The 143352-nt window shown below is 28.1% G+C and overlaps 14 protein-coding genes, 2 non-coding genes and 1 pseudogene across 25 annotated transcripts; 9 read left to right on the forward strand and 8 right to left on the reverse strand.

Moving 5' to 3' along the window:
* Window positions 1-13551: 13551 nt before the first annotated feature.
* Window positions 13552-17783, reverse strand: LOC112728879 (delta(14)-sterol reductase-like). 2 transcript variants are annotated; one of them, XM_025779204.2, is made up of 13 exons: window positions 17554-17783; window positions 17326-17443; window positions 16694-16764; window positions 16531-16597; window positions 16004-16095; window positions 15790-15837; window positions 15470-15590; window positions 15317-15363; window positions 15052-15133; window positions 14868-14944; window positions 14647-14766; window positions 13919-13993; window positions 13552-13830 (listed from the first exon to the last, which is right to left on the reverse strand). In XM_025779204.2, the coding sequence occupies exons 1-13, from the start codon at window positions 17766-17768 to the stop codon at window positions 13677-13679; spliced, it is 1287 nt and encodes a 428-aa protein (XP_025634989.1). In that variant the 5' UTR covers window positions 17769-17783; the 3' UTR covers window positions 13552-13676. The 2 variants fall into 2 exon arrangements, with proteins under 2 accessions (XP_025634989.1, XP_025634991.1); XM_025779206.2 differs by having other exon boundaries at window positions 16541-16597; window positions 17554-17763.
* Window positions 17784-18594: 811 nt separating this feature from the next.
* TRNAL-UAA (transfer RNA leucine (anticodon UAA)) lies at window positions 18595-18677 on the forward strand. Its single transcript has one exon. It is a non-coding gene; the product is annotated as a tRNA-Leu (tRNA).
* A 202-nt stretch (window positions 18678-18879) lies between these two features.
* On the reverse strand, window positions 18880-26520 carry LOC112730729 (glucomannan 4-beta-mannosyltransferase 9-like). The gene is made up of 10 exons (XM_025780790.3): window positions 26375-26520; window positions 25699-25957; window positions 24984-25082; window positions 24337-24589; window positions 22981-23091; window positions 21728-21864; window positions 21014-21127; window positions 20539-20738; window positions 19579-19779; window positions 18880-19102 (listed from the first exon to the last, which is right to left on the reverse strand). The coding sequence occupies exons 2-10, from the start codon at window positions 25951-25953 to the stop codon at window positions 18937-18939; spliced, it is 1536 nt and encodes a 511-aa protein (XP_025636575.3). The 5' UTR covers window positions 25954-25957; window positions 26375-26520; the 3' UTR covers window positions 18880-18936.
* Window positions 26521-29818: 3298 nt separating this feature from the next.
* LOC112728880 (AT-hook motif nuclear-localized protein 10-like) lies at window positions 29819-46068 on the reverse strand. Its single transcript, XM_025779207.3, has 6 exons — window positions 45617-46068; window positions 44973-45037; window positions 44729-44860; window positions 32303-32464; window positions 31118-31281; window positions 29819-30362 (listed from the first exon to the last, which is right to left on the reverse strand). Exons 1-5 carry the CDS (start codon window positions 45927-45929, stop codon window positions 31120-31122), a joined length of 834 nt encoding a protein of 277 aa, XP_025634992.1. The 5' UTR covers window positions 45930-46068; the 3' UTR covers window positions 29819-30362; window positions 31118-31119.
* A 16214-nt stretch (window positions 46069-62282) lies between these two features.
* On the forward strand, window positions 62283-64882 carry LOC112728881 (protein PSK SIMULATOR 1-like). The gene is made up of 2 exons (XM_025779208.3): window positions 62283-62531; window positions 62959-64882. The coding sequence occupies exon 2, from the start codon at window positions 63030-63032 to the stop codon at window positions 64569-64571; it is 1542 nt and encodes a 513-aa protein (XP_025634993.1). The 5' UTR covers window positions 62283-62531; window positions 62959-63029; the 3' UTR covers window positions 64572-64882.
* A 4700-nt stretch (window positions 64883-69582) lies between these two features.
* Window positions 69583-76094, forward strand: LOC112728882 (probable 3-deoxy-D-manno-octulosonic acid transferase, mitochondrial). 5 transcript variants are annotated; one of them, XR_011868983.1, is made up of 12 exons: window positions 69583-69934; window positions 70701-70743; window positions 70942-71064; window positions 71330-71449; window positions 71535-71613; window positions 71742-71858; window positions 72234-72331; window positions 72722-72812; window positions 73706-73869; window positions 73948-74018; window positions 74108-74233; window positions 75498-76094. XR_011868983.1 is itself a non-coding variant. In XM_025779211.3 (12 exons), exons 1-12 carry the CDS (start codon window positions 69636-69638, stop codon window positions 75534-75536), a joined length of 1326 nt encoding a protein of 441 aa, XP_025634996.1. In that variant the 5' UTR covers window positions 69583-69635; the 3' UTR covers window positions 75537-76094. The 5 variants fall into 5 exon arrangements, 3 of the variants coding, with proteins under 3 accessions (XP_025634996.1, XP_025634995.1, XP_072066086.1); XM_025779211.3 differs by having other exon boundaries at window positions 73750-73869; XR_011868982.1 differs by lacking the exon at window positions 75498-76094 and having other exon boundaries at window positions 74108-74379.
* Window positions 75565-75933, reverse strand: LOC140176910 (auxin-induced protein 15A-like). Its single transcript, XM_072208477.1, has one exon. It carries the CDS (start codon window positions 75931-75933, stop codon window positions 75565-75567), a length of 369 nt encoding a protein of 122 aa, XP_072064578.1.
* An 11966-nt stretch (window positions 76095-88060) lies between the features above and the next one.
* On the forward strand, window positions 88061-90993 carry LOC112728883 (leucine-rich repeat receptor-like protein kinase PXC1). Its single transcript, XM_025779214.3, has 3 exons — window positions 88061-88670; window positions 88909-89893; window positions 90101-90993. The coding sequence occupies exons 1-3, from the start codon at window positions 88080-88082 to the stop codon at window positions 90784-90786; spliced, it is 2262 nt and encodes a 753-aa protein (XP_025634999.2). The 5' UTR covers window positions 88061-88079; the 3' UTR covers window positions 90787-90993.
* A 1032-nt stretch (window positions 90994-92025) lies between these two features.
* Window positions 92026-95093, reverse strand: LOC112730730 (uncharacterized). Its single transcript, XM_025780791.2, has 7 exons — window positions 95054-95093; window positions 94229-94949; window positions 93426-93570; window positions 93199-93252; window positions 93012-93103; window positions 92302-92537; window positions 92026-92201 (listed from the first exon to the last, which is right to left on the reverse strand). Exons 1-7 carry the CDS (start codon window positions 95091-95093, stop codon window positions 92026-92028), a joined length of 1464 nt encoding a protein of 487 aa, XP_025636576.2.
* A 2402-nt stretch (window positions 95094-97495) lies between these two features.
* On the forward strand, window positions 97496-103183 carry LOC112728884 (pyruvate kinase 1, cytosolic). The gene is made up of 16 exons (XM_025779215.2): window positions 97496-97842; window positions 97940-98036; window positions 98167-98264; window positions 98764-98919; window positions 99177-99254; window positions 99491-99622; window positions 99775-99855; window positions 99968-100039; window positions 100134-100223; window positions 100520-100664; window positions 100847-100935; window positions 101310-101405; window positions 101551-101618; window positions 101810-101909; window positions 102291-102350; window positions 102724-103183. Exons 1-16 carry the CDS (start codon window positions 97774-97776, stop codon window positions 102874-102876), a joined length of 1584 nt encoding a protein of 527 aa, XP_025635000.1. The 5' UTR covers window positions 97496-97773; the 3' UTR covers window positions 102877-103183.
* A 1153-nt stretch (window positions 103184-104336) lies between these two features.
* LOC112728885 (uncharacterized) lies at window positions 104337-107055 on the reverse strand. Its single transcript, XM_025779216.3, has 2 exons — window positions 106028-107055; window positions 104337-105561 (listed from the first exon to the last, which is right to left on the reverse strand). The coding sequence occupies exons 1-2, from the start codon at window positions 106487-106489 to the stop codon at window positions 104638-104640; spliced, it is 1386 nt and encodes a 461-aa protein (XP_025635001.1). The 5' UTR covers window positions 106490-107055; the 3' UTR covers window positions 104337-104637.
* On the forward strand, window positions 104466-104538 carry TRNAR-UCU (transfer RNA arginine (anticodon UCU)). The gene has a single exon. It is a non-coding gene; the product is annotated as a tRNA-Arg (tRNA).
* A 5076-nt stretch (window positions 107056-112131) lies between the features above and the next one.
* LOC112730731 (uncharacterized) lies at window positions 112132-113090 on the reverse strand (annotated as a pseudogene).
* A 2014-nt stretch (window positions 113091-115104) lies between these two features.
* On the forward strand, window positions 115105-118421 carry LOC112728886 (F-box protein PP2-A15-like). Its single transcript, XM_025779217.3, has 3 exons — window positions 115105-115847; window positions 116457-116575; window positions 117851-118421. Exons 1-3 carry the CDS (start codon window positions 115542-115544, stop codon window positions 118311-118313), a joined length of 888 nt encoding a protein of 295 aa, XP_025635002.1. The 5' UTR covers window positions 115105-115541; the 3' UTR covers window positions 118314-118421.
* An 11204-nt stretch (window positions 118422-129625) lies between these two features.
* LOC112728887 (putative homeobox-leucine zipper protein ATHB-51) lies at window positions 129626-131888 on the forward strand. 4 transcript variants are annotated; one of them, XM_025779218.3, is made up of 3 exons: window positions 129626-129928; window positions 130332-130687; window positions 131392-131888. In XM_025779218.3, the coding sequence occupies exons 1-3, from the start codon at window positions 129829-129831 to the stop codon at window positions 131701-131703; spliced, it is 768 nt and encodes a 255-aa protein (XP_025635003.1). In that variant the 5' UTR covers window positions 129626-129828; the 3' UTR covers window positions 131704-131888. The 4 variants fall into 4 exon arrangements, with proteins under 4 accessions (XP_025635003.1, XP_025635004.1, XP_025635005.1 ...); XM_025779219.3 differs by having other exon boundaries at window positions 130338-130687; XM_025779220.3 differs by having other exon boundaries at window positions 130350-130687.
* A 2010-nt stretch (window positions 131889-133898) lies between these two features.
* Window positions 133899-137731, reverse strand: LOC112728888 (large ribosomal subunit protein eL24). The gene is made up of 5 exons (XM_025779222.2): window positions 135660-137731; window positions 134890-134965; window positions 134691-134792; window positions 134350-134498; window positions 133899-134233 (listed from the first exon to the last, which is right to left on the reverse strand). Exons 1-5 carry the CDS (start codon window positions 135668-135670, stop codon window positions 134077-134079), a joined length of 495 nt encoding a protein of 164 aa, XP_025635007.1. The 5' UTR covers window positions 135671-137731; the 3' UTR covers window positions 133899-134076.
* Window positions 137732-137823: 92 nt separating this feature from the next.
* Window positions 137824-142709, forward strand: LOC112728889 (uncharacterized). Of its 2 annotated transcripts, none has more exons than XM_025779224.3 (4): window positions 137824-138222; window positions 139124-140094; window positions 141774-141821; window positions 141911-142709. In XM_025779224.3, exons 2-4 carry the CDS (start codon window positions 139126-139128, stop codon window positions 142346-142348), a joined length of 1455 nt encoding a protein of 484 aa, XP_025635009.1. In that variant the 5' UTR covers window positions 137824-138222; window positions 139124-139125; the 3' UTR covers window positions 142349-142709. The 2 variants fall into 2 exon arrangements, with proteins under 2 accessions (XP_025635009.1, XP_025635008.1); XM_025779223.3 differs by having other exon boundaries at window positions 137946-138222; window positions 139132-140094.
* Window positions 142710-143352: the final 643 nt, after the last annotated feature.

Here is a 143352-nt window from a genome sequence, read left to right on the forward strand (position 1 = left end):
ATTTTATTTTTAATTATTTTTTTATATTTTTTGGATTTTTATACTAATTTTTTTAATTAGATCCCTATATAATCAAACTAATTACTGTTAAGAAGAACCTAATTAAAAAAAATTAGTGCAGGGACCTAATTAAAAAAAATACTATAAAAACCTAATTAAAAATTTTGTAAAACTATAAAAAAAAACAACAGAATAATTAAATTTTTGTTTTTATTCTCAATTCTACCATAACTCTCTTATTTTTTTGAAATGATTAGTTTATTTTAATTTTATTTGGTAACAATTACTTTATCAGTTCATGAAATTAAATTAAAAATTCAAATAAAAAGAATAGAATTTGATATCATACAAATGGTATATAACAATAAATTATATTTTAATATTTAATTATAATTGAAAAAAAAATCATTTTAGTTTAAATATATTCAAATACTTAAATTGTCAACTTACTGGTTTATTCACTCCCAAGTTGAAAAAATAAAATATAGCAAGCAGCTCTTCTAGTTATAGTTGGATTGAAAAAATTTAATCAACGAGTACTTTTAATTAAAGTTAAATAAAGAGTACTATAAAAATATTGATAGGAGAATAAAAGAAAAGAAATGGTATTTTTAACCTATTTAATACATTAAAGCTATATTATTATTAAAATGTTATATATATAATATTCTTAAACACGTGTTAATGAAATATTATTTAATTTGTAAATAGTTTTTAATAATGATATCTTAATAGGGATATTAGTTTAATATTAAAAATTACATTAATTACATTTAGATAAAGTAAAATATATATATTATACTTTATTTTCTCTAATTTTCAAGTTAAATTTACCTTAATTAATTTAAAAATATTAGACAAATTCTATTATTTAACTCTAATTAAAAAACTACATAAAATAACTATGATAAAAAAATTGTATACCTATACCCTAAAAATTTGCCAATTGTCATTGATATTAATATAATATATATTAATAATCAATTAATTACACAAAATAATTTTATCTTAATATAATAAATCTAACTTTTTTGTTATTAAAATATACTAATTTATTTCACACTTGAATATATTTATATTAACTTCTTTCATTTTTATATTTTTTTAATCTATATATGTTCTATACATTTATAGTTGGAGCTTAAAAATGAGTTAAAATTCAATTTTTTATTATTTACGCGAATAAAAATGGATAGAATTTTATGCGAACTTTTACATTGCCACCCCGTTACAATTCAATTATACAACAAATTGCATTCTCTTATATGTATATTTTCAAGTGAATTATAATAGAATATGTAACTACTATAAAAAAACTATATTAATTAGAAGATTTTTATGATAATTAATATTTGTACTAAAATTAAATATTTTTTTCTTATTCAAATTTTTTATCTAAAATTATTTTAAAATAATTATCTCATTTTTAACATTAAAATTACTTTAATTAATTTTTTAATTATACTCTTAATTGAATTGTTATAACTTAATAAGAATTAATTGCATATATTTATTCATTTATTTAAATATAACTATATTTTATATAATTTTAAGTATAAAGATTTGTTTCTCATTTTATTTAATATACACGGTTTTGATTTTTTTTCCATAGTTTAATTTTAAAATATTAATAATATAAAATATTTGATACAATTATTTAATTACATCAATTTTTTTGAATAATTATTTATATTTATATAATTAATATAAAAGATAATTATTTTGTCCAAAATAGTGTTATATAATTAAAGAAAAGTGTTAAAAACTAATAAATTTTGTGATTTATAATCATTAATTAATTATTATTAATATTTTTAATAGTATAAAATTTCATTCAATGATATAAAATTTTTCATTTTTTTTCGATTAAATACTACTTAAATTTTAATAAAAATTCTGATCCTTAAACTTTCTCTTAATTAAATACATGTATACAATTGTTTTATACTAATAATAGCACGCAACTGTCAAAGAAACTATTATTAGTGTCACAGTTTATTACATTATAATTAATATTAGATTTCATCATTAAGCTTGATTGCAATTTAATCAAGCTTCAAATTCAATGGCAATAATGAAGGGACCAACTGAGTTCAACTCCAAAACTTGACTTAATAGCCAATAATTTTGATGTTACCCGTTATCCTACATCATCATTTAGGTAAACCCAGAATTACTTTAAAAGGTAGAATGTTTAATAACTGAATTGAATATGGAATATATTTACAAAATAAAAAGTTTATTAAAAATGTTATTTTTATAAAAATAATATTTTTTTTCATTTTTATAAAAAAATTTATTTTTTTAAATTTATTTATTCATAAAATATTATTAAACTAACTTTTCTTAAACTAATTGGAAGGTAGGAACGGTCTTGAAGATTATAGGGTTTGTTGTGTGTCCTTTTAGATATTTTTTTGTGTCTATTTGGTTGTATTATTTGTTTATATAAAATATTGAGATAGAGACATAAAATTTTATTTAATAAATAAAAAATAAATAAAAATATTATATTTATATATATTAAATTAACATATTTTATATTTATTTTGACAAAATATATAGACATTAATAAAATATATAATTTTTTTTAATTTTTTTAATTTTTTTAAATAAAAAATAAAAATAAATTAAATTTTTATAATTTGTTATTAAATAAAATATAAAATATTAATTTTTATATTTATGTTTTGTTTCACTGTCTTATTTTATTTTCATAATCAAATCAAAAGCAGCCTTTTAATTGATTCTTGTTTCTTAAATTTTTTACCAATCGTTGGGGTCAACGGTGTTTGATTATAGAAAAAAAGGTATTGGAATACCTTTTTCTAGTGTTTGAATTTGGTTGTTTATTCTTGTCTGAGGTTGTCTTTCGTGTTTATTTTTAGTAATTTTTGTACTAATTTTGTTGTTAGTTGTTAATGTTGTCTTGTAAGCACACCAGAGTGTGCTTATCTCCTGTCCGGAGAGGAGAGTTTATAAACACTAATGGAAAAATTTTTTTTTAAATAATAAAATAAAATAATATAATATATATGAATAATAATTATTAGAAAAAAGAAAATACAAATACAATATATATTATTTATTATTTGGTATGGAAATTATATTTACAAATTATATTAAAACTAACAGAATATTTATTTTAAAATACATACGATCAAAAATTTAATTAATTATAAATATTTTTAATTTATTAAAAAATATTTAATTAATTAAAATATTTTTATATTAAAAAATAATTAATTATAAAATTATAAAAATTTAATTATGAAATTATAAAAAATATCAGAATAGTTAATTTTTTGTTATAATATTTTTTAGTTTAACAAAATAAAAATTAATATATTACAAATTAAATTTTACAAATTCAAACTCCACATTCTACCAAACCAACCCAAATTAATTAACTAAAACTAAACTAAACTAAACAGTTCTCAAACTCGAATATAGTTTTTCTTCTTTCTTCTTCTAGAAGCACTTCAAGACGTGCCTGCCATTTGTACAAGGCTCTAACCACGTGGAATGAACCGTTCACCGCGTTGCTTACTGTTTTTGGGGCCAAATTCGGCACGCTTCCTAATGACCTATGTGTAATGGGCTTCCAGCTCTCAAACAAAAGGCTTTTTACGATACCCATTTTTAACCGTTCGATCTGCATGTCGATGAATCCAATGGTCCAGTCCTTCGTCATTGGCCACCCATGGAGGCATCAAACTTTGTCAGAACTCTCTTTTAAATGTTGGCTCTTTCTTGTGAACCGGTGTAAGCTTTTCCTTTATTTTTACTGTCAAAAACAAAATTCCAATAATTTATTCATCTAATAAAAATTAATTTAAAAAAAGGAATAAATACATAAAAAAAATCTAAGTAAATTTAATTATGAAAATAATTTATTCACTCAAAATACATTATTATTATTATTATTATTTGTTAAATTGTATTTTTTATTGATTGCATATAAAAACAAAAAATATTATTTTCGTAGACCGAATATTACGCTGATATTTAATTCACAACAAGTCCCAAAACATTTTTCGGAAATAAGCAAAAAATATTAATATAAACACCACCGAAAGAGAGAAAAAAAAGGAAAGGGGTCCAACTGACACGCGTTGAAACGTGTCACTTTTTCAGTCAACGTGTTCTCCAAACACTGAAGCTGCATGTGAACGTTAGATTCGATCAGAAAGGAAAATCGTGCGGTTCAGAGTGAGTATAGGAAGCGGTGCATTGGGACCCACAATTTAGGGAATCTATCCCTCTCTAGTCTCTATCAGTTTCACATCATTCGAGATTCCAGTTCCACGTATGTTAACATGCATTGCTTAATAGATTCTCACCAAAATTTTGTGACACATATACATTTAGATAGATATTCAAGATATTTATTTAGTTAAAATATATTTTATTCAGTTTTGCCGCTTGAATTTTTTTTTCCCTTTAAAATTATTTTAGCTATGGTTCTCATTACACGTATTTATACAAGTGTCAAGTAACTAAAAATGAAAATAACAGGTGTCTTAACGAAAGTACTAATCTAGAAGCTTTCTTTTAAATTGTTAATGTATTATGTATCCGATATATTACAAAATATAAAATATTTAGCTTTTAATAAAGCTTCTATTTTATAATGTGTTTATCTATTATTTATAAAATTTTAATAGATAAAATATTTTGTATCAGAATACATTTATAAATAATAGGATAAATTATTAAAAATATACTTAAATTATTTTGTTATTAAAAAAAAATATTTTTAAATTATTTTAAAATAAGATAAAAATATACACTTGTGAACTAAAATAGTTTACATTAACAAAAAATTATAATGTGATAAACAAAGTTTTTTATATGACAAATAAGATTTGATGTTGATAAGTGAATTACATTACGTTTTTCTATTAATAAAATAAATCTCTAATCACAGTTATGTATTTTTTGATGTATTTTAAATTATTTAAAAATATGTTTAGCAATAATAAATTTTAAAAATATTTTAATAATATAATATGATATTTATTATAATTTAATCATTAAAAAATCATTCTTTCTTAAAATAACAAAGAAACGAAATAATATTTTACTCGTTAAAATATTGTAACAATATATGTCTATAATTTTTTAGTCAATTAATGACTAAAGAGTTGTACAAAGTTGTTAAGATTAAACTAAAAAAAAATTAACAAATCAATCATTCTCTAATGATTGATAACTATATATGTCTAATCATGTATTAGATATGGTAATATTAAAATAGACGGTCTAACCATGAGATATGTTATTTATATTTATTTGTCAAAAGTACAATATTATCTATAAAAATTAGTTATTCTTATAAAAATATATATTATTTATTTTAAATTATATTTATAATTAAATCTTACAAATAAAGTAATTAAATTAGATTTTTATTTAAAATTAAATTCCATATATAATATAATTAAATATAATTTATATTTATATTTAAATTATATACATTTTGATCTTTTTAATTTGATTTCTTTATTTATACTACACGAGAACACAAAACAAATCTCTACGAGTATAAAATAATCTTAAAGAGTAAACATTAAATTTCATAGTTTTTAGCTCATATCTTACATACACTTCTAGAAGATCAAAGGGTGAGAATTGTGATTGAATTTTATATGACATTATTTAACAATTAATTAGATTGTCAAATTACGGATTCGTCCTTTTATAAACAACAAGTATTTAAAAAATACAAATAAATTTTATCTTTTATTTTTCCTCTACTTGTCTATTCAATCAAACTATACTATATGATATGAATGAAAAGAAAATTCATCTTAGTCATCATCTCTTGTTATGAAATGTTGCCACGTGAATTTATTCGAAATTGATGGTTCTGCCACGATGTTTCGATATTTTGTTTCACAACCTCGTAGTTATCGACCTACCATTTATTTATTTATTTAAAAAAAAATGGGGGCACCGCTTAAAAATGATAAATATTAAACAATTTTGTGAGAATCATATAGAATTAAATATCAAAGTTAAAAGAATAATTTTATTTTATTGGAATAAATTAAATTAAAAAAATTATTTATGAAATTAATTATTAAAATAAATTAAATTAAAAATAAATTATCAAATGCATGGTAGGATTTATGACATAATTTTTGGGTTTTCAATGTTCCCCTTCTTGCGTGGCTTTTATTCATGAAGCGGTGGATTTTGGGTGTATCCTTTCATTAAAGAACTAAAAGTTTAATTTTTTTCAATTTTTCATTTATGATTTGAGTTATTAATAGACCACCGAATGGGGAAAAAAACAAAGGTTGCATGCACTTGCATAAATTGACACATATACATGTAATAAAGGACACGTTTCACGCAGCAAAATATGAAATTAATTAAAAAAAAAACAAAGGTTGCATGCAAATAAATTGACACATGTATGTAATAATGGACACGATTCATGCAGGAAAATATGAAATTAAATGCTTGAAAAAAGTCTGAAATGTTAAATCTGTGGACTGAGAACCCCCAGTTTTGAAAATGGATTTAGATTCCCAAAGTCATTGATGAGTTTCGCATATCAAGGAATTGAATTGAAGCACCGCTTGACTGTATTAACTGAAATAGTGTCCATTACTCCACAGTCCACACATTTCTAGCACCAAAATCAGGGTGCTACTCCCGAAGAAAACATCATTATTATTTGGTTTTTACTGAAATAGATTCATTTCTATTTAATTTTACTTTTAATGTTTTTGTCTTTTAAGAGAAAATATCTATTAAAGGTCTTAAGATTATAAAATAAAAATATTTTTATTAAAAATATAAAAAAATTTTAAGTTTTTAATATATTTGTTTTATATTCATTAAATAAAAATATTTAAAATTTATATGTTAAATAAACTAAAAAAAATGTATCTCATTAAAATGGTTAAATTTTATAAAAATTAGACATGTAAATTTTATTTTAATTAAATTTGTTGTTTTTATTTTGATAATAAAATTTTAAAAATATAAAAAAATTTATATATTTTATTTTTATAAAATTTAAAAATCTGAACATAATAAAAAAATTTTAAAACAGAAAGGTTTGACGTAAAATATCTTAAAAATTTATTTAAGTACTCTTATTATTTGGATTTTAGTAATTTGTGTAACAATATAGATTAAAAATACCATAACTTTATAAAAAAATATCTTATAAAAATTTTTGAAAAATAATTTTTTTATATTTTTAATATATTAAATATATAAAAAATATTTAAAAAATTTATTATTATATTTTAGATTTAACTAATATATGTTGTAATTCGTAAGTCTATGTTTGGAAGAGAGATTCATATTGAAAGATAGAAATTGAGAAGTAGATACTGAAATAGAAATTAAATTAATTTTTATATTGTGTTTGATATAAAATATATTGACTAAATTATATTTTAGTATTATATTTAGTTTAAGATAAATATAAAAATTAATTTAAAAAATTAAATAAAAATATATTTTAAAAAAATATTATTAAAATTTTAATTTCAATCTTTAAAAATTTTAACCCTTCTGTCTTAACTTTCTAGAGTTACAAAAAAAATTAAAATTTTTAATTTTATATCCTAAAATTAAAATTTTAGTTTTAATTTCTAACTATTAAACATAATTAAATATAATATTGAATCTCACTACTTTCGTTACCCTCAGTATATGAAAATAAATGTTACTTAAGCACATATAATAAGATTACTATTAATAAATTTTTTAAATATTTTCTCATAATAAATAGAAAATAAATACATCAAAAATTTAAATTTTTTATATTTTTAATAAAAAATTAAATTTATAACCTTAAAATATATTTTTAGGTCATACGTTAGTTTTTAAAAATTTTGCTATCTTGTTCTCTAGAATACATATTAAGTTTATAAATTGAATTTTTTATTAAAATTATAAAAAAATAATTTTCGATGCATTTGTTTTGTATATATTAAAAAAATAAAATATTTTATTATTAATATATTATTATATGTCCTAAAAATATATATTAATAAAAAATATTAAAAAATTATCAAATTTTATTATTTTTGACTATTAATTAATTATTAATATTAAAAAAATAAGATAAAATATATTATTAGATTACTAAACTAAAAAAATTAAGTTAAGTGATAATCAAAAATAATAACAAATTAACAATGTTGAGGTAACAAAATAAATTCACAAAACTTGTTTTATTTAACATTATTAATTATTATAAATTATAACAATTAATAAATATTAAATAAAATAAGTTCAGATTATTTTGACTAACTTTTTTTATTGCTAAATATTTATGTAAATTCTGAGTCTTTTAGAATATTTTTAACTAAATTCTACTTTTAAAATATATTTTTAAAATATAAATTAGCTGAATTTTTTTATTTTTTTGGTAGTAAATATTAATTATTTATTTTTTAAATTTTTATTTTTTTTTTGTTGTGATTGGGGTTGATTGAATCAGGCTGGGTCGCTGTGCTAAAAAAAACACACTCAACTTAATAATTTGAAAAAAAATCAAATCAAATTTGATCAACCCAATATTTAAGCACTGACAAAAAAAAAATTCCCAATATTTAAGCGATATATATAAATTTGAATATAATACCATGAAAAAAGAATATTATACATATAATAAAATAATCAAAACTGCTAGAAATTTTTTTTGATAAATATTATATACTACATTAGCGTTTTTTAAATTATTTTTTATATAACACAATAAATAAAAAAATATAACTCTAATTAAAGAATTGGTAATAAAGAGTATAAAAAAATATTAAAAGACTAAAATTCAAATGGCATTACCCAAATTCTATTTATGGGTAGGTATATATAAATCAAAATAAATTCAATATAAAAATAGCATTACATAATATAAAAAATTAATTAGTGGTCGCAAATATATGTTATCAAATCCGAACTGAATCAGTAGGTTTTGATGATCAAGTAAAAACTCAACACGTTATGAATATTATTTCTTTTAAATATATTACATAAACCAGATTAAATTATATCAACAAATTAAAAAAAAAAGAAACATCTTACTAATAATAAGTATAATAAAAATCTTATTATTATCCGTCCAATTTTGATAGCTATTATAAAAATCTTATAATTAATTTTTTTCTCAATTATTAATAATAATAATATAAGGCAAAAAACAAAAGAGACAAATTTGCTAAAATATCCATCTCACTAAATCATCAAATAAAACAAGAGTTTTATTAATAAACTCCTCCATAAAAAATTCTACCAATACAAATATTATTAAAATTTTAGTTTTTTTTCTCAAAAATTTCACCCGTGTGTTTTAACCTTGTAGAAGTATTAAAATAATTAAAATTTTAATTTTAATTTTTTATTAATAAATATAATATTAAATCTTAGTATTTCAATTTCAGTCTCAATATGTACAAATAAACGCTACCTAATTAAGAACACATAATAAGATTATCAATAGTAAAAGTTTTCAAATGTTTTCTCATAATAAATACAAAATAAATATATTAAAAATTTAAATATTTTATATTTTTAATAAAAAAAATTTGAATTTATAACATGTGTTTTTAGAACATAAGTTAGTTAATCTTTTATATTTTAAAAATTTTGCTATCTTATTCTCTATAGTAAATATTAAGATTACAAATTGAATTTTTTTATTAAAATTATAAAAAAAATAAAATTTTAATGTATTTGTTTTGTATATATATATAAAAAATTAAAATCTTTTACTATTAGTAATATTATTTTATGTCTTAAAAATACATATTAATGAAGAATGTTAAAAAATCATCAAAATTTATTATTTTTAGTAATTAATTAGTTATTAATTTTTAAAAGTATAGAATAAAATATGTTGTTGAATTACTAGAAGAAAAAAAAATTAAATTAATGATTAAGTGATTACCAAAAGTATAATAATAATGTTAGGGGAACAAAACAAACCGTCAAAATTTATTTTATTTAATATTTATTTTAATTATTATTAAAATTAATAAATATTAAATAAGATAAATTATGACTATTTTATTTAATTTTTTTTAGTTATCAAATATTTGTGTAAATTTTGATTACTTTTTAGAATTTTTTTAACTAAATCCTATTTTTAAAATACGTTCTTAAAATATAAATTAGCTGAATTTTTATTTTTTATTTTTTATTTTTTTGGAAGTAAAATATTTATTATTTATTTCCCAAGTTTTTCTACTTCGGGGTTGATTGGGTTAAATCAGGTTGGGTCGCCGGGCTTAAAAAAAAAACACTCAACTTAATAATTAAAAAAAAAAAGTCAAATCAAATTTGATCGACCCAATATTTAAGCACTGGCAAAAAAAAAAAATTTTAAGCGATATATATAAATTTGGATATAATATCATGAAAAGGAATATTATATATATAATAAAATAATCAAAACCGTTAGAAAAAAAATTGATAAATATTATATATATACTACATTAGCGCTTTTTTTAGATTATTTTTTATATAACACAATAAATAAAAAATATAACTTTGATTAAAAAATTCGTAGAGAGTATAAAAAAAATATTAAAAGACTAAAATTCAACTGGCATTACCCAAATTCTATTTATGTGTAGGTATATATAAATCAAAATAAATTCAATATAAAAATAGCATTACATAATATAAAATAAATTAATTAGTTGTATGCAAATATATGTTATCAAATCCGAACTGAATCAGTAGGTTTTGATGATCAAGTGAAAACTCAACACGTTATGAATATTATTTCTTTTAAATATATTACATAAACCAGATTAAACTATATCAACAAATAAAAAAACTTACTAATAACTATTATAAAAATCTTATTATTATCCGTCCAGTTTTGATAATTATTATAAAATTTTTATAATTGATTTTTTTTCTCAATTCATAATTTTTTTGTTAGACAAGCTTGTCTTTCATTATTTTTCTAGGCTAATCTAAATGAAACCAAAGTTGCATTATATTCAAGCCATCTTGCTAAGAAGAGACCCTTTAGTTGGTTCAAAATCAAAACATGTAGAGAATATACCAAATAATAATAATAATATAAGGAAAAAACAAAAGGGACCAATTTGCTAAAATATCCATCTCACTAAATCATCAAATAAAACAAGAGTTTTATTAATAAACTCCTCCATATATAAAGAGTTCCACCAATAATTTTTATTATGTTTAAATTTAAGATAAATATAAAAATTAATAAATAGATTTAGAATTTAAAAAATTAAATAATAATATTTTTGAGAAGAAATATTATTATTATTTTTTAAAATTTCAATCTTTTGTATTTTTATTTTTTTTAAGATAATTGAGATTTTAGTTATACTCTCTAACCACCAAATACAATATAAAATCTCAATATCTCAGTTTTAATCTTTAAAAATAAATATTATCTAAGGACACATGATAAGATTATTATTATTAGAAATGTTTAAATATGATAAAGTATGTTTTTTATCCGTATAATGTTTGTGCTCTTTTCAAAAATATTCCTTAGGTTTAATTCATTCAATTTTATTTTTAATATTTTTTATTAATTCAATTTTATTGTTAATGTTTTCGATTTGTTTTAAAATTATCTCTTAATGTTTTTAATTTTTTTCTTAATATTTTAGATGGAATTAACGTTCATGGATAATTTTGATGTAAATTAAAAAAGTTAGGGATAAAATTAAATACAATTAAGCATTAGAGATATTTAAAAAAAATTATAAATATTAGGAATAAAAAATATATTTTATTCTTTTAAATATTTTATATTTTTAATAAAAAATATTATTTATAACCTTAATATGTGTCTTTAGAGTACAAGTTAGTTAAACTTTTATATTTTTAAGGATTTTGTTATTTGTTCTCCAAGAACACATATTAAGATTATAAATTGAAATTTTTTTTATTAAAAATATAAAAAAATAAATTTTCAATATATTTGTTTTGTGTTTATTGAAAAAATTAACCTTCTACTATTAGTAATATTATCATGTGCCTTAAAATACATATTTGCTAAAGAAAAATGCTAGAAAATTATGAGAATTTATTGTTGGCTAGTTTATCACTTAGCCATCAATTCAATTTCTTTAGTCTAATTATACAACAACATACTTTATCTTATATTTTTAAATATTGATAGTTAACTGATGACTAAAAATAATAAATTACGATAATCTTCTATCATTTCTCTTAGCTAAATTCTATTTTTAAAATATGTTCATAAACTAAATCTTTATTTTATATATATATTTGTCTTTCATGGTATTCCTAATCCGGCAGGACAAGGACTAATCCGCCGCAATATTGAGCTCTATTTAAGAATTTATTATTGGCTAATAAATTGCTGCATACAGAAGATGAAATTCAAACCCCAATATTTATTTAAACAGAATAGCAAATTAATCACTAGATCAACCAAACTTAATTAAATCTTTATTATTTATTGCCCAAGTTTTCGTTTTTGGAATTGGGGTTCATTGGGTTAAATCAGGTTGGGTCGCCGAGCTAAAAAAAAAGCCTCAACTAAATCGCAGCAGAGAGGCCTAACATAGATGGCATATTTGAATGTCTCTTTAATGCTGCATCTGGATTTAAGTCCCAGCTAAAACTGGATGTAGTTTAAGAATCTAGAGTGTGTGTGAGTGAATGAAGGGGGTGTGAATAGTATATAATGACAAAAAAAAAAACTAAACTAAATCAAATTTGATCAATCTAATATTACTAAAAAAAAAATATAATATCATGAAAAAGAATAATATATATAATAAAATAATCAAAACTGTTAGAAAACAAAATTTGATAAATACTATATACTACATTAGCGTTTTTTTAAGATCATTTTGTATATAACACAATAAATAAAAAAATATAACCTGATTAAAGAATTCGTAAAGAGTGTAAAAAAAAAATTAACAAAAGACTAAAATTCAACTAGCGTTACCCAAATCCTCTTTATGTGTAGGTATATATAAATCAAAATAAATTATTTAAATATAAAAATAGCATTACATAATATAAAAAAAATTAATTAGTTGTATGCAAATATATGTTATCAAATCCTAAATGGATCAGCTGGTTTTGATGATCATGTAAGAACCTAACTCGCTATAAATATTATTTCTTTTAAGAATCTTACTAATAATTATTATGGAAATCTTATTATTATCGGTTCGATTTTGATAACTATTATGAAAATCTTATAATTAATTTTTTTTCTCAATTTATATTTTTTTTTTGAGACAAGCTTGTCTTTCATTTTTCTAGACTAATCCAAATGAAACCAAAGTTGCATTATATTCAAGCTATCTTGCTAAGAAGATACCCTTTAGTTGGTTCAAGTATACCGAGAACACCGGTATTCCAGTGAACACCGATATTCTAGTTATTTTAACCCTCTGAGTTATAAAAGATATATATAATATATATTAATTAAAATCAGCGGTTAAAATAATTGGAACATTAGTATTCTTGATACACTTGAAATTTTTCCAATAATATAAGGAAAAAACAAAAGAGACCAATTTGCTAAAATATCCATCTCACTTTCATCAAATAAAACAAGAGTTTTATTAATAAACTCCTCCATAAAAAGTTTAATCAATAGTTTCTATTCTACAAAAATACAAAAGCCAATACAATGAAGCCTTCTTTTCCATCTTCTTTTCTTTCTAATACACATATGGCAATATTCTCCATGGAACAAGTTTTTCATACTCACTCCAAATCTCTTTATACTTCTCTGCACAACGAGATTCATCCCTTCTCTCTCTCCATATCAACAAAATAAGAAGATATATTGGATAGAAGTATGGAACTGGTGAACTGCAAAAATGAGTAAATTATGCTAAAAAGTTTTGACATGTTTTCTTTGTAAAAAAATGAAATAATTAAAGAAAATGAGTGAGATCACCTTATCCCACAAGGTAAGCTAAAGGAGAGTGCAAGAAGCAAGTCACCTAAGTAATTACAGTGTCTTGCAATACCCCTTCAACAACAACAACAACGACGACGACAATGACGACAATTTGTGTTAATAGCTTCCATGAGAAAGTGAATCAAGTGTATGTACATTGTTCTAACATGTTACTACTAAAAAAAGAGAAGAATTCAAAAGTGATAAAGTAAAGGATCAATCACAGTTAATTTGTAACTTTTATTACGTGTGAGCTCCACTATTTTGATTTAAGTGTGACTCTCACTTTCTCGCTTTAGAGGAACTTGATCTATGTTACTACCTCCGTTCTCTTTTATCTGTCACTGTTACTTTTCGGTATACATTGATTTAAAGGATGTACCAAAAGATGGACAGAAAAATCAAAAGAGTATTGTATAATGTGTAATGCATAAAGCCTAAGCAAGCATGACCTAAATTCATTGACTTTCTAAATAAACATACATGGGGATTAAACAGTTTTATTGGTAATATATTATACTATTATCTATCTCGATTTTCATTTTTCTTTTTCTAGATAGCGCTTAATCGATAATCACACATTGTGTGTAAGGTTAAAGATGGAAAGAAAGCAGATGCATATCTTCTCCAAGCAATCTTCATTTTGTTTTTAGTTTTTACCCCTTAAATCCAGAAGACCGAAAGAAAAAAAAGAAACAGAGAATAGATATCAAATGAAATCTTACCAATAACCAGAAGCAAGTAACTTTCCACCAATGACTTTTGGAGGCTTACCCCAAATAGGAGCCTTTGAATTCTTTTTGAATACATGTTTTTGTTTGTTTGCTCCTCGAAATACCATGTATCTGCAAAGTTTGATCAATAATTCTATGTTATGAATTTATGTATCTTCAAGAGTGTATGTGGTGCATTGTAGAATTCGCGGTTGGATATTACAGACGCGTACCCAATCAGGAAGACAAGGCAATTAGCTATAATGGCTGCCGTTGTTAACTCCACCTCGTTCGCCAAGAGCCACCAGCCCTGACAGCAATCGTAGCATGTCAATACATGTTATGCGTTAAACGGAAAAGTACTATACATGATGGCGCAAATAAATCGCAAGTTGGAAGCTAAGTTATAGCAATTACCTGTATGCTAAAAGTAAAAGGAATCCACACTAAATCTCCAAAGACCAACATGAAGCCCAATCTCTCTGCAATTATGTCCCAGCTAAAAACAATAATTCAAAGATAAGATCATAAAAGGCAATTATATCCAACATGAATGACAGTATAGATATCACAATCATGAATTCATAACTTAGTGAAAATATTGCAAGGAAATCATGTTTTCTTTTTTTTAGAGAGATTGCGATGAACAATATTTTACGTGGATTAGACGCAATGCACTTACGTTGATGTCATGTACTCTTCATGCACAAAGTAGTCCAAGATGTATAACTGGAATAAGTGTGAAGGAAATCACTCATTAAATACCCAAACTAGTGCTTTTAAAAGAAAAAAAAAAAGAAATTCAAGAAACTAGAGTATGCAAGATTGAGATTACTGCACAGAATAGCTGGAATAGAATCATTGACTTGCTCAAAGTACCATCTTGAATGCTCTTTGCAAGAACGGATAAATTGATAAGCAGCCACCCCATCATTCCAGCTCTAACAAAGAAAAATCTGCGATTTGACAATTCCATTATATATGCAGGAATATCTATAGTATTCAGAATAATCACGAAAAATCTGCAATTTGACAATTTTGGCAGCGTTGCAAGCTAGGAAAGCTTTTTGCCCCATCATAACTCGCAATTGTATACACCTATGCAATCATATTAAATAATAACAAGCAAGGAATGACATTGGGTGGATAACATACTTGAGGTCGATACCCATAAACTGAGGATTCAGTTGAATTCCAAACCACCTATTAAAATAAAACAGAAACAAAAAACAAGATTGACCATAGAAATCCAATTTCTCCAATGATCAAGGAAATAAAATCAACCATGTTCACACTTCCTACTAATTAGAAAGCACAAACTTTAAACAGAAGCCATAACGATTAAAGTGATTTAACATTTAGGACATACCAATCATGTATCAGGTTTCCAGTGATATGAGGCTTTAGTGATGAACCTTTACTTCGTGACTTGCAACCCGCGAAATAAAGTGCCAGGGTCACCTGATATGAGATTATAAAAAATGTTACAACAAAAAGGGGTATTATCAAGCAGTGCAGAGTAACAATAAAAACAAACAAGGTACCAAATTTGGCTTTTGAAATATCTCAACAAATGTGTATTGGTATGCATAGCCAGCCTTATACCGATAAGATTTGATTTCCATCGTCGTTATTAAGTTCAAGAATGTGTTATTTGTTCATATTTCAATTCTAGCATATTCATATGTTGAATTGAACACTACTCCATTAACACAAGTGTTAGTACCTAAATTCTTCAATGTTGACTAAATGAGCTAGGCAACAACATTGGAGAATGTAAACTAATGAAGAACTTTGATTACAACACCAGAATAAAAAACGGTCAAACAGATATGACTATCAAGAGAACCATTGAATGCCATTACTTTGAAGTTCTAAATAAGATTCTACCCTTACAAGTACATACAAGAAAACTGAAGACAAATGTTGTGGACAGCAGCTCAAGTCCTCTCTCAGATATAGCCTGCAAAAGTTGCCACAAGTCATTCTGTGCCACTCTAATTCTAGCATATGATTCATAACGTGATGCAAAATGCAAAATATCCGTATTAACACATACAGTAGGAGATACAAAACCCATCTTGACACTAATCCCAAGAAGTGCAACCAACAGAAGAAGCGAGACCAGACCTGAGAAAATGTGAACATGAAGTTAATCTAGACTCGAATTCTTGTGAATCTTATATGAACCAACTTGCCAAATATCCTTAAAATTATAAATATACCGCAACAACGACTAATCCTTATCTCACTAGGTATGATAAGTAACATAAATAAGAAATCAACATAATCTTTGTTATAAATCAAGTATACATTCACATTATTAAAATCTAATCATTATAACAATTTTCACAAATCACATATGATTTTTCTTTTCCTAAGATTCCCTCTATTAATAGGCAGGCCATTGAACAAACATATTGTCAGGTACAGCATTGAGGACTGACCATAAAGTGAAAAACTAAACTTATGCCACTCTAAAATGAAACAAATTACGTAGACACAGCATATACGTTTTCATTTCTTTCTAAGAATTCCACTTCTCCTAGCTCTATCCTTTGGAAAAATATGTTGCCATTATAGCAATGATTTGAGGATTATCATAAACTAGAGAAACTATATCACATTAAAATCACACTAAAATGAACCACATTTATGTAAGCACAGTGCACTAGAATGTTAGAAACGAACCATTGCAACGATAATGAAGGCGAGTTCCATCAGCAAGAACAACCCCAGGAACAATTTTTCCCGGCACAATGGATCCAGCAATGGCCAAGTAAGCAAAGAATCCCAGAAGCAAATAAGCCTGACCCACATTCCAAAATAGTGAAAAGATTAAAACTTCGCATATTACATTTGAAGAATCAACTGATTCATGAAAAGGGGTATAGTGAGTGAATGAATAGAGTTACTAACTGAGTTCCATGATGGAATGAGAGCTTGAAGAAGAAAACCCAGATCCATGAACACGTGTGAGCCTTGTATCTGAATGGAGTGAGTAGAAAAGATTGTGACTTTGGTGTCAGGGAAGATTGTGACTTCAAATCTTCGATTATTGCTGATGAGCGCTGAATGCTGATGCAGCTATTGTGCTGTACTGTGTTGTTAATTTTTTTGTGTGTTTTTATCATGATTTTGGATATTCTATTTTTGTGTTTTTTTTTTTTTGTCATTGTTCATAAGATCTCTTATTCACATTCTTTTATGAAATTTGGGCCATCATGAATGGGCCAATTGTTATTTATAGGCCCATTAAAATAAATGATTCAACAATTAGAGGAGGTATCACCATGTCCAAAAACAGAAAAAAAAATAGACAGTTGAATAGATAATAAAATTATGGGTAATGATATAGTGAAAAGTGAAATTTTGATTTACTTTTTAATGAAAATTTTGATTTTTCACCTAATTTTACTCTTCACCAAAAATTTTTCTAAAATTATAAGCGGTACCATTTTTTCCTAAAATTAGTGGTCAATAAATTCTAAACTCTTTTCAATTATGTAGTGTAATATACTTAGATTTAAATATGAAATTGCTGTAGCTTAAGTTCTCTTTCTTTCTTTCTTTATTTTATTTCATCAAAAGAAAATATAAAATTCATGTATAAGTTAAGATCATACATAAATTAAAATTTACTTACTCTATAACACATTAATGATATAGACTATTTGGTCTTTCGTTTTATCATAAATTAATTATTTATTATTATCTTACATAACTAAAATTTAGAACATATTAAGATTACCAATAACGAATTTTCTACTAATGTTAACATGTTTGCTAAATCCTTAATATTAAGTATCTACTATTTCACTAACTTAATCATGACAAAATTTCTTTTCATAATAATTAAAATTTTAAATACATAATGCCAATTCTTGAAATTCAACCGATGGTTCATTACTTCATTTCTTCTGGTTAGTTTTAACTATAATCCAAACATTAACATGGGAAGCAAGTTTGCCCGAGTGGTTAAGGGGGAAGACTTAAGATCTTCTGCACATAAGTGCGCGTGGGTTCGAACCCCACAGCTTGCAAGCTTTATTTACTTTCTCTATGAATGCATTATGCATAATTTAATCAATCTCATATTGTTTTTTTTTTTCCTTTGCTTCATATTTACTGAAAACCATGAGTCACTGAATAATAATTGAGAAAAAAGACCATCCTTTATTTTATAATACTAAATACTTCTAGTAACTATGCTATAAAAAAGTTACATTACAGTATAAAGATATATTGAAATCATAGAAACCATAATTGCTTAATGAAGGAAGTGCCAAGTACATAGTCCTTTTAATAAGAGTTGGGTATGAAAGTGCCAACATATCCAAATGCCATAATGAAGAAAGCAAATGCTTGAATGTGAAGGAATATGAAGAAGCGTTTTGTCCCAAGCAAGAGATCAAAGCAGCCACAGAAGAATAAGTATAATCCAACAACAAGTTCCAACATGTGGATCCTATGATATCATTGGAAAGTAGTTTAATTGGTTTATTGCAAAAATATAGATTAGAAAATTTAAATGTAAACATATAGAACAAAATATTTTCGGTGGAGTAAAATTAGAATACAATTTTGATAAATTATTTTTTACAAAAAATATTAGAGTTTAATTTTGTAAAGCGTTTTACATAGTTGTGTAATTATATCCAATTCGATTCATTCTTTTGGATGACCATTCACACGGTCAATATAAAAAGTAGTTATTTTTATTGGGTAAAAACTCAGGTGCAATCGACTTCACATGAAGTTGATAGTTAAGAGCCGTTAGATAATTTGACTGATTTGACTAAATTTTCATCTAACGGCTCTCAACTATCAACTTCACGTGAAGTCGACTGCACCTGAATTTTTACCTTTTTACTGATATGACGTGATGTAGTTAAATGTACGTGTAAAACTACTTTATTTCCGGTATATATATTTATATTATACCTGTTTCTTATTCTGATGAATCGAGGCTTGTTGTGTGGTTTATTATTGTCAATTTTACCTTTGAGTGGATCTCCAAGTTTTTGAGTGACAATCCATTCATTGACTCGACTACCCTCTATTAAGCCAATTATTGTTGCCTTTGTTCTATGAAGAGACATTGTATTCTCAAACACAATCCAGAAAACTAGTAAGTGGAGTGACCTGAAAAATAAGCATACACTCATATACTTTATTTTTGTAACATTTTTCAAATAATATATATAATATTGAGTTAAACATTATTTAAATTCTTATGATAATATATAATTAGATATTTATATAATTTTATTTGTCTTATATTATTTTTATTATTTTTGGAGTTCATCAAGAATCGAATTTTAGATTTTTTAAACATAGAGCTATAAAATCATGTTATGAAACCACACATTCCAAGAATTTAAAACTTTAAACTAACGAAAAAATACAACATAAATGATTATATCTATAACAATTCTATTGATAGTATATAACGAACCATTAATCATGAAATGCAAATATAATCGTTTATAAATTCAAAAAAAGGAAGAAGTAAAAGACAACTTATTAAGAAACAACAGATAAAATGAAATTATATATTGAGTTAAACTAAATGGTTAATTACTTTTTTAAAAATAATATCTTTTATTTTAAATTTTAAATTTTAAATTCTAACCCTAAACTTTAAACTCTCCAAAATTGAGAATTTAAAAAATATGATTTTATAATAAATAAAAAATGAACTAATATTAACTTATTAAAAATTAATTTCGTCCTGTACTTATTCTTGTATATTATGGTGAAAATTCAGGTATATTTAATTTCATGTGAAATTGATAGTTGAGATTCGTTAAATGATTTGACAAGTTTAATTAAATTATCATTTAACGACTCTCAACTATCAACTTCACATAAAGTTATCTGCACCTGAGTATATTATATTACCTTGGACTTGCAAGTACATTTAGAATTGTGATTATGAAAGGAAGATATAGAGAACCCCATTTTGGCACAACAATCTGAGGAACCAAAACTGTTGATGGCAACACAATGCAATAAAACACAAATGTGTTGAAATGAGCCACAACCTTCCGAACAAAGAAGAAGCTATAAATCACATGTATCTTCTTCCATAAACACACTTTCTGCAATCAATTAATAAATATATAATTTAGATATCAATAACAATTAATAACAATCAATATATATAAGTTTAATTTTGATACACTGATAATATAAAACATTTTACACAGTCGTGCAGTTATATTCGTTATATAATTAGATGTATATGTAAAACTACTTTATAACGAGAGTGCATTAAAATTAAATTCCAACTAATAATATATAGTATATGTTTTAGTTTGTTTGGTATTGCTTGTTTAATTAATTATTAAGTGTGAAAATATATATAATCTCTTACCTTGTTTGTAATAATCTCTACGAACATTTTCCTGAAAAGATTGGCTGGTCCACAACACCATCGGTGTTGTTGGTAGCGGTAAGCCTTTAAAGTGCTTGGCAATTCATTTTTAACCTATAATCAAATAAATTATGAGTTCATATAGAAAACAAATTCATACTATTATCACAAAATTATTTATTCTATAAATTTAAAGTGTTAGGTCAATTAAAAATTAGGGTTTCTTTTGAATTTGAATTATGATGATGCATATAAGTCTTTTTTTAAGTTTGTCTTGTATTTTTTTCTTTTAGAAGTAACACAAATGAATTTTAAATTTTTTAGTTATAAAAATTCTAATATTACAAAAATACTTATGTTATAAAATTAAACTGATAAAAAGAGATACATAAACAATTATATATTTAACTATTATATTCAAAATCAATAATAATACACACTATTTATAAGTGGCTCGTGCTAACAATCTAATTAAGGTAGAAAATTAAATTTGACATGTGATTTTATTTAAATGTGTTTATTATAATTATATTTTTAAAAGTATCTTTTAATTTTTTTATCAAAACATAATTAATTAATTCGATTGGTGTCCCTTATTTAAAAATCGATTATTAATTGTAATTTAATTATCAAAATTTTAGCAATCAATTAATAAAATTGTTTATTTTGATAATTTATTGTAGCGTTGATAATATATAAAATTGGTTTAGGAACCTGTAAATTATGTAGATATAAAAATTTCCATCCTTGGAGAGTGGCTCGAATAGCAAGGTCCATATCTTCTACCGTGGTCCTATCCTTCCATCCACCAGCCTCATTGATGGCTGAAATTCTCCATACACCAGCAGTCCCTATATTAAATGTAAATTTCTCAAGCTAAGTAACAACCATTCATGTCCATATATATGATCACGAAAAGGTAAAAATTGAAGGATAAATAACCAAACATGCACTCAAATAATTTTGTTGTTGATAAAAATGTATTTGAATTTTGTTATCGATAAAAATATTTTTAAATAATTTAAAAATATGATAAAATTATCCACATTATTAAATATGTGTTCTTGAAAAATTTTTTAGAGATTGAATTTTTATTCGATTTTTTACAAATATAATTAAAAAATATATATTTTTATACTTAAAATTTAGTGATTTTTCACTAAATATATAATTTTTCTTGAATTTTTTGTCAACAACCAATAATACTTTTAAAAAATAAAATAAAAATATAGATATCAAATTTTTCTCCTATTTATTGGGTGTATTTTTTAAACAGTTATCTAAACATTTATATAAAATTTTGGATCAAATGCATAAACAACAATTTGTCAAATACAAAAGTTATTTACCATTTATAAATATTTTTGTCATATTTTAAAATTATTTTAGGATATTTGTGTTGATAATAAAATTCGGATGCATTTTTATCAATAACAAAATTATTCAGGTGAATTTTTAGTAGTTTACCCAAAATTTAATTTCGTTTCTAAAATTTTAAAATCAATAATTTAATAATCCTTAAAAATAGTAATAAGATAGTCAATTTTAAATAAATATATAACAAATAAATCATTATATCCTTTCAAATTTCAATATTTTAAAATAATATCATTTAAAAGAATTTATGAAATAATAACCCTTGCCCATATCAAATATGTAAGCAAGTATATTAATACAAAAGAGACGAAAAATAGCAGTAATTTTTTAAGAGTTTTGCGATAATTTAAAACTGCTGCAAAATACAATATTAACGGTTTAAAAATTGTACTCCTTTAAATAGTAGAAATTAGTATTTGCGATGATTTTTAATTACTGTTGGTATAACTATCACAAATCAAATAATTGATTTTGTTTTTTAATGAGTCTAAATTTTAATTTTCTTCTTCTTAATAAAAAATTGTAAAAGTAAATACGAATCATGATGAATAACATAATTATATTGCACATAACATTTGGCATCACATTACCATTGAAGCCAAAAAAGGAATACATGGAAGACCCTACTTCTTGTTCCACAATGAAGTGGTAATCCAGTGATATCTCTTGCATCCTAGTCATCAAACATTCATCGGCATTCACTGTGGAAAAAAAAAGTAAGCATGTTAATTATTAAATCAACAAACTTGATGTAAATATGCAATGAAAAAAAATAATTAAAGTATTATTACGTGCCATCGTATAATTATAACTTATCATGATTTATGAATGATTTTGTAGAAGAGATTGCTTCACTCAGTTACACTCATTAAATACTAATATATATGATGTATTATTATTATTGAAGCAAGTAGAAACTTTTAATGAATGGCATAATTATTGAAAATATATCTCTTTTTATGTTAGTAGATGCACGAGTGTGTGCATGATATATGTCATGTATAGTAGAAAAAATTAACTAATTACTTGGATAAGTTATAAAATTAAGATAGATATTATATAATGCGCTCCGAATAAAATAAAAATTAGACGTAAGAAACAAATTAAATAATTAGTAAATTTTAAATTTGTAGTTTAACATATTTACGATTGATTACTAAAAATTGTACGACAAAAAAGTATTATCCAGTGACTCACATAAAACAAAACTTATATTTGAAGGTTTTGAGAATAATAGTTATCCTCAAATATCTAATTATTATTATTTTTCATTTTTTTCTTTTGCTTAAGTTGTGGTCCAATTGCACTACCTAAACACCATTCCTTCTATAAATGAATCACTATTCACTAGTATTGATAATGTAATACCTAAAAAAAAAACTAAATTTATTTTCAATCAATTGATGATGATGACTTGTAATGACAGAATAAATAATGTAAAAATTGTAAATAATAATTATTAATTATTTTCTGTGTTGCCATTGAACACTCATCTTTATACGTGGCTAGACTAGAATAAGACAATTCAGATTTAATTCATGATGAAAAATTAAGTTTACTATAACTTTATTAAAAGATGCAATCCATTATATATTGTCATCAACTCTTGTTTTGAGATATAAGCTTAAATATAAAGTATTATATTTGTATAAAAAAATAATTATAGATACCGTTACTATTAAAAAAATAATTCCAAGACCTAATTAATTACTCACATAGATATTTTCCTTTTATTTTGAGATAATATATTAGTATAAAATTAAAAATTAATTGTTTATTTCCATATCTAAAAGTATAAACTCTAGAAAAAAAATCCAAAACATAAAATAACCAACAACTTTTTACAAAAAAGCTAGGTATATCAAGGTTAAATAATAATAAATACAAAGAATTTAAAAATCCACTAAAAAAAAAGAAAAAGAATGAGATTAAAAATTAGGGTTTACCAAATTTCCACCTTGCTTGTACTAAAGCCAATTGAGAATTGTTGACTAAGAATGGAATAGTGCGCCAAAGAAAATCAGGTTGAGGTTGAAAATCAGCATCAAAGATAGCAACATAATCACATTGTTTTGCATAACTTAGTTTCATTCCATCTCTTAACGCCCCAGCTTTGTATCCATTTCTATTGCCTCTATATTCATACTTTATGTTAATTCCTTTCTTTTCCCATTTTGCACATTCAACTTCTACCAACTCCTGCAATTAATTCATTGATCAAATAATCATTAACCATATGTTCATGAAAAATAAATAAATAAATAAATAAACATTACAATAAATTTGACAGATAGCGACAGAAATTTTGCAACAGTTTACTGAAACTGCTGCAAAAAGAAATGTATGTAATAATAACATAAATAATAATGGGTGCATATTGTCATGTATATGTCACCTCCACCAAAATGTGTTTAAACCTATATAGAAAAAGAAGAAGCATATGATGATATAGTTTAATTTTATTTTGGGTACACTATTATTAAAGCTAAGGATAATATGCACAATGTTAAATATTAAAAAACTAACTATATATATATTAAAAAATATAAGATACAAATATGTGTGTATATATATATATATATGCATCACTTACTTTGATTGTTGGGTCAGTTGAATCATCAAGAACTTGTATGATGATCCTATCTGAAGGCCAAGAAAGTCCACAAGCTGAACCAATTGATAATTGATAAACCTGCATTTTGGAAGCAAATCTCAATCTTAGCTCCAATAATAAATATAAAAAATAAATACCACTATTTAGCATATCTTTAATAATTAGGTTTATAATAGTAACTAGAAGTTATATAAAAATGCATTCCACTATCTATAAATATATGTTTTAGGAATATGTAATTAAGCATTTTGTTTTGAAGAGAGACATTCAAAAGTAGTGTTCCTTAATAATGGTTGAAGAAAAATAAGATATTAATTCTCTTAATAATATTTTATTCTACTCTTTTATTTATTACTTTCATTTAATTATATATTGATTTACAAATAAAAAAGAATTACCAATTAAGTGATGGTACACTATATCTATTATTGAAAAAAAAAATGTATAGATTAAGTGACAAGAACAAATAATAATAATAAGAAAATGTATTATTATTTTTTGTTTAACCAATTTAGATTGGTCGAATGATTGCTTAGTTGTGCATGGAGCAATTTATTAGTCAGTAACAGACTTTTAAATGAAATTCAACTTCACGATAGATTAATCTTTATCCTATCAGACTGGGAGATACCGTGGACAACTAACAAATAATAATAAAAAAAAGTAACAAAATATTAATGAAGATAGAACTAACCTCCCTTTCATTATACATTGGTATTTGAACAAGAATCATAGGGTAAGTGGAGTTTCCAAATTCAATGTCATCTTTAATAGGCACCCATTTGTAACGCTTCTCTGGTTTTCTACCAAAGAGCTTCACAAAGCAAATGGCAACTCCTAAATACATTCTCTCAACAAACATCATAAGTGACATGCCCAAACACACCAACACTATCAAATTCAGCAATGCCACCACCATTGTCTCCGCCGCGGCCACCGCCCCTTTCATTTTACTATAAAATTATTGATTAAGAAATAACTTTAGGGTGAAATAATATATTTATTAGGTTTCAATTTACATAATATTATATGTTACTTTAAAATTTTAGCACATTCATACTTCAATGCAAATATATAATTTGCAAGTCATAGGTTAGTTATTAGTTCAAATGAACTAATTAAAAGGAAAGTTTGAAGCATAACTTGAGAGACTAAAAAAATTGTTTGAAAATGTAAGTCAAATAATGTGATTTTATCAAACATATGTAAAATGAAGAAGGATTTATAAAATAATGAAATTTACATACATCTTTTTTACTTCAAGCTACAAACTCAAATTAAAATATAGAGTTTTGCACACACACAAACAGAAAATTGAAGTAAATAAATAAATAATTAATTAAAATGAGTAAGAGATGAGAAATGTGAACCTTTTTGAAAGAAATTAAAAGCGTTTATAGCTAGAGAATGTTCTTCATCTGGTTTATGTGATTGGTGCTATGATCTTTCTATTGGTGTTGGCGTTTATATAGTGTGTGTGTTTTGTCCTCACTATATATACCTAGAAATTAAACCCATGCTTCTAGTTGCATCCATTATTATTAATATAATGTATGTGTCAATACTAATAATTTTATGATATAGTATCAATATTAGAGGTTTATATTTAAAAAATTTAAAATAATAAAATTCGATTCTTAATAGACTTTGAAAGTGAAAAAATAGTATAAGATAAATAAAAAAAATTTATAAAAAAATTAAACAAATTTAAAAGATATTCTTATTTAACAAGAGATATAATTATTAATATTATTTTTTTATTAACTTAAATTTTTAAATAAATGATTTTATGATAATAGAAAATAAAAAATTAATACTTAATTAATTATGAGTTGATTGAGATAAACTTTTGTATATATAAAGAGTTGTATACTTTAAAAAGAAAAAGAAAAGAGAAATATAATAATTGCGGCGTTTAACTTAAATATTTTTATTTATATTAAAGGATATATAGTTTAATGTTTATGCAAAGTTATTTAATTTATACGGCCCATACATATATTAAATTCTAATCACATAAAGAAGTATGTTATGTGGAATGGAGATGAGTGTTCAATAATATAAAAACAAAAGGAGAATTTTATTTTAAAAGCAAAGTAAAATAATTTTATCGTTTCCTCAATAATATTAAAAAAATTATTTTCTATATATTCTAAGAGTACAAGTATTTACTTGCTATTTTAATTAAACGTCCACAGTTTTTATCTTGAACTTATTGAACATCTCCTTTTTGGGGGGTAGAAATGAAATACGAAGTGCGATTATTAAAATGGAATGGTGGAGAATGAAAATGATAAGCATATATGGTATATATTATTCTTTTCTCTATTAATAATGAAAATATGCAGTTGATTTTTTTTTTAAAGTAATATGGTTCTGCACTTCTGCATATTAACGAGGGAAAATGATGTTTAAGACTAATGCTAAATGACTAATAAAATTAATATTTTTAATTAATATTTGGTTAATATTTTAAATTTTAAATTCTAATAGTATAAAAATAAGGTGTTAATAAAATATTGGTTAATATTAATAAAATATTAATTCTTTAATATTTTTCGTTGTTTAATTACATTGTACTTATTTTAAGATTAAAATATAATAAAAATGCATGTGTTTAATAATTATATTTTTATCATATAAAAAATTATGCCTTTCGTGTAATAATTGAAAAACTATTTAGCAACATGATTTATTATTGTGAAATAAAAAGTATATGGAAAAAAATTGGGAAATAATAAATATGAATATGTAATTGGTACATTATGTAATGATGAATAAACTATAATTAATCAAAGGAGGGAGATCCGAGGAACAATCTTATCAATAGTCACAACACAAATCTTTCTAAATCTTCACCTAATAATTTTACCCTACTCAAGTAATAATAGTGTAATACATAAAAGGAATCCCAGTGTAAGCACGTTAATCCTAATTATTAATTATAACACTGCTTTTTCAAATAGTGAATATATATATATATATATATATATATATATATATATATATATATATATATATATATATATATATATATATATATATATATATAAACTTCACTTACACAATTAATTATTATTATTATTATTATTATTATTATTATTATTATTATTATTATTATTATTATTATTATCATTATTATGTCGTTGTTATTATACAATTAATTAGTTTATTTTCCCCCTTTTCCCACTTTTTGTGTTTGTAAAATTGTGGTGAATTTTATATCACCTTGTGTAATTGTTATATCTCCAATAATCAATTAGTAACAAAATATCATAATTATTTGAAAACTCTTGTGCTGCCAACAGTTTATAAAAATTAATCTTATTATTCATTCACCTCTCAAATCTATGATGAATCTGTTCATTATTATTTATTAATAAAAGAATTCCATAATAATAACTGGTATTAATACAAAGAATTATCATGACAAACGCACAAGTTTGGTTTGAGTACCACCAACAATCGTTCCTTGAAATTACCCTAAACATTATTATTACCATTTTAGTTATTATTTTTTTTTTCTTCTCTTGTGTATTAACAGCTAATCAAATAGTTGGGATTTGTTTTTTCTCAAAAAAAAAAAAAAAAAAAGACAAAAGTACAAAACACGTGCATGCTTATTATTTCGATTCAATTATCTAATTAAAAGTTTAAACTTTTTAAATTAAAAAAAAAAAGCCAAACAAGTGTCACTACATAATTACTGTTTGGATGAAGTTCAATATTTTAACTTTTTATTTTTCAAAAGTGCAGAGATTCATAGGAGATTCCCATTTCTTTACTCTATAGACAATTATTTCTTTTAAATGGAATCATTCATCTTAATATAATAATAATCAATGGCACAATATAATAACGGTATGTTATGTATATATTCATTATTTATGTTTCAATATAATTTTTTTAATCTTGAGTTTTTGATGAAATAAAGAAAACTGCATGATCCTCCGTGTATAGTTATGATATAGGAAGATTTTTAAGCATATCTTGAAACATCGATATTTCAATAATTTTGATTATTAATTTTAATTATAATATATATATATATAATATTAATTAAAATTAACGATTATAATATATATTAATTGATATTTTAGATATATTTAAAAATTTTCCAATGATATAATGTATGATGTAATGTTCAATTATTTGAACTTTGTAGTAAAAGTTGCCTAGTGGGAATGCACCCACTATACATAGTAAATACTAAATACTAATATTTTTAAAATTTCATAATACTTCATTGCTTTTTTTTTCCTTCAACTATTTATTATATTGATCCAAAAATATGGCTAATAATAAAAGGGTTATTTTGGAGACTGGACAGTGATAACGATGATTATTTTGGAGTAAAATTAGAAAATAATTTATTCACTAATTGTTAAAAAGATAATAGTATGGATAAAATTAAAATTTATTTTAAAATAAAAAATAAAGTTGAATAGAAATAATAAAACACACTTTATCTTAAATTTTTTTACACAAGAGCCTTTTATTTAGGTTTACGTAAATTTTATAGGTTTTTTAATTCCCCTTATGTTAAAGATTTTTTTTCCATATTATAAAATTATTTGACTAAAAAATTTAAGGCAATAAAAAAATACATAATAATTATATAGCTATTGCTCTCTTTTTTTTTTTATTATTTTATTTTTTTGTTTGTAGCTATCACTTATCAGTCTTAATAATTTTGTCTAGGCCTGAAAATGATAGATAGTAAAATTATATTTTTCATGTGTTAAATAGGTCCAATGGGCTAAGCACTTCAATAATTTGTAATATTCAAGAGTTATTCAAGAGCTTTCATTTAAGACCCAATGAAAATATCTTTTATTAAAAAAAAATAAAAATAAAATATTGAAACAAATATATTTTTCGACCCAAATCAATACCAAAAAAAAAAAACGACCCAAAAAGCAAAATATTTTATTTGAAGGAAAAAAAATGATACTAACAATATAACCCATAATTAGTTAAAATACAAAATACACATTAAACAAATATGAAATAACACATGCAAATATAAAAATATAACAAATTTAGTTTCGAATTTTTTGTATGCAAAATGAATTTTTGATAACATATAATCTTTCTTAATTTTCACTACAATTTTCATTTTGAAGTAAATTGTTCATGGACCAGCAAACCTCAACTAATGCAATGCATAAACTGAAACAATCCCAAAATAGCTTACAATATTTCATTATCATCACCCTAATTTCCAACTCAAGAAAACCTTTGAAGTTTCCAACAAATACTATAAAATCATAAGTAGAGGCCTCAACCCTGTTTTTAATTACTCACAATAAATCTATATTATGATTCAAACTCCTGTTCTTAGATTCACTCAATCACCTGCAAACACAAGAAAGAAAAAAAAATATAATCAAATATTGGAAAGATTAGTAACCAAACTTTGCTTTAAATCATTCAATACTCAATGTTTTTATGGGTGACGATCTTCTCATGTTTAAAACAAACGATGAGAGAATCGAAATCCATGCACTAGTCTTATTCCAAGAGTTCATCGGTTAACTCAAAAATAAAATATTATTATTAGACCAAAAATAAGCAATTAATCTTTTATTTTTCTATTTATCAGATAATGTTATGTTGATATTAGAGATATTTTCTGAGCTGAAAACTCTTAGGTAGTGTTTGGTGGAGAGACAGAGATGGAAAGACTGAGACTGAAAGACAAAGACTAAGAGACAGGGATCGAAATAAATCTCATTATTTTGTTTGGTGCAAAATGAGAGACAGAAATTGAAATAAGAATGAAACTCTAATTTAATTTGCATAAAGGGTAAAATTGAAATTAATTAATTGAAATAAAAGTATTTTAGGTATAAAATATTATTAAAGTTTTAGTCTTCATCTCTAAAAATTTTAGTCCCCTGTGTCCCTATTTTTTAGAGGTACTGAAATACTGAAATTTTAGAGACAGAGACAGAAATTTTTGTACCAGTCTCTGAACTAACAAACACAATACTAAATCTCAGTTTTTCAGTCTCTGTCTCAGTACCTCAAAACAAACGCCGTAAAGAACTATTTTAAGTAGTACGTAGTAGCAAACTCTTGAGATGAATTAAGTATAAGAAAATTCTCACCATTAATTAGGATTTGCTTGTGAGATAGGCCTTGCCTCTATCGGTGTGTTTGAACCGCCTGCAATCGGCGCAGCCACTACAAGCTGACTTGTAGTGTGTTCATGGCCGCCGCGCTTCTTTCTAGGGGTTTTGCTAACACGTGTCCTGAAGCTCCCTAGTACAAGCTGAAAACCATTGCTAAAGTTAACTCTTTATAGTGGTAAAAAAAGATATAGGACATTAATAGTCTTATGAAAAATAGGGTCAGCTACATAGATCAGATAACATTCTACCGTAGAAAACTATGTCTACAACAATCAAGTTATAAAAGTTATTTTTTTCGACTATGTTATATATATACTAAAATCAGTTATCACTGTAAAATACACTATAATAATATAAATTATTTTTTAGGGTTATAATGTGTAAAAAAAAATTAAAATTTGTCAAAAAAACAAATTTTGACACTATTTTAACTATGAAAATATGTTAATAAAAGTTTTGTCAAAAATAGTATTTTTAACATATAAGCGATTGTGAAAAAAATTTAAATCTTATTTTGATAAATAATGACTGTAAAAAATAATTTGTTAGAAAATTTTGAGAACATATTTTCTGTGATACTTATTAATTGTCAAAAATACTATTTATTTTGACACTTATTGACTATAAAATATTCTCAACAAAAAATTTTAACAAAGAATGAGATGTGATCTTGAAACTAAAGAATAAATTGAGATTTTGAAGATAAAGAATGAGTAGTATAATCCTAAACTGAGAGCAGTGTGATGTCAAAATTAACAGAGTCCAAAGAAGAAAAAAAATAGTAGAGTAAATTGAAAACAAATGAGTGTCAAAATTGAGGAGTAATTTTCTACGGTCAAATTTTTCGTCAAGAAAATATAGAAAATTTGACATTTGTGATATTTGTCAAAAATATATATTAATTTTGACATTTAATTATGGTGTTAAAAAATAAAGTGTCAAAATAACTCTATTTTCTTGTAGTAATATATATTGAAATATAAATATATATTAAAAATAAATTAAACTACACATCTATTTATACATAGATACATTGGTAGCTGATTTTAGTATACGAATAGTATTTTTTATTATTTTTTTTTATTTGAACTACGGAAGAGATTCAAAGAGCTTGGCTTTACAGCTTAGAAGATAAAGAACACATTAAAGAAAGTATCATACTTGAATGGGGCCAGCAGCAGTTAGCACACCAGCAATGCCACCGCCGAAAACATGGCCGTTAGGATTGACTAGCATGATACTCAGTCCACCATTCCTGCTTCTCATCCCACAACTCTCTATAGGTGTGTATGATCCAGATAAACGTAAAATCTCATATCGACCCTGATAAAAAATGAAAATGTAAATTAATAAGATAAGATCATGAATCCTGAATTTCAAATAATGAACGTACATTAACCATTTGATTTTTTAAAATTAGTAAAAATTATTTGACTCTTTTTCAATCTTTTATTCTTTATTCATATAAAAGTGAGTAATTCAGATAAAAAATTATCTAAAATTAAATTAAGAAATTGTTCTAATCTCTTTTTATATCTCTCTTTCTATAAGACATTTAGAGGTATTATATTTGTAGCATTAGTAATATAATGTGATGTTTGATTTAGAACCCATAATTTAATCATAATTATGACCGAAAATTATGTTAAAGGTTAAATAATAGTGAGCTTATTTACAAATATTTTTAAAGATGTTAACTAAAGTAGTAGTGTTTTTTTTTGTCATGTATTAGTTAAATACTACAATGCAATATTTTAATTGGTAATTTCTGTAAATTCTTTAAGTATTTATTTGAAGGTTTAGTTTTTAGGTATCGGCGAAAAAAAAAATTAAATTTGTTTACTTTTAAAATATTAAATGAATAACATAAGATCAAAAATTTTGAATTCTAAATAATGAGCATACATCTACTATTTATGTCTCACACAAACAAAACTACAATATAATATTTTTAAGCAGATTTAATTTTTGAAAACTAGTAAAAATTATTTGATTCTTTCTCAATCTTTTATTCTTCATTCATAGCAAATTCATAGAAGAGTGAGTAATAATTCAGATAAAAAGTATTCCAAAATCAAAATAAAAAATTGTTCTAGCTAGTCTTTCCTTGTGTCTCTCTATCTGTCATACATTTAGTGGCATTATATTTGTGGCACTAGTAATAATGTGATATTTGATTTGGAACCCATTATTTAATTATAATTATGACTGAAAATTATGATAACGGTTGAATTTATTTATAACTATTCTAAAAGATGTTGACCAAAGTACTAGTGTTTTTTCTGTATTTAAATGTATTAGTTAAACACTATAGTACAATATTTTAATTAGTCATTTCTGTGATGTCTTTAAGTATTTATTTGACGGTGCAATTTTTAGACACGTTTATAGTCGAAAAAAAGATTAAATTTATTGACTATTAAAATGCTAAATGAATAAGGCAAGAGATACCAATGAAAGTAAAAAAAAAAATTGACCTAAAATTATTGAAGAATCTAAAAAGTCAATTATCATAGCAATTGCATTTGTACCAAATACTTATGTCACACAAGAAAAGGTTCATAACATCGAAAACAAGTCTACAATCTTTAGGCACCTCTATCGGCAAAAAATGCTTGAATTTGTTGACTTTTAAAATAGTAAATGAATAAGATAAGAGATATTGATGAAAGTTTAAAAAAAAGGTCTAAAGCTATTGAAAAATCTAGAAGATTAATTACCATAGCTATTGCATTTGTACCAAACACTTATGTTACACAGGAAAAAGCTCACAAAAGCAAAAAAAACAAGTCTAAAATCTTTAGGTGTGTTTATTGACAGAAAAAAAAATGAATTTGTGGAATTTTAAAATGTTAAATGACTAAAATATGAGATACTGATGAAAGTTAAAAAAGGAAAGTCTAAAATTATTGAAGAATTTAGAAGATTAATTACTATAGCAATTGTATTTGTACCAAACGCTTATGTCACATGAAAAAATTCACAATAGCAAAAAATAAGTTTACAATCTTTAGGCACGTTTATCGAAAAAAAGATCAAATTTGTTAACTTTTAAAATGTTAAATGAATACGATATGACTAAAAAATTTGAATTCTAAATAATGAACATACATTGACCATTTGTTTCTGATACAAATAGCACTACACTATAATTTTCTTAGGCAAATTTAACTTTTGAAAACTAGTAAAAATTATTTGATTCTTCTCAATCTTTTATTCCTCTTTTCATAGCTAATTCATAGAAGAGTGAGTAATAATTCAGATGAAAAGTGCTTCAAAATCAAAATAAGAAATTGTTCTAATCTCTCTCTATGTCTCTTTTTCTATAAGAGATTTAGTGATATTACATTTGTAGCACTAGTAATAATATGATATTTGATTTGGAATACATCATTTAACCATAATTATGACTGAAAATTATTATAGAAGATGAATAATGAGGAGTTTATGTACAAGTATTCTAAAAGATGTTATTAAAGTAGTAGTGCTTTTTCTGTGTTTGAATGTATCAGTGAAACACTAAATACAATATTTTAATTAGTAGTTTCTATGAAGTCTTTAAGTATTTATTTGAAGGTTCAATTTTTAGATGCGTTTATCGGTGGAAAAGAAGATTGAATTTATTGACTTTTAAAATGTGAAATGAATAAAATAAGACCAATATATTTGAATTCTATCTAATGAACATACATTGACCATTTATTCTTGATACAAATAACACCACAATATAATTATTAGGCAACTTTAACTTTTGAAAACTAGTAAAAATTATTTGATTCCTTCTCAATCTTTTGTTTTTCATTAGTAGAAAATTCATAGAAGAGTGAGTAATAATTTAGATTAAAAGTGCTCCAAAATCAAAATAAAAAATTGTTATAATCTCTCTCTGTATGTCTCTCTTTCAATAAGATATTCAGTGGCACTATATTTGTGGCACTAGTAATAATGTCATATTTGATCTGGAATCTATCATCTAACCATAATTATGACTGGAAGTTATGATAGATATTGAATAAAAATGAGCTTGTTTACAAGTATTCTAAAAGATGTTAACTATAGTAGTAGTGTTTTCTTTTTTTTTTTGTGTTTGAGAGAATTAGTTAAACACTACAATACAATGTTTTAATTGGTAGTTTCTGCAAAGTCTTTAACTATTTATTTGAAGGTTCAATTTTTAGGCATGTTTAACGGTTGAAAAAAGATTAAATTTATTGACTTTTAAAATGTTAAGTGAATAAGATAAGATTAGGAATCCTAAATTATAAATACTGATATCTAAATGATGAACATACAATCACCATTTATTTCTGATACAAATAGCTCTACAATATTATTTTTTTTAGGTGAAGTTAACTTTTGAAAATTTGTAAAAATTATTTGACTCTTTCTCATTCTTTTATTCTTCATTCATAGCAGATTCATAGAAAAGTGAGTAATAATTCAGATGAAAAGTGCTTCCAAATTAAAATAAGAAATTGTTTTTATCTCTCTATGTCTCTCTTTCTATATAAGACCTTTAAAGAATTATATTTATATCAGTAATAAAAATATCATATTTGATTCAGAACCCATCATTTAATCATAATTATGACTGAAAATTATGATAGTGGTCGAGTTTATTTACAAATATTCCAAAATATGTTGACAAAGTAGTAGGATTTTTTTTGTGTGTGTTTGAGTGTATTAGTGAAACACTACAGTAAAACGTTTTGATTGGTCGTTTCTATGATGTCTTTAAATATTTATTTGATGGTGCAATTTTTAGGCGTGTTTATAGGCAAAAAAAAGATTGAATTTGGTCACTTTTAAAATTTTAAATGAATAAGACATGAGATATTTATGAAAGAAAAAAAATTGGCCTAAAACTATTGAAGAATCTAGAAGATCAACTACCATAGCAATTGCATTTGTACCAAACACTTTTGTCATAGAAGAAAAAGTTCACAACAGCAGAAAGTAAGTCTACAATCTTTAAGTGCCCTTATCGGCCAAAAAAAGATTGAGTTTATTGACTTTTAAAATGGTAAATGAATAAGAGATACTTATGAAAGTTAAAAAAATGGTCTAAAATTATTGAAGAATATAGCAGATTAATTACCATTGCAATTGCATTTGTACCACTTATGTCACCATAGGAAAATGTTTACAAGAGCAGAAAACAAGTTTACTCGACAGAAAAAAGAATGAATTTGTGGAATTTTAAAGTGTTAAATAAATAAGATATGAGATATCGATGAAAGTTAAAAAAAGGGGTCTAAAATTATTGAAGAATCTAGAAGATTAATTACCATAGCAATTACATTTGTACCAAACATTTATATCACACGGGAAAAAAGTTCACAACAATAGAAAACAAGTCTATAATCTTTAGGCGTGTTTATCAGCAAAAAACAAAAGATTGAATTTGTTAACTTTTAAAATGTTAAATGAATAAGATAGGACCAAAAATTTTGAATTCTAAATAATGAACATACATTGACCATTTGTTCCTGATACAAATAGCACTATAATATAATATTTTTAGGCGAATTTAACTTTTGAAAACTAATAAAAATTATTTGTTCCTTCTCAATCTTTTATTCTTCATTCATAGCAAATACATAGAAGAGTAAGTAATAATTCGGATGAAAAGTGCTCCAAAATCAAAATAAGAAATTGTTCTACTCTATGTTTATGTCTCTCTTGCTATAAGATATTTAGTGGCATTATATTTGTGGCACTAGTACTAATGTCATATTTGATTTGGAACCCATCATTTAACCATAATGATGACTAAAAGTTATGATAGAGATTGAATAACAAGGAATTTATTTACAAGTATATATTCTAAAAGATGTTAACTATAGTAATAGTGTTTTTCCTATTTGAGTGTATTAGTTAAACACTATAATACAATATTTTAGTTGGCAGTTTTTGTGAACTCTTTAAGTATTTATTTGAAGGTTCAATTTTCAGGTGTATTTATTGGCGGAAAAAAGATTAAATTTGTTGACTTTTAAAATGTCAAATGAATAAGATATGACTAGAAATCCTGAATTCTAAGTACTGATCTCTAAATAATGAACATATATTGACCATTTATTTCTGATACAAATACTTTTTTAGGCAAAGTTATCTTTTGAAAACTAGTAAAAATTATTTGACTCGTTCTCATTCTCTTATTCTTCATTCATAGTAGATTTTTAGAAGAGTGAGTAATAATTCAGATGAAAAATGTTCCAAAATTAAAATAAGAAATTCTTCTTATCTTTCTTTATGTCTATCTTTCTATTAGACCTTTAGAGAATTATATTTGTGGCAGTAGTAACAATGTCATATTTGATTTGGAACTCATCATTTAATCATAATTATTATTGAAAATTATGATAGTGGTTGAGTTAATTTACAACTATTCTAAAAGATGTTGACCAAAGTAGTAGTGTTTTATTTATGTGTTTGAGTGTATTAGTTAAACAGTACAATACAACATTTTAATGGTTGTTTCTGTGATGTCTTTAAGTATTTATTTGATGGTGAAATTTTTAGGCGCATTTATAGGCGGAAAATAATTGAATTTATTGACTTGTAAAATTTTAAATGAATAAGACATGAGATACCGATGAAAGTAAAAAAATAAAATAATTGGCCTAAAATTATTGAAGAATCTAGAAGATCAATTACCGTAGCAATTGTATTTGTACCAAACACTTATGTCACACACGAAAAGTTCACAACAGCAGAAAACAAGTCTACAATCTTTAGGCACGTTTATCGGCCAAAAAAAAGGTTGAATTTGTTGACTTTTAAAATGGTAAATGAATAAGATAAGAGATACTGATGAAAGTTAAAAAAAAAAGGCTAAAATTATTAAAGAATCTAGAAGATTAATTACGATAGCATTGTATTTGTACCAAACACTTATGTTACACAAGAAAAAATTCACAAAAGTAGAAAATAAGCCTACAATCTTTAGACACATTTATTGACAGAAAAGAGAATAAATTTGTGAAATTTTAAAATGTTAAATGAATAAGATATGAGTTACTGATGAAAGTTAAAAAAAATGTCTAAAATTATTAAAGAATCTAGAAGATTAATTACCATAGTAATTGCATTTGTACCAAATACTTATGCCACACAGGAAAAAGTTCACAACAAAAAACAAGTCTACAATTTTTAGGCGCGTTTATCAGCAAAAAATAAAAGATTGAATTCGTTAACTTTTAAAATGTTAAATGAATAAGATAGGACCAAAAATTTTGAATTCTAAATAATGAACATACATTGACCATTTGTTCCTAATACAAATAGCACTACAATATAATTTTTTAAGCGAATTTAACTTTGGAAAACTAGTTTGCCTCTTTCTCATTCTCTTATTCTTCATTTATCGCAGATTTTTAGAAGAGTGAGTAATAATTTAGATGAAAAGGGTTCCAAAATTAAAATAAGAAATTCTTCTTATCTCTCTTTATGCCTATCTTTCTATAAGACCTTTAGAGAATTATATTTGTGGCAGTAGTAACAATGTCATATTTGATTTGAAACTCATCATTTAATCATAATTATTACTAAAAATTATGATAGCGGTTGAGTTAATTTATAACTATTCTAAAAGATGTTGACCAAAGTAGTAGTGTTTTATTTATGTGTTTGAGTGTATTAATTAAACAATACAGTATAACATTTTAATTGGCTATTTCTATGATGTCTTTAAGTATTTATTTGATGGTGAAATTTTTAGGCGCATTTATAGGCGGAAAAAAATTGGATTTATTGACTTGTAAAATTTTAAATGAATAAGACATGAGATATGATGAAAGTAAAAAAAATAATTGGCCTAAAATTATTGAAGAATCTAAAAGATCAATTACCGTAACAATTGTATTTGTACCAAACACTTATGTCACACACGAAAAGTTTACAACAGAAGAAAACAAGTCTACAATCTTTAGGCGCGTTTATCAACGAAAAAAAAGGTTGAATTTGTTGACTTTTAAAATGGTAAATGAATAAGATAAGAGATACTAATAAAAGTTAAAAAAAGGTATAAAATTATTGAAGAATCTAAAAGATTAATTACCATAGTTATTGTATTTGTACCAAACACTTATGTTACACAGGAAAAAGTTCACAAAAGCAGAAAATAAGTCTACAATCTTTAGACACATTTATTGACAGAATTTTTTTTTGTGAAATTTTAAGATGTTAAATGAATAAGATATGAGATACTGATGAAAATTAATAAAAATGTCTAAAATTTTTGAAGAATCTATAAGATTAATTACCATAGTAATTGCATTTTTACCAAATACTCATGTCACACAGGAAAAGGTTCATAACAGCAAAAAATAAGCATACAATCTTTAGGCGTGTCTATCAGTAGAAAATAAAAGATTGAATTCGTTAACTTTTAAAACGTTAAATGAATAAGATAGGATCAGAAATTTTGATTTCTAAATAATGAACATACATTGACCATTTGTTCCTGATACAAAATAGCACTACAATATAATTTTTTTAGGCGAATTTAACTTTGGAAAACTAGTAAAAACCATTTTATTCCTTCTCAATCTTTTATTCTTCCTTTCATAGCTAATTCATAGAAGAGTGAGTAATAATTCAAATATAAAGTGCTCCAAAATCAAAATAAGAAATTGTTTTAATCTTTCTATGTCTCTCTTTTTATAACATGTTTAGTGGCATTGTATTTGTGGTACTAGTAATAATGTGATATTTGATATGAAACCCACCATTTAACCATAATTATGACCGAAAATTATTATAGAGATTGAAGAATAAGGAGCTTATTTACAATTATTCTAAAAGATGTTAACTAAAGTAGTTGTATTTTTTCTGTGTTTGAGTGTATCAGTGAAATACTACAATACGACGTTTTAATTGGTAGTTTCTGTAAAGTCTTTAAGTATTTATTTAAAGGTTTAAGTTTTTTGGCGCGTTTATCGGCGGAAAAAAAATTGAATTTATTGACTTTTAAAATGTGTGAATAGATAAGACAAACAATTTTGAATTCTAACTAATGAACATACGTTGACCATTTATTCTTGATACAAATAGTATCACAATATAATATTTTTAGGCGAATTTAACATTTCAAAATTAGTAAAAATTATTTGATTCCTTCTAAATCTTTTATTCTTCATTTGTAGAAAATTCATAGAAGAGTGACAAATAATTCGAATTAAAAATGCTCCAAAATCAAAATAAAAAATTGTTTTAATCTCTCTCTTTGTTTTTCTTTCTATAAGATATTTAGTGGCATTATATTTGTGGCACTAGTAATAATGTCATATTTGACTCAGAACCCATCATTTAATCATAACTTTGACTGAAAATTATGATAGAAATTGAATAACAACTAGCTTATTTACAAGTATTCTAAAAGATATTAACTATAGTAGTAGTGTTTTTTCTGTGTTTGAGTGTATTAATAAAACACTATAATACAATGTTTTAATTGGCAGATTCTGTGAAGTCTTTAAGTATTTATTTAACGGTACAATTTTTAGGCGTGTTTATCGCTGGAAAAAAAGATTAAATTTGTTGACTTTTAAAATGTTAAATAAATAGGATTTGACCAAGAATCCTGAATCTAAGTACTTATCTTTAAATAATGAACATACATTGACCATTTATTTCTGATACAAACAGCACTACAATATATATATTTTTAGGCAAAGTTAACTTTTGAAAATTAGTAAAAATTATTTGACTCTTTCTCATTCTTTTATTTTTCATTCATAGCAGATTCATAGAAGAGTGAGTAATAATTTATATGAAAAGTGCTCCCAAATTAAAATAAGAATTTCTTATATATATATATATATATATATATATATATATATATATATCTTTCTACAAGACCTTTATGCAGCGTTTGTTTTGTGATACATGTCTATCAAAATATAGACATGGTGGTATATGTCTGTCATTTAGTTCAGAAGACACAAATTTTCGATGGACATGGTGGTACACAAGGCACTGTTTGGTTGATGTCTGTGTATGTCAAAGATAGAGACACATAGGACGTGTTCTTTGTTTGGTATGTGAGACACAAAACTAAGAGAGACACAGTGACACAGAGATACTCACAAAAAACATGTATTTTGTGTCTTTCCAATTAGCTGAGACATTAATTTTTAGTTTGAGACACTGAAATTTTTACCATTTTATCCATTCAACCTAATTTTCTTTTCTTCAACCATTCTTCATTTCCTCTCTTTGTAGCCTCCATACTCTCTGCCCATTGTTGTTGCCCGATTTGGGCTTCGACGTCGTTGCTTCCATCCTCTCTCTGATGACGTTGTTCGTCTTCTGTCTTCTCCTTTCAGGCGGCATCACAACAAAGAAGAAGGTTTTTCTGCTTCACCCTTAGATCAGCATCAACAGCGACTGCCGTAACGAGAAGACGCTCTCTCCCCCGTTCGCATTTCATTCTTCCTCTCTTTGGCAGCGGGCTATAGATCTATAGCGGAAGCAATCACATATCTCATTATAGATATGATATTTTCTCGCTGGCCTCATCCTCCTTCCACCTTTCCTCATTTTCATCTTCTTTTCATTTTTCTTTATCTCTTTCTTTTCTTTCATATACTTTGTTGCTTGTTCTACCTCAGATTCAATTTGTATTTGTTTCAATTTTTTTAAATAAAAATTTTGAATCTGTTTGTATTATTCAATTAGGATGATATTGAAGGACTTTTGTTTATTTTCTAAATATCAAATTTTGAATTGAATTTTATTTGTGGTGTTCTTTGTCGTGGATGGGGTGATAGCTAATTCTTTATTCAGATTTATGGAGATTTGTGTATTATGCTGATTTTTAGCAATTTTGGGTTAGTTTTTATGCTTATGGGGTTGATTTTCTTTTGGATGAAGAATTACAAAAAAAAAAAAACTGTGTTGGTTTTGAAGATGGTGATGGCATGGTAAATTGTGATGATTTTGAAGGAGAGTGAAAAGGCATAAGTAGTCATGGTGGTGATACAGGAATGAATTGGGTAAAATTGACTTTTTAGTAGAATTATGAGTTGTGTGTTCTGTACATGTCTTAATTATCAAATAGAATGCAAAACTAATATCTTTTTGTGTCTATGTACTCTTGTGTATTTGTGTCAATGTCTTCATAATTTTAAGATATGAACCAAACACAGCCCAAGAGCACACAAAATACATGTCTATCTTTAGTGTCTCTCCTTTTATCTTAAGACACAAAATTTTTCACTTTTGTCCCTTCATTTTTTATTAAATTATAATTTTATCCTTATGGTAACCTTAACCCTAATCTTCTTATTCCTTCTCACCTTTCCCTTTTTTTCTGATCTGTTCCACCGTCACCTTCCTTCTTCCTCCTTCCTCCTCCTTCTTCCTTCCCTTATCTGCCTTACCCACTGTCTGCCTCCTTCACACATTGCGACACCGCCCTCCTCCTTCTTCCTCTTCTCCCACTCTTCCTTCCTCCTTTTCTCCCCCTGTCTTTCCTCCTATTTCATTCCCTTCCAGTTTCTCATTTTCAGAGCCTCATCTTCTCCATCTCTCCTTCTTCCAAATCAAAATTCTCTGTCGCAGCCATTGTCATCGTAATTGCTATTCACTATTGCGTCTGCCCTTATTTCCAAATTCGTCGTTGTCTCTACTTCAAGTCGTGATTGTCATCATTTTTGGCGTTGCTAGTTTTTGGATATGTTTTTCTCCCTCTCTTTCTCTGAATCTGCTCTCTTTCATGCAATCACCTTCTTCTACCTCCAGATCCATTTCCACTATGTCTATTGCATTCGAGTTCTCTATTTTTTTAATTTTTTATTTATTATTTATTTATTTAAATTTTAATTAATATTTGTTAGATCTGATGATGATATTTTGTCTAATTGAATTTGTTGATTAGTTTAAGAGTTATAAATGGTGGTAGAAAAGTGGTATTGATAGTGGTAGAAAAGAAGATGTGATAATGGTGGTAGTGGTTTCATAATAGTGAGGACAATATTGACATTTATATTTTATTATTTGTTTGTGTACGTAGTTACCAAACAAATTGAAAAAATTGTGTCTCATTATATTTATGTCTTCAGTGTCTGTATTTTTGTGTCTCTGTCTCAATCCATACATCAACCAAATGTAGTCTTATAAAATTATATTTGTGGCACTAGTCATAATGTAATTTTTTACCAAAAATTTTATGTAATAATGTAATTATATTTGTCTTTAAGTAGTTATTTGATGGTGCAATTTTTAGACGCGTTTATAGGAAAAAAAAGATTGGATTTATTGACTTTTAAAATGTTAAATGAATAAGACAAGAGATACCGATGAAAGTAAAAAAAATGGCCTAAAATTATTGAAGAATTTAGAAGATCAATTACCATCGTATTTGCAATTATATCAAACACTTATGTCACATAAGAAAAAGCTCTCAACAACAGAAAACAAGTCTATAATTTTTAGGTGCGCTTATCGGCGGAAAAATTTTTTTGAATTGCTTGACTTTTAAAATGTTAAATGAATAAGATAAGAGATACTGATGAAAGTAAAAAAAAAGGCCTAAAATTATTGAAGAATCTAGAAGATCAATTACTATAGTAATTGCATTTGTACCAAACACTTATGTCACACAAAAAAAAATCACAATAGCAGAAAAAGTCTACAATCTTTAGGCGTGTTTATCGACGAAAAAAATGATTGAATTTGTTGACTTTTAAAATGTTAAATGAATAAGATAAGAGATACTGATGAAAATATAAAAAAATGGTCTAAAATTATTGAACAATCTAGAAGATTAATTACCATACTAATTGCATTTGTACCAAACACCTTTGACATAGGAAAAAGTTCACAATAGGAGAAAACAAGTCTACAATCTTAAGGCGTGTTTATTGGCAGAAAAAAGATTAAATTTGTTGACTTTTAAAATATTAAATGAATAAGATAAGAGATATTGATGAATGTTAAAAAAATGGTCTAAAATTATTGAAAAATGTGGAAGATTAATTACCATAACAATTATATTTCTACCAAACACTTATGTCACATAGAAAAAAGTTTACAAAAGCAGAAAATAAGTCTACAATCTTTAGACATATTTATCAGCAGAAAACAATGAATTTGTTAACTTTTAAAATATTAAATGAATAAAATATAAAATATTGATGAAAGTTAAAAAATGGTCTAAAATTATTGAAGAATCTAGAAGATTAATTACGATAACAATTGCATTTGTACCAAACACTTATGTCACACAGAAAAAATTTCACAAAAGCAGAAAACAAGTTTACAACTTTAAGCGCGTTTATCGGCGGAAAAAACGAATGAATTCGTTGACTTTTAAAATGGTAAATGAATAAGGCGTTTGTGTTACTAAGTTCTAATCAAATTTCAATACTCAAAGCTATAAAATCACTTCCTCGTGCAATCAAAATTCAGTTCAATTAGTCCACTAAAGTAATTTTTGTTACAGCACCATCAATCTTATCAACAACAATAACAAGAATCATAGTATCATGTAATAAATCAACATTCAAAAAGGAAAAAATATATAACAGAAAAGATAACATTGCATTGAAAGAGCTTTTATCAAACAGATCAGATTCATACCTCATAAGTCCACAAACCACCAGAAGAACCAGAACGGTCTAAGGTAACACTAGAGATTGCTCCATTGGCAGAAAGAACACAAATTCCTCCTGGATACTTTTCGACGAATGACATGATCTTTGCAGCAACATCCTGCAAAGCATCAAAGTATGATCTCTATCTAGATTACAAAATGACAGATACTTTAAATTTGTTCAAGAAATGCAGCATAATAGTACTGAGAGTCTGAGATTTTATACATTACCTCTCCAGCATGAAGATTCACCACATGTGGTGTAAAGCCTACACCATCCAAATTTGCAACCTCACCTTCACAGATTATAGAGAGAGAAAAAAATTATCAATACATATGTATGTGCTATATCCAAAAAGTACCATATATCAATTCAACTAAAAATTTCACAACCAAAATTTGAAACAAAGTAACACACACATACACATTTCTAGCAACGAAATTCAAGAAAATGTTTATATACAAACTGCCAACTCTAGATTATTTTCCAAAAAGAGTAAAGTTCATGTCTTTTTCATCAATCATGAGCACCAACTTAAGAAATGCACAATTTTTCTTTATCCAACAAAACAAATGATTCAAGAAACAATAACAGAAATAATTTAACATCCATGCAGTAACAACAGATACTCCTGCATTTTTTTTCCTTGAGCAAACAAAAAGAACCAATTTTGCAAGCTTCAAAAAAGGATTTCAAAAACCACTCATTATTTGTTCAAAGACAGAAGTCTCATTCACTATCACATTATTTCTCTCAACAAAATTGTTTCAAAAAAGGAATAGAATTTTGTGGGTGTTTTGTTATAATAGAAAAAGATCATGCATTTTCTCAGCAACCAAACATGTCATTATCAAATAGCAACCAAAACACTCACCAAAATGAGACTGTTGTGGTGATGCAAATGCCATTGATTCTGCATTTGGAGGACATGTCAACCCCATGATCCCATTTGGGTCATACTTCCTTGGCCTTCCTCTCTTCTTCTTCAGCTTCTTATTCTCTAAGCTCCCACTTGTTGTAGCCATTGTTGCTACTGCTATTGGTTGTGGTGGTGGTAGTGGTGGTGGTGGTGTAGCTCCAGCATTGGTTTCCACTTTCATGCTCATCATAGCAAGTTCTTGAGCTTGTTTTGGTGATGAAAGGGATGCCATTGATGCAAAAACAGAGGTGCTTAGAGTTTCTGCCATGGAAATTTTGGTTTTTTGGAAAGATAATGAAACACAAAAAGAGAAGAGAAGAGAGAAAATGTGAATGGAGTTTGAAGAATAGAATGGAGAGTGAGTATTCAATAGCAATGGCGCCAGAAAGAAGAAGGAAGAAAGGAATAGAAAATGGGATGGTGTTGTAGCAATTTTCTATCATCCTTTTTATAGTGTTATATTTTATTTTAAAAATGCTATTTGTACACCAAAATCAGTCACTAAAATCAGTCATAAATGTATTTGTGTATAAATATATGTGTGGTTTAATTTATTTTCAATGTATATTTATATTTTAGCATGTATTTTATACTGGTGACTGACTTTGATAGCTGATTTTAGTATACACTTAACATAACTCATTTTATTTACTTTAATTTTTGGAATTTAATGCCTGCTTTTCTTTTTAAAATAGTGTTATATTTTATTTACTTTAATTTTTGGAATTTAATGCCTGCTTTTCTTTTTAAAGTAGTAATATTTTTTCCTTTGGTTGAGTATATTAGTTAAACATTATAATTAATCAATTTATGTTGGTCGAGTGATTAACTTATTCATTCATTTATCTTATCTAAGTGTTAGGAGTTTAAATCCTGACTCGTATATACTGTAACCTATTGGCCAATGATAAATCCTTAAATAAAGTTTAGATCCATGACATTAGTTAATGAGAGTTTATTGACTCTTAAAATATTAAATGAATAAGATAAGAGATAATTTTTATGAAGTCTTTTTAAAAAGTTAACTAGTATAATTCAACGTTTTAATTGATAATGTTTATGAAATCTTTAAGTATTTATTTTAAAATATAATTTATAAGCATATTTATTAGCGAAAAAAATGAGAGTTGGTTGACTTTTAAAATATTAAATGAATAAAATAAGAGATAATTTTTATGAAGTTTTTAAGTATTTATTTCAAAATTCAATTTATAACCATGTTTTTCGGCGAAAAAAATGAGAATTTGTTTACTCTTAAAATATTAAAGGTATAAAATAAGAGATTTAGGACCTTGAATAATAAATGTGCTTTGTTGGTGGTGAAGGATTGCTTTGTTCATCCTGTCGGACTAAGAAATATTATGGACAACTAAAAAAAAGTAAACACTACAAATCTACAATTTAATGTTTTGATTGATAGCTTTTATGACGTCTTTAAGTATTAATTTAAAAATTCAATTTATAAGCGCATTTATCAGCGAAAAAAATGGGAGTTTATTGACTCTTAAAATGTTAAATGAATAAAATAAGAGATAATTTTTATGAAGTCTTTTAAGTATTTATTTCAAAATTTAATTTAAAACCATGTTTTTCGGTAAAAAGAATTAGAGTTTGGTGACTCTTAAAATATTAAATGAATAAAATAAGAGATTTAGAACCTTGAATAATAAATGTGCATTCTAGGTTGTAAAGGATTGCTTTGTTCATATTGTCGGGTTAAGAAATATCGTGGACAAAAAAAATTAAATAGTATAATTCAACGTTTTAATTGATAATATTTATCAAATCTTTAAGCATTTATTTCAAAATACAATTTATAAGCATGTTTATCAGTGGAAAAAAATGAGAGTTTGTTTACTTTAAAACGGATTAATAGTCAAATTAGTCCTGGAAAAATAATGCATTCTTCAAATTCGTTTTGAAGGATTTTTTCAATCAAAGTGATCCTTCAAATACTACGAATTAATCATATATGTCCTTCAGTTATTCCACTCACAATTTTCGTCAACAATTGATGATGTGAAATATTAACTGATAGCATACATGACACATAATATATTTCAATAGACGTTAACTAAATATGTTTACAAAAATCTATTAATTTAGTCACTAGGTCATATTAGAAATAGAATTTTTGTAATTGAAGAAAATGATTAAATTAATAATTTTTTTATAAACATATTTGGTCAATATCCAATTAGACATATCAGGTATTATATATGTTATCAATTAACGTTTTACAACATCAATCTTTGAAGAAAATTGTTGATGGAGTCACTCGAGGACAAATATGATTATTTTGCAATATTTGAAGTACCAATTTGATTGAAAAAATCTTTCAGTGATGAATTTAAAAAATGTCTTATTTTTTAGGGACTAATTTGACTATTAACCCACTCTTAGAATGTTAAATGGATAAAATAAGAGATAGCTTCTATGAAGTCTTTAAATATTTATTTCAAAATTCAATTTATAACCATATTTTTCGGCGAGAAAAAATGAGAGTTTGTTGACTCTTAAAATGTTAAATGAATAAAATAAGAGATTTAGAATATTGAATAATAATCAAATTTTTCATACTAAGAGATATCGTGGACAACTAAAAAAAAGTTAAATACTACAATTCAATATTTTGATTGATAGTTTTTATGAAGTATTTAAGTATTAATTTAAAGATTCAATTTATAAGCGCGTTTATCAGTTATGACAAGGATCCGACTCCTCTAAAGTTATATTATCACTTTAGAGAAAAAAATACACCATTAATCACCTTTGGATTAAAATAGTGAGACTCACAAATAATAAATGTTATAAATTCAAAGGTAATTAAAGCATCACTTTATCACTTTACTAATATTATCACTTTAGAAGATCTTTTTTCTAAAAAAATGACCGTTTATTGACTCTTAAAATGTTAAATGAATAAAATATGAGATAGATTTTATGAAGTTTTTATGTATTTATTTCAAAATTCAATTTAAAACCATGTTTTTTGGCCAAAAAAGCTAAGAGTTTGGTGACTCTTAAAATATTAAATAAATAAAATAAGAGATTTAGAATCTTGAATAATAAATGTGCATTCTTGGTAGTAAAGGAATGATTAGTTCATATTGTCGGGTTAAGAGATATCGTGAACAACAAAAAAAGTTAAATAGTATAAATATATAATTCAACATTTTAAATGATAATGTTTATGAATTCTTTAAGTATTTATTTCAAAATATAATTTATAAGCATGTTTATCAGCAGAAAAAAATAGAGTTTGTTAACTTTTAAAATGTTAAATGAATAAAATAAGAGATAGTTTTTAACAAGTCTTAAGTATTTATTTCAAAATTTAATTTATAACCATGTTTTTTTTTGCGAGAAAAAACGAGAGTTTATTGACTTTTAAAATATTAAATGAATAAAATAAGAGATTTAGAACCTTGAATAATAAATGTGCGTTGTGGTTGTGAATGATTGCTTTGTTCATACCGTCGGACTAAGGTCCAGTTTGAATAAATAATTTAAATAAGTTCTTTTGGAAGAAGAGTTTAAAGCACAAGGACTTTTATTAATAACATCTTATAAATAAGTTATTTTGTGTTTCGATTTTTAGTTATAGAAGTACCTATTTAAAGTTGTATATTAAAATACAATTTTTTTACACAAAAAAATAGATATTAAAATAACAATGATGATAACAAATACTTTTCAATATTAAAGGTTTACATAACTTAATCACTAAGATTACAATCGATGAGGCAATTGATTCATTATTTGTTCTCTTATTAGTTTTATTTTTATAGCGATTCGGTTCTTCCCACGTAATATCATTAGAAATTGGTTCTTTTACATCATCTCTAACGGTGTTCTTGTATGTGGTGAATAGTAACAAAATTCTAATTCACAATAATTTTAATGGTAATGCCAAAGAAATTATTGTGTAGTTAGTATTTGCTCTTTTATTGTGTATGATAATATGGTAGGTAAAAATAAAAAATAAATATTAAATGTATGTTAATGTATATTTTGTTGCTGCTTTTTTTATTTTTTATTTTTTTACTCCTGTTAGAACTCCTTCCTCGTTTATTGGGATCAAGAACTTGCTATAACCAACTATAAAAATAATAGTAAGCTATATAAAAATAAAATCACATGTGAAAAAATAAAATTAAAACTGAGATTTCATACCAAACACAATGTAAAATAAAAATTTAATAATAAAAATAGAATGTTAAAATGATTAAAAAAATACCTAGAAGGAATATCACTACAAGAAAACCAGCTATAGCGGCAGATATTTAGTGACGGTTTTTTTCAACCGCTGCTAAATAGAAACTGCCAGCGATTCTTGTGGCGGATTTGGGAGAGGCTACCAAAAGCTCTCATTTTGCAGCAATTTTGTTGTAACTGCCGCAAAATGTCGAGTTGGCGAATATGCTTAGTTATCTTTTTTGCAGCGGTTTTCTTCCAACCACTGCAATATTATTTTTAACTTGAATTTTTTTGTTTAAACATTGCCTTGTTAAATTGATTCTAGTCCTCGCTGTTTTTTTTTTACAAAAAACATGTTTCAAACACTACAACTTAATGCATTAAATAAATTTTTGATTTTGTGTTACGAAAAAATAATTCATTAATTGAAAAAATATTTATAAATTAATAATGTACACAAATTTACGAATCAGGTTTTCTCTTATATTATCAGCGCATTTTGAGTTTGTATTCAAGCATAAATGATAAAGAAAAAATCAAGTGAACGTGTGAATTCATAAAGTCAAAACAAAGTTCAATAGAGCATAAAAATCAGAATTACTAAAGTAGACAAACAAGTATTGAGTCAAAATTTCTCATCAATATCGTATTGACCTGGCCATAAATACTTTGTCAAAAATCTACTGCAGTCACGTGATAAAGGATCTGATAAGTCATCTCCAAACCATGGCAACTTGTTCAGATCGAAGCCCCTTTTTGCAGCATGTACGTCATTTTCTCTATGTTGGGTGTATTAAAGTTTCATTGTCTTCTTTTGAAACCTTATTGAGCTCAACATTCGTGGAGATGTCATATCCACCGGAGGAGATAGCATCTAAATCGTCTTCCGAATCAGTGTATACCCCATCTAGAGTGTCATCAACTATTTCGCCTGAATATTCAGCTGACACTGAAAATATGAACATGCAACCAACAACATAAATCTACTTAAAAGAAAATGATAAATTCCAGGTCATTACCTAGTAATTAAGAAAAAAATTGCAAAATTATGGGAAAAGGACTTTAAACATTAACAAATACAAAATTAACGATTACCATCTCCTTCGTCGGTAGTTTGGACAGATTTCTTGGAAAGAAACTCTCTAATAGAACGTTCTATATACTTTAATTCCTCTTTTGAAGCAATCTCCAACTCAACAACATGCGTGTTACTAAAGCGCGTCTGCATCATAATAAAATGTATAGTTCATGGTCTTTTTTGTAAAGCATATTGTGTCTCTGTGATTCACTTTCTATGCTAGAAATTTATTTCTAACCTTTAATTCAGCAAGTATGTATTCAGAGGTCCTACCCGCTACAAATGTAACAAAAACATACCTAAATTTCTCCTCGTACATTGATCCCCATTCATGAAGTTTCTACAAATTTTAGCATGTAACAACTATCATTGGTTAAATGTTGTAAGCATATATTAACTTAAAATACTTATTATTCAAATATAGTTTAACTTAAGTTTTTAAGGGTATGGCTAATGAACAGACCTGCACAGTAACTTCGTTCGCCGTTTCCAAGTATTCATTAGAATAAGATTGTCCTGATATAGCCTCCAACCAAGACCTAACATTCAACTTACGGGACCATATGTCTCTAACAACCGTAATTGCATGTTCTAATGAAGAGAATGGAGAGGCCATAGCCATTTTGTTAGCGAATGTTGTGCCTGCACAGCATGATGAGAAATCCTCCGTTTTCATTTCTCCTGTTACAACACTAAATTATATTTACTATTTGGGCCAATGCTAACAATATTGTAATTCAACGCAATTTACTCGATACTATAATTTTCTTCATTGGAGACTAAGAACAACAACAATGATGATGCCAACAACAAAGCCTTGAAAACTGACTTTTGCTAGCAACAATCGTTGGAAGAAATGAGAAACTGATGGTATTCATGAAAGTCAACAATAAATGAAAACTTAATTCAAATACGAAAACACAGATAGTAATATAACCAGCAAACTGCGTACATCATAAACAATATTAAACTTATTAAACACACACAGATCCTCTATACATGATGTACACATTTTCCATATTTTCACAATGCCACATCATCGATGTTATCAGAAACATCTTCTATTGGGTCTTCTATATCATCATCCCTTGTCAACTGTAAATCACTGACGTCACCTGTCGCTGACATGTTCAACCCGGGCTGTGGAAAAAAGGCAGCTTCAACTTCTTCATTCTCTCCTCCCATGTCATACAAGTCTCATGGTTTTACATGAACCACTACACTCCATTCTTGATCTACTTCATCACGTACATAGTACACAAGATGAGCTTCTGATGCCAATATGTATGGTTCATCCTCTTCTCGATCACCGGTGTGAATCGGACGAGTGAAATTAACATTGGTAAGGCCCAGATGGTCTTGTTTGATACCTCTACTCGTAGTTGTATCAGCACAAATACATCTAAACAAAACCATTGTGAAACGGCAGCTGTAGTTCAATTCGATTATGTCCACAATTTTTCCATAATATGGAACACTACCAACAGCCACTCTATTGTCACGCATGCTTGCATAACTTCTTGTATTGGATGAGACATAAACTCCACTATTTTTGGTTTTTAGACCATCTTCCTTTGTGATAGTTATAAAATTGTACCAATTGACGTTGTATGTCGCAAAACGTCTTGCTTGAAGCATGGGACCACATGCCAGCAACTTCATTTCTTTCGAATGTATAGTACTGTCCATTGGAACCTGACACCATAAATTAGAGTTTATTTTTATAAACCATTGGAATTTGTAAATGATAATTCTAGGGCACAAATAAGTTGGTCATATTAAATTTCTACCAACCTCATGCTTGAACCAGCGAGAAAATTCTGCATGCACAACACAGTCTATCTTAGATTGTGACCTTGTTTGATGTCGTAATTTTTGCTTCATTTATGCCCTAAATGTACTTTATGACAAAACAAGAAATTAATCCAACGACTGATTGTTTGAAATGGGTTATAATTATGCTTAAAAAGTACATGTGCATACTTACTCAATGAATGGAACGACGGCATCGCAATTGACTAGCACATGACGATGTGCCTGATTCTTTTCCATCGGGGTCAGTCCAAAATGTGAAACAGCCCTGAAGCTTTTCCAATTTTTGGGAACATAGTTTTTCCTGTATTGTTTGTAATATCAATAGGTTGATCATTAACTCGCGCTGGTCGGTTGATTTTAGTCTCAATTTTATCCAAATATCTGGAACAGAATGTCAAAATCTCCTCAAATAAATAGCCCTTCGCAATTGAGCCTTCTGCTTGTGCCTTGTTAGTTGTTACGCACATATTGCTTCAATCATCCTAGATACCTTTTATTTAAATAGGACATAACGCTTAGTATATATGTAATGAGACAAAATAAATGTATTAAAGGTGTTTAGTAGCAAGCTAACCTTTCTATTAGATACATCCACCGATAATGTACCAGGCCACTAAGTTTTAGTTCATCAATGAGATGCACCGTAAGGTGAACCATGACAGTGAAAAAGGATGGATGAAAAATCATCTCCATCTGACACAGAGTTTGCACAACATGATTCTGAAGGCCACCACGCTGCATATGGTTTATAGCTTTCCCACAGAGTTCTCAAAAAAATGAAGACAAATTCACAATCACAGTCGACACCAGACTCGACAATGCATTCTTCACCAAAATCAGAAGTAATTGTTCCATTAGAATATGGCAATTGTGAATTTTCAACCCATACAACTTGCGCTGTCGAATGTCAACACAACGAGCAATATTGCTTGAGTAACCATCTGGAAAGACCACGTTCTGTAGAGTCTTCAGGAATACATCATTCTGTGGATTTGACATTGTGAAGATTGCTGAAGGATATTTACCACCTTCGCCCGGCCACAATTCAAGCCTTATGCCCATGCTTTGTAAATCTTTGCGAGTTTTAAGATTGTCTTTTGATTCGACGCTATCGTTTAAGATAGTGAAGACCACATTGTCACAAATGTTTTTCTCTATATGCATCACGTCAAGGTTATGACGCAACATGTGATCCTTCCAGTACGGGAGTTCAAAGAACACACTCCTCTTTTTCCACTACTAGTCATCTTGATCTGCATCTTCACCAATGTGTCTTCTTTTGGCTGTCAAAGTTGAGTTCTTCCCAAATGAAACTTGCATGTTAGACTATTGCTTTAAGACATCCATTCCAGAATATTTATTCGGTGGAACTCTGCTTTCAACTTGTTTCTCAAATCTATTCCGGTCTAGTCTATATATATGACCCTAATTCAGGAAACGACGATGACCCATGTAACACCATTTTCGACTGAATGTTAGTCACCGAGCCTTAGCGTCCACGTTACACGTGGGACATGCTAACACACTGTACGTGTTCCACCCAGATAGATTTTCCAAACTTGAAAAATCACTAATAGTCCACATTAGCGCCGCACGCATCTTGAAAGTGGTCCCGTTATTAGCATCATAAGTTTCAACGCCATCCCAGAGTTGCTTCAACTCATCCACCAAAAGCTCCAAATAAACATCTATATCTTTACCCGATATTTTAGGACCGGGAATAATCATAGATAGTATAAAAGATGTATGTTTCAAGCAAAGCCATGGAGAAAGACTGTACGAAATAAGAATCATAGGCCAAATGGAATGCTTTGTACTCATATTTTCGAAAGGATTAAATCCGTCACTAGCTAAAGCTAAACGAACACTGCACGGATCGTCAGAAAAAAATGGATACTTTACATCAAATTCTTTCCATGCTTCAGCATCCCTTGGATGCCTCAAGTGCCCATCATTATTATCAGCCTCTTTATGCCATAACATGTCAGTTGAAGTTTTGCTACACATGAATAACCGTTGCAGTCATGGTATAAGAGGAAAGTAACGGAGAGTCTTTGCTAGGAGAGGCTTTCCATTTTTCCTGACAGGTATTTTGAGTTTTGTAACGGAACTCTTTCGCGTCTTTTGCTTCCATCGTGAAGTCCCATGCTGCTTGCATTTGGTCGCGTCCTCATCATCACCCCGATATAACATGCAATCATTCGGGCATGCATCTATCTTTTTGTATTCAATCCCTAATTTTCGAATAGTTTTTTTGGCTTCATACAATGTGGACGGGAGTTTGGGTTGCTCAAATGCATCCCGCAATAAGTCCAGAATCATCGATATAGCCTTGTTACTCACACCACACATACACTTAATATGATAAAGCTTCACTAGGAAAGACAACTTTAAGTATTTCGAGCAGCTGGGATATAATTCCTCCGCTCCATCCGCAAGAAGATCGGTAAAATTCTGTGCCTCACGACATGGACCATCGTACAAGTACGGAAACTCCAGATCATCGTCTTCTACAAGTTCGTCCGTTGTGGTCTCCTCACTTCCATGAGGCATTGTGAAAAAAATACATTTGTTTTACATTCATTAAATGAAAATATTTAAAATTTTATTCAAATAACATAAATCAGATACAAATACTTGAATATATTAGTAAAAATAATTTTCTCTTTCGCTGGTGCGAAGGCACATGCATATCCACATCAATACCAATCTTTGTTGACAAATGAATAAAACTCTTTTATATTTGTTTCCTTTACTCTTGTTTTCTAATGCATGGACACTGACATAGACACAGAACATAGGACACGACATAATACGGGACACGAGGATACACAATTTTTAAAATTTTATAAGACAAAAGAGACACATATATATAAAATATAAAATATTTTTAGATAAATCGTAATGATATTTTAATATTTTATTGATATTAAAATATAAATTAATTTCTTAAATTTTAACGTCTTATTTTAATTATATAAAATATTTAAAATATTTTTTATTTTAATAAATAATAATATATATTATTTAAGTATTTTCAAACCATAATTGTAAAAACTGAATCGGATCCCAAACCGGTCCGATTTAGCATGCATGTTCGGATGTTCCAACTTAGGGTCTTTAGATTGAAGAGTGTTTAACTTGTCACTAAGCTATGATGTTCTTAATGATAAATATGTTATTTGATTAATATATAATAAAAAAATATAATTAAATTATTTTATATTATTTTAATTTTATACTCACTTATTTTTAAATTAATTATTATTATCATATAAATTTTAGTAAACACCTTCCAAAAAATAACAAATATTTTTGTTAATCGTAACATTTTTTATGATTATATAATATTTATTAATATTACTTTTAATAATTGTACATAATATATAACAATATAATAGGTATAAAATAATTAATTAGTTATTAAGATTTAAAAATAATAGTTATTTTGGTATAAAAATAAAATGAAAAATTTATTTATTGTGAAAAAGAAAATATTTAAATTTTATATAATTTTTTAAATGAGATTGGTTTTATCAGTTCAACCAATTATTTATTGGTTGAATTAATGAATTAATGAACCAATAATCTGATAGATTTGATTATCGGTTTAATTATGACAACTATATGGTTCAAGCATGTTTGAAAAATATTTTTTAATTTTTATTAAGATACGATTAGACATAACAAACACACGTATCAAACGAGTATCAATGAATATCGTAATCAAAATGTGTTCAATAAGCAGATATGAGGTGCCCAGATATGATAACTCGGTAAAGTATCTGTACTTCATAGCTCTTATTATTCATATATATAGTATGAGATTTGTTATTTATTTTAAATTTAAATTTTATCTTATTTTAAATTTGAATCTTATTTTATTTTAAATTAAAAATTTATGAAATATATCATATTATAATTCAATTTAAAACAAAATTAATTAAAATCTCATCTAAATTTAAAATTTAAAAATAAAAATAAAATAACTAATATTATGTAAGCCATGGAAACTGGTTTTTTGGAAAGATAATGAAATACACAAAGAGAATAGAAGAGAAGAGAGAAAAGGTGAACGAAGTTTGAAGAATGGAATGGACTATAAAATATTGACATTTAAAACGCTAAATGAATAAAATTAGAAAATTTAAATAATAAATAATGAATGCGTATTGACTGTTAATTTATAGCACTACATTTTTCAAATTTTTTTAAGCGAGTTTAATATTTGAAGACTAGTATAAATTTAAATTCTTTATTTATGGAAGAATGAGTAATAATATTTGATGATTCAATTTTCAGGCGAATTTATCGAAAAAAAAATTTTGTTGACTTTTTAAATGTTATACGAAAAAGATAAGAGATTTTAAACCGTAAATAATATTTATGCATTGTTTGTTTATTTATTTTTTTATCAATCACACTACAATATAATGCTTCTTAGTTTTTTTTTTTTTGAAGACTAGTAGATATTATTATGAAACTCTTTTTCTTAATCTCTTATTATAAAGGAATATTTTGCAAAGTTAACTAAAATAGTAACGTTATTCTCTTTTTTCCTTTTATTTGAGTTTATTAGCTAAAATAGTACAATACAATGTTTTCGTTAGTAGTTTCTCTCTCTACTATAAATTTCTTAAGTATTTAGTTGAAATTAGTCAATTCTCATACGAATTTATAAGAAGAAAAAAGAATTAAATTTATTGACATTTAAAATGTTAAATAAATAAGATGAGATTCGTTCTAAATCTTAAATAATAAATGTTTATTTTTTTTTAATTTATTACATCACATTATAATTTTTCAATTATTTTTCAGGTACAAGCCATTTTTTAATATAAATTTATACAGGTCATTTATATTCATGCGCACACATTCTTCTTCGTGCCGTTATTGCACGTTCTTCGTTATTTTTTCTTTCATTATCGTCGTCACCAACACCACCACCACCTCCTCCTCCTTCTCCTCCTCATCCTCTTCTTCTTCTTCCGAATTTTTTCATTAGAATTTCTTCTCATCCTTTCTTTTTCTCCTTCTCCTCCATCATCACTTATCTCGTTGTTGAAGATAATGAATAATTCAAGTTTATATTGTCAATTGAACCAGCACAAATTGATTATTGTTTTAAATCCAATCAAGTGGCTGTAGTGTAGTTTGATTATAGTTAATTTTTTTATTAGTGGTTTATGATTCTGTAGGAGAATAATGTTTCATCGTTGATGGTTTGAATTGAATGTAATGTAAAAGTTATGCATTAAAGAAAATATTTTTCTGTATTTGCAACAAATTTGGGTGTAACACGAAGATATTTGAGTGTATTATTTAAGAATTTTCGCTGTATATGTGCTGTCAGCATAATTCAAAACTCTTCTTCTCCCTCTTCCTCATCTTCTACTACTTCTTCTTCTTCTTTTTCATCATCGATCATCATCATCACTTTTTTTTCTTATTCATTTTTTTTTATATTCTCAAGTTTCTTCTTATTTTATTTTTTTAATAAGAATAAATAATATTAACAACTATTTTTATTATTACCAAAAACAAAATAAATAAATGCTAAAAATTATTTTCTAGTAATATTCAAAAACTATTATGAGCATTTAACTCTTTTATCTCTTTATTTGAGGGTACTAGCTAAAGCACTATGATAAATTGCTTCAATTGAAAGTTTCTTTTCTCTCTATTGTGAATTCCTCAAGTATTTAGTTGAATGTTCAATTTAAAAGCTGATTTACAAGAACAAATGATAAAATAATTGTTGACTTTTTAAAAATCTAAAGGAACAAGATGAAAAATTTTGAACCCTAAATAACTAATGTGCATTGATGGTTTATTTGTTGTACAAGTAGCACTAATAATATAATACGAGTAAAGTTAAGTAATCTAACTTTTTGTTTTAATTAACATCAGTTAATTATTTTTAAAATTATTTTATTTATTTTAAATTTACACATTAAATCATCAATTTAAATATTAATCTTAAATTCTAAAATATAAATAAACTTAATTCTTAAAATTAGCTAATTATTAAAAGTTGGTTCCTATGGTTTTTCGTTAGTAAAATGGAAATGACTCGTCAAAATCTGAGCGATAAGTACAAGTAGGAGTGTTTGCAGTACGGTTTGGATCAGTTTTGAGTAAAAATTTATTCGATTCGAACACTAATTTTACTTGCGGTATACGTATGGTTTGAATTGAATGCTTTAAAAAAATATATTAGATTCGATCTGATCCAATTTCAAGCGGTTTGGATTGGATTTGCGGTTTTATAAATTAAAAAATTAAATACATATAACAAGTCTCAACATCAAATTTTAAATAATAAATAATGACATAACAAGTTTCAACAATATCTTAAAAAGTCAACTATAACATAACAATAGAAATAAAATTATAAGTTAATTAAAATAAATAAATAAATAATATTTTAAACATAAAATAATTATTAAATAATAATAATACATGAATAATATAAAAATATATAAAAAGTGAACATGTTATAAATATAATTGTAAATATAATAATAAAATAATAATATTATAATACATTATGCGGTTTGAATTGGATTGGAACGGTTATAAAAAGTAGATCTGAAATCCGATCCGATCCAGCGATCTGCAAAAAATAGAATCCAATCAAATCTTAATTAGTGCAGATTTAATCAATTTTCTATTTAAATTGAATTAGATGAGCAATTTAATTTAGATCGATTTAAATCTGAACACCCTAATAAATACAAGTTCCGTTCCTTTTTTTTTGCTCAATCTCTCACTCTTCATTTATAGAAGAGAGAATAATAATTTTGATTAAAAATAATTCTAAATTATTAAACTATATACAATATATAATTATATATATACAATTAAGTTAGGTTATAATCTAGTGATTAATGGTTAGTTTATTAGTCAGCTTAAACAAGTGTGATTCAGACCTTTAGATTGTGTTTGGATTAAATAGTTTTGTTTAAAATGAGTTTAATTAATATTACTTATATATATATATATATATTTTTTTTTTCCACAAAGTCGTAGAACTAAGTTATATAATTTTCTCGACAGCGTTGCGGCGAAACGATAATAATACAATAAAAGTACAAAACTTGCAGTGTTCTGTGCGGAATGCACAATGCATGTAAATAACTAATTACTATTACTTTACTTAGATGGTGACCTACTTAGATACCTATATTACAATGTTAAAACACCACACATTAAAAAAACCGTACATCATTATATTTTGATGAAAACAATTCTAGCTATTTAAAAAAAAAAACTTTTTTGAGTAATCTAATATCTAGGTTTGATATTTTTAAACTAAAGAAGAAAATATTGAAATAATTTAAAAAAGAATTTTTTTCCCTTTGTGAAGATAGGCAAATGCTAATGTGTTTCAAAAAATAACATTTAGTGCTTTTTAGAAAATAATCTGCTATTAAAGGTAATATATAAATATAAATTAAAAAGGTTTTAGTTTTTTATTTTATTTTATTATCATCTTACAAAAAAGTGATTAACTTGATTAACATGTAATTTTTTAAATTTGAATTGTTTAATTAATAAAAATATAACGTTTTTTATTTAACAAGAAGCATTTAAAAATGAGTTTTTGAAAAATAGTAATAATTGATGATATATAAGTGATATTTTAGAAGAATAATTGACATAATACAAGAGAGATAAATTACATTAAATTCTATTAAAAATAAATAAGGAAGCATGCATCATCCATTTGCCTCTTGTTAGTTAATGACAAATTGCTTCCATTTTCTAAAAGTCATCAAATCCAATGTTTTTTTCCTCCAAAATGAGACGTTATGGCATATATTCCGATTCATGAATCAACATGTACAAACAAGAGCTTTTATTAGCAATTAATTTATTGTTGTGCATTTCAGGTATATACTCCTCAAAATTTCAGGTACAATGACACAATGAAAATTAATGTATTTGGACAAGAAAAAACGTATTCACACCACCAACTTCTACTACTATAATCCACAATTAATGCACCACATATTTATCCTATTATGTCCCTAATTCATAATGCAAGAGTTTAAAATGATCATCTACCTATTAGATATTTATATTTGTAAAATAATCAAAAAATTTTAAAATAAGAAAGTTAATAAAATAGTAAAATAAAAAATTAATTACTTTAAATTAAGATAATAAAACACACATTTTATAAAAGTTATAAATTTAATAGTGATTAATTTCTCATTTAATTAATTATTTTGTCAATTTTTTTATTTTAAAAGATATAAATTCTTATAAAATGTGTAAGATAAGGAATATTGGAGTTAAAATAAGTTTACCAATATAACAATATAAGTAGATATCATATAGTAATAAAATCATGGAAACTATGTGTTCTGGTTATTCGGGTGTTTGGTGGATTGGTAAGGTGAATAACGGAGCAAGAGAATGAAAGAATTTGGACCTGGGCGCGAGCTATTGGAGGGGTGCGTTCAGTCTATGCGTCGACGGGTGGGGCCACCTGTAAGGACACTCCAATACTAAAGTTAGAGTTCGTACGAATAGGCAGTCAATTAGTATTAGAAGGGTGGCGTACCTCTGGAAAGAGGTAGGTCCCTCCCTATTTATATTCTGTACTCGGGGTGGGTTCCTGTGACCAGACTCATATGTCTGAAAGCTTCTGCTAACTGCCTAGATCTTCTAGAAACTGTGAGGTGCCGCATGAATCGCCTCGTAGTTTGGGTCAGTAGACATGGCAAGTCGATGGCTTCGAATCAGACCCAAAGCTCTTAATGGGCTGGGTCAAAACACTATCTTTCACACATTTGAACTATTATATTATATGTCAATATATATTTTTTCCTAGTTAAATAATTTGGTGCAATCCCAATTTTAATATAATCGAACTCTTGCTTAATTTTTCGAATAATTATCCAAATTAATTTCTAAAATTTTTAATATCAGATATTTTAGTTTTTGAAGTCTCAAAATACAAACAATCTTAAACGTTTATTTTTGTTAAACTATACTGTTCTTCTTTAATTTGATCCGCTTAATCGAAATAAATATTTTAAAATTTTTAAAATTTTTCAAAAACTATTTTAAGAGTTTTTAAAATTTGAAAACTGTTTTATAATTTACTTTTCGAATTAAATTAGAAGAAAACTACATTGTCTAATAGAAATAACCATTAAAAAATATTGTATATTCTGAAATTTAAAAAAAATTAAAATATCTAATTTTAAAAACTTCATAAAAAAACTAACTTGAATAATTATTCTAATTTTTATTATTAACTAATTTTAGTGACTAATTAATATCACTCAATAAATAAAGTCGAAATTTATAACCCCATAAACTATTTTTAGAATTGAGTTAGACACTGAAATCTAATCCTATTATTAACAAATCTTAATTCTTCTGATATGTTAATCTAATTTGAACAAATTAACGTGTATTAAAAAATTGATAATTTAGAGAGAAGAACAAAATTCAAAAGATCTTTAAGGCATTGTGAATGGTCACATTGGAAGAGTTGCATGTTTGAAGTTTGAACTTAGCACTTACCAAACGCAACGAAGCACTGAACTGTCACAATAGTAATATCCACGTTTCCCAAAAGCATATCTTATTACCTCGTTTGGACCGAATTTTTGTTCTGTTTTTTTCTCTCACTTTGGTAATTGAAACTTTGTCTCTTTCATTTACCCTCTTTTCAATATCACCCTCTCATGCTTCCTCTGCTATACTATACTCATTCTCCTTCACTTCAATGTTGCTTCATATCACTACTTTGTGAACGGTATGTTCCTCTCTCTCTCTTTATCTATCTATCTTTCTATGTATATGATTATGATTATCATGTTTTGAATATTAAGAATGCTGAACTCACTTGATATGCTGTTTGTGTTTGATTTGGTTTTGGTTGAGAAAGTGTGAAAAGAAAGAAAAAAATTGAATTTTTAGAAAGGAGTTTGGGTTATGACTTAGGATTTTTTCTTCTTGATAATTGCATGCTTGAATTAATCAGATTAGAATCAAAAGTTTACTTAGGAAGTTCTTGATATATATATATATATTTTTTACCCCAATATTTTAAGCAAATCAAAATATGATGTTTAAGAAAAAAAAAGGTTTATTTTGATGATGATATAGTTTACATCTTATTTGGCCTTAAATAAAGGGTTTTGGACTCTCTAATTTGTGTTTCTTTTGTTTTATATATACAGGGTACTATAATAATTCTATTACGATTGTTAATTAGATTGTTAAGGTACCCTAATTGAAGTTGGGTTCATCAATGGGTGGGGGTGAAACTGTCAATGGGGCATGGCTAAGTGCTATTTGGCCACTTTCAAGAAAGATTGTATCAGATGAAAAAGAAGCAATTGGAATCCTGGCATCTGAGATTGTTGGAGTGATGTCTAAGATTGTAAATTTGTGGCATTCTTTAAGCGATCGAGGCGTAGCGAGTTTAAAAGAATGGATAACAAACTCGGTCGGGGTAAAAATGCTTGTTTCGGATGACTATTATTACTTGATGGAACTTGCATTGGATGAGATTCTCAGTAGCTTTCAATGTCTAGCAAGGTATGTGGCTAGATTGGGGAAAAGGTGCAAGGATCCGGTGTATCATCGGTACGAAAGCTTTGTTCGCAACCCGGCTAAGAACTATGTTCAATGGTGTGGTTGGGAGTATGCATGGAAGAAGATGGATAGGAAGGTAAAGAAAATGGAGAGGTTTGTTGCTGCTATGTCACAATTGTTCCAAGAGCTTGAAGTGTTGGAGGATCGCCAACGAACTCTGAAGCGAATGAAGGCGAATCCTAAGACTCATAAAGGGAAATTGGCCGAGTTCGAGAAGAAGTTCAATTGGCATCAGCAGGAAGTGAAGAATCTCAAAGACATATCTCCTTGGAACAGAAGTTTTGATTATATTGTGAGATTGTTGGCAAGATCATTGTTTACAATTTTGGAGAGAATCATACTTGTGTTTGGAAACATTCATCTCCCAATTTCGCAACAACAGGGCGATTCTATAATTATAGAATCTAAGCATGCTCTTCGGCGCAGCCCTTCCTTACCGGTTAATACTAGTTCTTATGTTCATCCTTCTGAGACTAAGAGGCCGGTGAGCTCTGAATCCGAAGCTGAAAAGAAAAAGAATAAGAACAAGAACAAGAACATAAAGAAAGAACTGCAGCAGTCGAGGCATATCGGCGCCTTCCAAGGTGTTTCTAAGAGGTATATTGACTCTCAATCTTGTAGAATTAGAATATATTCTAAACTACCTGAAAAGGGTTGTTTCTTAAAGACGGCGCAATTGACCCTAGGTGATGCGGCTTTAGCCCTGCATTATGCAAATGTGATTGAATTGATAGAGAAAATAGTGTCATCCCCGCATCTTATTGATCATCATACTAGAGATGACTTGTATAGCAAGTTACCAACTACAATAAGGACTGATCTGAGGGCAAAGCTTAAATGGTATGCAAAACGCAAGCATGATCCGAGCATTGCAGCCGAATGGAGCGTGGCGATGACACAGATTCTTGGATGGTTGGCGCCGCTTGCTCACAACATGATAAGGTGGCATGAAGAGAGGAACTTTGAGAAGGAACACACTACTTCAGAAGCAAGTGTTTTGCTTGTTCAAACACTTTACTTTGCAAACAAAGCAAAAACTGAAGCTGCAATTGTTGAGCTCCTTGTTGGTCTAAACTATGTTTGCCGGATTAACAGAGAAGCTCAAATCCGAGAGGCGCGGCAGCCGGAATTCTCTAGATCAAGGTCTTTCAATCGTGCTCAATTGAGAAATCATGATTTGTGCTATGAGATTTAATAGACTATGCTTTTGTGCACTGTATGAATAGATCACTCTCTCTTGTATAGCTCTCATTTTTCATATGGGAGGTTTCTTTTTCTATTTTTCCTCCAAATAGTACTTTGAATATTAAGATGCTTATTCTTAGCAAATGTTACATTCGGATGAATCAATTTTGCTTTGATGTACTTATATCAGATTATTAATGTTCAAAGTATATTATTTGGAGGCCACTCAGATAAAGACGCTTAAAACGTCTTTTTTTAAAGATGTTTTCATGTTGTGTTTTAATTAGTTTTTGTATAATTCATTCGGTATTCCTCACTACATATTATTAAATTTCTCAAAAGATTTTCTTTCCAAAAACAATAAAAAATATTTAATTTGGACTAAAACAAAAAAAGGTAATAAATTAACTATTAGATTTTTTTAAAAGATTATTTACATAAAAAATATATCACATTCATAATATATATATATATATATATATATATATATATATATATATATATATAACAAGCTCTTAAAATTTTTATAAATAAAAAAATAATTAATTTTTATTCGTATAATATTTAAAACAATTACTATATTATTATTATATTATAGATTAAAATTTACTAATTTAAATTTTGTTTTTATTTTTAATATAAGCATTATAAATAAATAAATTTTTTATAACAAGATGTAACGTAACAAAATATATATAATATTAATTAGTTTTTAAAAAATTCTGAAAAGATGGTTTTTTCTAATAAAGTGTTATTAAAAAATTAACATGATAAAACTAATTTCAACCAATATGATATAATAGGTTATTAAATATATTTAATACAAAAAATATTGAATATAAATTTTTATTGAGTTTAAATTTTAAATAATTTTTAATTGAATTTTAAAAATTTTTATTTTAAAGAGTTAGAATATTTTAACATCATTTTTTTCGTATCTTTTTAATTGAGTCTTTGATTTTTTAAATTATAAACCTTATTTATAATTAAGAGTAATGTTTTAACACCACCAATTAGTCACACATATAAAAGTACAAAAACAATTCTATTGTCATAATTATAATCTAATTTTATAAGCAATACAATATAATGAAATTATATATAAGTAATATAACTAAATTTTATCTATATCTGTAGTCACATTTCATAAATAATATAATTAAATTATATTTATGTTTATAATTAAAATATAAATAAAAATACAAAAATTATTAGGATGGTTAATTTTTTTCGTTCATAATTTTTTTTATTATTTTTGTTGTGAAAAGTTTAATTATTTTAATAATTAATTATTTTTTAAAAAAGATAATTGAATAACATAAAAAAGTCTTATTAAGAGTAATTTATTTATATATGATTCAAAAATAATTGAATAATTATATACGGTGAAAAATTAATATTATTAAAAAATAAAAATAAAATTTATTTTAAAATTAAAAATCATGGTTTTTTTTCTTTTTTTCCAAAATTTATCTACGAGTAATTCTATAAATATTTTATGATGAATAAAAATATTAAACTCGTACTAAAATTTATTCTAATAAAATTTATTTTTATTCTACTAAACGTTAAATAAACTATTGAAAATAATTTTGTTTTCTCCACTAGAGAAGAATGATAAACTTCCATACTTCTATTATGTTATGGCAATAATTTAGCCTGTTATTTTTTAATGTACATAATAATAATAATAATAATAATAATAATAATAATAATAATAATAATAATAAATAAGTATATCACAGTAAAAAAGGAAGCCTGTCACCAAATAATTTATCATCCGAATTATATATGAATCAAATTGATAATATGAGGGCTAACACTACAAAAATCGATAACAAGGTTAGGGACTTACAAAACCTTTCTTAAGATCATAGAAAAAAAAGTTTATATTTGTGTGATATATAAAACAATTATCATATTATTATTATTATTACATTATATATATATATATATATATATATATATATATATATATATATATATATATATATATATGAGCAAAAAAAGTCCAACTGTTTTAAAGTAAAATTTTCTTTTAATATTTGATTAAATGTTCTTGTATTTAGTACTTTTTTTGGCACTTCCTCTTAGTTACAAATATAATCATTATAATTTTGTAGTTATTATTGCTAGGGGTGTTTACAGATAGGATATGACTGAAATTTCGATCAAATCCACACTAAACTTATTAGATCAAATTCGATATTCGCACTTTTTATGTTTGGATCATGTATCAAATATATCCATAAAATAAAAAATATTAAAAAATTTTATTTTTATAAAAAAAGTCAATAATTTTTTTGTTTACTTTTTAAATCATATTTACTTCTATCTAATTAGAGTGTGGATCCGATTCGATCCAATCCGATCATCTTACAGATCAGATCATATCCTCAAATTACAAATCAGATACGGATAAATACTGTAGATTTATATGGATATGATCTAATCTATGAACACTCCTAACTACTACTATAGGTTCATTGTTGCAAAAGAATGCTTCTTTTATTATAAATCATTATTAGATCTTAATTACCATTAAAACAACTTAATTGTCAACAAAGAGATAATACTTATTGGTCTCTGAAATTATGTTCGTATTTCAAACTATAGTTGTAAAAACTGAACTGGATTGGCTGGTTCGACCGAAAAATTAGTGAATCGGACTAGAATCGATTCGGTTTACTCCTTAGACCGTCTAAGGAATAAAACCGGTGTTAACTGGTAAGAACCGGTCTAATCGAACTAGTTTGCTTGAAAAATTTTTTAAAATGTCTCCACAAGGTCTCGAACCAAGAACCTTGAAGCAAAAACAACCTCTATTTGCCACTTAGCTATTGCACTTCTAAGTACTTTATTTGACAAATACTAATTATATAGTATACATAAATATCTAATATAATATAATTTTTATTTTTTTCTATTTTTAAAATTAATTATATTTTAATTATATACCATTATTAATATAAATATAAATTTCACTAAAAATTTATTAATTTACTTGATCTATTTTATTGCTAGTATTGTGATTAAGGTTATTTGTTTTGATGTTAGTGTTAAAATCTACTGATATTATAGTTAGATGATAGGTTTTGTGAATTAATTATTTTTTTATTGTGTCAAAATAAAATACTATTGTAGTATTAAAATTTTATGGTTTTTTATATTAGTTATTTTTAGAAGTTGAGACTTGATTCTCCATAAAATGTTAGTGAAGATATGTATTTCAAATTTTAATTTTAAGTTTTTAACTATTTTATATTTTATATTTACGTGAGACCAGTTTTATCAGTTCAATCAGTGATTTATCGATTGAACCAATAAACCAGTAAACCAGTAGCTTGACCGGTTCGATCACTGGTTCGGTTCTAACAACTATGTTTCAATCTAATTTTAAAAATTTCGATTTACTCAATTAGTCTCCCAACTTAATAGTTATGACAATTGAAAATTTTTTTACCTTATTTTTTTAACTAAACACTTAAAACCCTAATATGAGTCATGGATACCTAAGTTAAAAAATCAAACTAAGTAAATTGAAAATTTAAAAATCAGATTAAAGCTCGAATATAACTTCAAAATATAACTTTAACTTATGTAGTGATTAATTTAAATGAGAATCAAATAAATCAAAATTCAACATAATTTTTATCAATGTTTTCAAATTCAAAATTTCTATACCAAAATTAACTATGATTTTCTTTAAATTAAAAATTTAATGAAATAGTGACTTTAATTATCTTAACCAATGTTCTAATTAATTACTTTTATGTCTTAAAAAAATTGTATATGAGAAGAAAATAATTAATTTGCCTACTTTAATAAATAGTTATTTTACTAAAAATAAAAGAAACTATTTTTTTAGAATTTTTTAAGAATTAATTAATATTATATATATTTTGTTACACTATATTTAATTATAAAAATTTTATTTATTTCTAATGCTTATATTAAAAATAAAAAAAATTTAAATTAGTGAATCTTAATCTATAATATAATAATAATATAGTAATTATTTTATATATTGTATAAATATAAATTAATTATTTTTTTATTTATAAAAATTTTAAGAGGTTTGAGCTTGTTATATATATATATATATATATATATATATATATATATATATATATATATATATATATATATATATATATATATATATATATATTGATGAATGTGATATATTTTTTTTTATGTAAATAATCTTTTAAAAAAAATCTAATAGTTAATCTATTACCTTTTTGTTTCAGTTCAAATTAAATATTTTTTATTCTTTTTGAAAAGAAAATCTTTTGAGAAATTTAATAATATATGATGAGGGACACCGAATAAATTATACAGAAACCAATTAAAACACAACATGAAAACATCTTTAAAAAAAGACGTTTTAAGCGTCTTTATCTGAGTGACCTCCATATTATTTATCTTTCATTCTTTCTCATTTGCATAGTTAGAATGTGAAAAAATAACTATGCGCTATTTAGAGTGTGTTTGATTTGTGTTCTCATTTTTTTAACGTTTTTTGTTATTAGAATTTTGTATATATAAAAAAAAAAACAGAATTTTTTATTATTTTTATTATTTTTTCCACAAAATCATCAAAATAAAAAATAAACATATAAATTCAAATGACATAATTTTTTTATCGGTCTTGAGTTTGAATGTCACTAGTAACTTTAGGGGAGAAAAAAATATAAACTCAAAGCACCAATTTTGTTTTTCCAATCCGTAATTGAAGCTTGTAACTGTCTATCTGTCCAATTCACCAATTGTCTATAATTTTTATTATTATTTTAAAATTTGCATTTATCCCTAAAAGTATCAATATTTATTTGCAAAATAAATTGTTTTCATTAAAATATAAAAAACCAAATTTTTGGTGAAAAAAAAAACAGTTTTTTTGGGTCTACGAACCAAACACGTCTGGAGCCCGTTATTAGAAGTGTTCCACTTGATTGGGCCGATAGGCCCAATTAATGTGCTTATTCCTTGGGCCTCTATCATACACCCTCGCCCACCGAATATTACACTTCCTTCTGTAGTAGTAGTAGCTGAAGCTGAAGAAGCAGCAATGGCGTATTCAACGAAGAAGGGTTTGCTACTGTACAACGTATATAGAACTTTAACCTACGCTCTCTCGCCGCTGATTCGGCTCCACTTGAGGTGGCGCATTTCCCGAGGCCTCGACCACCGTTGCCGGTGGCCGGAGCGACTCGGTCGCCCTTCCCTACCACGGCGACCGGGACCTCTGGTGTGGTTTCACGCTGTGTCATTAGGAGAAGGAATGGCGGCGGTTCCAGTGATCAGAGAGTGCGTTCGGAAGATGCCGAACGTGAACGTGTTGATGACAATCACTACTATGTCTGCGTTGTAAGATAAACTCTAATTCGAATTGCGTTGTTTGCATGCTTTTTAGTTGTTTATGCGTGCAAAACTTCGAAGAAAAATTGACATATTTTGAATTAATTACTTTTGCTTTCTAAGTGTAGTTAGCAGTTGAATATGTTGAAATGTTAGGAAGTATCATAATTTCAGATTCACGATTATGATTATTCTGTGTTTGGATAAACTTTTCAAAAAATGGCGATTTTCAACAGTTGTTGGAAATTGGTTCTTGTATGATTGATTTTGCGTGAAGGATAGGGTGACAAATGAATTGAAGTTGGGATATCAAATCATTTTGGAACTGGAAGAGACAAGACATCTTAGAATTTCAAATTATGTGTAGTGATTAGTGAAGATGTGTAGAATTTCCTGTGAGCAGAGAAAAGTATATGGAGTATAGCATAATGGTTAGACATAGAGTACGTTAGAGAGAAAGATTAAGCTAAATAATGAAGACAGATTTAGTTGTTTTCCAGGTTTTGTTTTTTCAAGAATCTTATTGAAAAGATGGACTTGTGAGTTGTGACATAAGCATAAGTTTTGCATTTATCTGGTTATTTTATAATGCTTTTTCCAAATTCTAGTGAAATGTGAACCATGTTCCATGAGCATCATTTTTCTAATCAAATAGGCATCTGCTAGCTATGGTGATGGGTTGGTGCTTCTTAAAGGAGATGAATGAATATCCGATAATTTGACATTGTTAGTAGAGAAAGAAACATGGCTAAACTTGTTTCTTGGTGTAATGCAGTGAAGTATTAAGGAACTGGCTGCCAAGTGAAATCATTTTTCAGGTAAAATGTTGGAAATGCTAACATGGGTGCAGTAATCTCTTCTTTTTTGTTGAATTAATTTTATTTCCAGTTGAAATTTTGAGAAGCAGTTCCTAAATTTGCTTATAAAGAAATCATTTGATCTATATCTTACTTTCAAATTTTCAGATCAGGCATTAATACATTGTTTTGATTTTCTCAATTGTTCACATTTGGCAGTTTTCTCCACTTGATACACCTAGTTCCATTGATTCATTCCTTCGTTACTGGAAACCAAAAGCTATTATACTGATGGAAAGTGAACTCTGGCCAAATCTTATCATGCATGCTTCCCAAAATGGTGTAAGTAGTTATTATCTTTGGCTCATGATATACCCTCGTCAACCACTTACAAAGAATAGATTCATTCTCTATCCGCTAGAATTAGAACTAGATAACCTACTTCGAAAATGGTAGTTAACGAATATGTGAGACCTACTTTTTTTTTTTTAAAACAAAAAGAATGGTCAAATAGCAATTAATTTCTTTGCACATATGCATGGTTCACTTATGCATGTTGCAAGTGCATCATATAACAGGTTTTCACATATTCTTTTATTCTCATCAGATAACACTGGCATTGTTAAATGCTCGGATGTCTGAAAAGTCCTTTGAAGTTTGGTCAAGACCAGTGCTTCTACCCCTAATTTCATTGATGTTATCCAAATTTTCCTTGATTGCTCCATTGGTATGTAGCCCTAGATCTTTTGACACCAATATTTTTTATGTTATTGTTTCTTTGATGGTGGCAGTTAAGATTTTGAATGTCATAGAGTACAGAGCAGGGCATCCGGTTCCAGCTACTGCAAGCTCCTCCTGCTATCATAAGCTTTTCTGGTGATTTAAAGTACGGTAAGTCTTAAGTTTCTTATTCAATTGAAATTTGATATCGGTTTTTTGTTGTATGCTACACCATTGTTGATTTATTGAATTGGTGAAGTGGTCTGTACTAAGCTTGTCTTATTTATCATTCTGTTCAGTAATAGAAGATTTTGGAGTCAATGGAAGAGGGGGGAAAAGTATAGATGATCTGAGATTACAGCTTGCTCACAAACAGGTTTGGATGGCTTCTTCCATTCATAGGGGAGAAGAAGAAAGTTAGTTTTTTTTTTTCTATACCTTTGGCGTTGTTCCACGATAACTTTTTTTGGTTTATCCAACAGAGTTCAAAGAAACACTTAAAACATTTTTCGTAGCATAAAAAACCTGTGAGGGGCATTATAACATAAATGTTGATTCAATTTTTTCCATATGCTAGTACTAAACATATATGCTATTCATATTCTCATATTCTTCCTCATTTAACTATTATATAATTTTTAATTCTTAGCAATTGAAATATTTTTATAGATCGTCCTGTTAGATTAATTCAGAATGAGCTTAATATGTTAACTGGATCTCATTCATTGCCCTCTGTATTTTGGTGATTCACTGTTCTTTCTTTGTTGTAATGTATTAAGATTTGATTGCAGTAATATTAGGAGTTCACACTACCCTTATGCAACTGCAACCTAATATATTGATTATTATTGTCCCTCGTCATCCACAGCATGGGCGTGAGATTGCCAAAGTAAGCTTTTGATCCCATCCTTTGACTTAAAAAATGTTTGCTATGGATGTCTTGATTCCCTCCTTGGCTTCATTCAATATTGATGCCATCATCGATGCGTAAAATTCTAAGTTACTAAAAATATGTTTCAACTGTCCTTTTCTCCTTGTTATTACTTGTTCAAACTCAAAATATGGTTTCAGCTATGTTCTTCTTAAATGTTAAAAGCTCAACTCAATTATGTTTGTAATCATGGTGCATGTGAATGGGAATTAACTTGTAAATCTTTCGCATAGTCATTCTCATACAACAGAAATGTTGCTTATGCAAAAATTATAATGACATTTTGCCATTCTTTTTTATAATTTTGTCATCTCCAAATTCATTACGCTTCTACTTGATATAGTGCAGAAACTGGAGAAGGAAGGACAAAATGTAATTTTGAGGTCCCAACATAAGAAGCTTAAGCCAGAAACAAACATATATGTGGTGGACACTCTGGGTATGTTTTTTTCTTCACGACATAAAATGCTATGATATATGGAAACACACTTATGCAAATTCAAATTTGAAAGCTGGGTTTTAAGAGTAAACACCCAATCCGGTCCTTGTCCATTTTCACGAAGGACAAAGCGATCCCTGTCTAAAAAAAAGGGACACTTCGATCCTCAACCTTTTTATTTTGGAACAATATGATCCATCTGTTAAAAAAATTATTTAAATAATAATAAAAATTAATTTTTTGAGAATTTTATCTGCATTTTATGGGGTTTTAAACCTCCACAAACTATTAATAAGTTTGTTTTTGAAAAATTCCTTCACCAATGGTGGTTAAAGTGAAGAAAAACTATCAATAAAAATGATGCCACAAAAAAAATAGTAATTATAGTACAAATACTTTTTAAAAGAAAAAAATAACATCGAATAAGAAATGAAAAAAGAGAACTTTAATGTTGATAATATTGGTATTAGTGATGATGACGGTAGAGGAGATGATGATGATAAATCAATAAAAATAATAGAAGTAGGAGGCATAATAATGAAAATGAAGAAGGTAGTGGTAGTAGTGGTAGTAATTAGCTATATTATTGAAAATAATTTTGTGAAGGTTTAAAACTCCCACAAAATACAAATAAAACCCCCACAAAACCAATTTTTATTATTATTTAACTAATTTTTTTAACAGAGGGATCGTATTGTCCCAAAATAAAAAGGTTGAGGGTCGAAGTGTCCCTTTTTTTGGATAGGGATCACTTTGTCCTTCGTAAAAATGGACAAAGACTGAATTTGGTGTTTACTCGGATTTTAAGTAATATGGAACTTCAATTTGAAGGCTATTACTTGCGTAAAGGGTACCTGAGTGAGTTTTTGATGGGGATTTTTATGCTTATTTAGGATAGTCATCCATCACATATATTCTTGACCACCCTATCTGGCAGGCGAATTAAGACACTTGTATATGTTAACACCAATCGCTGTGATTGGGGGTTCATTCCTCCCTGGTTCAACTGGCCATAATATCTCGGAAGCTGCTTCGGCTGGATGTGCTGTTTTGACAGGTTGATTTTGTATGACCTTTTATGTAATTCAAAACATGTTATTTTAATTTCAGTGACTTGAACAAAGTATTGATTCAGGTTGTCATATTGGACATTTCTCACACATGGTGCTGGAAATGCAACGATTGAATCCATTGTCAGTCCTTCAGGTGGGAATGGCATCTTATTTGCATGTCATTGGAAAATAACCACAGTATGCATTTTTCTTACAGTGTTCTCTATTATTGCGGACTTGTAGGTCTCTGGAAAAATGGAGCTTGAAAAAACTCTCATTCAGCTTTTGACAAATGCAACACTATTGGAAGCACATCGCAAAGCTGCAAAGGAAGCATTTTCTCGTTTGTCCAGTGACATTGTCACAAACGTATGGAATTTGCTAAATTCTCGGATCTTTAGTAAATTTTCTGCATAGGAAACTAAAATTATATGAAAAACGAGGAATACCTATTTACTAAATTCATTTAATCCCTGCTACAGAGGAATAATAAAATTGCAACCCATTCCCTAGAATGATTGGTTTTTATTATCTCAATAGAAATTGCTATAAATTATAGAAGATAAAGTTAATCATTCTCTGTTTTTCATATTAGCTTCACACTTCTTAAAGCTTTGTAGTTTTCATCAAATTTATTTTGTTTATATTAGAAGCTTATTGCTGTTTAGAACTTGAAGATCGTAAGTAGGATGTAACTTTCACTTCCATTGTAGAGTGGTGTTATGATTTTTTATTTTTCTTAAAAAATGAGACCTTGATGAAGTACATAAGGACGAGTTTAGGGGTTTGGGAGATTTACTTGAGGTTCTAAGTTTAGTGTCACCAATGTATAAAACAATTTATTTGATATTGACTGTTAAATTTATGCTTCAAAGTTCAAAACCTTTGAGTTCATGGGCTGAATAACAATCAAATTTAAGGTGGGCAATTATTAGAAGTTTCACATTGTTTGGAAATATGATCATAATCTTTTTTATAAGTGATGGGCAAATTTTCACTCCTTGAATTAATTTTTGAAGGTGAATTAGATTTACTCATTGATCAAATCCAAATCTATGAAGGTTTTCTGAACCCTTATGGATTATGGAACCCTGCTCTGGTAGGTATCTACTATCTAGGTAGGCAGGTGGCACTGAAATTTACTTAGCTAACAAGAAAATTTGCTGCTAGCACAATCTGTCACATTATAATCTTGGTTTTGTTTGTAAGAGAAGAAAAATTAAACACTTGGTTTGATAGATAGGTAACTCTTCAGCTTGTGCTGTATCTTGACCTCTGCTGTCAACTACCAAGATTTACTGGTGATTATTTATGGTCCCTAATTCACTGATACATCTTTGGCCCGCCCATTGTGCACTTTTGAAAACCTTCACTTTTCCCTCTATTTCCAGCTTAAAGACTATATTCTACTCTGTCGTAATAATATTAATAATCATGAGCTGTATTTATGCATCACAGATCATATCATAAATGTGAAGGGGGAGAAAAAAAAAGAAGAGATTATATAATTACATATGCAATATAATGTACTAAGGGTACTTTTTGTGATATAATTCGACTACTGAATAAAAGGGGGTAGGTTGCAGATTTTATTTGTAAATCTAACATAGTTACTAAGAAACTGTTCTTGTAGACTGTCCTCAATGGAGGCTTCATTCAAGAAAAAAGTTGAATAGAGATTTGGTTCTCCTTAGTGCTTTTTAGCTCCTACTTCTCCTTTTGCTATCAAAGCTATGAAGTAGTGGTGTAGACTCCTTCATTGGCACATGGGGACAAGAGGGTCTACGTGATTCAGCTGCGGTGCCACCGCCTCTAAGGGACTGAATTATGTCCTCAAAGAGGAACTCATCACAAGGTATAGACAGAGGACCACTCTTGTTGAATCCATGCCCTTCATATTGATCTAGCAATTGTTGTAGTACTGGATGGTTCAAATAATCTGCCCTTATCACGAACCTCCGGTTTGCTTCCCCAACTGTTACGGCTAGGTGTCCTCGTGGCACATCGGCTGGAAGCTTCTTCCCACAGCCGCCACCACTGCAAGCTTGCTTGAGCCACATGCAAGCCATGCTTGTTTTTTTATGAAGAGGTTGAAGTTCTTATTTTGGGGGTGTAGACTATCGAGTATGTAGACTTAATTGTTGTGATATGCATATATGAATCATACCATATACTTGTATTTATATTATACGCTTTTAATATTTCATTTTATGATATGAAATTGAAGACACATTGTGTGCTAAGGAAAAGGACTGAAGCAAAATCCATAATATTATTATTTTGACAAAGGTTGGGTATGGTAGTTTGCTGCAGTCCTTTTTGTCCCACTGCTGCCAGGCCATTACTGTTTCCATTATTTATATTTTATATTGATTCCTTTAATTTGTCATTAATAATTAACAAACAGTGCATTTGGTTGCCTCTTATTAATGATTTTGGAGTGGCACAACTCTGTGCTTTTGCTGATCATTTTGTTATCTTTCCTAACTCGATCCTTTTTGGTTTTTTGCTTTATTTTTTCTGTTTTAACCAGTATCCAAATTTTATTATAAGAACTTTGAATTATCCAAATTTGTTTTTGGTTTACTAGGTGTAAACTTTCAGGTATCCATCAACTAAGAGCCAACAACTAATTACCTTTCGGGAAGTATGGACTAACCATGAAAGTTGCTGAATTATTAAACTAATAACACACCAATTCAATTTGAAGATGTAAGTTCCCCTTTAACATATAATTTCACAAGTTTTATTTTTTGAGTAATTCTTATATTAATCCTTGTTGGTTATTAGTGGTTAAATTATTGACTTTGAAATGAACCTTAAGAACCCAAACTATAAATTTAACCACTAATAAGGATTAATATAATTGGATAGTCATGAAAAAATTTTGCATTATTAATATCTTATTAAATCCTATAAATTTGAATATATATTAGAAGAGAATAACTATGCCTATATAATAAAAAATGATCAATGCCGTAAAGGTAATTGCCGACTAGTAGGGACCGAGGAAACGTGATCTATGTTTTGCACCTAATCAATAACATTGTTTCAAACAGTAACTGACAATTTATTATTATTATTTTTTCATAAACTAGTACACAATAAACCTAAATGTACTGTTTAAATCACAAGGATTATCCCAAAACGAAATGGAAAAGTATACGGAAATGGCACCAATTCCAGGAAAACGTACCATTAGTGTTGTTAGTTCAGAGTTGGTGTGCTTCTTTTTCTCTGTGTCTCATGTGTCCTCACATGTTATTGTTAAATGTTAATGCATTGGGACCGACAATATAACACAACCTCATGTTTCAGTAAGAATCATCATTCGCCAAATTTATTTTCATCACTTTGGAGGCCTCTTGCCATTGTATTTGTATATTGCATCATATATCATATATAACGATTCATTTAAGTAGTGTTTGTTTCCAGAAACTGAAATTAAAATCGGGAGATTGAAGTTAGTATTGCGTTTGGTAGTCAAAAACTAAAATTAAAATTATGGTCTTTTCAGTATTTCCGAAAATGATAATACAAGTGACTGAAAATTATGGGAACGAAGATTGAAGTTTTAACATTTTTTTTAACAATTAAAAGTATTTTAGTAAATATTTTTATTTTATTTTTATATTTATCTTAAATCAAATAAAATACTAAAACATAATTTAATTTTATATATTTTACATCAAAGATACTAAAATTAATTTAATTTTAATATTCTAATTTCTATCTTTCAGTTTTAGTCTTCTCTTAAAAAAACAGTCTTAAAGGCCAACAATACCAAACCATAACAATTATCTTTAAGCATCTAGTGAAAAATTTGACTCCTTAACTATGTGTATGGAGAGTAATGTCTTGAGATTAGAGATTAATAGTCATTGTCCATACTGGATAGTTTGGGGCAATGGTCCAAAATTAGTTAGAAGTATACATAGGTAAACTTTAGAGTTTAACTAAAATTGGTCCTATGTTAAGGTTATTATTTAGTAGAAGTTTTAAAGTTTTTTATTTTAATAAATATATTGGAAACTTAAACTTTATATTTTTTATAAATTTTTTAATTGTACACATATTAGCTAAACTTTTAACTTTATTTGTATTTATAGAGATAACTTATCTTTTTAATGAATTCTTTTAAACATCTTATTAATTATTGCATAAAGGGTTTTTTTTTTTTAACTGTATTATGTTAAATTCTTGCTCTTGTTAACTAAATAATTAAAACCAAAGAGCTCTGAAGGATTATCCCTCCATCTTTACGAAAAAAGTGTAAATAGCATTGCCTAAATTGAGAATGAAAGTGATCCTCAATTATTGAAATGTGGAGTTGATGATGTAAACGTTTAAAATTAATAAATAAAGTTTGTGTATAAATAGATGTTTAAAATAGAAAATGATGTACAAGAATATATGTTCTTATATATCAAATGTGATGAAACTAGAAGGAGCTTAATAAAGCCCAATAAATAATGGTAGCTCACTTGGCTCTTAGCTATATAATAACATAGACATTGAGGACCAATTACCATGTGAAGGTTTTATTTAACCATCTCCAATTTTAGATTAGATATGTACCAGAAAGTGTGTGAGTAGCATTAACAAATACGTAATTGTATCTATGACACTTCATTATCATATGAGAAATTCTTTAGTCGGTAACCATTAACCTTCTTTTTTTTTTCCTTCTTTTTATTTTCCATGTTCATAAACTATAATATGAAAAACTAGTTTGAAAAATAAGGAATATGTAAGAAAAACACAATGGTATAAGGGTAACACGAGCACTTGCAACAATGTGTGTTTTCCTTTTCTTGTCCTAATTTTTGTTTGGTCATGTTGGTGTTTTTCCTAAGTATTAAATTAAGGTCCTAGTCTTGGACCAATTCATGGAAATTCTATTAAAAAATACACTTATCTTTGGAACTAGGGGCTAAGGAAGATTATCACTTTCCAAAGGTGTACCTAAAGGTCTTAACATGGAAATAGCAAATTAACATGTGCAACATAGACTAGTGACAACTTTTTTGGATAGCTATAACCCTTTTCTTGTTCTCCACCTTGGTCTAGGCACTATATGAAGATCTCACATGGACTTGGTACTACTCTATTCAAATCCAAAACACATGCTAGTAGCTATCTCTAACTTAGATATGCAAATTTTTCCCATCCACAAATTCTAGGCTAATTTTTTTTATATGAAAAAAATGTGTTTTTGTTGAAAATGATATTATTTGGCGTAATTATAGGTGTGTAGATTTTGTAAGTGGAGAGTCAATACGTAAGATGTGCGTTGGACATGTATCATCATCCTGATAACAAACAGAGTGCGTGTTGTACATGTATCAACATTCTGGTCAACACGTAGGATGCATGTTGGATACCTTTTTTACATATTCAAAATACTGTAATACACTTCAAATATCAATATTCAACTCAAAATACCATCTTTATCTCTATATTAAAAATAATTTTTGAAAATTCTATATTATATTTTTTAAGATTTTAATATGTGTATTAGCTAGAATATTGTAAACATTACATAATTTCATAAAATAATTATATTATTGTTTTGACAGAAAAAGCATCTTTTAGTAAATTATGTGTGATATAATCATTACAAATTAAGAGATCATTCAAGTAAATGGAATAACTAAATTGGAAAAAATTGATTTATAGACAAAGAATACTTTTTTTTTAATTCTTCATTTTTTTTCAGTTTACACTAGCTAGCAAGAAATAATATATCCACATCTTAATTAAACTTTTTGGCATACTACTATTGTTGAACAGCAAGGTTCAGATGAGTGATATATTAACAACTAACAATCCCTTCACATGTCTCTATCTGCCGCTTTCTTAGTTAGATCTCCCATTTTGTCAACAAAATAAAAGTTACATACTCATAATTAATTAATTCCTTTATTAGAAATTTAAATATATTATATTTTTTTTGATGCTTTAAATTTTAAATAATGGATAAAGTAACTAATCATACTAGCTGTTACACTATAGTTTAATTTATATATTTTTGCTGGTAATATAGTATTATATGTTATATATCGTCAAGTAGATGATAAAATCAGCTACTGTTTTTTAAGGGTTGTAAAGAGAATTTAAAACAACAGTGTTATTTAAATATTTTTTGGGGGAACACCTTTAGGTGTTTATATATTTTGCTCATTTATTACTATAAGAACTGTTTGACAAAAAATGTCAAGTATTTTAATAGGTACAATATATAAACATTTAAAGATGACCACAAAAAATATATTTGAATAATATTTTTAATTCTAAAATACAGAAAAAACAAAAAGATTCTAATTGCTACACTTTAATTATCCAATAAAGTGTACCAATAAACGAAAGAAGAAAGAGAAGCAAACCACTTTGATCTCTTTAAAAAAAAAGTTCAATGACAATTCATCAGGTGTAGAAGAACTATATATATATATATATATGGTCCATCACCCCTCACTTATCTATTAACTTTTCTTTTGCTTTGAAAATAATATTGATTTTGTTTTTTAACTGCTTTTATAGTTACATTATTTTTATAACTTAATTAAAGGAAAAATTATCCTTAAATAATATTCATTTTTCAATAAGAGGACAATAATGTACTTATAACATTCATTTTGAAGTTTATTGATGGTTCTTTTAATTATTCGAGTATCTAAAATATTAGAAGAGATACACATTACAGACAAATGGTTCTTTTATTTTCGTTGAGTTGACAATGACGTGTCTTTTATTTCATAAAACTATTTATTAATGTTATAAAATTATAAAATTAGTAATAATTATATTATGTGTACACCGAAAATTAGTTATCAAATTAGTCATCTGTATATAATATATATTAAAATACAAAATATATATTAAAAATAAATTAAATAATATATATATATAATTCTAATTTTAAATTTTATTGTTGTCAAAGCACAAAAAAATAAATAATTGTTTTTCAGGTTCAAATTTTATAAATAACAAAGGATTAAAATAAGTTTAGTTTCTATAAACTATGAATTTTTGGCTTTTGTTTTTTGTAATTTGTTTATCCCGTTAACTATTAACATTAACTAATGTAACAGATCAAATTGACATGACAAGTTCAAATATTAGCCTGAAAAAATTTCATGTTAACATTTAATTTGTTTCTCTGGAAGCATATAAAGCCTCTGAGCCAAATATGTGTGAACCAAACCTAGAAATAATGGATTTAGATCAGAAGCATTATTGCATACTCATCCATGTATGTTATGATGTAAATTAATAATTACAGCTAGTAAATGCATGTAAATTAATTAATGGCCTCTTCATTCTTTCCAATAATAGCTTCAACCTTCATATACAATAAATATGAAACTTAATTACCTCTCTCGAAAAGTTAATTTAATTATAAAAGCTTGATAAATCAAATGGTACGTGTTGTTGTGTTATAATATCATCTAATTAACCTAAATGTAAATTATTATTATTAATCATGTCACATATTTCAGCGACTAATATAATATATAATCTCTACTCTCTAGCATTTTTCTATTATTAAATGGATATATTTTGGTGACTAAAGCAATCTTTGATCTTCGGCCTCTATCTCAAAATAAAGAATGTTCTTGAAAAAAAAGACACTTCAATTCCATTTGCCACATTTTCCAATATGATATAGATTTTGATTGGGGTGTTTGTTGTGCAGTCTGGTCAATTTTGAGTTAAAATTTTATCTGATTTGAATACTAATTTTATTTATAGTGTAGTTTAGATTGGATCGAATTTATGGTTTTGTAAATTAAAAAAATTAAATATATATAATAAGTCTCAATATCAAATTTTAAATAACGAACAACGACATAATAACAAGTCTTAATAATATCTTAAAAACCAACAATAACATAACAACAGAAATAAAATGATAGGTTAGTTAAAATAAATAAATAAATCACATTTTGAATATAAAATATTTATTAAATAATAATAATACATGAATAATATACAAATATATAACAAATTGAACATATTATAAGTATGATTGTAAATATAATAATAAAATAATAATATCATAGCACATTGTGCAATTTGAATTGGATTGGATCGATTATGAAAAGTAGATCCAAAATCTTATCCGATCCAACTGTTTGTAAAAAATAGAATTATCAATTCAATATCAAATTAGTACGATTTTAATCAATTTAAATTAAATTGAATGAACGTTATAATTTGGATTGATTTAAATTTGAAGACCTCTAAATTTTGATTCCATATACAGCTACTCTTCATGCAGTACTATATTCTTCTTTTCCTGTACCAAAAGAAAAAAAAAGTGTTCTTTTTCAAATCTAGCTGACTCAATGAATGGCTGGCATTTTTATTTTATTTTATGATTTTTTATTTTTTATTTTTTGGATTTAGAACGCCAATCTCGCCTTGAATCCATGCTTGCTTTATTTTCCTTTTGCTTTTATATGTTTCTTATTGTGCCACCCTATCTAATGCAACAACCAACAATAAAGGAAAAATATATAAATTAAAGCTGAATCAAGTCCTTCACTTTTTGGACAACAATGCTGTACATATTAATATTTGATTTATTGATACATATTTATATACACATCATTTTATCTGTACAAGATTTTGTTTTAATTTTCTACTATTAAGAATTAAAAAAGAAAAAGAAATTGGATAATCATCTAATAATCATGTCTATATTATTGATTTTAATGTGAAGTAGAAATATTTTTAGGTGGGACAGATTTACTATATCATATTTGAATGCATTCAATGTAAATTTTGATAAAATTTATGAATAAGAGTATACCTTGATAAATAAAACATATTTCACAGCAAAATCTTTGTCAAAATATATTTGCCACAATTTTATGGCAAAATATGATAGACACACTTTAAATATTTAATCGTCTATGATTTTCATCAAATCACTCATATAATATCAAGGGTGTTACAAAACTTTCTGACAACAAAACAAGTTTTCAAACAATGTAACATCACCCATATATTTGATGAGATGAGTATGTAGAATATAATCTATTTATTATTATTTATTTTTGTCTATAAACTTAGTTAAAGAGATATGATCAGATCTTGAAAAACAATTTAGGGCCAAATATATAACTAAGTATATAAATTATGTAAAAATGTTTATTTTAAACTAAATGTGTCAAAAAAAATTACTTTTTGATCAGTATAAATTCATAATTATAGGATTGCTTAAAATCTAATAACAATATTTTGTATTTGATTTTATGATATTACTTATTCTATTGTGCAACATATTTTAACAATGAGATAGAATATTAAAAAATTAGACTTATTTAATAAAACTTATATATATACATATATATGAAATAATGTGAAATTAGTTTATCTATTTTATAGGTTAATTGAAATATAATTTTGTATTATAAAATATTAAACTTACTAAAATAATATAAAATTATTTGTTTATATTATTTAATATTTTATAGTTGAATTTTATTTAGTAAAATTATTATAATTTAAAATAATTAATTTGTCTTTCTAATTATAAACTTAAAAAATATTGTCTATAATTATAATATAAAATAAATATATAAATAAATAAAAATAGAAAAATGAAGATTTGATGACGTTAAAAAAAAAGAGACGATTGTAGCAAAAATTAAACTTATTATTGTGCAAAATTTACAAGAAGAATAAAAGACAACTCAGTAATATTTATATATTTAAAATAAATAGTAATAACTTTTTTTTTAAATATTTGGGAGGGCTATAGTCTCCATTTCCCTTATGAAACTCCGTCCCCAGATATGATGAGGTATTAAATTACTTGATTGTCCCTGTATAAGAATCAAATCTATATATGTATGTATGAAGAAGTGATATACATATTTGATATGTTGTACTCATCACTACAACAAAACAAAAACAGTGTTTTTACAATGTTTTTTTTTTGTTCATATTTGGCGATAGTTTTACTAAATATTTTTATGATGGTTAAATAAAGCGTCATAGATTTAAACGTCGCTAGTTAATATAGTGATGATTTTAGACTCCTGTTGATAAAGAGTGTTACTAAATTGTTTGTTACGATTTTTAAAGTAAAAAATCGTTACTAATTTGTAACACTTGTCAAGGTATTTTTTATGTCATATTTTGTGACGTTTTAAAACTGTTGTTAAATTACTAAATCATGTGACAATTATATTTCGTGATTATTTTAAACCATGACAATATATAACGACAATTTGAAACCGTCACTAAATTATTAGTTTTTATGACAATTTTAAATATATTTAGTGATTATTTAAACCGTCACAATATTTTTAGTACAGTTTTTCGATTTAAAACCGTTACTAAATTATTAATTCCTATAACAATTTTTTTTTATATATTTGACTGTTTTAAACTATTATTATAATCTCTTCAACATCAAAACTTTTTAATATAAAAATTAAATTCTTTAGAAATAATATTGTATTTCAACAAATTTAAATTTAATCTCACAAATTTTATAAAAATAACAATAATGTATTTTAAAATTGAATTCTACAAATTTTACATATTTATAATATGTAAATTCAAAAAATTAATCCAAATATGTAAAGTTAATAATTCACTCATAAATTTTTTTTAAAATATTGAATGATCTATGTTGTTGAGATTTATAACTGATAGAAAAAATAATATTATATACGTCAGTAATTCAAAATTTGCAACCTACAATTAAAAATAAAAAATATTTTATAATTAAGAACTATGGGAAGAGACAAGAGTAGTGACATAGCAGTCTATGAGAGTACCAACTATACTGCCCCCACCCATGTGTCATTAATTAGCTAGGTATCTTTAATTTATAATAATAGAATTAAATTTCATATAGATCATATGTTTTTATGGATTATTCTAGCAGATATATACGATGAAGTAACTATATATACATGTACTTTATTAAGTGTAAGTGCATTATTATATTGTATTCAGATTATATGTCCTTTGGCTGCATTGTTTGTGACTTAATTTGTGTCATGCTATTTTTTTCTAAATAAGTTCTTTTTTGTCAGTTTCAAGTATATATTTTGATTTGACTATACATTATATATTGTATATTTGACTTGAATATTAATAGTCAGGACAATAATTTATAAATTAAATCATATTATTCCTTTTATAGATCAAATAAATAAGCTTTTTTTTTTTAGTTGCTTTGCATGTTTATATCACTTTAAGACTGGTGAGAGAAAAACTTTGCTTGAACATGACTTAAAGTTTCTATATATCATAGACTCTTCTTTTTTTTTTTCTTCTTTTCTTTTTTTAGCAGGACATGAAAAAAGATTGAAGAGGGGCAGCAAGCAAATCAAATCATGAGACCATCTATGCACTTTTTTAATTTTTTGTTGTTGAAAACTTCAAAAGTTTGCTAAAGAAAATGTGCATCAAAGTTCATTTGGTTAAATATATTAATACGTGGAGTTAATAGTCAAAATTGTCCTGAAAGATATTTCGATTTTTATTTTGATTCTCAAAAGATAAAATTAATCGAAATCGTTCCCGAAAGATACACGACTTAGTCATATTAGTCATTTCATCAGTTGGATGATGACGTGGTGGATTAATGCTACGTGTCATAAGAAGATTGGTTGACGTGTCAGTGACATCTGACACGCCACGTGTCATTTAAGATATAAAAAAGTTATTTATAATCAAAATAGTCCTTTAAAGTTTAAACGTAAAAAAATTATTTATAATAAAAAAGTTATTTTTGTGTTATAATATAATCTTAGTTTTTCCATACATTGTTAATGTAAAAATTTACATTGATATTTATGTAAGGAAACAAATAGTTATTGTGGCCTTATTATTGAGGTAATAATTTCTGTGGAGAAAGCAAATTAAACGGAATTATTGCCTGTGTTGAAAAATTGAAAGATAAAAACAAAATGAGGAAAGTGATCACCTAACAATTATTTAGATGTGAATATTACTGTCAACAGTCAACTCTCTCAAAAGCTTTATACTTCCTCAATAAGAAAAAGTTGACCTTAGAAGGATAGAAGGTATCAATAGGTTTTTACAAATATGGATGATAATAATAGATTATTTAGAATTAATGATAAATATGTTATACTAAAATTAAAAGATCATAATTTTAATTTCTGGTGTTAACAAAATATTTTTTTATAAATTATATATAATTAATATATTTTAAAAAAATATTATATCATTAATATATTTTAAAAAAATATTATATCAAACTTATATATATATATATATATATATATATATATACTCACCCCAGTGCATTCAAGAGATAAGAAGATTATAGTATGTTAGTGTTAGCCATAAATTTTTGTCAAAATTATTTTTTCATGATGATATAATAATATATTTATTAGTTCTATTAAGTAGTTAGTTAATGCAGAAAAAATTATGAATCCTTGGTGAATAATCATTAAATATATCTCTATACAAGTCTTTAAAAAATTTAAAAGTATATCATAACTATAATATAATAAAGAGTATTAAATAAAATTTTTGAGAGAATCTGTCGGAATTTTTTTTTTCTACTTGTGTAATACAATTGCCATATAATTATTTAACCAATTTTTTCCTTGATGAGTTTATTGAGTCTCAACTTTCAGCAGCATATATGAGAAAATAGTATTTGTATGGGTAGTCAACATAAGGCTACCATAATATTAATGTGGATTAAATAAAGTTTCATTCATATAGATATCAATAATTTATATATAATAATGTATTAGGTTTATTTTTGTGCATGCTATTGTCCACTAATAAATATTATCATTTGAAAGTCAAAATGTAAATATGGTTTGAATATTAGATTCATACCTAAATTTTAGATATAGAATTTAAAAATAAAAATATAATCACTTTTTTTATTTTTACTTTTAGATAAATTTGACAAAAAAAAATTCATAGATACCAAAAAATTCCTTTGAATTAATACAATACTTATTAACATACACCTAATATTGTCGGAAAGTTCATAGGAATAGGCTTCCTTTGTTGAAAACTATTACATGCATGAAAATCAGTTTCATATCCTCCATTAATTAGAATCAAAAGTGTTTCATCAAATCAAATGCCCATGAGCTAGGATCTTGAATCTATAAACATTAGGCCATTATTTTATGTTACTAAATAACAAAATGTGGAGTAGTATTTACTATTTAGTGACTTATCAAAAAGAAAACATCAAATTAAAGGAAAAAACAAGAAAACATACAATAATTTCACCCAAATTTAAATTTAAATTATTGTAATTTTTTTTCTCTTCATTTCACTCTTTTATTATTAATCTTTTCTATTACTACTAAATTCAATCCTATAACATAGGAGCATGTTATGTGAGTGACACTCCCTATATTATAAAATATTAGGGACCATACACCATAGCTCATGGTCACCAAGATCAAGAAGCAAAGCATAACATTTTTCTTCCTTTTCCCACTTTTTGCAGAACAAAACATGAAAAAAGAAAAAGCAAAAATCTCTGAACACAAATCATTCTTGTTTCTTTAGAGGAGTGGACAACAACAATCATTCACACAACAACCATCCCAAAATTAGCTGCCACCTTTAATCATCATGCTTAATATTACCTCTATCCTAATCACCATCCCATATCATAATTATTGGAACCTTTCCTAGTTTTCTCTCTCACAAACACAACAACTTAGGGTTTAATTGTTATATATTATAAGTATTATGATTATAAAAAAGAGTTACACTATTATATAATTAATTGCCATGAAAAATACTAGGTGGGATAAAATTACATCTAGCTAGTATTAGATAAATGAAAAATACATCTAACTATTAGGTCATAATTTTCTACATAATGACAAGATAATTCATGAGCCGGACTTTAAAAAAATCGGTAAGTAGTAACTATTTTTAAAACCGTTGCTATATGTCGGATTTGTGACTATTAAGAAAATAATTTAGAGTGAGAACACGTATCAAAATAAATAAAACCCTAAATTACAATAGTTAGTCGAGTAGTAAATTCATTCGTTAACTTAAACGAGTGTCGAGAATTTGAATTCTATCTTGTATATACAATAATTAAAATAGAGTTCAGATCACTGTCGAATCGAAAAATATCGTAGACAAAAAAAAATCCCTAAGCTACTACACATTTTTTTAAAGAAGAGAAAGAAAAAGAAGAACACACTTTCACTTCTTTTAAATGCAAAACACACTCATTATTATTATTATTGCTTCCACTTCCCTCCTTTTAACAAATATCAAAACACAAACACAAACAATCAATGCAAACATTCTCAAAACGATCAAAGATCAACATATTATCATGAACAAGCTCTTGTTCTTCACCATCATCACCACCATTATCATTGTTCTTACACCACAACAAGCATTGAGCCACCACAATGACACACATGCACTCACCCTCTTCCGCCTCCAAGCCGACATCCACGGCCACCTCCTCCCTAACTGGACCGGCGCCGACGCCTGCTCCTTGGCCGCGCCATGGCGCGGAGTTTCTTGCTCCCCAAACAACCGTGTCACCACACTCTCCCTACCTTCCCTGAACCTTAGAGGACCCTTAACACCTCTCTCCTTCCTCACTCACCTTCGCTTTCTTGATCTTCACGACAACCGTTTAAACGGCACCATTGCACCTTTGATCTCCAATTGCACCAACCTCGTGCTTCTCTATCTCTCCGGCAACGATCTCTCCGGCGAGATTCCACCGGAGATATCTTCTGTCACCGGCCTCCTCCGCCTCGACCTATCCGGCAACAACATAGGTGGCAAGGTGCATGCTAATAACGCAATTTAAATAATTTAATATATTTAACTAAATTATTATATAATAATTTTTAATTATCAATAAACTGCACGTACATTTTTACCTTTATAATTATATATATTTTTGCACAACTTAATTACGAGTCCAACTACAATTTAATTATATGATATATATTTGTTAAGTAATTAAGTAAGAAATAATTAATGTAGCTGCATTTGGCTAAGCTAAGATTATTTTGGATCAGGTTCCAAAGGAACTGTTGAATTTGACAAAGCTTCTTACTCTGAGGCTTCAAGACAATGTGCTCAGTGGCTTCATACCTGACCTTTCATCTTCCATGGAGAATCTCAGTGAACTCAACATGACCAACAATGAGTTATATGGAAAGTTACCTGACCAAATGCTCAAGAAGTTTGGTGCTGAAAGCTTCTATGGAAATGAGGGTCTCTGTGGTGCAAGCCCACTACCTGTTTGTTCATTTGCCAATGAGAATTCTCCTCCTAATTATGGTGGTGAAGATGGTCATGATGATGATTTGGGACAAACTGTTCCTTCAAATCCAAGCTCAATGCCACAAACAAGTGAGGTTGCAAGGCCAGGAACACCACACCACCATCATAAAGGGTTAAGCCCTGGTGCCATTGTAGCCATTGTTTTGGCAAATTGTGTTGCATTGGTGGTGGTAACATCTTTTCTTGTTGCTCAATGTTGTGGAAGAGAAAGAGGGTCTAATTCTGGTTCCTATGTTGGAAGTGAGAGTGGTAAGAGGAAGAGTAGTGGAAGTAGTACTAGCGGCGGCTACGGCAGTGAAAAGAACAAGAACAAGAACAGGAACAAGAACAAGAAGGTTTATGCAAATGGTGTTGTTGTTAATGGTGGTGGTGATAGTGATGGAACTAGTGGAAGTGATGGAAGTAAGCTTGTGTTCTTTGATAGGAGGAACCAGTTTGAGCTTGAGGATCTGCTAAGAGCTTCTGCTGAGATGCTTGGGAAGGGTAGTTTGGGAACTGTGTATAGGGCAGTGCTTGATGATGGTTGCACTGTTGCAGTTAAAAGGCTTAAAGATACAAACCCTTGTGTAAGGCATGAATTTGAACAATACATGGAGGTTATAGGGAGGTTGAAGCATCCAAACATTGTTAGACTCAGAGCATATTACTATGCTAAGGAAGAGAAGCTTCTTGTCTATGATTATCTCCCCAATGGAAGCCTCCATGCTCTTCTTCATGGTAACTAATTCAGTGATATTCAATTTTTGTATTAGTATCTATGTTTGTCTATATACCATGATACCATGATTATGTTACATACAAGAAATGAGAAGCTGCATATATTACTAATTAGTGTTGAAACTTGAAGACTAACACTATTGAATTCAATCCTTACTAATTAATTGTCTTGCTCTGATTATTCTTTTGGATATTGGATACTGATAGGGAACCGTGGCCCTGGAAGAATTCCATTAGATTGGACCACAAGAATAAGCTTGGTGTTAGGAGCAGCTAGAGGCCTTGCTAGGATCCATGCAGAGTATAGTTCAGCCAAAGTGCCTCATGGAAATGTGAAATCTTCCAATGTGCTTCTTGACAAGAATGGTGTTGCTTGCATCTCAGACTTTGGTTTATCCCTTCTATTGAACCCTGTTCATGCCATTGCAAGGTTGGGAGGGTACAGAGCTCCGGAACAGGCCGAACAAAAGAGGCTGTCTCAGCAGGCTGATGTGTATAGTTTTGGTGTCTTGCTTTTGGAAGTCCTAACTGGAAGGGCTCCCTCATCGGCTTACCCTTCTCCTGCTCGCCCTCGTGGTGGCCCAGATGACGAGGAAGAACTTGCTTTGGATCTTCCTAAATGGGTTCGGTCGGTCGTGAAGGAAGAGTGGACCGGTGAGGTGTTTGATCAGGAGTTATTGAGGTACAAGAACATTGAGGAGGAGCTTGTTTCAATGCTGCATGTTGGGTTGGCTTGTGTGGCGCCGCAGCCGGAGAAGAGGCCAACGATGGCAGAAGTTGCAAAGATGATTGAAGAGATCAGGGTGGAGCAATCACCCCTTGGAGAGGACTATGATGAATCAAGGAATTCACTTTCACCTTCCATTCCCACCACTGAAGATGGTATAGCTTAAGTGTTAAGAGCACTTTTTAATACCTAGTATATATAATTGATGTCATTGTAGAATTAATAGTTTAAGTAAGTAAATTTCTCTGGTTCTCTTCCTGTGGCATTGTCTCACTGCACCTTGCTTATTGGTGTTAATTTAAGTGTTCTTTGTAAAATTTGAGAGCTCTGTGGAATTCCATTGTTAAATAATGAGTTTGGGCTTTAGAATTAATTTTGCATCAGTAGTTTTTTAGACATAACCGATAAAAAATGGTGGAATGCATTGGGTTCTTGTACAATTTGAAGATATTTAAGTACTTCTTTATTGGAACCACTAAGTTAAATTCCTACTATCATTTAAGCTTAGATGCAACTTCATCCAAACTTTTTTTAATCTTTCATATGCAACTTCGAAATCAAAATCATGCAGTCTTATAATGAGCTATCATGAAAGCAGGCATGCTCAGATATAACATAACTTTCAAATTACAACTAATGAGTACCCAAATTATTAAACACAATATTTCTATGCTAATACTTTGAACTAAAGATTTTACCATCCATAATGACTAGCAAATAATAAAGTTGGATTTTGAATTAAATTACTCCAAATATGTTTACATTTATTAACAAAGGAAGCCTACTACTACTACTACTATACTACAGTACAGTACAATTCATCTAGGAATGATATACACAAGCATTCTTTTTTCTTTTCTTTTTTTTCCCTACAGAAATACATACTTAAATACAACACCATCTCAAATCCTAGGGATAGGGAACTTGAGATTTCAGCTCCAAAACACAGTTTCCATTGATTGCACCATGCACTCTGAAACTGTTGGGTCTTTTTTTTATATTTTCTTCTCGAGGCATCCATCACAGTGCTCAACTTAACGGCTCCAGCTTGCTAACTAATATAACTGAATTCGGTTGAATTAAATGTTAGCTTATTGCTCCAGTTTGGTCAACTAGCGTTCCAACTTGTTCTCCACACAAAGCCTTTGATATGTTCCCAGGCTCCAATATATTGAAAACCACAACTGTGCAAGTAAATGGGGGGAAAATATCATCAAATATATTTAATGAAATGAAAGGTCCACTTTATGTTACTTTAGTAACTATTACTCCCTCCATTCCATAAATCAATGTTATATGGAGAGAGTAACAATTAAGGTACAGACAAGTATATCACAATAGCAATGTATTGTCTTCACAATAATAAAATTCAGGCACCAAAACCTACAAAGTATACCAAAATATACTAACCAGGAATACCATTTTCCTCACAGAATGTCAGTGCTGTCATGTCCATAGGAGTGACTCCTCTTGATACCAGCTCCCTGAAGGATATGTGCTCAAAAGTGAAATTGTTGTCTCTGGAGTTGCAGTCATATACACCATCTACATTGGTACCCTTGAGAACAGCTTCAGCATTTACTGCAGAGTACAAAAAACAAAAGCAAAGATACAAGTGTTGCTTATGAGGGACAAAACAAAAGGTAATTGAAATAATAAAAACGGTAAGTTAGAAACATACGCTCTGAAGCTCTAAGAGCTGCAGCTATGTCAGTTGAGAATAGTGGATTTCCAGTGCCAAAGCCAATTCCACCAAATATAACCACTCTTCCTTTCTCAAGATGTCTGATGGCTCGGTGCCTATTGTACGGTTCAGCAAACTCTTGCATGCTGACTGAACTTTGTACACGAGTCTGAACACCCATCTTCTCTAGAGTTGATTGGAGCAATATTGAATTCATCATAGTTGCCATCATGCTGGGATAAAAGCCAGCACAACCCATTAACATGAATATTTTAAAATATAACAGGAATCAAAAGAACATCACTTTACAGGATAGCTTATTAACCAGAAAGATATAAAAAAGAGATCTTGGGAAAATTAACCAGTGACCTAAAGCCCTAAACAACCATGACAGCACCAGCCCCAATATTACCCATGTGCAAGGCTTCTATGCGTACAAAGTTAAAGATCATAACTGTTTTCGGGGAGCCCAAAAAAAATAAATAATAAAAGGCATAAACCAGATAAAACAGCATATTTTGATAGCTTGAACTGTAATAAAGGAACTAATTGTTCTACAAATTACATAATACAGATTTATTCATCACAAAATTGTAATATCCTGGCAAGTGGCAACTCAAGGAAGGTGAAGAATGGGTTTACGCAAATTGCCAGCAGCAAATGGGACAAAACGTATCCAAATAGGCGTTTGGTGCAGTTAACCTTACCCAACTTGGTATGCAGTACATCTTTCTAATCCTGTTGCAGCTACCCATGCATCCCCACAGAAGAAATTCCGACCTCCAACAACAATGGCGACCTGAAAGATCACACGGAAAGAAGCAGGCCTCAGCAAAACTGAGAAAAGTAGCAGAATACCATATTCCGAAGGACAATAATGATTTGCTCTAGTACCTCAACACCAAGGCGGGAGGCTATTGCAACTTCTCTTGAGATTAACATAGCTACCTGGAAATTAGCTCAAAGCACAAATGGTATGAGTTTCATCATAAAGCACAGACAGTTACTATAAAAAAATCATAAGGGGGGAGATAGCGATCAGGCCTCTACATCAAATAATAACTTAACATTCCATACTGTGTTTTACTTTTGAGGTACATCAAATTGTCAGAACCACAAACCTTTGGGTCAATATTGCAGGTATCAGATCCAGTAAGGGCAGCACCACTAATTTTCAGGATTACCCTTCGCCATCTAAGGTTCGACAACGCTTTGGACTTCATGTTATTCACTTGTCCTCCACTGCTTTGTGATGCCCCTCCATATCTGTGGATGAAAGGGGATTAATGCAAAATTCAAAATACTACTAGAACAAGGAAATTATCAAAGAGAAAAAACAATTCAAAGTGATAACAGTCAACATAAAATAGAAGCAGAACATATATGGCTATATGCCATGATATCATTGTAGTTGTAGCATCATCTAACATTACAACTTGAAAAGTTGGAATCACCAGTTAGCATAATCAACGCATATGTGCAACAAATCAACAATAACGTTGAAGAAATACTTCAGATTTCAGATTCAGTGAGAACCCATAGACCCCTTTTAGTAAAAAATTCTGTTCTCAATGCTGAAAATGAATAAGTAACAAGCTGGATTTTGCAAACTACAACAAGCTGCATCAGCTACCACCACAGTTGCACAGTGCATGAAACCCACAAATATCAATAATGTCTTATGTAAATCATTTAGATACAGCCAAAGTTTACTTAAATAACTAAATCTCCAAAGATCCAAATAATCAAAGAAACTATATCAATATAGCAGTATGATAGATACATGTGAAAGTGAAATAAATACATGCAACTACGGAAGTAAAATGATGGAAACAAACACGCATTTAAATGCCACTAATAAACGGGTTAGAAAAAAAAAAGTTAATCAAGCTCAGTTTTCAGATCTGGAAATCTCATAACCAACCTCTTCGGTTGCCGAGGGGAGTTCCCCGCAGTGGAGGCCACGATGGCCTTGTCCTCGTCGCCGCCGGGGAACTTCCCTGCAGAAAGCGAGTTCCCGACGATATTCTCCATGTGCTTGAACCAAGGCCAGTGGCTTGCCGTGATGCATCCGCTGCTAATTCTGTGCCTCTCGAGTTTGTACCTCTTCTTCAGATTGTCGACTTTGTTCTTGCACTGCTCCACGCTCTTCGACTGGTTCTCGCATCGCTCCGAAACCACCGCCGCCACCTCCTCCCAGTCCCTCCCCCTCAGATTCCCCCGATTCAGCTGGGTGAACTTCTCCGTGTACGCATCTAGCAAACACACGATCGCCGTGTCGCTCCACTCCTCCCTGTCTTTCCGGTACTCGGCGCCGGAGCAGGCGGATGCCGATCCGGAAGCGCTCGCGGAAAGCTTAGATCGTTTGTTGAAACCGTACGATGCATCGTTGCTGTTATTGTTGTTGCCGATCTCGTCTTGATCTTTTCTCTTCTCTGTGGTGTTGGCGTTGGCGTGGGTGGTGGTGGTGGTGTCTTCGTCGAAGGGATTGCTGTAATCCTCGGCGTCGGTGTCGGAGACAGGTTTAGGTTGTACGGCGGTTGTGGCGGCGGCGACGGCGGTTGAGTAGTTGTGGTGGTGGGACGGTGGCGCGTAGGGTTGGTGGAGGAGAGAGAAGTCGTCGTTCCGTAAGGTTTGTGTGGAATCTACCGTCACGTGGTGGTGACGGTCCCGTTAAGTGATTATTGGGAAGTGCACTACACGCGCTCTCTGTATCGTGAGGTGAGGACTGCTGATAGTCTGCGGTTACGGGCCATAATGAAACGCTGGTATCCAACCAAATTGGACATTCGGGCCCAAAGTGACAAAAAATATTCATGATCCAATAGTTTCAAAAAAATACTAATTTGGGCTAAATACTAATCTAATCTCTAACATAGTAACATTTTTTTTTGTGACTAAATAGAAAAGAAAGAAAAAAGAGACAAAACCAAATTAATTGGCTAGGGTCATATCTAAATCTATTAGATGTTGAAGCTCACTCCATGGTTGGCTCCAATTCGAGTGAATGTCCGCGACAGAAGCAGCTGCTTTAGCCATACAATCTGCAACACTATTTGCAGTCCTCTGAATTAAAAGAATAGAGACTCTCCAATTCCAATTCATAACCTCCTGAATATGCTTTGCCAAATCCCATTCCGGAATATCCTTACTAAGCATTCTTTGGTTTACCAAGAAAAGAGCTTCTAAACAGTCTGTTTCACAAATAACCTCACGAAATCCACTCTCCCAAGCAAGAAGTAAACCTCTCCAAATTGCATACAATTCAGCAAAAAGAACACTGCACACTTCGACTTTTCCAGTGCAACCTTTCAACCAACATCTATCAGGATTGCGAATAATACAACCAAAACCAGCATAGCCAGAAGGAGCAAACCAACTAGCATTTAAACATAGTAACATTTTAAACATTTTATTTTAATCCTAAAAAATTTTAAACAAATTCAATATTATATCACTTCTAAATTTAATATGAATAATGAGACAATATTAAACTCATTTAAAAAAATTTTGAAATAAAATAAAATATTAAAAATCAAATTAAAATTTAGTCCAAACATTAAAACCAAAATAATACTTTATCTATTCTAACAAATAGCAACATTATGAAATATAACAAGCACGGTGATTGAAATATGCATGCGGACAATAAAAGTATTGGGTTCGAGGAAGTACGAGTTTCTCTTGTTGGGAGGGAAGACTCCGTTTCGAAAGTTTCAATGTTTGTTATTTTAATGTTTGCTTTCTCAATGTAGTTTAATTTGTTGCATTACATAGTAAAGAGTGATGGGAAGAAAGTTAGAATAGGAAAGTTCCATTGAGTTAATGCTTCCTTCCATTAATATGACGGGTCCAATGTATGATTTATACTACTGCGACATCTGCATATGTTGGTTGGACATGCAATGTTAAATTCTTAATCAATGAAAATTATTTACCAAAACAAAACAAAATGCAACAAATTAAATTTTATATCCAATCCAATTGTAAATGTTAGTATGGCCGTATGGGCGATTATGACTAGGGCCACATCAAAGTCGAAGCCTAAGGTTCACATTGTGAATAGGCTTATTTTATTTATTATTAATTTATTATTATTGAGCATAGTTCTCTTTTTGATTAGACAATAATTTACTTGACGAAAAAACAAACCCCGATCTCCCATGTTTGATGTTGCTCGTTGAAAGATCACACCTACTCCTAAGTTCCAAGTTAACCACTTAACTCCACCATAACCATGTCACGTGCCATCCTACTTGGGAAAAGGTGGGAACCACGCAGCACTATGAACTCCCACCTGCTCCCTCTCGTATCATATCAACCCTTCCCGAATCCCTGCTTCTCTATTTTCCTTTCCCCTTCTCCACGAAACATATCTTTCTCTCTAATAGTAATAATCTAATAATGAGTCATATTTTTTCGTTATAAGAATAATTTGCAAGAATAGTTTGATAAAATATACTTTCACTTCATGTGAATTTTTAACTAACTTACTAAGTAATTTCTATATTAAATATCTTAACATAAAAAATAAATAGATAAAAAGGTTTAGTTAACATATACTATTAAACTTATTATTAAATAAAAAAATAAATATTTTATATCTTTTATGAAAAAGTTTTACTTAATAATCTTACCACATGTAATACAAAAAAATGGAAAAGGCTTATAATACTTATGTCATTTCATTTAGAGTGACACAAAAAAACAGTGTATTAAATAACAAAGTATTTTCTAATTATTAAATAATTAACAAAGTATTTTTAAATTTGTTGACATATAAGATATTTTCAAATTTAATAAAAAATAAATAATTTTTATATTTGTCAAACTACTTATGTATTTAATTTGAAATTTTGTTAAAATATTTGGATAAACACTTAAAAACTACATAAAAAAAATCTCAAAACTTGATTTCTAATTATTTTTTAAAAAACAGCTTTTGGCATTTAAAAAAGTTCCGATAGGAAATCAATAGAGTATTTGTACAATGTGTACAATGAATTGTACACATTGTATAAATACTCTATTGACTTCCTATATTTTCTTATTTAAAAAATATAAAAAATATTTATTTATTGTAAAATAATCAAACTCTAAGAAAACATTTTTAAAGATATTTCTATCGTTATAAAATTCAAAGAATATCTTTATTAGTGATTTAATAATTCAAAGATATTTTGGATGGTTTATATTTTTATTGATTATTATTCGTAATAATAATAATAAGTCGTCTTCTGAAAAAAAGAAGAGAGAAAAAGCGAGCTAGGGAAGCATTTATAGAGAGAGAGAAGCAGCAAACAACGAAGCATATTCTTCGTTCAAACTATTTTCTTTTCTTAATTCCAAATTCCAAATCAGCCAGCGCGAGCTGCTTCTTCTTTTTCTTCTTCTTCTTCGTCGTTCGCAGTTCTCGTCTTCTTCACGCAGCAGCAGCTACTCACTCTTCTTCACTCAAAACTACGAAAGATGCCGTCCAGTCACCTCCTTCTAGAAGAACCTATTCGGATGGCTTCCATCCTCGAGCCATCCAAGCCTGTTAGTTTCGATTCCTTCTTTTTTTATTTATTATTTCATGTTAATTATTTATTATTAATATCAATAATTATTACTATTTTTTTTTTTTTTTTTGCAGAGCTTCTTCCCTGCAATGACGAAGATCGTCGGAACCTTGGGACCTAAATCCCGATCCGTTGATTCCATCTCTGGTTGCCTCAAAGCTGGCATGTCTGGTATGCTCTCTTTATTCTCAAATTCTCAAATTCATGTAAATACTGTTAGTTTATTTTGATTGAAAAATGTTTATTTTTTTAATACTTGTTGATGATGATGATGGTGATTGATGATTGATGATGTTTGCAGTGGCTAGATTTGATTTTTCATGGGGTGACCCTGCGTACCACCAAGAGACTCTAGAGAATCTCAAGGCTGCTATCAAGACCACTAAGAAACTCTGTGCTGTCAGTTTCTATTTCTTTTTCTTTATTTATTGTTCCTTGTTGCTTTGCTTTGCATGAAGGATTGGATAGTTCAGTTTGTGTCATCAAGAAAAAAGAATTGGTTTTCAATACCATGTTTGGATTTTTGGTTAGCATTATCACACTCCAAACTATGATTTGAGGGGTGCAAATTGAGTAGTAATGAAGAGAGAATGTTGTATTTTGTGTTGACCAAACTATAAGACATGCACACACCCTAAGCTGAGTTACTTTTCAAAGTAAATTTTTACTCTCAAACTATGTTTTAAGCATATTTAAAAAAAATTAAAAAGTAGTTTTACTTACATTGGAACCACACTATGGTTTGCAAATTATCAAACAAAGGCACCCTAAGTGGGTTTCTTTGCAAATCATCTGTGCACGGTTTTCTTGGTTGAGTTTCAAGCTATATATATTCTTTAACGTTGTGCATGAACAACGGCAAATAACTGAGTGTTTGTTGCTGGAATGCTTCTGCCAGGTTATGCTGGACACAGTGGGTGCGGAGATGCAGGTCGTTAACAAGAGCGAAACAACTGTCTCGCTTCAGGCGGATGGGCAGGTTGTTCTAACTCCTGACCGGGGACAAGATGCCACTTCAGAGTTATTGCCCATCAATTTCGATGGACTGGCCAAGGTTAATTGATATTTACATTGTTTTGAAGGCATATTAACTTGTTTGAATGATTCATTGATTAACTGTTCACACTTTTGTTGCCTATGGAGTGTATGCTAGTCTGTGTTGTATCTGCATTTGCAATTTGTCTTTGCCTTTAGATGCCTTGTGCTGGAACTGTTTGCCTGCAGGATTTATAAATGTACACTTGCTTTTATTCTGTTCAATGCAGTGTATGTATTGGAATAAACTTTAATGTTTATTCTTATTGTTTGCAGTCTGTGAAGAAGGGTGATACTATTTTCATTGGTCAATACTTGTTCACTGGAAGTGAAACTACTTCTGTGTGGCTAGAGGTAATATAATTTCAACCCAATCAAAATTTATATCAATAGGTCCCCTTTTTCATATTATTTTCATTATCTTTCTTAAATTATTTTCCTTTACTATTTTCATGCTTTGAGTCTATAATGTGATTTTTATCAATTGAACATTAACTTTGTTGAGTTGATATTCTCTAAATCCTAAAGTAACACCTAAAACAATAGTTGCAGTTCTGCTTTCATGACAAATTCTACCTGATGCTGTGCAGGTATCTGAAGTCCGTGGGCAAGATGTTGTTTGTACCATAAAGAATACAGCAACACTGGCTGGCTCATTGTTCACTTTACATGGTTCTCAAATTCATATTGATTTGCCTACCCTCACTGAGAAAGACAAGGAGGTAATTTCTGCATTTGACTCGCCTTTTTGAATGATTCATGTATCTATCATTGCACACATCATGTTTGTCTCTGGCTCCTGACCTAAACAATATATTTCCTTAGAGTTTAGGAGCTGTTTTATTTAATTTTTTTAATCATTTGTTTATTTCAGGTTATTAGCACCTGGGGAGTCAAAAACAAAATTGATTTTCTGTCACTTTCATATACTCGTCATGCCGAAGATGTTCGCCAGGTTATTTGAGTCTGATGTCCTTTTCTTCAGTTCAGTGATTTCAAATTCATAATTGATAATCTTTCTATTGCTCAGCTTTGCTATTAACATACTTTTTTATGTTGTAATTCAGGCCCGTGAATTCCTTTCCAAATTGGGTGATCTCAGCCAGACCCAAATTTTTGCTAAGATTGAAAATGTTGAGGTGATTTTGATGTCTTCATAGTGTTAACTTTTCTCTTTTAATATATATTCTTATTGACTATGCTGATTCAATCTTATGTCTGTGTTGAAATTAGGGCCTGACCCATTTTGATGAGATTCTACGAGAAGCTGATGGTATTATCCTATCGCGTGGTAATTTGGGCATTGATCTTCCACCAGAGAAGGTTAGTTTTGCCTTTGAAATTCATTTTGTTGTTTGAATGACTCATGTTGTGGGTGTAAATAGCTATGTTTGTGGTCATGTGGATAATGCATTTGATATTTGAGTAAACTAAAACAAATGGATGCTTCCATATGTTTAAAAAAGGTTTAAAATTGTGCATCTAATGTTACAAATTTTCTTTGAACTGAACCACATTTATGATTGTTGCCTCTGCCATGCTCCTTATTGTAAATGTATAATTATATTTGCTTTGTGAATGGAAAGTCAATATTAATTAATTTTGATTTGCTTTTGTAGGTGTTCTTGTTTCAAAAATCTGCCCTATACAAGTGTAATATGGCTGGAAAACCTGCTGTACTTACACGTGTTGTGGATAGTATGACTGACAACTTAAGACCCACTCGTGCTGAAGCCACTGATGTTGCCAATGCTGTTTTGGATGGTAAGTCACCAGCTGTATGATGCCACATGTAATGATTAAGCCAATTTTTTTTGAATTTACTGATCCTATTTTTCGTGTGCTTGAAGCTGTAACTGTATTCTTCTGAATGATTTTTGGTTTCTATCTTCAGTTATAACTACTTATTGGGTTCATGTTTGTTGAATTGTTAAACAAACATACAGGCAGTGATGCAATACTTCTGGGTGCTGAGACCCTGCGTGGGTTGTACCCTATTGAGACTATTTCCACTGTTGGCAGAATTTGTTCAGAGGTAATTTCATTTCATATCTCAGTGGAATAATCAATAATACACTATGGTATGACTGACCTGAGTTCATGCAAGTAGATTTCCATGATATTAACAAGCAAAATGAGAACAATTAGAAGATTAGTTTAGTCGTTTAGATTCATTTTCAACCTTAGCACATTATAATATTAACAGAAGTCAGAACATGGATTCATTTTTCTTATTTTCTCTTACTGTCTTATGGTGATTTATCTTGTATAGCATTAGATCTGCACTACTTTTTTGCCAATTGCTTGATTGAAATCCTCTGAATCTTATGAAATGTTCTCCCGTTTTAATTGTCACTGAAAGTGTTACTGTTGGCTGATGTTTCTGCCTTTTATTTCACATCCTTATAGGCTGAGAAGGTTTTCAATCAAGACCTTTATTTTAAGAAGACAGTCAAGTATGTTGGGGAACCCATGACCCACTTGGAATCTATTGCCTCCTCTGCGGTAACTACCCATTTTGTTTCTCTTTTCAATAGAAAATTCTAATCCATGCCGTATGTGTAGGGTGGAAAAGAAGTTCTTGCTTATTGCTTTTGTGCTGTGATGGTTTGTAATATTTCATCTCTGTTGCGAATTTTTACGTTTTTAGGTGCGAGCAGCGATTAAGGTTAAGGCCTCTGTAATAATTTGCTTCACTTCATCTGGAAGGGCCGCAAGGTACTGCCTCTAAGTAATTCAGCTATGAATGTTTTCATAATTACTATCTTCACAAGTGAACTAGTCTCTCAGATTTCAGTTTCATTTGGAATTTGATCCTGTCTTCTTAATATCTTTTTTTTTTTTTTAACTTTTATGCATCTTTATGCCTGCAAAAGTTTTTGCCTAAAATTGCTATATCTACTTGTCAGATTGATTGCAAAGTATAGGCCAACAATGCCAGTTCTCTCTGTTGTGATCCCCCGACTCAAGACAAATCAGCTGAAGTGGAGCTTTAGTGGTGCCTTTGAGGTTGGATTCTTAACTTGTAACATAACTGCTATTTCTTTTAACTATTGATGGCTTTTGTTGATGCCGTTGCCTTGCCGACAGAGTGGTTGTACATATATGTATGATAATATGATAACTTTGGTGCTAAGGAATTCTAATTGGATTATTCTTCTTTGGTAGACCCAATTTTTCTGCTTCATTTTGCTAAATAACAATTTTCTTTTGCATGGGAGGGGGGAAAAAAAAGGAAATATTGTGTCTGTACTCCTTTTCCATTTCCGAAAATTATTAATTATAATAGAATTTAATTTTACCATGAGATAGTATGAGCTTCCTTTCTAATATATGATGAATTTTGTTGCAATTCTGCGTTATCTGGGCTTGAATCAATTTGTGTTACAGGCAAGGCAATCACTCATTGTAAGAGGTCTCTTTCCCATGCTTGCTGATCCTCGACATCCTGTAAGTAGTCCTTGCTCTGCAGTTATCATTGCTTCTTTAGTTGTTTCTGTTGAGTTTGTTCTGCGCGCATCCCACCTGAGGAAGTTTTCTTTCTTTGTGTGGGGGGAAGGGAAGGGAGAGCATTATTTGTTTGGATCTTGTAATTGTTTATTTAAATACAACTTTGATTGTCCTCAAGTATAGTTATGATGTAGCTTATGATTAAATTGTTGGAACATAATCTTCATTATGCATAAAATGTACACCACTAGTTATATGTTTTGTGCTATGGTGTCCATATAAATGACCTAGAATGTTATGCATGCTGTTTTATATGCACCCATCCTATGGTGACCATATTTGACTAGATTTTTATCCCATATTTTGTCTGCAGGCCGAGTCAACGAGTGCAACAAACGAGTCGATTCTTAAGGTTGCCCTTGACCATGGAAAAGCAATGGGAATTATAAAGTCGCATGATAGAGTTGTTGTTTGCCAGAAACTTGGTGATGCTTCTGTTGTTAAGATTATTGAGCTTGAAGACTAAAATTGTTTCATCCAGCTACAGTTTTAGCATTAGTTTTAGGCTTGATTTTGATGATTAAAAGTTTTTGAAAGGTGCAGATGATTCTGCCACAAGTTGAGGTTATCTCTGCTTGATTTTGATGGCTGATTTATATAACTCCATTGCATCTCAATGAAAATTGCTATATATTGTAAAACATAAAAATCAATGGGGATGTGCCCTTGATGCCAATTTTTGGATTAATATCTATAGAGGACAAAGTTGGCAAATGATTTCATTGGATGCTGTTGTTGAAGCAATGATTGTTAATTTTAATGGCTTTTATCTAGCACTAGTGGTAGAAATTATTTGAAAGATATTATAATGTTTTAGTTGATAGTATAAAATTTGAATGTAATCATAATGCACGTGTAGAATTTTTCCACATAAAAATCTAATCATGTTATTGGATTTTCAAAAATATTTCAAAGATCAAACATACTAAAATTATTATCCAACTTGTTTCATCTATTTACTGATCTTTTTTATTAGAAAAATCTTATTGAATGTCAAATAATTTGAATTTGTTCACTATGCAAAGTAGAAAGCAGCAGAAGGTTCCAACTTTGTTGTGTAGCACGAAAAAGGAACCAGAAAATGCAATTATGATGCAAACTTGCACGCTCTTAAGTGGTTTCACATTATACTGAAAAGAAAAATAGCACAATGAGTAGAAAAACAAAAAGACTTTACCTGATCCAATGACAAAGCAACAAGAATATCAAGTTTTCATCATTTTGTAGAGAATCTAGAGTTCAAGTGTGCCGGTATGTGTCTCTTTTCATGCCATCTTTGTTGCTATTTTGAGGCTTACTTTAGCAAGAAATTATCTTTCATCTTTCGGAACAAAGTAATAAAATAAGAGAGTTTAATTACGGAGGGCGACTTTTTTCGACTAATATCAACCAATTTTTTGAAATTATATTTTTATTCTAAATTCTAAATCTTAAATTTTAAATTCTAACTGTAAATTCTAAACCTCTAAAATACGAAAGTTAAATTTTACAATAGAAAAAAAAAATAGCTAATGTTAGTTAATTTAAAGTTTGTTTCTAATACTTATTCAATAAAAAATTAACTATTTTTATAAATTCTCTCGAGTTAAAGAAGGCAAATCTAATGTTGAATTAATTTGCCAATTATTATTTTTAAAGAATATTATATAACTATTCTAAATCTTAGGCTGTATTTGGTTTTAAAAACAGGACAATATAGAATATGAAGAACAAGACACAAAAATTAATATTTTGTATCTTATTTGGTGATAAATTGAAGACCTTCAATTTTTCCTTCACAAAATATTTAAAAAGAAAAATAGAATAATAAAAAAAATAATTATAAAAAATTAATAATGATAATAAAAGAAAAATAATAAATTATGTCCTCATTTAGTGTTTCTGTGTTTTTCTTAACAGAAAAATGAAAAATACACTAATTCAATATTCTAAAACACATTATCTTTATATATATTTCATCTGAAACACGATGTTGTATTTTTGTTTCTATATTTGAACGTCTCATACTTGTAAACAACACACACATAAGTAATTTATGAAGCAGGAAAATATAAAGCGCTCGTGGCCTAATGGATAAGGCGCCTGACTTCTAATCAGGCGATTGTGGGTTCGAGTCGCACCGGGCGTGTTTTCTTTTGTAGGAACCTCATTAACTTTTTATATTCATAACCAACTCAATACTGGTTTATTACACTTCCCAATTAACAAACTAAGGAACAAAATAATGCTATTGATGCTGTTGATGTTGCAATTCAAGTTCCTTTTGGTGAATGATCAAAATCATTCTCTCAATCTCTAACCTTCTCCTTTGATTCTCAAACTTTGCTCTCTCCATCTCCCTCTCCTTCTTGCTACTATACTTTCTCCATTTCATTCTTTCTTTCTCAATCTCAAACCCTTGTCCCTCATGCCTTATTTGCTTCTCCTCTAACTTCACTATCTTACTCCTTAACCATTGCTTCTTCTCCAAAACACTCTTTCCCTTATCTTCCAAAACACCATTCACCTCATTGCTCAATTCTTTCATCAATTCACATGATGATGATTTCTTTTGCCTCTTATTATGATCATGATGATGATCATGATGACCCTTTGAACCACCTTCTCCTAATTCATCTTCATCCTCATCAAAATAGTTCTCAGAATCGTCGTCATCGTCGTCGTCACCACTATCATCATTATGATCCTCTTCTTCACACCCTATTTTCAACTTAGAAGAAGAATGAAAGCATCTTTCTTCCTTTTCTTTCTCTCCTTGTTCATGTTGTAATTGAGATTGAGATGCATTATCACCACCATGGCCAAAACTATTATGATAAGCACACATTTCTCTAAAGAAAAGGTGCTTTGAATTCAGCAACTTTCTCACTTCTTCTTTGGCCTTTGGTGACAAGTGATCCATTGTTTCCAACAACTTTTGATTCTCAACAACCTTGCAAGCTGTTACTCTTCCAAGAACATCATTGACCCTCTTGTACCTCTTGTTCAGATCATTGAACTTGTCCTCACATTGTTGAGGTGAAACATAGAAACCTTTCTCCATCATTGCTCTTGACACTGATTTCCACTTCCCTTTCTTGTTCTGAAGAATCAACCCCCCTCCTTGCTTGTTCATCATCATCTTTTTCTTCCCATTTGGATCAGTACTTGTCTATGTTATATCATCATCACAAATACTATTATTATCTCAAAAATCATAAAATAAGCACAAATTAAATAACATTTATATAACATAATGAATATTTATAGTAGTTTTCTCATTAAGGATTTTGATTATGATAGTATGTTCAAATATTTTATAGTAAAAACTCAGGTGAAGTCGACTTTACGTAAAGTTGATATCTGAGAATTGTTAGATGAAAATTTAGTCAAATCAGTCAAATCATTTAACAGCTCTCAAATATCAACTTCACGTAAAATCAACTGCACCTGAGTTTTTACCGTATTTTATATGAGATGTGATATGTATTCTGTATTGCATATCCATTCTGGACAATAACGTATTGCGTTACATGTAACTACGTCTCAAATAATAAATAAGATAAAATATAGAAGATAGTAGTGTTTGATGCATGTACCAACAAAATTGAAGTATATGTATATGATTAAGTACTCACTTCTGATGAACCACCACCACTACTGCCGCCGCCGCCGCCAACTTCATCACCAATGTAGTAAACAGCCATTATCAAGAGCCTAACCATGGTACTAGTCCATTTCATTCTCTGCCATGGTGAGATACTACTACTAATGTTCTTCATCTTGTTACTATTACTCTCATCAACATCTATATTATTGAATCCTTGTTCATCTTCATCACTTAGAGAACCTTGTTGGTGTTTGTTCTTGGATGAATTATTATTATTATCATAATTGATTTGTTGGTGATGAGAAGAAGAAGAAGAAGAACCAAACTGAACCATTTTGGGTTGGTTTCTATGTTGAAGATTTTGTTGTTGTTGTGAAGGGTTATTATTATTATTATTATTATTATTATTATTATTATTATGATCTAATCCTAAGAAACTAGAACCTATGACAGAGAACATGCCACTACCTAGTTCATTGTTGGATTCCATTTCATAAATCTTTTGTTGCTAACTCTAAAGAAAATTTTCAAAATGTGATGAGAATTTCAATTATTTATATCACATGTCCTTAATTATAGACTAATTAAGTGATTAACTCATAATAATACCTACTTAAGCTTAATTATATAATTCTAATCTCTATTAGGGCTAACAATGATCTGCATCAACAAAAACTAACACAAATTAAATTAACCTAAAACAAATAACAAGGAGAGTTCAATATATCCAAATCTAATTAAACAAATTGAATATATATAAATACACACAAATCCATAGGTCTAGTAATTAATTAAACTAAGGGCCTTTAATTTGGTGATTAGAAACTTAACTTACCGGTTAGTTAATCCAAGAGGACAAAAGGGTGTACTAATTAAGAAGAAACCAACAACTAACAACAACAAACATGAACTAATTAGTAGACATGTGAAATAGATAATTATATTATGGAAGAAGCAACGCTATGAAATATGGCAGAGAATTGAGATAATGGCTGCTACATGGATGGAAGTTGTGTTGATGTTATTAGAGACATACAATAATATTTATATATAAGGAGGGAGATAATATAATAGAGATAGAATAGATAAATAGTTACATGGTTTTAGAGAAAAAAATTTAATGCTGTGTAAACTTTGAGAAATCTTTAATTATTCATTTTTTTTGTATTTTATATCATTTTAAAAATTATGAATATAAATAAATTAATGTAAATCAAATATTAAATATTAAAGGTGTTTCTCATAATAATATGATTATGACTATTATTAAGCATAAACTATATATAAAGTGTGAACAAGTTGAACCAAATTAGAGCAACTTGTTTTGTTGGGTGGAAAGAGAGAGTAAGTGCCCATGGTTTTGTGGTTAGGGAGAGTGGTGAGATTTGGAATAATTGAAATTGGAAAGGAATGAATATAATGAGAGAACCCACAGATTTTGAAGAAAAATTAAAACTTCGGCGATGTTAAAAAGACAAAAAAAGTTGAAATTTATTTTATTTAATATTTATTGATTATTGTAATAATTAATGAATACTAAATAATAATAAAATAAGTTATAATTATTTTTTATTAATTTTTTTTGTTATTAAATATTTTTGTAAAATATTGAGAGAATATATATAATGCTAAGTGCTGTATTTCATAGCGCCAACAAGGATCCTTATTCTGTATACTGGCCTTTAATTTTTCTATCTATAGAATTAAATAACAAATTAACATTACTACTATACTATTTGCTACTATTGCTATGTGCTCTTTCCCCGTCTTCTAATTAAGGTGATAAACACTATTTTAAAAGGAACTATGACATATTTTATTGCTAATAAGAGTGATTAATTAATTATTTTATTTTCCAAAAAACTTTTTCAAGAGAAAATAATATAAATAGTTTACTATGTGTTCTATTCTCATTGATAAAAACCTACCAAAACCTTTATCATATAATTAAAAAATAATGAGGTGGATTATACTATTACATACATTCATAGTTTCAGTTGATATTATTATTATTATTATTATTATTATTATTATTATTATTATTATTATTATTATTATTATTATTATTATTATTATTATTATTATTATTTAATAAGGCTCTTATTCTATTATATGTTCGTCCGAATTACTTACTATCTTATATATATTATGTATAGTTGACCCTAACATGTATATATACATATATACTAGTATATACATCCATCAATCTCTTCTTTTTCTACATATACATTACCTTGAATTACATTACATTTAATTATATTTGGCCCATGGTATATAGAATTTTAACTAAAAAAATATTGTTAACTAAAAATAACACAAATGTATATATTTTACAGACCGAAAAAAGAAAAAAAATATAAACCCTAAACCCCAAAATACATTACTTAACAAAAAAAAAAGCTAAAACATTATAATATCTAATAATATTCATACACCAAATATTCTTAACACTCGTATAAAAATATAATTATTATAATTAATTGAGTATTTATATTTTTTTAATTAACAAAATAATAAAAGAAATGTTAGATAATAATAATATTTACTATAAAAAGTGTGAGCATAACAAGATTATTATTTTGTTTTAGCAAAATAAAAACAATATTTAACTTCAAAGCTAAGAGATACATATATAAAGAAAAATAATTTAACTAATTGTAATAATTTAATAGTTAGAATCAAATTCTTCTAAAATAAAAAAAAATTAATAAAATAAAAAATAATAATTTAATTATTTTAAATTAAAATAATATTATTTTAATATAATAAAAATTACAAATCCAATAATAATTAACTTAAAGGTGACAGGATGGTCAACTATATATTGATGCATGGAGCCAAATTATTTTGTTTTCGGCAACTTGTTTAAGGTGTGGTCCCCTTTCAATGGTGGTATTACTGGTTATGACATTTCTCTCTTCCTCCTCTTTCCCATAAATGTTGTCTTTGATCGTTTTCACTTTACAAAATGTATAATAATAAGATTCCTATATCAAGTGGACAACTTGTTATTCAAGAACTGTTCTAATTGCTATTATATATAATGCATGCTAGTTCTTCGAAATTTGAATCTTCAACTAAAGTTATATATATGCATGCAAGGAAAGTAATTAACTGTGTGATACATTTAAGGTTTTATAATATAACTTCTAAATTAAATTAACATACAAAGTCCATGTCATCTGATTAGTAATAATATTTTCTTCCATTATTTTCATTACTTTTTAACTAGCTACCATGTGCAACTTGTTATAGCATTAGAGGAGTCACCCACATAAAAATATTTTAAATATTTTTTTTTAAATACGTTTTTTAATAATTAAAATTTAACTTATATAATCGATCAAATTATGTTATTTTTGTTAAAATCAGACCAAACAAATTGATTTGACTGAAAAATCGATAAATCAATAAATATTGAATCGATTTAAATTAATATTCTTTTTTTATAAAAATGGCTATAATACTCTTATTATAAAAAATGACTAAAATATTTTTATTATATATATTAATTTTGAAAATCCTAAATTCTAATTCAATTATGGCATAGAGAGAAGAGAAAGATTAGGATTTAGAATTTTAAAAAAATATAATAGAAATATTTTAAGTCATTTTCCATAATAAGGGTACTATAGTCATTTTTATAAAAATATTAATTTAAAATTGGTTCAAGATTTGGTTTATCGATTTTCGGTTAAATCGATTTATTTCGTCTAATTTTGACAAAAATAACACAAGTTTAATCAATTATATAAGTTAAATTTTAATTATTAAAAAAACATCTTTAAAAAAAGACGTTTTAAGCGTTTTTACGTGAATAGTTGTCTAACATCAATGATGATAAGTTTGGGTGCAAATTTATTTATTTATTTTTTACTTAATTAAATTTTGTTAAAGGTTTAAAATATAATTTCCATATTTCTCTAACACAGTCAATGTAGGTATTTTTTCTCCTCAAATTGTGGAAATTACAAAAAATAAATAAAAATAAATTTAACACAAAAATAATTTTAACTATATTATTTTAAAAAAAATGAGTTATACTATAGTATACTATGTATTTTATGAATTTACTTTTTAGCTTATATATGTATATTTATTTAACGTTTTATGAATTATTAGATTTAATTAATTAGTGAAATGATATAATATGTTTCCTCACATAATAACCTTTTAGTCTTGAAACATGCACTATATATACTAGTGTATCAATGGACACACTATATATTGATTTATTGTTTATTTTACTAAATGCATGTGTATAAAAATAATGAAAATGAAATTAGTTGAGATAAAAAGTGATTTATAACTTATAACCCATTGTGTGCCATATTTTGCAACACAATAGGAATCAATGGCATCTCCTTTACCTTCTTTTAATTTTGGGGCCGCTGAGTTAGTAAACGTTCTGTTCTTGAGTTATTTCTGAATGTTAATTAATTTCATCAATGTCAAACTATTTTTTTCTATCAGTTGCATATTTTTTGCTGGTATTGTGCTTTTGATTAATCATATTAAAAGACTTTCAACACATATAACTAATTTGAATAACCTGAAAATCTAGAAAATAAAAACTAAAGTAACATTTCACTGCGTATTAATAGGGATGAACTGTGTAACACCTTACAACATAAAATCTTATGCTTAAGTCATAAAATAGAGGTGACGAGGTATTACGACTTTTAAAAATAATATATATATACGTGTATAATAATTGAAATAATGTAATATACGAGGAGTCTTGAATAAAATGCTTAAGCAAAGTTGCGAAACGAAAAGTGCAACGCCCACGTAAACGAAACTTAAAAAGAATATATATATATATATATATATATATATATATATATATATATATATATATATATATATAAAAAGAGTTGAGCACTAAAGATTACAGAATATCAAACTCTAAATTCAACTTGCGAAGCCAAGGTCGACCATCATATATACATATATACAACCCAAAATGTACCAAAGACAGAAAACTGATAGTCTGTTTTTCTAAAAGTCACTTCTAGAAGGCAAGCTACAAAATTTGTAGATTCGGAGAATCTATAAACATAAATACATAGTCTAAAACCTCAAAACACAGCATTTCAAGATTTAGATCTTCGCTTGCATAATAAATCCAGACGCCTAACGAGGTGCCTCTCGACTTATATCTAAAAAATATAAATATCTGAGATTCAAAACTAGAACTCCAATACATAAGATATAAGGTTTCGAAAAAGTTAGAGGCAATCCTAGAATTCCAATACTCAGATTCAAAACTTAAAATAATAAATGAACCATAAGTTAGGGTAAGTCATCTAAGGCATCTAGATTCTAACTCAACTCTAATCTTAATCCCTCAATTTTTGCCTTCCTTCAATCCTCTAAACTTCGGTGAAACCATACAGACAAAGACAAATAGAAGTAGAGTACAGTTAATGCAGAAAAAGTAAATTTTTTAACAAATTGGTTAGTTTGCTTTGTAGAGAATTTTGAGACAAACGCGTAACCACTAACAGCTCGTCAATTAGAGTGCTGGATTAAAAGATAAGTGGGATTGAAATTAGTGATCAAGGGTTTGTGACTTTCCCCTTGTTCTTCCCAAAGCAGTGGGAATCATAATTATTTAAGGCAAGGAAGCTGAAGCTCTTTGTGTTTTAATGAATTGGGTTGGGCCATGGCCCAGTACAGGTCTAGTTTATTCGGTTTCAGCTCGTTCGATTTAATTTTAGGTCAAAATCTTTAAAATTAGTATTAAAATTTATATTTTAATTATTTCTACTTTTCTAACTTATCAAATTTAATTTTTTAAATTTTTAAATAATAATTAATTTATTAGTTAATTATTTATTAACTTTCAACATTTTACAAACTGCAACACCTTCACACCAATATGGATAAGACTTTTTTATATAAATAAATAAGAGAAAAACTTTATTTATCAAATTACGCACTAGGAGAAATACTTATCGAAATACGCAGGGCCAACTCAGGGGGAGCACCCGCGAAATAGAGTTGCACTCCAATCCGAGTCCGGCGGCCACGAAATGGGCATAACAGCAGCAGGAGGCATGCAGCTCCCCCACGTCGCTCCTGGCAAGCACGAAATGGGCACATCAGCCCTGGCACACACGAATTGGGTCACCTCAGGGGCAGCGACAGCGAATTAGCTCCATTATGCCAGCGACGTCCGCGAATTGGCATTCTGTCATTGGCATTTTGGTCTCTGGTATTAGACGATGAACCCTGGCCAGGATAGCTTGTTCTCTTCTTCCTGTGAATAGTACAGAAAAAACGTATTCTTGTCCACACCACTCTCACTTCCATGTTTTTGGGAACTTGATTCTTCAGTTTTCAGCCGCTTAGAAGCAAGAGTCACAATGAAACCATCTGCACTTGATCTTTCAGTCTTCATCTTGAGGACACTTCCACTCCTTTTCTCTAACAACCTTTCATCGGCCAATGTTTTATTGTTGGCTTGTGCATGGTTGTCAGAAAAGGAGGACGCCTCTTTTCTTCCCTTTAGCCGAAAGCTTAGATACATCTTGTCCATTCTCCATAGCCCTCATCCACTGCAAATCACTTAATGTGTCTGCATACACGACACTTTTTTCTTTTCTGCTTTCTAGTAACACTACCAACATTAAAAGATTTGGCTTGATCATCCTTATTTAGAGCAGAGTATACCCAATCTAAAACTTCATGCTCTTCATTGAGACGAGATCTATAATTCTCCCTTTGTCTCCTCTCTTCATCCATTTTCTCAAACAGCCAAAATTCCTCATCAGATCGGGTTGTAAGGTAGTTAATTCCACATTCAAGCAGTTAATGTATAGCAAGACCTATGAAGCACAATACGAGATTGAAACAGTGGCACATGTTTGTTCCAAACTGAACACAAATGTGTGTTTCATATATGTGTTCATAGAATATGAAAGAACTATGATCCTAAGCCGCCAGCGTAATGGAGCCAATTCGCTGCCGCTGCCGCTGTCCCTGAGGTGGCCCAACTTGTGTGCGCCAGAATTGATGGGGCCCATTTCGTGCATGCCAGGAGCGATGTGGGGGAGCTGCATGCCTCCTGCTGCTGTCATGTCCATTTCGTGACCGCCGGACCTGGATTGAAGTGTAACTCTATTTCGCGGGTGCCTCTCCTGAGTTGGTCCTGCGTATTTCGGTAAGCATTTCTCCTCGTGCGTATTTTGGTAAATAAAATTTTTCTCTTATTTATTTATATAAAAAAGCGAATGAATAGAGTTGATTGGGAAGCACCGAATTGAATGGTATCAAAGCTACCAATTCCTAATTATTGGTACTAGTAGTTAATAATACCAATCTATAAGTGCGACATTACCTGAATGGGTTGAGTATAAGAGAGGAGCTCGTTGAACTGATAAATTACACAGTTGGTCCTTATACTTTTGTTAAAATTATAAATTAGTCCTACACATTAAAGTTTATAATTAGGTCCTTGTTCAAAATATTTTGTAATTAGGTCATCAATGACGTTTACCGTAAAAAAAAATTGCACATTTACCACAATGTCCTCTTCTTCCTCTTTTTCTTTTTCTTCCTCCTCCTCTCTTCAACATTTTTATTCTTTTTCTTTCGTTACTACCGTGAGCCACCATCGCCAAAGCCCGCCCCCTTCTTCCATTATCTCTTTTCTTCACATCTTTTCCTCCCTTCTTTAATTTCCTCTACAAATCAACATAAAAATAATAGCTCAATTTATCACAATCATATAAACACAGCAACGAATCAACATATTATAATCCAATAACTGAATAGCTAAAAAAATTAAAAAAATTTATCTAATACTGTAAAGGCAGAACACAAGAGGAGGAAGGGAAGACGAATCAAGACAATGCAGAGACTGGCGAGGGAGAGTAGTAGCGACGCGAGCCCTGCTAGATGAGAGAAGTGAGACGAAGGAAGGAGGCGAGACGGGACTCGTGAGCACAGATGCAGTGGACAGAGGTGAGAGACAGAGAGCGCTGGGGGTGCTGTTTTAGAAAGTGAAAAAGTGAGAGTGAGAGAGTTCGGGAGGGTGGGGTAGATTCAAATAGTTTAAGGAGTTTTTAGTCATTTTCAAATAGTTAAATTATACAATTAGTCCATATATTTTCACTAAAATTACAAATTAGTTCGTACTGTCAAACACGTACAAGTCACATGTTTAAAATAGCAAATATATTGACGAATATTCTGTTAAATCAAACGTAATTTAAACAGTAGGGACTAAATTACAAAATTTAATTTTGTTTAAAGACCAATTACAAATTTTTAAAGTGTAGGAATCAATTTATAATTTCAATAAAAATATAGAGACTAACTATGTAATCTTACTATTTAAAAATGGAGAGAAAAATTAAATTAAAAAATTATAAATTGTTAGCCACCTCAAGTAGCCATAATAATTGACAGCATGGTAATAACTATGTCACATTAGCAGTTCGCTTGCTGACTCACATTGAAAATAAATTAAAGAACTTGTACGGAGTTTTAAGCTCAATCTAAAAGATTAAATTATTGCAATAAAAAATTCAAAAAAAAAATTAATGCAAAACCTAATATGAAAAATCACTTAGTTAAATTAAACATAAAATTTTAAATTTAAAATAAAAAATACGGAAGATATTTATTGAATTATATGTATAATCAATCATAAATTTACTTATTATGAATTAATAATATGATTTTTTTTATTTAAATTTTAGATATTTATTTTTGTATCACTTAATCTATCATATGTTATATTATTGATCTAGTGGTATAAATAAAAATGTGCACAAAAAAATTAATTATTATATATTTGTATATGATATATATATTATTAATTTATTTTTAATATATATTTTATATTTTAATATATAATTTCTATTGATAATTAATTTAATGATTAATACAATTAATAAATTCAAAAATTTTATATAAATATAAAGAAAGAATTATTAAATTAGTTATACATATAATTTATGTATAAAAAATATATTTAATTTATTTTTAATAAATATTTTATATTTGATTAATCACTAATTTTTTTTGCTAAATGAGTTTTTGTTTTATTTTATTTTTTCTTCGATAAAATTCGGTTCCTCAGTTCAGCCAATTACTTTTGCTGTCAATGAGTTGTAACTCATAAACTCATACGGCAGTTGTCGTCTTTTTTTTCTTATTGTAATAATAAAAAAAAACGCTCACTATTTTCGCTTTAAATACTCTTCCGGAAAAAAAAATCAACATTTTCCTTTCCACGTATTCCCGGAAAATCCACAATCGAAGGAATTAAATTAACACCAATAAAATAAAATAAAATAAAATAAAAATCTTTTCTCCCCCAACGCAAAAACGCAATACACATGACAACAAAAATTCCACTAACTACCCCAAAATCTTCTTCAAATCCTTAGAAAAAAAATCGCTCCTTTTTTCACCTCATTTTCCCCCTTTATTCTCGTAAACCATGACTTGAATCGACAAGAAGAAGAAGAAAAAGGAGGAGGAAGAAGTAAAAGGACAATTTTGCCCTTCAATCGGAAGAAGAAGCGATGGGGGCATCGCTATCGAACCTCGGTACGAACGGTTCGATGATCGGTCCAGGCCTCGGCGACATACCGGAGGGTTGCGTGGCGCGCGTGTTCCTCCACCTGTCGCCGCCGGAGATCTGCAACCTTGCACGACTCAACCGCGCATTTCGCGGCGCCGCCTCCGCCGATTCCGTTTGGCAGTCCAAGCTTCCATCTAACTATCACGATCTTCTCGATCTCGTGCCTCCCGAGAGGTACAAGAATCTCTCAAAAAAGGACATTTTTGCCCTCTTATCTCGCCCCGTGCCATTCGACGACGGCAATAAGGTGAGGGTTCCGTAATCAGGTTAGTTTCACTTCAATTTTGTAGTGGTTGTGCTGGCTAGGGTTCTTCTGAATTGTAAATTAGGTCATCATTGGTAGCAATAATTGGGGTTAGAGATAGTTTTTAGGATTTTTGTTGGTATGGCAGAGGATTTACCTGATTTGGTTTGATTGAATTTTAGGTGAAACATTGCTTTTTGTTTTTTGGAAGGTTCCAACTTCAAAGCCTTCTTAATTTGGTTAGGATACTCAATTATTCATCAAATTAGCAATGGTAGTAATAATTTGGATACGGTCCCTTTGTTAAGTGTTCATAAGGTTTTTGTTAGAGTAGATGCTTAAATTGGCCCTTCAAGTATGTGTAACATCAATTTGATTCTTCATTGTATATAATTGATGTTGATGAAGTAGGAAAGTTGAAGTTCTAACTATGTTGTGTGTCTTTGGAGGACTAATTTTGGGTCTACTTGCTATTTTGGAAGTGGATGTGTTTTGTGGTGTATTCACTGAGATTGAGGGGAGGGGGTTTTATTTATGTTTGGATTTTGAGTCAATTTTGAATATGATTTGTGGTGAGTACAAAGATAAGCTGATCTATGCATATACTTACAGGAAGTGTGGCTCGACAGGGTGACAGGAAGGGTTTGCATGGCAATTTCGGCAAAGGCAATGGCAATTACTGGAATTGACGACCGGAGATACTGGAATTGGATTCCTACCGAAGAATCTAGGTTAGATTAACAAATCTTTAATTTTGAGATTAGAAGCTTAAGACTGTTGTATAAGATTTTTGCTGTGATTTCTAAGACTGCATTTCATATTCGTTGTAGTTTTAGTTTTCTTTTTTGTTGCTGAAATAATAGGATTGTTTGGTGGTTTGATTGTAAAGGGAATCATACGAAAATGATTTAGTAGTAGGATTGGTTGGTCTTATCTAAGTATTTACTGGTACTGCCATCGAATATCATTACAATTTAGGATGATTTGTCTGGTATAATGCAATTCAAATAAAACAACTTTATCTTGTTTTTCCTGGCTCAGAACTTGTTGATGTGAAGTAGTGCTTAACAACTATAACAATGCTATATGAAATTGCTTTGATTGTGTTTTTGTCGAACTACTAGGCTTGTAGACTGTAGTTCATTTCACATATGTGCAATCTGTTTCTGGCATGCTACTAACATAACGGGTAGTCTCTGTGGCCTTCCCTGTTTTAAAAGCTTCATTGCTTAATCCTTGATTCAATGTTGAGTTTAAAATCAAAAGTAACTAAAGCAATTCATAGAACTGCTTAATGGGATGAAGCTGACTAATTATCATCCTTTTGGAGCCAAACCAAAATAAAATGGACTAGTGATCGTGAGTTTGCTCCTATGTTTGGGTTTTCCTCTGTTTTGTCCTAAAAGTTAACATAATTTCACAGACCACATTGACAGCCCTATTACAATATTATTATTTACTATAAGTAAATAATTCTTCATTTAAATTTTATTCTATTATACCTTTTTGTGATTACTAGGAAAACAAATGAAGACATTTTATAACTTTTAAGATTCATAATCCAACTCATTATAAAAGTTTGGACACTAATTTTCGACATACATATACATTCATTAATTTGGACAAGGACAGGATGGATATTTGCTGCTTTAGTTATTGTGACCTGGAATGATTCTTTTAAATCAAACTTGAGATGTTGATCAGATTTGTAGGGATTGACTGTATTTTACAACCTTATTGAACCACAATACTCTTACAGGATTGAATCAAATAGGAGGTTGGTTTTGGTTGGTTTTCACTACCTAGATTAGTTTATTGATAGCTGCAACTAATTCTCAATGCCACACTATACTTAAATTATGTCGGTTTACTTTTTGTGTGTGTTCCATTTTGCATTTATTTTTGTGCATTGCAGCATTCTTGCAAATTGTTATTTTGAAGCTGCTTTGTGTTCCTTTTGTTCTTATAATCTGTCAGCATTGTGTAACAGCTTAGACAATTTTCAGGTTCCAAATTGTAGCATATTTGCAGCAAATATGGTGGTTCGAAGTGGACGGGGAGGTAAAGTTTCCATTTCCTCCTGATATATACACACTCTCCTTTCGACTTCACCTTGGACGGTTTTCTAAAAGGCTCGGGCGGCGTGTAAGCAATTACGAACACACTCATGGTTGGGATATAAAACCTGTGAAATTCGAGTTATCCACTTCAGATGGTCAACACGCATCAGGCGAGTTCTGCTTGGACGAAACCGAGCTCGACGATGGATACGGCAACCATAAGCGTGGATACTGGGTAGATTACAAGGTGGGGGAGTTCATAGTCAGTGGATCAGAGCCTAAGACTGAGGTTAGATTCTCCATGAAACAAATTGATTGTACACATTCCAAAGGTGGCCTTTGTGTAGATTCTGTATTTATTATACCTAGTGATTTGAGAGAGCGTAAGAGAAGAGGCATTTTGAAATAGCCACACATGCAAATTAGGAAGTTTTTTGTTTAGTAATGTCAGACTCTGTTAGGGTCTAAAAGATTATATATATACTTCTAAACAAAATTGAGGATTTGGAGAAAATAATCTTCTGCTGAGTTTTTTTTTTTTTTTCCCATTTAGTAGGTATCTATTCTCTATAGTCATGCAATTCATCATTTTTATGTATTTAGTTGTTTTCATATTCTATATATTTGTCAGATGATATATCAGAAAAAAGGAGAAAAAAAAAAAACTCAAAAAAAGGTTTTGCACTTTTGCTTGCAGTGGCTGGTCTCTATTCCTTCTGAAACTTATTTGGGATGCAAGAGTAGATTTTTGTTATTAATGCCATCAATTAACTTATTTTTCAGTCAAATTGTGGTCAATGATAGCATATTTATGGCTGAACAACCTAATTCTGTGTTACTTAGGTGTAAAAAATAAAATTACTCAAACTCACATTAAAGTAAATTACATTAAAGTAATTTTATAGAAAGTTCTCAAGTAAATTTTCACCCTATGGCCCTATCTATCATATGTGAATATATTTAATAACATAAATAACCCAACAAAAAAGGAACAAAATAGTCTGAAGTATATATAAGTAATTTTTCCCCCATTTCTTTAAGTAGCAATTCTCAATTCCCAATCCATGATATAGCCTAACAGAATTGGATGAAATGAAATTAGGGTCAATTTGATGTTGGGTTCTTTATTCCAAGTTATGTAGCATGCTGTGAACCTTCCCTGTCACATTCTACTTTATATATACAACATTTCTAAAAATACATAGCCACACACAGAAGATAATTATAGGATTGCCATAAAAATGTGATGAATCACTGAGAAGTCCATTACTTCCATGCAAGTGAAAGTGATGCTGGGATTTTTTTTTTTTCCCTTTCATACCAACTGTAGCAAAGGTGACATCATTCCTCTATATGCAACAGTGTGCTAAAAGAAATTCAGTGAAAACACTATTTAAACTGAGTGAACATTAATTGTTGATACTATTTGAATTTAATTAGTTTGTTAAATTGCCTGATCCAATCTGACTGGCATTATAAAAAAAAAACAATAAAAGATAAAAGCTAATAAATTTCTATGTGGATATATAAGTTTTTAACCATGGTTAACATTTATAGGTCCTTTTGATGAAGCCTATAGGTCTATAGAAGAGTTTGTGTTTCGCTTTTAAATAGTTAAAATCTTTAAGTAATTTAATTTTGGTTACTACTCACATGAAAAAACACGGCGTGAAAAATATTATAAATTATTAAATAATTTAACATATTCGATTAAACTGTTTAATATAACACATGTTTAATTATTATTTTTACATAAAAATATTTTTATATAAATAATCATCTTTAATTTGTAAATTAGATATTGTAACTAAAACTTTTTTCATATATTAATATTCTCAAGACTCACTTATTCATCCAAAAGGTACTAATATTATATTGCATTATACAAACATTTAATTTGTGGAAAGCTATGTTACAATGTCTTGTACAAAAATAATCCACATCGTAGTGTCATCATATGAAAATATTAAAATAGCATTTTGTTTCATTTACTTTGCCTACTTTACAATATCTCAATTAGGATATTAGAAATTTAATTTCTAGAATACTCAATTTGATATATTTTATAAAAATTTAAAATAATTTTGAAGCATAACACAAACCTCATCTCTAGAGAAGTAATATAGGCATAATTAATCAAGCAGTGTTTGTTTATAATATCATCTTATTTTAAGGCAGATCAATGCAATTTATCCAAAACATTATAAAAGTAATAAAATGATGTAACGATTTAATTATAGATCTAATTATGAATGAATCAAAATAAAATATCACTTCTACTGTTTTTGATTGACACTAGTCTAATTTATCCATTCATACATGGTCCAAATCAGACAAATATATATATATCTTGGTTAACCTAACTAGTCAGAGGGACCCCATTAATGTTTTTAAGGAAAAATCAAAATTATTCATTTGCATGGAACTTCTTTATAAAAATAAAATAAGATAAAAACTAAAAATAAAAATATGCAAAAGCTAATACATTCAATTCAATGATGAATAGGGTTTGGTAAAACCAGGAAGAAAAGAACTAAATTGTGTGATGGTTGGGAGACAAGGGAAAAGGAAAAGACAACAGTACGTTCAAACATTATAAAACATATTTCTTTCGTTTTAAATTAATTACCTTTTTCTACTTTTTTATTTTAAAATAATTATTATTTTCATATTTTAATAATCTATTAATTAATTATACAGAAAATATATAGCAATAAATAAAGAAAAAGTCTAGGGAGCCAGCAGTTTTATTGAATTTTGGCCAGCATGTAACCAGCAAGGGAAGGTGAGCCATTGGATGAAATCTCATACCAATCTCACACCATCAAATCATCATTAATGGCTAGTTGATGGCTAACAATCACAAAAATTGCTGGCCCCCTAGTATTGCTCATAAATAAAATATAATTTTTCATTTTCTCTCAAATTTTTAAATCCTTAATAAAATTTAATGATTATTTTAGTAATTATACATAATTTTAGAAAAATTAATTTGAAACGAATAGAGTAGGTTTTTACTATATGTGGAACAGCTTCTACTATGCTTTTCCGGCGGTAGTTTCGTTCAATTAATGAATCTCTCTATCTTTTTTAACTCTATATTAATGTTGCACATTAATTACTACGATGAAATCTCAAGTTTTACCATCATTAGCACATGGTATTTGTGTAACTAGACGTACTAAAATTACTAATTGTACATAAAAAATTAATCACCGTATATTTATATATAAATATATTTTATTTAATTATTTTAATATATATTTTATATTAATAATTAATTTAATAATTAATTTTTAATGTATATATAATACAATTAAACATGATATGCAAGTAATCAAGGACCATATGTATAAGATTTAACCAAACATATTGATTCAGATGATAAATATCTCATTTTTTTAGTTAGATTTTAAATTTAATTAAACATATTAAATTATTTAATAATTTTCACTTTCCGATTTTATATAAAACAATTATATATATATGTAAGGGTGAAAATTCAGGTGCAGTCGACTTCACGTGAAGTTGAGAACCAAGAGTCGTTAGATTATTTGATTGATTTGATTAAATTTTTATTTAACGACTCTCAGCTATCAATTTTACATGAAATTGACTGCAAATTAATTTAATAGTTAATTTTTAATGTATATATATATATATAATACGATTAAACATGATATGCAAGATTTAAGCAAAGATATTGATTCAAATGATAAATATCTCATTTTTTTAGTTAGATTTTTAATTTAATTAAATATATTAAATTATTTAATAATTTTCACTTATCGATTTTATATAAAAACAATTCTATATATGTAAATGACCACTTTTTTTTATACCTATTGATCGAACTACTATAACAAATTAATTAATTAATTGGTCCATAGATTTAATTTGTAGCATGCATATTCTGTTTCTCTCTATCTCTCTAAGTGCTTGCTCATAGTAATCTAACAATAGACATAGATTTATTAGCTTCATAAATTTTGTTAGTAAATAATTAATAACATAAGATATAGTTATATGAAAAAGAAAAAGTGAAAAATCAAGTACAGTTGACTTCACGTGAAGTTGATAGCTGAGAGTCGTAAGATGAAAATTTAGTCAAATCAGTCAAACCATCTAACGGCTCTCACTTATCAACTTTACGTGAAGTCCTGCTCCTGAATTTTCACTAAAAAAAATGGAAGTACCAACAAGGGTTCGGCGCCGTTTGCGTAGAGTCACACGTAGTTGTTTATTTCCGCAGCCTTCGCCTGTGTTTTTCACAGCCAAATGCATGCATATGTTAGGTAGGGTTAGGGTAGTTTTAATTTTTACAACTTTCACTCTCTTAGTGAAAACATTTTACTACATACTCCATATAGTATACTCTAACAATGCAATCAAATCCTCTGACGTGACGAAATACTATACATACATATTTATGTACTATAATATAAAATAAATTATTCTTTAATAAAGGCAAAATTTTAGACATTATTTTATATATAGTTTAATAATAATATAAAAAGTAGTTAAGAGTTGTTGTAAATAGATTAAATTATTCTTTATTCATGTACTTTTTTAATTTATAATTAAAATTCTACATTTTAAGAGTTTTTAATTAGATTTTTATATTAATTTTAAATTTATAATTAGATTGTTTTTAACCGTAAATATTATGAAAGCAGATATGCATCAGTATATTCTGTTAAATTAAATGTTTTTTGAATGGTAAGAATGTAATTATAAATTTAAAATTAGTGTAAAGACTTAATTAAAAATATAAGAATATAATTATAAATTTGATAAAGTTATAAGGGGATAATAACCGAGTAATTTAACCTTGTAAATATTTTGTAATTTTAATAAATGGTTTAGGATTGGGAGCATGTTTTCATTAAAATTTGAGTATGTATATGTATATGAATTTATAGATATTTTAATCTCATTATCTATGTAATTATATTTATTTGCTTCCACACTGAAATAAAAATTATATAAAACTTAATATTGTATATTTTGGCAAAAAATTTTCGAATTCATCAATCATCATAATCATATATATGTCTTATTACTAACTAAATTTTGGTAAAGTTTTTTGCTCTTTATAGCATTGTTGTTAATAAAATTGAAACCTACAAATAAAAAAAAACCCTTTGTTAAATTTTTCGTCTAAACTAATGTTAAGTTATAACTTATAAGCTTATAGATATATATGTTCAAATGTATAATAAAATCTTATTTATAAAAATGTTTAATTATTCTGTCGATTCCTATAATTTTATTGAATTTTCAATTAGGTTCCTATACTTTTTTTCTTTTCGATTGAGTCCCTATACCATATCAGATTTTGTAATTAAGTCTCTATTGTGACAAAAACAATGGAATTAATATAATATTCTGTTAAACAAACCAAATATACCTAACACTTTACTGAATATTCTGTATAGTTTAACAAAATATTTCATTAATTTCAATGTTTTTGCCACGGTAACGACTTACTTACAAAATCTGATATAGTATAGGGATCTAATTAAAAAGAAAAAAAAGTATAAGAACCTAATTAAAAATTCAATAAAATTACAGAAAGTGAGAAAATAATTAAATCTTATAAAAATTATATATACTAATGCTCAACTAATTAAATTTTACCATAATATAATATTATATATATTGATGAACATGATCACAACCCATGAGAAGTACGTAGTAGTAACTAGTAACTGAGAACCGCATCCAAACTCAGATCTGTGTTAAATTGATGACGTGATGAGTATCATAGTTATCTTTTAAAATAAAAAATAAAAAATATAAAAAATTAAAGGTGGAAACTCAGGTGTAGTCAACTTTATAGATGATTTGACTGATTTGACTCAATTTTCATTTAACAGTTCTCAACTATCAACTTTACATGAAGTCAACTGCATCTGAATTTCCATCAAAATTATTTAATTTTGAGAGCAGAGAGAAGTAACCCCTTTAAATTTGTTGTATGTTAGGTGTTTCAAATCTCCCCGGCATGCACACTGCAAACGTTGCACCAAAATTAAATTTATGTTGCTTCTTTATTAAATTAGGTCATCATATTCATATCTATCTTAGCTTCTTATATTGAATAAATATTGATGATGATATATATGAGGTTGAGGACCACTGCTACCTACTACTGCTACTACCACTACTTAATTTTTTGTTTTAATTAATTAAGAGGCTTACTTATTAGTTTTTCTATGGCTACTCTATACCCTATATCTAAAATTTAATTAGTAATTAATTATAGTCCTTCATTGCAGTTATCCTAAGTTGAGGTTTTGAGCTATGATTACAAATTCCGTAGTATTCTTAAATAACTGACTCTTTTTTATGGCTTTTCACATGGAAACTATGAATTACTATTTGGTTTATATATATTTACTACCATGTATGTAGCTTAGCTTCTTCAAATTCACAATTCATTAATTAATCAATTTGGGTTGGTCGAGTGGTCAATTCACTCGTTCGATTAAACAATTATCGAAAAATCAAATCTCGTATTGTGCATTCAGCAATTCATTGGTCAACGGCAAATTCTTAAATGAAACTTTAATCCGTGACAATCGGATTAGGGGATATAAATAATATGAACAATGATTTACATCCCAATTCCACTAAACATGAATATAATATCTTAGTTATTTTAAAATTAAAATTAATTTTTTTTAATTTATTGTTTAGATTATTAAAAAAAAAACATTGTTTCTCTATACTTTCTTCTTAATTAATTACACCCTCCGTTTCATAATAATTGTCGCTTTTAATTTATCATCTAAATACATTAATTTTTTAATGAATCAACAAAAATGAAAAACAACAGTTATTAATTTATTATAAAACGAAAGAAGTAGTAATTAGATTTTATTATTAAATTAAAAATTATTTATGCATCTATATATATTCACTAAGCCAGAAGCGATAGATAACGGTGACTATATATAAATAGAAGGATTGCGATGATTTCAATAGCATTTTAAATTTTATTTTGTAAAAATTATTGATAAAATAATTTATGATTAAAAAAAAAAGTTCAATATTGAAAGAAAAAAAAAGATAACATGAAAAATTTAGAGAAAATATTTAATATGGAACCAAAACGTGAAATTTTTAAGTGTATATATTTTATGTGTATATTTTAACTGTGCTTGAAAAACGTGTACTTAATTTAACTGTTAACATTACATAAAAGGGTACTTTCTACAAACAATTGAAACAGCTTGCTCGTTATTATTCATTCTCACATGCATCATCTGCTTCAACAAATGCTCAGAAAATTACATTAATTCTTCCATTGACCTTCATCTGCATGATATTGATAGGTTAAACATCATGGTAAAAGGAGCCAAAACTAGTCGTTTTTATTTTATTCAAAAGGTAAGCTTTTCTGACACTAAAATTGCACACCTATTAGTCTATTACCTAAATAGATAAGAAGAATTTTAAGTGTAACAGGTATATCCGTATTTCAATAAATTTAATCGTTGATCTTAATTATAAAATATATATATAATATATATTAATTAAAATTGATGATTAAGATTATTGGAGCATTGGTATTCTTGATACGTTTGAAAATTTTTTAAATATATATGTGATATAATTATTTATAAATAAAATAATTTAATATTGTTTATATTGGATAATTTGTTGGTCTAATTAGTCTATGGTCCTTATAGTTTTATCAAACTTTTAATTAAGTTTTTATATTTTTTATAATTAGATTTTTATATTATATTAAATTTATAACTAAATTCTTATTGTGATAAAAATATTGAAATTAGTAGAATATTTTATTAAACAAAATAGAATATTTAATTAAGTGTTACATATATTCATTTTGTTTAACAAAATATTCTGTTAATTTTAACGTTTTTTTTACGATAAGAACTTAATTACAAAATCTAATATGGTGTAAGAATCCAATTAAAAAATATAAAGAACTGATTAAAATTTCACTAAAATTATACGGGCCGATAGAATAACTAAACTTAATTTTTTGGTTAATAAATTGTATAAAAGAATCTGTAATTTTAATTTTAAAAATTAAGGAATTCCTATAAAAAGATAAAATACATTTTATTATTAATTCATTTATGTGTTTATAATGGTTAGAAAATAATAAATAGCATTTTTGATAGAATATATCCCAAATATATATTATAATTATTATTGTATAATTATTCCTCTGATCAATCTAAATCTAAAAATGCTTAAACCGTTTGTGGATAAAATTTCTGGATTTAGAACATTCATCTCTCTTTTTCATAAGCATAAAAGACAATATATGCTACAAAAAAAAAAAATGGTACAGAAAAATTTCTTACTCCTCTTTGAGTCTTAATGGAGTAATTACATTAATTAACTGAACTCTACTGATCAATACTCAGTCTTCCAATCTGAATTTTTTTCAGATAGTTTGGCCTTATCGTTATGCCAAAATTAATGGCCTATGATGACCACTCTTACTACTAATAATAATAAGTACTTGTGTGTAGTGTTGTTATCATGGTACATGAATAAAGAAAATAAATTAAAATAAAAAATACTTTAAATGATGCACAAGTAGAACTTGGATTCTGCAATGACCTTTGTCTCATCTATCTCTTTCACTATTTTGGCTCAAAGACTCTTTTTTCTCTTATTTTTTTTCAACTTTTTCAACCCCTCTCTCTATCACTTTTATTTCTTATTTTTTAATTTTTTTTTCTGCTACCAAGGTGCAAAGAAACACATAGTCCAATCTGTCAAATGTCAAGTGCAACACCATAATCATCACTTGCCTTTGCATGCATCTATCTATGTTTTAGAATATAAAATTATTTTTTAAAATAGCTATATAATATTTTAGGAAAAATTTCAAGTGTATCGAAAACTAGTGTTCCAGTTATTTTAACTGTTGATTTCAATTAATATATATTATATATATTTTTTATAATTTAGATAAACGGTTAAAACAACTGGAATACCAATGTTTTCAGTACACTTGAAATTCTTCTAATATTTTAACAAATTTTACTTATGTCACTCATATATATATAATTAAAAACTATCACATAAATTATTTTCATAACTTTAAATATCATCATTTTAGTAGTTATATAAATAAAATAATTTAATTAAATGGTGATATAAATAGTTAGAAATAAAAGATTAAACTGAGAAAATGATGGGGTATTATTCAGAATGTATCCAAATTATTTAAAATGATACAATATAAAAAAATATTTATATAAATGCTAAAAAAATAAAAACATAATATCCTATAAATAATTATTCAGATATGTAAATAATTTTAATAAATGCTAATTAATCTTAATATATTATGACATAAATCATTTATGTCAGTATATATATATATATATATATATATATATATATATATATATATATATATATATATATATATATATATATATGTATATGTGTGTGTGTGTGAAAATTAAAAAAAAAATTGATATTGTTTTGAGAGCAAACCCAGATCCCAATTTCATGCAAAAGCAGACAGATAGATCTAGAGACATGAGTGGTGAAAGTGAGATTGAAAATCAGCTTTATTATTTAATTTATTTATTTATATTTGTTGTAGTTGTTCTTGATCTGTAATCACTGGCAAGTTCATAATTAAGGTGAAAGGGATAGAGTAGAGAAGGTTGAAACCAACAGAGAAAATGAGCCCCATCCATCAGCTTGCTTTGTGTGGTGTTTTTTCTTCCTTTAACCCTTCTCTTTACTTTACTTGTCCTTTATGATTATGTACCAGTGTACTCCTCACCCTTCTTTTGAAGCCAACTCATCCTATTTATATATTTTTATAACAAAAATATATTTGACAAATAATAAAAAACAAAAGTTTAATTATTATTATTGCTAAAATAATTGAATAATATTAGATATAATAAATGTGTAATTATATGTATAAAATTATAAATGTTAAATTAAATTAAATAATTTTATATTATTGTCTTTTAGAGAATTTAATTTGTGTCACTCGTTTTGCAAGATGGTAATAATTAAGTATTTGCTGGACTTACCTTAAAAAATTAAATCATCTTAGTTATAATTTGAGAGGAGTGTCATTTTAATATTTTTAATGTCTTACTATTTATACATAAAAAAAATTATAATGAAAGATATTGATAAAATGATAAAAGAATTATTACCATAAAACTAATCATAAAATAATGATTTTCATTTTAGTAAATTTATTTTAATGTTATTCATATTTAATCTTTATCCGGCTAGTAAAGGATTTACTCTCTTAACACATAAAAATTAGTTAATATATGATGAACTTTGCCACCAATTTGGTCAAACTAGATAGATAGAACTAAAGAATAGAAGGATGAATAATTTAGGGTAAAGGTATGACAAGTAAATAAACAAACTTAATTGGATAACTTATGAATTGACTATCAAGATAAAAATATTTCTACCTGAAAATATACAATAACTTAAAATTACAGTGAAAACTCAGGTGCAGTCGATTTTACGTGAAATTGATAGTTAAAAGCAGTTAAATAATTTGATTGATTTGACTAAATTTTCATCTAACTACTCTCAATTATCAACTTTACATGAAGTCGACTGCACGTAAATTTCTACTATCAACATAGGATAATACAATAGGTTGATATATATGTTAGTGAATTAAAAATGTAGGATTGATATTTGATTAAGTAAAGTTGAATGAAAAGTAGGGTTAGGTTAGCATCCATGTATAAAAGAAATGAGAAATGAGAAATGAAAATGGTCCCTGGCAAGGCATGGAAGGATGAGAGGGTGAGGGGGAAGAAGGGCAGCCAAAGAAGGGGGGGCCAACTGACATATGCCTCCTCCCCTTTTTCACGCCTTGTCCGTTCCTATTGACTATTGTCCTCTCTCTCTCTCTCTCTCTTACTGCATTTAACACTGTAACTTTGTTGCCCCCTAAAACCCCACTACCAACTTAGCCAAATCCAACAACAAAAAAAAGTAAATACTATTTCTAGTACTTCATCATTTCTTTCAAACACAAAACTTGTACCTACTAATAATTTAAATAATTAGTTTAAGTGATTTTATATATTGTAATTTGTTGATGTATGAAAAATCGTTTAGACCAATTAATTGAGTGATTGATGATTGATTAGAGAATTTTGAATTGTAAAAAAGGATATTGTTTTTTCATTAAAAATTTTTTTTAATGACAATAATATAATAACTATTATATATCTTATTTAACTTATATTTTTGCAGCAAATATATATTTGCTGTTATTATCATTATTATAATAGCAATTATATAATTTTTTGTCACTATTAAAAAGGTTTTACTGTTAATTGTATAATTGTCGCTAAAATTTTTTAGCACAAAATATAAGACGGCTAATGTTTAATTATAAATAAATATATTAGTGACTCTTTTTATTGTCACTAAAAATAAAATAAATTACTAATAAAAATAATTTTTTTAATAATATTCAAACAAACAATTAAAAATCAAAATAGATATTTACTAAAAAACACAAATTCATATTAAATTATAAAACCGTCCAATTTAATAAAAAAATTTAGAACTACTTAACTTATGTAAAATCATAATATCAAACAATTTCAAAACCTAAATTTAGATTTGAACTGCTATAACTATTATTATATTGAGTGGTTTAAAAAGAGAGGGAATAGAAGCTTTGGTTGCTTCCTTCTCAGATATCTAATAATCTATCTATCTTTCTTGCTTGGTTTTGTGGTCCATTCCCAATTGAGTGTGGCCCCTTTATATAACATAGATAAATTCTTCTGTTTAGAAACAAACAGTAGGATCCAAGTTGAAGGGAATATATGAATTAAGCTAAGAGAGACATCACATAGCAAGAACAAGCCAAGAAAGTGAAAGTGTCAAGCTCAAAAGATAGAGATATATCCATGGATTGGAATAATAATGGCAGCACTAGATCCTTTGTTCCTCGACCTGATTCTTCTTTCAGCTTCCTCTACAACTATACCTACACCAACCCTTACCCAGGTAATAATAACAATAATATTCTTCTTCTTCTTCTTCTTCTAAACCATATATAGCATGTAAACTCTAGAATCCATTTTTGTTTTCATATATGAATAGTAACTTGAGGTACAAGCAATACTATCACACTTTCACTCTATGTTATGTGTAGATCACTGTATATATAGGTGAAAACTCGGGTGCAGTTGACTTCACGTGAAGTTGATAACTGTCAGTCATTAGATGATTTGACTAATTTGACTAAATTTTCATCTAACGATTCTCAGCTATCAACTTTACGCGAAGTCAACTGCATCTGAGTTTCACCGTATATATATGATTTTGCTTAGGCTCCAATTGCAATTGAAACCCTAATAATTATTATTATCACTATGTATAGTTGTTATTATGATTTGTTAATAATAAGGAATAGAAATGAAACAAGGAGGATCATCAGCAATGGTGGAGGGTCCATCATCATCAGCAACATTATCAATGGAGAAAATGAACAACAACAACAACAACTTAATGATGGAGAAGAAAAAGAGGCTAACAAATGAACAGCTGGAGTCACTAGAAAGAAGCTTCCAGAAGGAAATAAAGTTGGATCCTGATCGGAAGATGAAGCTATCAAAGGAATTAGGGCTTCAACCTCGCCAAATTGCTGTGTGGTTCCAAAATAGACGTGCAAGGTGGAAGGCTAAGCAACTTGAGCATTTGTATGATTCTCTCAAACAAGAGTTTGATCTCATTTCCAAGGAGAAACAAAAGCTTCAACAAGAGGTTTCATTATTCCTCATTTCCATCATCATCATTGCACCATAGTAGTGTAATTTATGCTCATTTTAATCATCATTTTATTTATGTCACACTTATTACATTCATCAACAATACCATATATGTCCATATTATTATTAGATGGAAATTCAGGTGCAGTCAACTTTACGTGAAGTTGATAGTTGAGAGTCGTTAAATAAAAAATTTAGTCAAATCAGTCAAATTATCTAACGAATCTCAGCTATCAACTTCACGTAAAATCTACTACACCTGAATTTCCACCTTATTATAATTATAATAAGGATAATTAATTAATCACCGGATAAAACATAAATTGTAGTATCACATGCATATTATCCATCATAATTGGTGCTAAAAAAATTCTAAATAAATGTATTAAAATATTATTAGAGTTGTTAGCAGTTAAGAGTTAAATCAGTAATGACTAGTAGTTAATAAATAGATATTTATGAAGTTAGTTAAAAATATCTTTATAAATAACATGAATCTTGTATCATGTAAAACAACAGCCTAAACACAACAACTTCACGTATATTATTATCTTCTTATTCTACTTTTTTTCCCAGAAATTTAACAAAATGTTCAATGTAATTATATATGTATATAGTTAGATAAATTCTAACAATATTATTGGTTTGTTGAAATTTGAAGAGAAGAAACATTGATTACTGTGGTTGAATGATGAACAGGTAATGAAATTGAAGGGAATACTGAGAGATCATCAAGGTTGTAGAACTACTCAGATATCAAATTACACTGAAATCTCTGGCGGAGGTGGTGGTGGTGGTGATGAGACTACTGTAGAAAGCACTTCTGAGGCCCTACGCTGTTCCAACACCAACAAATCATCATCAATTTCAAGAGCTACTGCTTCCATTGTTCATAATCATAATAATAATAATAATAATAATGGAAATTGCTCTTTCACTGTTGAAGACTACAACACTACAGTTCCACCAACAGTTCTTCCCTATTGGCCTGCTGTTCCTTATTACCCTTAATTAATTAGTATTATCACTAATATGTTTCAGCTTAATTAGTTAGCTAGGTACATTAATTATTAGATGATCAGGGAAATTAATCCAGTTTTTCATAGGATATTCACATCATTAGGATCTTCTTGTTGGTACCTTAATTATAACATTATTATTATTATGAGTATAATATAGTTATTATGTTTATTTAACTTAATTAGTCACTTTTATATATATATAATTGCATGAAGTGTTTTGGTTGTTACCTACTAAATTTATGCTAATTTGTTGAATTTTTTTAATTTATGGATGAAAATTATCTGTTGAAAAGATTTAAACAAATAATTTCTTTTAATTTAATATTACCTCTATGATTAAGAACAAAGAAATGGAGAGAAATGTGAAAAACATAAAGTTATTATCATATTAATGGTTGTTGGTTGTTCAATTATCCTCTATATACTTAAGATGGTATATTAAGTATATTTATAATTGTTTATAAATATATTACATCTGAAAAAAAAATCATTTATCTATCAATCATTTTTTTTCCTTTCCTAGAAGCAAAATTTCACCCTAGCCAAACCCTAAAATATAGAGATGGCTATTATTAGATTCTTTTTCTTATTCAAATTTGGTTCTTCATGCATTATTATTTGGGTTTATGAATATGAATTGCCAAAGGACAATTAGTTTGCGTGTAAGAATGGAGAGATAATAATTTCATTTCCCAAATATATTCAAAAATAAATAAATAAATAAATAAAAGAAAGGTGATTGTTCATGCCCAGTGGCAATGCCCACAAAGGTACAAATTTTTCAGAGAGTAGTTATTGTTGCTTCCAATTTTAAACTTATCCCTAACTTGAGTAAATATACTTTTCTTCTTTGAAACTAGAAACTAGAAAGGTTGAATCTTTCAGTTTTGGGGATCAGTTAATTCATTTCTTTAGTAGTAATTTCTTTTGTTTAATTCAGTCACTTTTTGATGTTGGCAACACATGGAGACTTTGTTCTATAACTAATAAACATGGGCTAATTAATCTTCGATGGGACCAATTATGAGTGTGACAAGTGACTGCAACCCAACAAATTCAAAAATCTAGAGAAACATCTAAATCAATTTTAGTGTTTTTTTTTAAGTAAACAGATTAAAATGTATGTAAATATTGTGTATTGTTAATAATATGTTATTATTAAAATAATTTGTTAACTTTTAGTCATATATTTTATAATATATAATTGAATGATAATATTAAATGTAAAAGTAATTATAATATTGAAGAGACACCAAAAAAATAAAGTGGATATTTCAATGATGATGTCTTCACATAAAAGATTATATTGTAAATTGTTAGATGAATTGATATGTTTGATTGAATATATTTAATTGAATAATCTAATGTTTTACAATGTTATTCTCACGTAAAGAAGCATCTACCAAAAAATAATATTGAAGAATTTTCTAATTTGAGGACTGAAGATTTGAGTTTTCAATTTTTTTTTTTTTTGTGACTGGGTGAAGATCTCACTTTAAATAGTTACACTAAAGATAGATGTCCTACTAACTATACATTTCTTATAAAGAAAAAAAAAACAAAACAAAACAAAAGTGGTGTATCAACACCGAAGCCCAACCAATTATTTTTGGTGATTGTTAATTTGAGGTCAAAATATTCTGGTGATTGTTAATTTGGGGTCAAACTAAAATTTTCAGCAAATTTATTGAAATTCCGGTAGTCACAGCCCAGTATGGGTAAAAAAAAAATGATTTGGTAATTGTCAAAATATTGAGTTGTCATTCTTTTCTGTATTTCCCAATGGCTAGGTTTATTTCTTTGCTTATTTTGTTGTTGTAATCAAATAATTTTTCGTTTAGAACTTAAGGTACACTAAAATGTTATATTCATGGTAATTCAGAAACAAAATTAAAACTTCTAGCTATTATTTTAAGAAATCCCGATTAAAAATTTCGAAATATGAATGAACGCTTTGTACAAATGAATAGAAACTAGAAAAAACATTTACTCACAAAGAAGGATGTCCCTATTATAGTAGAAGACAACATGTTATACCAATTTGTTGTAAAGTTCAGCTTGGATTTTAGGAACTTTTTAAGTTAAACTTTGGGGTAGGCTTGGGAAGTTCAACCAAAGGATACACTCTTTGCAACATTAAGAGAAGAAACAAAATATAAGATCTGAATGAATTATGGAAGAAAATTTTTGGAAAACTTGAAAAAATTGCCTCCATTGGAAAATCAGCACATTCTAAGCTCCAAAACACAAGTTTTAAAACAGCAAAACAAAAGATCAATGATGTGAATGAAATCAGTACAAAAGTTTGGAAACAACTCTATTGTAAAAGCTAAGCCAAAAAGGGAACACCAAAGCTGGGGCCTCAGCGCTTGCCGCCACCACCGCCGAGCTTAGGGCCTTTAGGTTGAGCACCCTTGGAAACATTAGCTTTGCCTTGGGACTTTTGGGACTTTGCCGTAGTTTCTGCCTTCTTTGCCTTCTTCTCATCCTTTGTTTTCTTGATCCTCTCTTTGATTTCACTGCAAAGCATAATGACCTCATATGGTTAGATAACTAAGGGTAGCATAGCAAATGATGTCTGGATAATTATCAGCGAATATACATAAACATGGAATACAAAAGGGAAAAAACTCACCGAAGAGCAGCTTCTCTAGCAGCATCTCGAACCTCCGGCTTCTCAGTCCTCCTTTTCTGGATAACTTCCAAAGTGGCACCAACAATGGACCTGGAGTAAGGCCTCTTGGTGGCACGACGCTTCTTCTTCACAGCTTCTTGAGCAATGTCCTATAGATAGTGTAAAATGATACATATCAGTATGGATGCAATGAAACTAAATGGAATGGCATTCTAACTTCACCCACATTAATCAGTATCAAGCAATTGAGTCCGGTTAAGAACCCCAATGACTAGCTCAAGAAAAAGTATTAACATATTGTTTAATGTCTCACGCACACATAGTTTCGATCAAGAATTCACCTTCTTATGTTGCTTCCTATACATGGCTGTCCATGTAAGCTTCGACGGCTTCAATCTGTTGTGGAAGTACCTCTTGCACTTGGAATTGGCAAACAGAAAGACCTAGTTATTCCAGAAACAAACAGCTTCAGATTAATAACCCATAGCCAATAAATCATAGCAAAAAGCACCTTCACAGCGAAATTTAAAACAAACAAACCTGTGAATCACCACGGACGAATCTGATGCCTTTGCCAGGGTAGATCTTCTGGCCGCTGAAACGGCAAAGTTCGGTCCTGGAATGCACCAAAGATCAAAACTCAGTGAACAGAACTCATTCAATTCATAACACCACAGCAACAATGCCTTACACTTCTTCAATAATGGACCCTTTCTTTTGTGAGCAGCTTCATCTTATGTCTTTTAGTATATAATTCATAATCAACATTCAACAAGATTTTCAAATGAAACTCTTAATCATTACTCAAGATGGAAATAATAATAATTAAAATCTTATGTTATAAACCACTTATTAATCATTTTCAAACATACATGACATAAACCACTTATGTTAATGTTAGTGCCTTATTGAAAAAACAGAATCAAACAGCAAAGATATTTTCTCATTTTTTTTCTAATTTATTTCTAAGAACAAAATCTTAATGAAGCATGCCAAAATTGAGTATTCCCAGCTACAAAAAACAGAATCAAACAGCAAAGAATTTAACCTTGACATTTTTTTCTAATTTATTTCACAATGTCAAAGTTCTAAGTGCAAAATCTTAATGAAGCATACCAGAACTGATTATTCCCGGCTACAGATTAAAATAAAAACACAAAAGAATAGCCATCAATCAATCAAAACCAATTAAGACCATTTTTTTTAAAAAAAAAGCAACATTTCCAAAAATAAAAAACATGAAAGTAAGTATGAAAATTTTCAAACAGAATCAGAGATCCTTATTTCGTAAAAGAATGAAAAAATCGTACTTGAGCACCATGGTTGCTGCTGCAGCTGCTTCGCGTGTTCTTCGATCTCCTTTGTGACGCAGAAACCCTAGAACCCAAATGTTCAGTTATGACTATATATATACCCCAAAATTTCAATAAATAGCCTTCATTTCTTCAAATATCACGGAAATGCCACCGGAGTTTATCTCGGCCCATGTATTTTTACTGGGCCAAGCCCAATTACTTCCATGGTTATCTGGGCCGTAATATTAGTTTCTAGCCCAAACTAGAAGTTATAGGCTCATTGGTTATTTTTGTAATGAAAAATTGGAATTATGCTTCAGTTACATATGTACTAGCATAAACCCTGCTATCCACGGGTGGAAGATCTTTATTTGCCAAATTCTTTTATTTGATTATGTTCATAAAAAAGATTTTATTGTTATTTTATTAAAAATACGTGTAATATGTATTGATTTAAATATATATATATATATATATCTTAATTATATCATTTTTAATAAAAGACACGATAAAATTTAATACTTACTAAAATATTATGATTTGAATAATTTTTTTAAAAAAAGGCATGGCTTAAAGTCAATAATGCAGTTAATTTGAAGTAAATTGTTATTATAAAAAGAAACTAAAATATTAGTAATTAATTTAGATTACTAAAGTATTAGTCACTTATTTAAATTATTTTCATATGTTATATGTTTTCTGTAAGATTATAACAAAAAAAAAATACCTATATCTTTAAATAATTTAACATTAGTTTATATTTTTTTAATGGATAACTTTTAGGGTAAATTTTAACTAAATTTTAAAACAAATGAATACATTTATTGTAATATAAAAATTAAAGTAACTATTGAGTTTTTTTTTTTTTACTAATTCTTATGAGTTATGAGGAAATTTTTTATGAAAAGTTTTTAAAAATTTTATAATATAAATTATTATTGTATTGTTTTAAACAAAGAGGTACTTAATGAGTTAATGGTTTGATTAATTTGGTTAGGTCTATGAGGTCCATAACACAATCAACCCGCATTTTAGAAGAAGTAGGTGGATAATGATTGTTCTGGAGGATAAATAATTGCACTCAATCATAGAAAATGAAAATAAAAATAAAAAGGAAAATGCTCTTGAGATGATAGTTGATAGTGGATAAATATAATAAGAGAAAAAGGGCAAAAAGACAAGTGGATGTTGAGTACATATTGGGAAAAGAATATCAATTAATCAATCAATTGATTTTATCTCTATCATAATTCATACCAAATATACATCATCATAACATTTTTAAGAAATAGTTTCCCATGAGTCATGAAGGAGAGTGAGAATAGAAATGAGTTACCCTTCAAGGCTTCAAGCTAGATCATAAAATATACTGTGATATTTCTTGATTATATTAAGGGTAAAGTATAATTTTTGTTATTGAAATTTGGTAAAATTTTTTAAAATATTTTTAAATTTTATTTTATTTTAATTTTATCCCAAAAGTTTTTTATTTGCATTAAATATATTTTTGACGATTAAATTTTTAAAAAATTTAAGATCAATTTAATAATAATATATAAAAATTGTGCTTGATTTATTTGTGTTGAAGTTGTTCTTATGAAATTGTTGTTGAATTGGTTTTAATTTTTTTGAAAAATTAATCGTCAGGAGTATATTTAATACAAATAAAAAAATTTTAGGACAAAATTAAAACAAAATAAAACTTAAAAATATATTTAAAATTTTTATCAAAATTTAAATATAAAAAATATACTTTACCCTTATATTAATAAGCATGCATATGTATGTATTTTTATATGCACACTAAATATGTATTTTCATAAGATAATTAACCTTTTATACACATATGAATAATATATTTTGTACCAAACAATATTAAAAACCAAAATTTTTAACTAATGATATTTTTTTCAAAATTTTAATATACTAATAATATAAAATATTTTATACAATTGTACAATCATATTTATTTCTTTGTATGATTATTTATATTGTTATTATAAAAGATAATTATTTTTATTAATACGTAATTAGTTATACATATAAAATTATTTTAATTTGACAGTGTATCGAAATTAAATTTTTTAAATATTATTAACCTTTTTTCGTTACTTTTTTGTTTTTATTTTTTGTTTCTCTTTCAATTCACAAAGAACACCCCCACCTCGGAAACACCAATGGAACGAGCCCGTTTGCTGGTTCCATAATCACTCATCACTCTCCGAGATCTCACTTTCCATAAGCCAACTAACCCCTTTCAATTCAAAACCCTCATTTTTGTTAATCTCTTTCTTCATTTCACATACACACACATATTTTTCTTCTTATTCTTATCGTTGATTTTTCTTCTTTCTTCATCGATCGGGGGAAAATGGGGGATAATCAGCCGGAAGAAGAGAGAACCACCGATAGCAGCGATTTTACGTCGGAGGATGAGGGAACGGAGGACTACCGGCGCGGCGGCTACCACGCCGTCAGAATCGGCGACACCTTCAAGAATGGCCGCTACGTCGTTCAGAGCAAGCTTGGTTGGGGCCACTTCTCCACTGTCTGGCTCGCTTGGGACACGCAAAACTCTGTAATCACTCACTCTCTTTCAAAATCGAAGCTTTTTTTGTGGGCTCTGTAGAATTTCTTACATTGGAATGAGTTTATAGTTGTGAAGATAAGCACTTTTTGGTGAATATTTGAAGTGTGTATGGTTAGGGATTAGTGAATTCGTGTTTTTTTAGCTGCCTTAGGAGCTTAAGATTTTGATTATAATGTGTTTGTTAAGCTTAAAAAAAGTTTAGAGCTGTGGTGATGATTTGAAGTGTGCTTGGTTTAGGATTAGTGAATAATTGGTTTTTTAATCTGCCCTAGGAAGTTGAAGTCTTTAATTACAATGTTTTTGAAGCGTGTTTGAGATTTTTTATCTGCCTTAAGCTTTTGATTAAAATGTGGTTTTGACTTTTGAGCCTGAAGTTTATAGTTGTGAAATAAGATATTTTTGAAGATGATTTGAAGCTTGTTTGCTTAGTGATTTGTGATTAAAAGATTTTCCCTTTTTCTGTTTTAATTTTTTGCTCGCTTAGGAAGCTAAAGCTTTGGATTATAATATGGTTTTGAACCCATAGAAGTTTTTGAGTTAGTTAGTCTAATGCCCCAAATCATTGTTTAGTCTTAGTGCCTGACCCTATGTGAGGGATTCAATAGTATTGGAGAAAAACTGCAATTTTATTACTACCAGGCTACTTTGAGTTCGGCTATATGCTTGTGCAGTTAGAATGAGTGTGGATTTTTATTTGGAGCTCTAAAACCATTGTATAAGTGAAAATTCAAATATTTTCAAATGGAAAACTAAATATGCTTGAAAATCTGTAATCTAGTAAGCAAACAATTATTTGGCATCTTTACAATTCTTTAGCTTGACTTTTTTTTAACCTTTTTTTTTTCCACATAATTGGTGTGTGAATATAATTTTTCATGTTCTGATGGAGATATGCAGAACTATGTAGCTCTGAAGGTTCAAAAGAGTGCTCAGCATTACACTGAGGCGGCAATGGATGAGATAACAATTTTGCAACAGATTGCGGAGGGTGACCCAGAGGATAAGAAATGTGTGGTGAAGCTTTTGGACCATTTCAAGCATTCTGGTCCGAATGGACAGCATGTCTGCATGGTCTTTGAATACCTTGGCGATAATCTATTAACTCTTATAAAGTATTCTGATTACCGCGGGATGCCTATTAGTAGGGTTAAAGAGATATGCTTTCATATTTTGGTTGGATTGGATTACTTACATAAGCAGCTTTCTATTATACATACTGACTTGAAACCCGAAAACATCCTTCTCTTATCAATGATAGATCCGTCCAAAGATCCTAGAAAGTCGGGCACTCCTCTCATTCTTCCAAATAGTAAAGATAAGACAGTGCTAGAGTCTGGAGGTGCAAAAGACCTGAAAACATCAAATGGGGATTTGCTCAAGAATCATAAGAAAAAAATTAAAAGAAAAGCTAAGCAGGCAGCACACGGATGTGTGGAGAAGGAAGCTTCAGAAGGAGTTGATGGTAATCCTGAAACCTCTGGTGCCATAGAATCGTCTCCAAATGCAAGTTCTGCAAAAGAACAAGCTTCCAGTTCTACAGGGACCCATCGGTTATCAGATGCTGATGGAACAAAGTCAAAAGAACAGAGTGGTAAAAGGGGAAGCCGTTCAATGAGACAAAAGCTGCTGGCATCAGCTGATCTGAAGTGCAAGTTAGTTGACTTTGGTAATGCTTGCTGGACATATAAACAGTTTACAAATGATATCCAGACAAGACAATATCGGTGCCCAGAGGTGATCCTTGGGTCGAAGTATTCTACTTCTGCAGATCTTTGGTCCTTTGCTTGCATTTGTTTCGAGCTTGCCACGGGAGATGTTCTATTTGATCCTCACAGTGGTGACAACTTCGATCGGGATGAGGTGTGTATATTATGTTTACAATGTGTGATTAGAATGTGTGATTATTCTCACTTATATGATGAGAATTTCTAGGTTTTCAGGTCCTTATATTGAAACTTAAAATTTGAATGGAACTTACAAATGATAACATTTTAAAAGTCAAGTGTGTGAATAATATGCATATGAATTTTGGAAAAGCTTTAGGTGCTTGAAATTTCTAAAACTATGATAGAAGAGTTGTAGTATTATATATCTATGAAGTCTGTCATTGATTGTTAGTCAAAATTCAATTCAGCCACGTAGAATGAGGAAGATACCTACTATCTGTATTAGCTAGTTCAGCATGAAATGAGTAGCTTGTTTTAGTAAATAAATTTCATGGTTTCTTTATTTTCAAAACTTCTTTATTGGTTGAAAGGATTACATATGTATGTATTATTGGTCATCAAATCCCAACAAGCAACCCAATTAGTCTAAAGTAAAGAAGATACTGTAGCGACAGGCGTTGGTTTTTGCATAGCTTTGATGGCTCTGGTTGGGAAGGAATGCTAGTTCTTTTTGGATGTAGATCTCTTTTGTTGTAGGATATGGAGCTGAATGAGTAAAACATTGGTTGGTGTTCACTTCATGATTCCAACTCTTTTTTTTTTTAATAACATTTTGTGGAGTATCTAGTGTCTTATTCATTATATACATTTTTTTTCTACTGGTACATTCTTGTGTGGCGTGAAGAGGCGATGTGCATGGGTAAATGTAAATATGCTGTTATTTTGGATCCAAGTAGCACAGTGCTGGATGAGAAAGAAAATAGAATCACTATAGGTGTTGTTGATCTTGAACAGCTTTATGTGATATATAAACTGACTATCTCAAGCGCTACTTGCAAATGACAAGCCTCCGATACTCCTTCCATTCATGCAGTGAAAGTGTTTCTTGGATTTTGTTTCTTTTTAAAACTGTTAAGGAGATTCATACAAACTATTCAGGTTTGGGAGATTTCACACGATAACTTGGGATTTTATTCCTCCATGCTGGCATATGGAGAATAATGCTTAGCCTAGTCCATGTCTGATGGGGAACCACAGTCCTTTATTCAACTTTTACGATACAAAACTATTTATATGTTAGTACCAGTGAGAGAGATGGTTCTTTCTATAATCAAATGATCCATATCTCAATCCTTTTTTGCCTCTGTTCTTATAGATGTCCATTCTTCAAGCTCAAAGCCTCACAGTGAGGAGTGTGTATTATGGTATAAATCCGTTCATGTGCCTCTAGCCCGCTACCGAACAATTTAAACTTCGGAAGATATGGTTTATGATAATAGCCACCTCCTCTAATAATGTCAAGTCTCAAACTTAAAAAATTCCATAGAGTAAACCTTTGCTGCCACTCGAGTTATGATTATTAACTTGTCGCCGTCCCTTTTATAGGATGCTATCTTGAGGTCCCTAATCACTATCGCCCTTTCCTAAACTTAATGCATATTAGTTAATTGAGGCATACATTGCTGCTTTCACCAAATGGTTTGGTTGGTGTGTGGTTTTAATTGATTGGATATTGGTCTTTCAAAAAGAACAATAGAGATGTGCTTATCAAATTCAATGCCAGATTTACAGCTTTATTTGGTGGGAGTGATCAATTGTTGCCATTCATTTTTTGGTTCTAGTTTCTGAATGTTGTTCTATAATTTGTCTCAGGACCACTTGGCATTAATGATGGAACTTCTTGGAATGATGCCGCGGAAGGTAGTAATACTTTTCTGTGTACTTCTCAATCAATCATTTTCATGACATTCATGGCTAAGGCTAACATGTTTGTGCATCATAATTCTCAGATTGCATTAGGAGGCCGTTACTCTCGCGATTTCTTTAATAGATATGGGGATCTAAGGCATATCAGGCGATTACGGTTCTGGCCCTTGAACAAGGTTCTCATGGAGAAGTATGATTTTAGCGAGCGAGATGCAAATGACATTACTGAGTTTCTGGTTCCGATTCTAGACTTTGTTCCCGAGAAACGGCCAACTGCTGGGCAGTGCCTTCAACATCCGTGGATCAATGCCGGTCCACGGCTCTTGGAGCCATCCGTCGCCTCTTCTGATCACAGCCTGCCTGGAGCCAACGCTGGCATTTCTGACCAAAAGAAAAAGGACAAAGATGATAGGGAGGCCATGGAAGCAGGAATGGGAAACATAGCAATCAACACAGATACCAAATCAGTCATGGCTTCCCCATCTAAGAAACTCTTCCAAGGAAGCCATAGCCACAAGTAGTTCATCCATAGCTAGAACCCTGATATGCAGCCGGTTTCTATGAAATACTTGCATGCTTCTGGAGCACATTTAAGACAGAGACGTGCTCCTCGGTCGCTCAATGTTGTTGCGAGGGGCCATTGATTGGTTTTCAAATTGGATCCAGGCAAAATACAAACTAGTCCCTGCAAGTGTTCTACACAGCTCAGTGTTTTAGACAAAGGTGGATTGAAAAGGTCAACATTTATGATATAGAATCAAGGGTCTTACCTTTGTTCTTTGTTACCATTGACTTGTTTGTGAACAGTGTTCATTCTCATGTCATCTTGTACTGATTGATATTCTGGATATTAAAACATTATAGACCATGTTTATTCTTTAATTGTTCTTTGTTTTCTCAATACTACATAACTAAAAAATCAACCGTAAACTAGATATTGATTTGAGGCACTTGTATTTAAAAAGTGTAGTTGGGTCACAATGATTGAAACCTTATCACAGGAAATTAGACAATTATTACAAGGATATTGTTTACTAAGCATATGTCATACAATTATTAGTATCAAACTATTTTAAACAAGAAACATTATCTTGAGAATTGAGAATAATAAGTAAAAATAATTGGAAATAAGACATTGATTTAAGGGATTTTTTAAGACCTTTGTTTTATTTTATCGGCAAAAGGTTTTAGGAAGATTATTCACGAAATGGTCAAAGATGATCTATGCCTAAATAGTATCACTGTAAACATAATACATGATAGAGTGCAATGTTGTTTTTTGATTGATGTAGTCGTCTTTACTTAATAGGATAAGGATTTGTTATTGTTTGTTTTGTTCTTTTATTTTCCCTTTTAACTTTCTTGTGATGCAATTGGCTGGCTGAATAAATTGATGTTACATGATATAGGCCATAGTTCAGAATATTCATTGTCCCTATATATAGGGAGAAAGAGAGATGCATAGCATGTGCTTTGTTCAGCAAACACATGATCATGGTTTTCATGTTTGAATTTTGATGAATAA

The sequence above is a fragment of the Arachis hypogaea genome, chromosome 12 (genome assembly GCF_003086295.3).
Source record: "Arachis hypogaea cultivar Tifrunner chromosome 12, arahy.Tifrunner.gnm2.J5K5, whole genome shotgun sequence".
Lineage (NCBI taxonomy): Eukaryota > Viridiplantae > Streptophyta > Magnoliopsida > Fabales > Fabaceae > Arachis > Arachis hypogaea.

Bases quoted from the DNA above. Each gene is read 5' to 3' on its own strand.
- LOC112728879 (XM_025779204.2), bottom strand. From the start codon at position 17,768: ATGATAAAAACACACAAAAAAATTAACAACACAGTACAGCACAATAGC. The intron at 15,838-16,003 runs GTATGTCCTAAA...TTATTTTAATAG, and splicing joins GGAAACCTGATACATGATTG to GTGGTTTGGAATTCAACTGA. The intron at 14,945-15,051 runs GTAATTGCTATA...GATTGCTGTCAG, and splicing joins CTTTTACTTTTAGCATACAG to GGCTGGTGGCTCTTGGCGAA.
- LOC112730729 (XM_025780790.3), bottom strand. From the start codon at position 25,953: ATGAAAGGGGCGGTGGCCGCGGCGGAGACAATGGTGGTGGCATTGCTG. The intron at 21,128-21,727 runs GTTCCTAAACCA...ATTTGATTATAG, and splicing joins TATATCTACATAATTTACAG to GTTAAAAATGAATTGCCAAG. The intron at 19,103-19,578 runs GTATAATATAAA...ATGATATCATAG, and splicing joins TTCATCAGAATAAGAAACAG to GATCCACATGTTGGAACTTG.
- LOC112728880 (XM_025779207.3), bottom strand. From the start codon at position 45,929: ATGGCAGAAACTCTAAGCACCTCTGTTTTTGCATCAATGGCATCCCTT. The intron at 45,038-45,616 runs GTGAGTGTTTTG...TAATCTGTGAAG, and splicing joins ACCACAACAGTCTCATTTTG to GTGAGGTTGCAAATTTGGAT. The intron at 31,282-32,302 runs GTATGATACTTT...AATGGTTTTCAG, and splicing joins CTGCTGCTGGCCCCATTCAA to CTTGTACTAGGGAGCTTCAG.
- LOC112728881 (XM_025779208.3), top strand. From the start codon at position 63,030: ATGGGTGGGGGTGAAACTGTCAATGGGGCATGGCTAAGTGCTATTTGG.
- LOC112728882 (XM_025779210.3), top strand. From the start codon at position 69,636: ATGGCGTATTCAACGAAGAAGGGTTTGCTACTGTACAACGTATATAGA. The intron at 69,935-70,700 runs GTAAGATAAACT...GGTGTAATGCAG, and splicing joins ATCACTACTATGTCTGCGTT to TGAAGTATTAAGGAACTGGC. The intron at 71,065-71,329 runs GTAAGTAGTTAT...TATTCTCATCAG, and splicing joins TGCATGCTTCCCAAAATGGT to ATAACACTGGCATTGTTAAA.
- LOC140176910 (XM_072208477.1), bottom strand. From the start codon at position 75,933: ATGGCTTGCATGTGGCTCAAGCAAGCTTGCAGTGGTGGCGGCTGTGGG.
- LOC112728883 (XM_025779214.3), top strand. From the start codon at position 88,080: ATGCAAAACACACTCATTATTATTATTATTGCTTCCACTTCCCTCCTT. The intron at 88,671-88,908 runs GTGCATGCTAAT...ATTTTGGATCAG, and splicing joins GCAACAACATAGGTGGCAAG to GTTCCAAAGGAACTGTTGAA. The intron at 89,894-90,100 runs GTAACTAATTCA...GGATACTGATAG, and splicing joins CCTCCATGCTCTTCTTCATG to GGAACCGTGGCCCTGGAAGA.
- LOC112730730 (XM_025780791.2), bottom strand. From the start codon at position 95,093: ATGTCCAATTTGGTTGGATACCAGCGTTTCATTATGGCCC. The intron at 93,253-93,425 runs GTTTGTGGTTCT...GCTAATTTCCAG, and splicing joins CCTGCAATATTGACCCAAAG to GTAGCTATGTTAATCTCAAG. The intron at 92,538-93,011 runs GTAAGGTTAACT...CTTTTATCCCAG, and splicing joins TGTACTGCATACCAAGTTGG to CATGATGGCAACTATGATGA.
- LOC112728884 (XM_025779215.2), top strand. From the start codon at position 97,774: ATGCCGTCCAGTCACCTCCTTCTAGAAGAACCTATTCGGATGGCTTCC. The intron at 99,623-99,774 runs GTAATTTCTGCA...TGTTTATTTCAG, and splicing joins TCACTGAGAAAGACAAGGAG to GTTATTAGCACCTGGGGAGT. The intron at 101,910-102,290 runs GTTGGATTCTTA...TTTGTGTTACAG, and splicing joins GCTTTAGTGGTGCCTTTGAG to GCAAGGCAATCACTCATTGT.
- LOC112728885 (XM_025779216.3), bottom strand. From the start codon at position 106,489: ATGGAATCCAACAATGAACTAGGTAGTGGCATGTTCTCTGTCATAGGT. The intron at 105,562-106,027 runs GTGAGTACTTAA...GATATAACATAG, and splicing joins GTGGTGGTGGTTCATCAGAA to ACAAGTACTGATCCAAATGG.
- LOC112728886 (XM_025779217.3), top strand. From the start codon at position 115,542: ATGGGGGCATCGCTATCGAACCTCGGTACGAACGGTTCGATGATCGGT. The intron at 115,848-116,456 runs GTGAGGGTTCCG...ATATACTTACAG, and splicing joins CATTCGACGACGGCAATAAG to GAAGTGTGGCTCGACAGGGT. The intron at 116,576-117,850 runs GTTAGATTAACA...GACAATTTTCAG, and splicing joins ATTCCTACCGAAGAATCTAG to GTTCCAAATTGTAGCATATT.
- LOC112728887 (XM_025779218.3), top strand. From the start codon at position 129,829: ATGGATTGGAATAATAATGGCAGCACTAGATCCTTTGTTCCTCGACCT. The intron at 129,929-130,331 runs GTAATAATAACA...GTTAATAATAAG, and splicing joins CTACACCAACCCTTACCCAG to GAATAGAAATGAAACAAGGA. The intron at 130,688-131,391 runs GTTTCATTATTC...AATGATGAACAG, and splicing joins AACAAAAGCTTCAACAAGAG to GTAATGAAATTGAAGGGAAT.
- LOC112728888 (XM_025779222.2), bottom strand. The intron at 134,499-134,690 runs GTGAATTCTTGA...CACTATCTATAG, and splicing joins ATAGGAAGCAACATAAGAAG to GACATTGCTCAAGAAGCTGT. The intron at 134,234-134,349 runs GTGAGTTTTTTC...TATGCTTTGCAG, and splicing joins GCTAGAGAAGCTGCTCTTCG to TGAAATCAAAGAGAGGATCA.
- LOC112728889 (XM_025779223.3), top strand. From the start codon at position 138,016: ATGGGGGATAATCAGCCGGAAGAAGAGAGAACCACCGATAGCAGCGAT. The intron at 138,223-139,131 runs GTAATCACTCAC...GGAGATATGCAG, and splicing joins CTTGGGACACGCAAAACTCT to AACTATGTAGCTCTGAAGGT. The intron at 140,095-141,773 runs GTGTGTATATTA...AATTTGTCTCAG, and splicing joins ACAACTTCGATCGGGATGAG to GACCACTTGGCATTAATGAT.